Genomic DNA, 144179 nt, shown 5'->3' with positions numbered 1-144179 from the left:
GATTTTGGAATTTGTTTTCAAGTGGAATGCATTATAGTATGTTTTAAATATTGTGGTTTCCAGATCATGTTTATGATAATTCATAATAAATTCTTATTTTATGATTTTGTCAAGTGATCGTGCTATCTCTTCATGTCGAGAAATATCCTCATGTTAAAGTCTTGTTCCCCATGTATTTGATGAAGTGCTAAAGTGAATAATTGTGAACAATAATTTCCTTCTATGGTTTCAAAGTTTTCATATGACCCTGTTGTTATTGTTATCGAGTCCTGGGGTTATGAATACCCAAAAACTTAGCTGTTTATAGAATTTCAGTAGTTATAGAATGGTTCAGATAAACCATGAGAAAACTCAGCCAGTTATCCATCATGATTAGTTACTAGTCCAGTTAAGCTTAGCTTAGTCCCGAAATTAGTGTCAGTTCAGTTGGGAGTAGGATTTAGCATCGAGTGAGCCTAGGGATGAGAGTTCACCTGTTAGTTAAGTCTGGGTCCTTAGAAGTAATTCCTAAGTTACAGAATTACGTAGCAAGCGTAGGTTATGAGATATCACCCGCTAGTTTAGGACTGACACTCTTAGGGATCACCCGCTAGTTAGGACTGATATCAAGAGTCACTCGCTAGATTAGGACTTACTCCACAACCGTTGTTAGTACCCGTGGCATGGTACTATCATCCTTCCAACTGGGGATACAGGTTGGACCTCAATCAGTTCAGAGTGGAGCATGTCAGTTAGATAATATCTCCCATAGTTGTAGTTTCAGTATTCAATTTAGAACTCAATTCAGTTTTGCTTGACCATAGCATATAGTTTATCAGTTATTCAATTATCATACTTTAGTATTTGAATTACAGATTATATCAAAAATATATTATATGCTTGGTCATGTATCCTCAGTATTTATCGATTTCACGTATCCTCAGTACTTATAGATTTCATGCATCCTTAGTATTTACAGATTTCACATATCCTCAGTATCTACAGATTTTATGCACTCTATTTAGTACTTTATGTGATATATATATATATATTCAGACAGTTATTATTCATGTTCATGAAACCATGCATATCAGCCTACCTTATTTAGCATACCAGTACATTTAAAGTACTAATCGCATACCCGTTTCTTGCGCTATGATGTTTCATATCATAGGTTCGGACGCTTAGGTTATCGATCGTACCTAGATATCCTAGTGCACCAGTAGCAACAGCCTTGGTGAGTCCTCATGTTTTGAGGATCAGTTCTATTATTTCAATTTTCTTAGTTTTAGCAAACAATCAAAGTTAATTGGGGGCTTGTCTAATCAACTCCTCAGTTATTCAGTTAGAGGCTTTTAGACTAGTATAGATAATTAGTAAGCTTTTCAATATGTTTTCAAATGTTAACTCAATGATTCAGTATTGATTACAATTTTTTCAAATCTTATGGCATTTCAGTTAAATTACGCACATGTTCTCTTTGTCATTAGTTTTTTTTAGGGCTCATAATAGGTACCAGATCATGGGTTATGTTGTGGTCTCTCGGAATTGTAAGCACCGTGTGGCACCCATGGTGTACTCTCAGGGTGTTACAAACTTGGTATCAGAGCCTAAGGTTTTACAGTGTCCTAGGAAGTCTAAAAGCCACATCAAGTAGAGTCTTGTGCATGGGTGTAAAGCGTACCACACTTATGGATAAGAGGCTACACGATGTATTAGAAAAAGTTTCCCTTCTTTCATGTCTTAAATCATGCTATAGAAAGATTTTCTAAGAAACTTATGTTGATTCTCATCATGCTCCACTCATGTCAACTCTACCTTACTTTTAAGGTAACAGAAGCAGTGAAGCTCACAGTCCTACAGATAGAGCTTTCTCAGACAGTCCCCATAGATAGTTGTGGGATTGCATGCAGACTCGAGAGTGTTCCATCAAGTGATTTTCAGTTCCAAAGTTTGAAATATTTCATTCATATTCATGAAAATCGTGCACTAAACCCAAAGTTAGATGTGCCCTCAGATCCCTTCTTAGTATTCTAGGATAGCATATGATATAGAGTTAGAAGAATGAAACTAAGAGTTTAGCAACAGTAGTGGAGTTGGGATAGTGTTATCTGAATTTGAGCAGATTATATTTCATGGGGCTAGTTGTATGAAAGGTGAATCGGTAGTCTTTAAATAGTGTATGCAAGAATTTAAGTTTGGTAATTCAAAATTATATGTGTTGCTGATATCGGTGTAGTTTAAATCTCATGGTATGGGGAAAATATAAGTTTAGAGATATGATATTTGTAGGCTATGATGAAATTAATATATTTATTAAAGATTTGCGGATATTCATGTTATGTGTTAGAATCTAAGTTTGAATCTTTGAAGGTTGAGCTAATAGAAAGAGGAGTTGAAAATTCTAAGTTTGTCAATTCTTAAGTTGGTATATGATGTATTTGGGGCTATATAAAGTTAAGAGTTCAATTTCAGTAGGAAGTATCAGCAGTAGGGTTTTACACTTTCAGGTGTAGTCTGTCGAGGTGAGTTTAGTATTTATATGTATTATTATGTCTCGGACACTAGGGTAAAGTAGTGATAGTTTAGTTTGAAGTTGTTGATTAAGTATTTCACAAACTTAGAATGATGGCTTTAAGCTAAGGGGGAGATGATAGAGTAAGTAACCAAGTCAGACTCTCAGATCCTAGGAGTAATGCCAGTATGTGTAGAAAAGTAATAGGGAAGGATGATGCCCAACCCATTCTTATCTCAGTGCAAGGTTATCTAGTCCTCATAATATCTACTCATGCCTTACATGTCAGTTCCGTAATCATAGTTCATGTTCATGCACATCATAGGGAATCATGTACGCTTCTAGTTCCTAGTATAAGGAATTCTAGTTTGCTCAACAGTACAAATCATGTTTCATAAATTTATGAACTCCAAATTCAGGTTATGCAAATCATGACTCATGTACTCATGCTTTACAGTATATTCAGTTCCAACACTCATGCTACACACTTAATGATCAGTGAAATTCAGATTTATGCCATGCATGTCCTCAGTTCAAACCTCTTTAATGAATTCATGTTATTAACTCTCTATTCCTCAGACCTCAGTTTCGCACTCTAGATGTCCAGCCATGATTTAGTTCATATGTGTTTCGTGCATCATCTCGGTCTTTTCTCAGTATTTCAATCAAGCTAGTATCTTTCGGGGAACATACTATCCCAAGGTGAGATGTATTGTAATGCTTGAGCTTTCATGTCTTAAATATTCCATCTTCTCTCTACATAACAAGATCCATCGAAGTAAGGGATACTCATACGTTGACCCTCTCATTCCAATCTCAGCCTTATAACCATTCACATGCCATTGCATGTAGTCAAGGAATCATTTTAGTTCATGATATTCAGTTCATGTATCATGTTTCAAACTCATTTAGGCAGTCATGTTCCCAGTTATACATGTCCAGTATGTGATCTCAGTTGTCTAAAGTTTTGTACTCTCAGTCTAACCAACCATATTCTAGGACGAATGTTCCCAAGGGGGAGATATTATAATACCCCGAGAATCCAGAGCAATTTTAGGATAGTGTTTCAAGATCATGAGAAATAAATCTGTAGTGCTTTAGTATTTTTATGAGTGATTTTGTGTATATTAAGGCCTCAAGTAACTCTTAGCTAATAGATGAATCAAAATATTCCTTACCGATTGAGTTTTGAGAATAATGTTGCTCTAGTAAATTCCAATGAGCAAATATTTTATGCTACTACGAATTTACCAGCTCCAGACCCACCAAATTCTAGGAAGTTTAATTAGCTTTCCAATGATACCAATTTCGCCTTAATCCGGTACCCGGGTGAGAGGTTATGTCACTTTTAGTGAAAGTAGTAGATCAAAACGAGAAGCACCGCATCGCGGAGACCCCAAAAATGGCACTCGTCTTTTCCAGTGAGGCTACGCTATTTCATCACGTCATATTGATGGGTAAAATGGGGATTTTCAGTTTTCAGATACGCAATGCGATAGCGCCGCATCGCGGAGGAGTGCCATTTTGGGTACATCCTTTTTCAGTGGCCCGATGAGATTGTACCGCATCGCATCGGGTGTCAAAATCTGGATTTTCAGTTTTCCAGTTCCGATTTTAATTTTCCAAGGGCATTTAAGTCCTTTTCCCTTCATCTTATTCAATCAAAAACAGAATTAATCATTAGTTAAATCATTATTCAATATTTTCACAATTTCCTCTTCAAAAGAAACCCTAGCCACTTCCCAAATTCATCAAGTTCAACCATTAATTCCTGAAGAAATTTTAAGAATTCAAGCTTCTCCACCCAATAACGATCAAGAACTACAATTCTTTTTCAAGATTAGAACCCTAAGGTATGTTAGATGTTCATCCATGGGCCCTTTTCACCCATGGAGTCCAAGAATCTATCTTTTATGTTTGAGACTCTTTTATGTTTTAAATCATGAAATTAAATGTTTATAATGATTTGTCTCCATGAAATTTTTATGAATTTTGATTATACATGATGTTTACAATCTATTTTATTTAAATCAGCCCTTATTACATATTTCATGTATTACATCCATGAACTTACACGAATTTCGAATCTTTATCATGTTTCCATGAAATTATTGGTGATATTAAACCTTACATGTTTAAATGGTCTTGTTTGTTGAACTTAAACCCTAAATGGTGATTTTAGAAGTGATATCATGCTATTTCTACAAGTTTTAAAATTATTCCCATGCTTAGTTTAAACTATAAATTGCAAGCGTTTGATGAAATGCCTAAATGATAGGGTTTTGAACAATGACGACTTCTTATATGTTTACAAGTTAAGATTTTGGAATTTGTTTTCAAGTGGAATTCATTATAGTATGTTTTAAATATTATGGTTTCCATATCATGTTCATGAGAGTTCAAAATAATTCCTCAGTTTATGATTTTGTCATGTGATCATGCTATCTCATCATTTCTAGAAATATCCTCATGTTAAAGTCTTGTTCCCCATGTATTTGATGAAATGCTTAAATGAATAATTTTGAACAATAATTTTCTTCCATGGTTTCAAAGCTTTCAGGTGACCCTATTGTTATTGTTATCGAGTCCTGGGGGTTATGAATACCCAAAAACTTAGCTGTTTTCAAAATTTCAGTAGTTACAGAATGGTTCTAATAAACCATGAGCATACTCAGCCAGTTAGCCATCATAATCATTTACTTGTCCAGTTACGCTCAGCTCAGTCCCGTAATCAGTGTCAGTTCAGTTGAAAGTAGAATTCAGCATCGATCGAGCCTAGGGATGGGGGCTCACTCGTTAGTTAGGACTGGGTCCTTAGAAGCAATCCCTAATTTCCAGAACTATGTAGCCAGCGAAGGTCATGAGATGTCACCCACTAGTGTAGGACTAACACTCTCAGGGATCACCCGCTAGTTAGGACTGATAGCTGGGGTCACCCGCTAGATTAGGACTGACTCCACAACATTGTTAGTACCTGTGGCACGATACTAGCATCCTTCCAACTGGGGTTACAGGTTGGAACCCAATTAGTTCAGAGCAAGGCATGTCAGTTAGATGATACCTCCCATAGTTTTAGTTTCAGTATTCAGTTTAGAACTCAGTTCAGTTTTGCTTGACCATAACATACAGTTTATTAGTTATTCAGTTATCAAAACTTAGTTTCTCAGTTACAAATTATATTGAAAACATATTTTATGCTTGGTCATTCATCCTCAGTATTTATAAATTTCACGTATCCTCAATACTTACAGATTTTATGCTTCCTCAGTATTTATAGATTTCACATATCCTCAGTATCTATAGATTTCATGCACTCTATTCAGTACTTCATGTTATATATAAATATTCAGATAGTTATTACTCATGTTCATGAAACCATGCATATCAACCTACCTCATTTAGCATACCAGTACATTCAAAGTACTTATCACATACCCATTTCTTGCGCTATGATGTTACATATCATAGGTTCAGACACTCAGGTTCTCGACTGTACCTAGATATCCTAGTGATGAGTCCTTATGTTTTGAGGACCAATTATGTTATTTTAGTTTTCTCAATTTTAGCAGATAGTCGGAGTTAGTTAGGGGCTTATCCCATCAATTCCTCAGTTATTCAGTTAGAGGCTTTCAGACTAGTACACACAGTTAGTTAGTTTTTCAGTATGTTTTTAAATATTAACTCCATGATTCAGTATAGATTACAATTTTTAAAACCTTATGGAGTTTCAGTTAAATTCCACATAGGTTCTCTTTTTTATCAGTTTTGTTCAGTGCTCACAGCAGGTACCAGCTCATGGGTTAGCTTGTATTCTCTTGGGATTGTAAGCATCATGTGGCACCCAGGGTGTACTTTCAGGGCATTGCACAAAGGTCAATTACTATTTTTTAGGAATGGAATAGTTTTCTCTTGATTCCTAGAAATAGTATGTTTTAGCGATCATGCTACTCCATACTGTTGCCTTGAGACCGTTGATAAGAAAGCCAAATTCGTGTGCCAAATCTCTTTCTTTGAGATTTCATCCTCCTGTGATTGGTGCCTTCACGCTTATTAGAAAGTTGTTAGACACTCTGCTCCATCTCATAGAAGGGTCGATGATAGAAATAAAGAACATCATGGACAACTTTTTGGGTAAAATTATGACTGGAAAAGCTCTCCTTTTGAAGTCTTCTACCTATAAAAATATGGTTGTTACAAGTTATCCTAGACGTAATGGGAGCCTTGGCAGTTGGCATGTTCTTCTGTTTGGTTTTGGTAAGGCTCGATATACACTTGGCTATTGGGAGTGGGTAGAAGATGTTCTTGCCCACAACAAGTAAACTTTGGAGTGAAATAAGACTTATGATGCCATGTTACTTTGTTGTTCACGTATGACCATAACGAGAATATGCTTTAAGCCTTTTGTGCGATTTGGCATCCATCCACCAATATAGTTTCAACTTTTATTGGAGAGTTTTCCATATCTTTATGGGACTTAAGAAACATTGGAGGCCTTCATGTTCATGTGTAATTTTATGATGAATTTATTCTGTCGGTTATGGAGTTAACACATGTAGACGATAAAGGGAAGCCTTTTGTCCCTAGAAGTTGCTCGTACTTGTTTTCGGCATTCTACTGACTTAACAAATGTGTCATTGATGATGTCTCTTTTCTTTATTGGACTAAATTCTAGTTTCGAGGGCCAATAGAATATGTTGAACCTTCACAAAATTCATCTATTAATCGAATGAAGCCAACGATGAATCAAGATCCTTTAGGGAATAGTGATAGAAACTTTTTACCATGAACCAAAAATGAGAATGCCTCTTTTGTTGAGCTAGGCGTGGAAGAATTACTCAGGGATGAAACTTATTTGGTGAATTTCCTTGCATGTTGGCTCTGTAAAGTTTTGATCCCTAACAAGAAGGATGGTTGTATTCGTGCTAAAGTCTTTAAATTTGCAAGCTTGATGGATCATAGAGAAAAATTTTCTTTGGCAGTCCTGGTTCTTACAAGCATCTATCGCGACCTTAGGGAGATCTCTAATTCTTCAAACTTGGGATCCTACCATGAAATCTTTCCCGTCCATTATATCAATGTATAAATAGGTGAGTATTTTGAATCTTATTATCATGTTAACCATTCGCAATGAGGGGTGTAAATAAGGCTAATTTTGGTGAAAAATGGTAAACGTGAAATTTCCAGTAGAGCTTGGACGTCGTGGCCCGTGATTCCTATAGGACGAAGCAACATGAAGACCATTAAATTATAGGAATATAATTTAACCTTGTTGGTGATCGCAAGTTATTTCAACAAGTCAATGTAAAAAAATTTCCTTATTTGGCCTTGCTGCAAGGAAAAGAGGTGGAAATTGATGTTAGCGACAAACTATCCAATTCTTAGAGTGATTTCTTCATAGGCCTTCATTCAAGTTTCATCACTTTGAGGCATGATGATGATATGATTGTGGAACCTCATAGTCCTCATCAATTTAGTCGACAATTTGGATTTTGTCAAGATGCTCTACACATTCTGGTTGAGTACCATTATGAAGGTTCGCTGCTAGCTTTGATGCAACTTTAGGATTCTTGTGTTCATCTTGGAAGCTTGTCAAAGCTTAACATACCAATGCATCCGTTAGATAATGGACCTATTATGACTTGTGAGTACTCGAATTGGTGTCCATCCCATCAAGAGAATGTGTTGAAGCTAAGTACCCATATTATTTTAAGAGGTTCGAAGAAGGGTGCTGCTCCCTCATCAACCGAAGGAAACCAACTTTAGTTGGATGGTCAAGGAAAGCTTTCTCACTCTTCAAAGTTCAAGGTGGCGATGAGTAATCCTGCTTAATCCATCCAAGTTATTCCTAAATCCTAAAATTTGAAGGGCAAGGATGAACACATGGACAAAAGAGTTAAAATACCCTTATCAGACACCCAAGGAAGTATCCATCACCACTTCCAAAATGATTGATATTGTCTGCAAAAGATGGAAATCTTCCATCCCATTGAATAAAGGCATTGAAAAGTCACTAGACATTGTGCCATTTTGCAGTGACGCATCCAAACTACCTGTTTCACTCAATGGGGCTTTAATTACTAGTGTTGCCTCTAGCTCAAATGAAATAAATGATAGCCAAGAACCACACTGGAAGCGTTTGAAGAAAAAACATATGGACTTAAGCAATCAACATTGTGAGTTTGCTGATTTGGATTCCATAAGTATTAATACCGTTACATTTGAAGATGGTGCCACTGGTTCAATAATGCCCTTGATTAATTTGGTACGTCAGGTAATAATTATTTCTTTAATATCCTAACTTTCCTCTTTACTCGATATTAACTTCTTTTTTTTTAGTTGGGAATTGTGGACATTTACAGTAATGTATTTAGTGATGATATATTTGGTGATAAGTATGTTGTGATCCCGAATACCTCCAATGTAATGAAGAGTCCCCATCTTTCTCTTGGTAATGACTAGACTCAAGCTACCAGTATGGGTCCATAGATAATGTTTTTAGAAAATGTTAAACCTTCCCAACATGTCTTAACTACTGATTGGGTGGACGAAGTAAATCATAATAGGTGTTCAAATGTTTCCCAGGATTTGGTCTAGCCATTGATGCTGATTGCCTTAAATTTTGAACCACCAAAGGCTATCTCGACTTTTAATTTTTCTAATATTTCTGGAAAGTCGCGTATGTTGTGTGAATGTATTACACAATTCTCTGCCTATTCCTTAGAAAACCTCAAAGAGTTGGAGAAAAGTGTTTCTTTGATTCTTAAAGGTCTTTGGAAGGTCAAAGCCGCCGACCTTTCTTCTTTGGAGGTTTTACTTGTAGAGTTTTTTAAGAATCATAGAGATTATGATGTTGAAAATTTATCTAGTTCTCAAAAGATAATGAGAGATACTCATCAGGAGTGGCTTTCAATTGCGCAACAACATCTTCATGCTGCAACAGAAGACAAATTCAAAATGCAAAAGCACCGGGAGAGCTTCAAAATGTCCTTGCGAGAGCTAAAAAAGAGTTAGTAGACTGGATGTCTACACAAAAATCAAGTATCAGCTATATAAAAGAAGAGATTCATTCCCTTGAGAAAATCATCCCACCATCGGATACAAAAACAAAAGAACTGGCTAAGCTAAAAGAAGATGTTGAGACTAGTCGTCACCAGATCTGTAGCCATAAGCTTTTTCCTTAAATTTTTTCTTCTGCACAAGATTACGCTCTTTATTTTTGTATTTTGGTTTTCTTCTGAATACTATCATGTAGTGACAATTTTTTTTTTTGGACAAATGAAAGTGACATATTTTGTTTAAATGCTTCTTGTTCTATGTAGTTTATTTTAAATCTAACACACTAAGAAGACTATTTTCCTTCCCCATCTCATACTCTTTAACATTTGTGGAATGAGATAAATAATTTAAAATGACGAGTCAGTTGCATCGTTGGAACAAAAATTCACAAAACTACAATATGTATGAAAATCATGACCATAAGATTTTTGTACTTTTGTAGATCTTTTATAAAAGGGTTAGCCCACATTCTACGTTGCCCCATTTTTTTCAACTTGAACTTTTATGGTAAAAAAGAAAATCCATAACTCGAACTAGGAGTGCCAAAACCATGGAATTCTTATTCCGTTGGAAAGAAACTCATGGAACCACAATGTATGTAAAAATCACGATCAAATTCCCTCCGAATTTATACAGATTTCATTTCAAACTCAACACAAATTCTGCCTCTTTTTCTTAGGTTCACATGTCTATGGTGTAAAATTCATAACACGGAGTAAAAGTATCGAAATCATGAAATTTTTGTTCCTTTGGAAAGATAACTCATGAAACCACAATATATGTAAAAATCACAACCAAATTCCCTCAGGATTTGTACAAATTTCGTTTTCAATCTTGTCTTGAAATTACTATCTCTTTTCCGTTCAATTTTTTTTAACCTTGCACGTCTGTGGTATAAAATTCATAACATGGAATAAGAATGTCCAAATCATGAAATTCTTGTTCCTTTAGAAATATAACTCATTGAATCACAACGTTTGTAAAAATTATGACCAAATTCTCTCGTTATTTGTACAAATTTTTTTTTCAATGTTGGCTCGAAGTTACTATCTTTTTTCTTCTCAGTTTTTCAGCCTTGCATGTCTGTGCTCAAAAATTCATAACATGGAGTAAGAGTGTTGAAATTAAGAAATTCTTTTTTGGAAAGGTAACTCATGGAACCACAACGTATGTAAAAAACATGACCAAATTCCCTCCGGATTTGTGTTAGCCTCATATATTTATGTTTTATTTTTTAATAATGACAAACTAATAAGTGAACTTTGCAAGATATTTAAGATCCCTAATGATGGAAGGAGATATCACACAAAGGACATCAAAGATCTCAAATCATGGGAGGATATCTCACATAAGGCAAGGAATATTCTCTCAAAGAATATCATGCTAAATATAGAGCCACATCAAAGATATTGAAGATCCCTAATAATGGAAGGAGATCTCACACAAAGGACATTGAAGATCTCAAATCATGGGAGGATATCTCGCACAAGGTAAGGAATATTCTCTCAAATAATATCGTGCTAAATATGGAGCCACATCAAAAGTAGGATATCTCTTGTTAAGACAACAAAAATTATATCAACTAATGATCCCAATAGATAAGGAAATTGGAAATACCTCATGACATGATCAAAGGAGAAGGAAGATCTCACTACTTACATGGACATATATGATATGGACATATATAAATGCGAGAAAGAAAAATCATACCAAGTATGGACATATCTAATATGGACATACCATAAGGTGCAAACTCCCTCAATAAAGGAATCAACACAAATTCTTGATTGAGGAAAAATCTCTTGGGTTTCCTTATAAAGAAAAGAAGCATGTACAACAGAATACTATAAAGCCCAAAACAAAAGAAAGAAGACACTACATTACTTCAAAGAAGAATATAAATATGTCTCAATCTTATTCTCACAAGGTTTTGTAATTCTTAGTTTACAATTATTATATAAAGAGTAGGATCGAGTCAACATTGTAACATCAACTGAATCTGTGTCACAAGATCTGAAGAACAAAATAAGTCTACAAAACTTGTTTCTCATTATTTTACTCGAGCCGACATTGTATGATCTAAGAAAACTTTGAAACCCAAGGGGACTGGAAGTAGGCACTACATTGTTGTTCCAAACTAGGATAAATCTCAGTGTCCTTACTTTATGCTTGGTTATTTATTCGTTTAATTATTTTAAATCTAATCTTTCCTGTAAAGTGTATTGATCTGCAGACAATTTGACTATGAAGCGTCAGCAATTGACTCACAAAATTTTTTTAATTTACCCCCTCTTGAATTTTGATTGGTATCAGAGTAGGTCTCACTAACAGTGTTGCTTAACCACAAGTGAGCAAAGATCAAATGGAAAATTATAAAATTCCCAATGCTTTTCTCCAGGATGGTCACTCCTCCAATCCTCTGACTTCCAACCCTGGATTGTCATCAAGAAGGGTCCAAATCTGATTCCAGGACTCAAAGAGAAGCCACAGGAGAAATACAAAGGATCTAGAAGTACTGACATAGAAGACCTAGAAAGTTTTGAGGTCATGAAAGAACAACAAGAGATAATCCAAACTAATGCACGTGCTATAAGTTTGCTTCTTTGTGTAGTTAGTGGAGAAGAATACGATAAGATATCAACTTGCAAAAATGCAAAAGAAATGTGGGTCAAATTGGAGGTAACCTATGAAGGAACCACCAAAGTTAAAAAGTCAAAAATTGCTACCTTGGTCAATGAATACCAGCTGTTCAAAGTGGAAGAGAATGAGAACATTAAAACAATGTTTTCTAGTTTGAGTAAGCTCATATGCGAACTAAAATCATAGGGGATGATCTATCTACATAGCCTGTAAGTCCAGAAGCTGGTCCGAAGTCTCCTAAAAATTTGGGAAACCAAGGATGCCATTCTGGAAGACGAGGATCTTCACAATATAACATATGATGAACTATGAGGTAACCTTATTGCATATAAATGAAATTATATTAAAAATTACCATAAGGAATAAAAAAAGAAACCAAAAGCCTTCAATGCTGCTCCAACTAAAGAAGAAGGCATTTTGGAAAACACTAATAGTGAAGGAATAACCCTCATTAATCGCGGAGTAAGAAAGATCATGAAACATAGACAACAGAGATCTCTAGGACCCAAAAATAATGACTATACTAGAAATGATGATCGATGTTATCACTGGGGAAGACCTGCCACTTTAAAAAAACTGTCTATAATTAAGAAGAATAATATAAAGGAGGAATCAAAATTTTAGAGCTTGGAGTGATGAAGATAAAACTGAAGAAGAAATAGAAGCCGCCAATATGTGCTTCATGGCAACAGGTGAATCTAGTGTGGTAAGACTACATGATTGTCATAATTAATATACTCTTGAATCTTATTTAGATATGATAATTGACGAGCTTTAAAAAGTTATAGATGAATATAACAAACTCACTCAAGAGAAGAAGGGTTGTGAAGCTTGATTTAAATGAAAACTCAAAGATGAACAAAAAAATTATCAAATAGAAATCAAAGCATATGAAATTAAAGTTGAATTACTTCATGAAGAGCTTGATGATGTGAAAATAAAATTAAACAGTACTAAGATATCACCAAGTTACGATTTTGTGAGATAAAACTCCTTTAAAAAAATTTGAGTTCCTCATTAGAATCATTTAAATCAACTAAGATCTCCTTCTCCTCTCGAGGACCTGCTTGTTTTATCTGTGGGCAAAGAGGGAACAAATCCCACAGCTGCATGCATAAGCCTAAAAGTGTGTAGGTTTAGAATCCCAATGGAAGAATATCTAACCCACAAGGACCCAAGATCACTTGGGTACCTAGACAAAATTAATTCTATTATTTTGTAGGAATAGGTCTGCAATAGATATAAGAAAGAAATGTGGGTCATTGATAGTGGATGTTCCAGAAAGATGACCGGGAATAAAGAAAACTTTTCTAATCTAAATAAAATGGATAGAGTATTAATTAGATTCGGTGATAATTCTAGAGGAAACATCATCGGAGTCGGATCAGTAAAACTCAGCTCATCATGTGAATCCACTGAAGTATATCTAGTGGATGACCTCAAACATAATTTACTAAGCACCAGTAAGCTGTGTAACATCAGTTTTGGAGTTTTTTTCAAAGCCAAAAAATGCTCAATCAAATACGACAGAAGATACATCTCTCTTATTGGTGAACACATTGATAATATTTATGTTATAAATAGTCCTGATTTTTCTACTTTATCCTGCTTCACTGTGCAAACCAATATTATTTGGTTGTGGCACAAAAATCTTGGGCATGCGAGTATGCATATCATTGAGAAATTATCCAAACTTGAATTGGTGAAAGGTCTGCCAAAACTTAAGTTTGAAAAAAATGACATATGTGTTGCCTAAACAGACCTAGACATCATTCAAAGTCAAGGACATTGTCTCTACTACCAAACCTCTTGAAACAATCCATATGGATCTATTTGGACCCACCAAGACCGTAAGTATTGGTGGAAAAAAGATATGTTTTTGTTATAGTTGATGATTACTCATATTTTACTTAGGTGATGTTTCTTGCTCATAAATATGAGGCTTTCACAAACTTTGAGATTTTTTGTAGGAAAGTACAAGAGAAGATGGACACTTCATCACCTATGTTCACAATGATCACGGAGGAGAATTTGAAAATAAGGTGTTTAAAGAATACTGTGCTCAAAGCGGATACTCTCAGAACTTCTCATTATCTCGGTCTCCTTAGTAAAACGGTGTGGTGGAGCAAAAGAATTGGTCTCTTTAAGAAACTGCCAGGACCATGCTGTTAGAACATAGTCTCCTAGATCACTTTTGGGCAGAAGCAATAAGTACCAACATGTCACATCATCAACAGATTCCTGATCAGGCATCTTCTACAGAGAATGCCATATAAACTATGGAGAAGAAAGAAGCCTAACATTAGCTACTTTCATCCTTTTGAATGTAAATCTTTTATCCACAATAATGGTAAGAATAACTTGGGAAAATTCAATCCATGAAGTGATGAAGGTATTTTTCTTGGGTATTCACCCGCTATTTGCGCTTATAGGGTTTACAATAAAAGAACCTTATGTGTTAAAGAATCTATGCATATTGTATTTGATGTATTTTATGTAAGTGTGCCAAGTTTCAGTCGACTCCCAAAGAGTCTCATCTGACTGCCGTCAAAAGGATCATCCGATACCTCATAGGAACTTAATACATTAGATTATGGTACCCTTTTTCTTCCCATTTTGATTTAATTGGATATTCAGATGCTAACTTTTCAGGTGATAAAAGTGATAGAAAGAGCACTAGTGAACTGTGTCAAATTCTTGGTGATGCCTTAATCTCATGGCACATCAAGAAGCATACTTCAGTTGCTCTTTTAACAACTGAAGCTGAATACATACCCATTAGAAGTTGTGGTACTCAGATTTTATGGATTATGTATCAACTACTTGATTTTAATTTGTCCTTTGAATCTGTTCCTATATTGTGTGATAATACTAGCGCTATTAGTTTATCTAAATATACTGTGCATCATTCTAGGTCCAAACACATTGATATTAAGAATAATTTTATTTGGGATCATGTAGAAAATGGTGGTTTTTAGTTAACATTTGTTGACTATGAAAATAAACTGGCAAATATTTTTTCAAAACCCCTGTCAGAAGGAAGATTTTGTTACCTTAGAAAAAGACTTGCTTTCTCAGCATTAATGAATTATGAGTCTTATTTTTGGACAAAATCTCATTTACTTGTTTTGATTTTCTCGTCAGTTTTTTAAACTAAAAATTGGTTTTCAAAAGCGGGTCTTGTCCCTTGTTTTTTTCTAGGTTGTAAAATGATTTTTAATACACTATCTGCCACACAGTTTGTTTTGCGTAGTACTTGTTAGTTAATAGATTAAATCTCTGGTATCTGTGTACTGCTTTTCTTTCTACTTTGTTATTCTTTTTTACTATAACAAAAGGGGAAGAAAGATAGGAACATCAGAAGTGGCCACAAGTCAGGGGAGCAAGCCGACTACAGTGACAGACAGGGAAGTCAACTGATGTGTATGCTTGTTTGTCATTATAAAAAAAGGGGAGATTGTTAGACTCCTATATTTATGTTTTATGTTTTAATAATGAAAAAATAATAAGTGAAATTTGTAGGATATTGAAGATCCCTAATGATAAAAGGAGATCTCACACAAATGAAATTGAAGATCTCAAATCATGGGAGGATATCTCGCACAAGGCAAGGAATATTCTCTCAAAGAATATTATGCTAAATATGGAGCCGCATCAAAGATATTGAAAATCCCTAATGATGGAAGGAGATCACACACAAAGGACATTGAAGATCTCAAATTATGGGAGGATATCTCGCACAAGGCAAGGAATATTCTCTCAAAGAATATCATGCTAAATATGGAGCCACATCAAAAGTAGGATATCACTTGACAAAGCATTATATCAACTAAAGATCCCAATAGACAAGGCAATTGGACTCACCTTATGACAAGACCAAAGGAGAAAGAAGATCTCATTACTTACATGGACATATCTGATATGGACATGTATAGATGTGAAAAATAAAAATCGCACCGAGTATGGACAAACCATAAGGTGTAAACTCCCTTAATCAAGGAATTAACTCAAATCCTTGATTGAGAATAAATTTCTTGGGTTCCCTTATGAAGAAAAGAAGCATATACAACAAAAGACTATTAATGCAAAAATGGAAGAAAGTAGACACTACACAGCTTCAAAGACGAATATCAAAGTGTCTCAATCTTAGTCTCACAAGGCTTTGTAACTTTTAGTTTACAATTGGTATATAAAGAGTAGGATCGAGTCAACTTTGTAAAATTTATTGAAGCCCGTGTCACAAGATTTGAAAAAAAAGTCTTCAGAACTTATTTCTCATCATTGTACTCGAGCCGACATTGAACAATCTAAGGAAACTTTAAAACCCAAGGGGACTGGAACTAGGTACCATATTGTTGTTCTGAACTAGGATAAATCTCGGTGTATTTATTTTATGTTTGATAATTTATGTGCTTAGTTTTTTTTAAATCTAATATTTCTTGTGAAGTGTACTGATCTGCAGGTAAGTCGACAGTAAAGAGTCAGTAGTCATCTCATAGAAAATTTTCAATTTACCATCCCACCTCTTGAATTTCAATTTGTACAGATTTCATTTCAAACTCAGCTCAAATTCTACCTTACCTTTTTCAGGTTTGCGCGTGTATGGTGTAAAATCCATGAGTCATGTGTAGGATCAATTAAATCATGAATTTCTTATTTTGTTATGAAGAGAGCACCAATAACTATGCTATATGTGAGAATCACAGCAAAATGCATTTCGAATCGATGAATTTTTTTTAAAGTTAACTTTATGCCTAGCATGCCAGTTTCACAATTTTTAACACCCTTGCCATGATGTCTACCTCATGAGCTTTGAGTGTTCAAATCATGAGTTGTCTGATCCTACCAAAATCTTGAATTTAATAAGTACACCTATGCCAAAGATGTAATTTTAAATCAACCAGTCTTAGCGAAGACAAATTAAATTTGTGAGAAACTATTTGATGAGTAACTTTCGGATAAGGTTTTCGTGAGAAATACATGGTGCATCCCCTCTTATAACTTGGAAACGAGCAACTTGGAGAAGATATTTTTTAACCCTTTTTTATTAGTTTGAGAAAATTTATTCCTATTCCCTTAGGTCTTAGAAAATAAAACTCCGATGAAGTTTATAGAGCGTCCTAACCTTCAGAATTTGACATGACAAAAAATCATTCTTACAACTTGGAAAAGAAGAATTTGGCTCAAAGAATCATTGGTTATTGATAACTTCTATTTAATTAGAGAAGCTTTGTGGATCAAAATACATTCAGATTGAATCTCACTGTACTTTTGGCCTTACCATTTCAACACAAACAAGCAAAGTTTTGATTCGATTGACAATCGCTCGTCCTACTTTCCTATGACTGTGTGTGATGAAGAGTACCTTAGTTTGACATTGCCGGTAAAGGTACCCCTAATTTTGAGTAAATACTTGATGCGTAAAGGAATTACAAAAAATTGTAACTCTATTGCAAGCCACCTATGGATTGAAGAGTGTGATAAAGTTGCGCATGTCATATGATGAAATGTCTAATTCATGCGATAAGTGTTGTTGCCGTGCTCAGGTAATGACACACTCTTTCCCCCCCTTTTAATTTTTTAACTCATATGGATAAACTTATAAGAAAAATACTCTAAGCTACCTACGTACCTCAGAAAAAAGGATTAAGTCATAGCGTAGTTCAGTATGATGAGTTAATTTTTTTTTAATCTTTTTTTGAGTGCCATTCACAGTTTAGACTCATGAAGGACAGGAGTGACATGCAGTTTAAGCTCGTTTCTTCAAGAGCCTATGTGACCTTCAGGGAAAGTATTGCTTTAGGAACTTGCCGTTGATTGGAACAACTCTTAAACCATCTTGATCAATAATTTTATAAGCGCCACTTGTATATGCTTCCTTCACTACATATGGCCCATCCCATTTTTGATGTAAATTTGTCACTGATGCATTTGTTGTGGATTATGGGTCTTCAAACTGCTAAGACCAAGTCACCTACTTGAAATGATCGTGGTCGCACCCTTTTGTTGAAAGCTCTAGCAAGTTGAGCTTGATAACACTCTAACTTTTGTTGTGCTTCTACTATCTTCTCGTCCAATGCCTCCAACTCTACTAGATGATGTTGAGCACTATTTTCAAATGTAATCCATTCTTGAATCGCAATTCGCAATAATGGAATTTGTTTTTCTAATGGAAGAACTGCGTCTACTCCATACACAATTGAATACAGAGTTGTTTGCGCTGTAGTTTTGAAGGTTGTACGATATGCCCACAAAGCATCACCGATCCTCTCATGCCAGTCCCTTGTATTTTTTGCAACAACTTTCTTCAATAGGTTACCAAGTGTCTTGTTAAAAGCTTTGGCAAGACCATTGGCAGGTTGATACAATTCTCACCACGAAGACTTGAATCTAAACACGGAAAAGTAAAGATAGAGGGATAGGATATCAAAGATAAAGAGCTGACACAAATATTATAATAAAAGGGCAATTAAAGGGTGTATCAAACCTAAAAACCTCCCTTAAAGATTACCAACTAGCAGCTAATTCTTACGTGGTCACAAAGGGGATTGAATATCCCTTGCAACTGACATTTCTAATAAAAAATCAACGTTTTCTTTTCCAAGCACACAAAACACTCCCAATAGAGGTTCATGAATTCATCATTATCAAGTTAAACTAACTAAATTAGCCTAGCTACTATGTATTTATAGTTTGGCTAAATATTACATAGTTAGGGCCCAAAAGTGACCCAAATGCAAGAAAAGGCCCACTAGGGGCTGTTTTGACCTGCTCTTGAAATGCTAGAGTTGATCAAAAGTGGATCCAAAGTGCCTTGGGCACATGACCCTTCCTAGGAGCTTTTGAGCCCCATTTTGCACTCCTTCAACCTTGTCAAAATCCTTTGTCCCTCCTTAATGGTAATATTAATCCATGTGGCATCTTTTAATAACACTAAGGATTCGATAAACACCTCGAGCATCCTACATATTTTCATCTAAAGGTCTTAAGAAAATTTGGCTTTATCATCCCCCTTCATGAAAAAGATTCAATCTTGAATCCAAACCTTGCAAAACCAAAGGAAGGGAAAACAAATACAATATCCTCATGACATGAAGGTTATGATTAGCATAAATAATCATACCATCATGTCAAGGTTGCACACACTTAAGATATAACCAAGGATCCTTCGTGGTAAACATTAGAAACTTATTGAAAAATGCACAAAAGAGTTGGCTATGGGAATAACCAAAAGGTAAGGGAACTAAAAAGGTCATAATGGCATCACTAAATCCAAAAGGTAAGGCTACCTTCACCTTAGGAGCCATAAGACACAGGTGCTTCATCACCTCTTTAAGACCACGTCAAGAATGGTGCCTTAATTAGTTTTAAAGTCCATAAGATCCATTTAGCATTGTCATTCAAATAAGTGGACCAACTAATAAGTTCTCTATCTCTACATAAAGTAAATCCAAGACTAGCATGGATATCATCATAATCAAAGAGGTAGTATAGAAAGGAATCAAGTGTAAAAACATCATCCAAGGTGCTATTATCTACAAGGACATTTGGCTCAAAAAATATAGCACATAATGCATAAAAGGATGGAATTAAAATATTTCCTTAAGAAAAGGGTCACCAATTATAAACAATTCACAAAGAAGAGGATCACAATCATGGTTCCATCTAAAGTGTTTTCAAGAGGAGACTCTCTCCTTGACCTACAAGTAGTGAAACCTTGGTCAAGATTGGAAACATAAAATGTTAAATTTTCTTGGATTTTTTATTTACTTCCCTTCTTTAATGAATGCTTATATTTGTTGTAAATGCCTCCCATTCACAATTTGGGTATATAACGTGGGTTGTAAATCCCCAAGAAAGACTTTCCATCATAGCGAAGGATTCAAACATTCTCATCTAAACTCTGCTTGTCAACTAAACCAAGCATCAAGTTGGTATGTGGAAATCACCATATTCAAATTTGTCACCGGGGTCAAATAAATAGAGTGGCCATAGACATGGGTCTAGACAACACTTTTTCCCCCCAAACAGATCACCCAAATCAAAAGATATACTCTCCATACAAGAATAAGCATCATTGAAAGCAAATGGAGAATAGATAAAGGTATCACTCAAGTTAACTTCAAACAATGTGTCCTCATGTATATACTTACTATTATATTTAAGATCGTCACCATGAGCATTCTCAACAATAGGAGCACACAAAGTAGAAAAAGAAACCATTCTCAAATAATTGATACTTTCTCTTTCATGGAAAGAATCCTTTATTAGACACATACCACCACTAGCATCAAAGGAATCATTAATCAAGTCATCACAAGAATCAAGTAATTCCTACTCATAATTATCAAACAAGGGTAGGGTATCATACAATGTATCACAACCACAAGCATTTTCACAGGAATAATCACTAATTGGATTTCTTAAATATTCAAGCAAATCAATGTTGTCATCACCTAATTGATCATTCCTTCTGAAAACCTCACATTTCTTTCCCTTAAGAGTACTCCTATATTAAAGGAAGATATTTCAATATTTAGGAGGAATGTTTCCACATGATAGTAGGTTTTCATATGAGATATAGCCCTCAAGATGAGCTATACCATCAACATTATTCACACCACTAGGTTAACTAGGAGTGATTGTACCATCTTTAAACATGATATTGTACTTAATGAAAGAAGGATCAATCCATAAAGGAGGATTAGAATTTGTATGTTCACTCTCAATAACACAACTATAAAGTTCCAAAGAAGTTTCAAACATATAATCATCCCTGTGAGCAAGACAAACAATAGGATATTTACTAAAGGACATGATCAAAGGGTCACTCCTATTTACTTAACCTACATTTTCAACATCATCGCTCACTTAAGGTTCATTAATCACATCATATTCATCATCAAGTGGTGCATTGGTTTTACCCATAATTTGGTCAACACAATTTTCACAACACAATGTACCATTATTCATCACATTGCATTCAACACTAGGTGGACTCAAATTGATCTTACTAGAAAAGTTAATGAGGTCATCAATAGGATCAACTAGTGTTTCTACACTCTCAATGGGTACATCATCAACAAGAGGCACAGAATCATGAGACTCACATATAGATAAGCTACTACTCACACTTAATATGCTGCTAGCCACAAAATCATCATCAACATGTACAAAAGTGTAAGAGATAGCTATTTTAACTTGAAGTTCTTAAGAATATTCTTCTTTGACTTGGTGTGAAGGTCCTTGACAGGCCTTGGAAACATCTAAGATTGCCCTAGTCGAATCATTATAGGGAATCTTATCTTTTGGTTCTTGTTCTCCTCCACTTGCAATATTGGTACCTACACACATGTCCTTGTTAAAATAAGTGAAAACAGTGTTAGCTCAGTTTGGTGGCACCCCCCTCACTTTATTCCTTACAACCTCTCCTTTGTCCTCTCTTAGGTTGCCATCTTTTACTCCCTTACTCCTCTCAATATTTTGTCTCTCAATTTCTTTAGGCTTGGAGTAAGTGGTCACATCTCTTTGAGAATCGAGAAGAATGGATGGAAAGAGATGATTTCCCCATTGGTACTTTACAATATTAGGCCAATTTTTTTACATTTGGAACCTTATGTTGTGCAAAATAATTGTCACCAAAGCATAAATATCCATTTTCTAGGGGGAAGTATCACGCCACACCTATTCATAGTACCCATATTGAGTGAAGGAAATATTTACTCTCTTAGAAACCTTATACCCATCCAAGAAGTATGGAATAAGTAGAGGCTCTCAAGGTATCCCTAGATGGTCAACCATGGGTGGAATGATGTAGTTCCTATAGCACCAATCATGTAGCAAATGGAGGCATACCGGAATCCCGCAAATGCGCCTTTCCTAAGAGAACATTTCTTCTTGGAGCAATATTATAAAGCTTGGTATACCCATTGGTACATGGATACCTCTCATGAGTTCTTTCAAGGTACTCCACCTTCGACCAAACTTTCTTATGGATTCCCACCACAACGGTGTCGGAACTTTAATATTTTTAAGGAAACACGTAGCTCTTTCGACTTGGCTCATATCATAATCTATGAAGATCATTTCACACTCCCATTCCCAATCAAGATATTATTTGGGACATGACTCTCTTATAAAGATGGGGAGAATAGGAATATATTGACTCCTACTATACCGTTTATATCTTCCTTGGGTTTTATTTCTATACGTTTGGGCACTAGCATAAGAGGAGTAAGATGTAGTATCCCTAGGATTCAGAGATGCACACTCTTTCATTCCCATGGAGCAACCTCTACTATAGTTTGCATAACCATTCACATCGACTTGACCTTGATAAAAAGTACTACAAGACGAGGAATACGAAACTTCACAATCCTCACATACATTCTTACCATGATCCTCATAAGATTTGTAAATAAATGGGTTATAACTTACACCACCTTTAGGATCAGAGTGGGAAGTGTAATAATCCTTATATGCCCCATCTTTCTTATAAGAACCATCACAAGGCTCTTCATCATCTCCATACTCATTATAAGAACTAGGATCATCATTCATCTCACATTCTCCTTCAGAATAGTATCGCTCATTTTCATTAAAATCTTGCTCATGGATATATTCATAGCCCCCATATTCTCCATCTTCTTCGTAGCCATAACTATCTTCACCACAATCATAGTCTCCTATGTCGTAGTCATAATTGTCTGAGACTATCGAAGACATGCTTCCTTATATCACCTTGTACCTAAAAAATGAACAAACAATATTAGTAGTAAATCTCCTCACCAACACTCATAATAGTCTTACCTTTGTGATCCTCACAATTGGAGCGGTGAATTTCAAAAGTTGCTTATACTCCGGTGGATAATAAGGAGTCAATCTCTTTGCGGTCGGAGTGAAGTATTATTTGAATGACTCAAAATAAAAATTACTTAAGGACTTGAATCAAAAATTTACATTGAAATAAAACTAGAAAATCTCAAAAGAAATAGGACGATGAAATAATTCAGACTCAAGAACTAATCGATTAATTTAGTAGACGAATTATGAGTTGATGATTGGTTTAAGAATCAAGAGTTGAATTTAAGAATCAAGGAATGAAACTAATGAATCAAATGTGATAAAATTGGAGTTTAGGAATATTATAAGGCATTTGGAACTTGAATTTGATGTTGGGGAGGCTTGAGATGTGTTGGAGAAGTGTTACACACCTTGGGTGCACCCCAAAGGCATGTCCAGCGCATGAGAGGGCTTCCTTGACATGATGGAGCACCTTGGAACAGGTATAGCACATGTTGGGAGCAGGTGAGTATCTTAGATACTGACTTTAAATGCTGCAACATCCCAGGCGCAGCTGCAAAGCACCCCAAGCGCAGAAGAGGCACAAGCTGGTCGGCCTCACTTGTTGAATGGGCGATTTTGCCGTCCTAGTGGTCCCTTGTGCTCTCTCTTCTTGGAACACACATAGGATACATTTATATACTCAAATAAAAACACCTTTTAACTCTTTTTCTTCCTTCTTTTTGGATCAAGAAATCTATTTTTGATGAACTTTCAATATGAATGTAACTATCTCTCCAAGAATGCTAAGAACGTTAAGAACATCAATCTTTTTAATTTTTTCTCCGAAGCTTGGAATGAGTTGAGATTTTGAATGTGGACATTTTTAATCCTTATAAACTCATTACAAACATAAATTTTCCCAAATTCATCACCAAAATCTGAAGATTTTCAATTCACTTCAAACTTCTTCAACCCAAGCTTCCAACAAGGATAGAACACTTAAATAAGCTCCGATTTGACTCAAATTTGGAACACAATTATAACACTAGAAACACAAGAAAACAAAAAAAAAAAATCAAAAAATCAAATTTGACCTAAGATAAAAAATGTGAATAGTGACTTTTTTGCGATTTTTTGATTTTCTAAGATAACTAGACCTAAGATTGATTTCGAAGGAACGAAATAAAGCTCGGCTATGATACCAAGTGATACAATTTTTGCCATGAATACTTGAATCTAAATGTAAAAAAGTAAAGATAGGGGGATAGGATATCAAAGATAGAAAGATAGACACCAATATGATAACAAAAGGGCAATTAAAGGGTGTATCAAACCCAAAAACCTCCCTTAAGGATTACCAAATAGCACCTAACTCTTACTTGACCACAAAGGGGATTTTTCTCCCTTACAACTGATGTTTCTAATAAAAAATTAGCATTCGATTTTCCAAGCACAGAAAATACTCCCAATGGAGGTTCATGAATTAATCATTATTAATCAAACAAAACTAACTAAATAAGCGTAGCTACCAAGTATTTATACTTTGGCTAAATATTACATAATTAGGGTCCAAAAGTGACCCAAATGTAAGAAAAGGCCCACTTGGGGCTATTTTGACCCGCTTTTAAAATGCTAGAGTGGATCAAAAGTATATCCAAAGCGCCTTGGGTGCATGACCCTTCATAGGGGCTTTCTAGACCCGTTTTTCACTCCTTCTACCTCATCAAAGTCCTTTGTATCTCCTTAATGGTAATCTTCATCCACGTGGTATTATTTAATAGCACTAAGGAGTCATCAAGCACCTCGAGCATCCTACGTATCTCATCCAAAGGTCCAGAGGCAATTTGGCTTGTATCACAAGTGCATTATACATTGAAGACTTGGGTTGCTTAAAATTGAACTTCGCACACAATGTCCTCATGAGTTTATTATTGACGGGGGTTCCATTATCTGTAACTATGCATCTTGGTATGTTATACCTGAAATTATTTTTGACCTGAATGTTTTCTTTTTTCACTTCTTTTAATGGAACAACTCCAGCCCATCCTTATAAATAGACAGCAATGGCTAAGATATACATTTGCCCTTTGACGACTTTGGAAGAGGTCTAACAATGTCAAGTCCCCAGGCATCAAAAGTCCATAGGGCTACAGTTTGATAAAGAGGATCTGGAGACTTATAGATATAATTAGCATGGAATTGACATTATTGACACATTTTGGCATGCTCTAGACAATCCACCACTATTATCGGTCAGTAGTAGCCCATCCTTTTGATGCAAAAATAAAGTCTAGACCCTAACTGGTGTGCTCCATATGTTTCAGAATGTGATTCCTTCATATTTTTTTTGGCTTCTTCTTTGTCAGGAAATCACAGGAATAATCCCTCATAATAATAAAAAAATAATAATCCCTCATGAAAGATGAATCGTTGTGCCTTTTTCCTAAGTCTGCTCTTTTTCATGGATCCTCAAGTAGTCTTTCATGTTGGAGACACTCAATTAGTGGCTTTTACCAATATTATTCTTCCACGACTCAAACATATGTATGGTGTCTTTCATCTATTTGAAAATCAATACGACCAAGAATAACCCACTAATGACATACTTGCACCTTTGTTGACTCATTCTCTCTGAGTTTCAGCGTTGTGGCTAAGTTATCCAGATTGTACGCCATGCGATTTTCTTCTCTTGGGATGTGTTTTAGGAACACCTTATCAAACCTTTCAAGCAAAAGAATGGCAAATTAGTGATATGGTAAAAGATTCTCTTTCTTTACCTCATAACTTTCCAGTAGTTGGTTTATGATCAACTTAGAATCACCATAGATATCCAATTATGGAATCTTCATATCTAATGCCATTTCAAGGCCAACAATTAAAGATTCATACTATTTAGCATTATTGGAACATTTTTAACCCAAAAACAAATGTGAATAACAAGATTAATATTTCTTGTGATATCAACACAACGCCTGCTCCTACACCATTTTGATGTATAGATCCATCAAAGAGCATTGTGCATGTCAGTAGTTCTTTAGTAAATAGTATATGTTCATCAAGAAACTCATCTAAAATCTCCCATTCTACTGGCAGAGGGTGATCAGTAAGGAAATTGGCAAGTGCTTTCCCCTTCACAACCTTTTGAGGTATGTATGGTTAAACAATACAAACCATCTTGCTAGATGCCCTGAGAGAACTGTTGTGTCATTTAAAACTTTATTGGATCAACCCAAGAAATTAGCTTTATGGTGTATACTTCAAAGTAATACCCTAATTTCTTTATCGCATAAAGCAAAGCTAAGCACATCTTCTCAATAGGCGTAAAATTCAATTCAGCTCCTACCAAGGTTCAACTTAGATAGTACAGTTCTTGTTACTTCTTATCTTTATTCTCCTGATAAAGAAGTGATCCAAGTGATTGCTCTTGTTATGCAATGTAAAGTATCAATGGCCTCCAAGAGTTGGTTCCCTTAATATAGGTGGATTGAACAAGTATCTTTTGATTCTTTCAAAAATATTTTGACATAATTTGTCAAAATGGAAAGGGGAATCTTTTTTCATTAGATGGTTGAAGGGTTGCCATCTTCTTGCCAATTTAGAGATGAACCTTCGAATGAATGCCAAATTTCCTTGTTGACTGCGGAGGTCTCTCAAGTTCTTTGGATCAGGTTCTTTTTTAAATCGTATCAATATTTGTGGGATCAACTTCAATTCAATGATAACGCACAATAAAGCCAAGAAATTTTCCTGAAGTAACCTTGAATGCACATTTTAGTGGGTTCATTTTCAAGTCAAATTTTCTCAACCTCTCAAAAACAATGCAAAGATCTTAAAGATGGTCGTCCCTGCACTTTGTCTTTACCACAAAGTCATCGAAGTAACATTCCAACCTTTTATGTAACATGTCATCAAAAATATTTTTCATTTCACATTGGTAGGTGGCACCTGCATTCTTTAGACTAAAAGGCATAACCTTGTAAAAATATATCCCTTTTGGTGTTTAGAATATAGTGCATTCTTCATCCTTTGGAGACATTCTGATTTGATTATATATTAAAGACCCACCCATAAATATCATAGCTTCATGTTCAGTTGTCGCATCAACCATGAACTCTATGATTGGTATCAAGAAATCATATTTTTGACATGCCTTATTCAAGTCTTAAAAATCAACAAAGACACATATTTGGCCATTCTTCTTTTGGACAGGTACAATGTTTGAGATCCATGATGGGTAATTCACTTCTTGGATAAATCAACCTTTGATGAGCTTACTGACCTCTACTTCAATTTGTGTTACCAACTTAGGAAGAAACACTTATTGTGACTGCTTTATAGAACGTGCCCCCTTTTTATCCCCAAATGATAAATAACTACCCTAGGACTAAGGCCTGGTATTTCTTGGTACGACTAGGTAAAGACATCTTTGTACTCAACTAATAACTTAAAATAGTCTCTATTTTCTTGTGGTGTAAGAAGTGCACTAATGAATGTTAGGTGTGGATCTTCTAGAGTGCTGAGATTAAGTTCTTTGAGTTCATCTATGGTTGATTGTACACCATCCTCCAGTTGGGGTGGAGCCTCTTGAACATCATCATCCACATTATCATGTTTTGAACCTTCTTCCACTGTTATATGATAGGATGCTTGCACAAAGTTTGAATCTTCTATTTGACTTTCTTCAGATGTCATGATGGCTTCTTGTTGCTCCTTTATTTCTCTACAAAATTGATTAGTGAAAATAATGGTGCTTTGTTTAACTTTTAGTGAACCATCTGTGGTGATTAACAAGATAACCTTTCTCTTCATACGTGGTGGAAAGATACTATAAATGTCTTCAACATTGATTCCTTAAAAAAAAACTTTGATTTTTATTCTCCAACAACCCCTTTCGTGATAATGACATTCTTGTGGTTCCCAAACAATGAAAGAAAGAAGTTCTTGAGGTATTAGCCTCTCCTTCCATTTGTTCAGAGGCTTTACTTTTGTACTTGCAACCCAATCTTTCAAATACAAAGACACGAGGTGTCAATATTCCTATGAGTTCAAACACAAAAGTTTATTATGGCATTTTCTCATCCTTAGATTCCTTGTCTCTTTCTACTGAGGCATAGTGTGATAAAGTTGTTTCCTTGCCCCTTGTAGTAGAAATTCGAAGAGGCTATGGAAATTTGAATCCTTCGCCAAACCTAGAAGTGGCAACATAATCCCCTTGCTTTTTTAACTTTATTTGGGCTCTGTAAGACCATGTATATTCTCACTAGTGACGTCAAATTTGAGCTCACCTAGCCTTTCTAGATTGGAGAAGTTGTAACCTAATTTTTCAAGTAGCGTAAAGATTTTCTCATCAAAGTGACCTTTTACCTTATGAGCCAAAGTATTGCTTTTTGAAAGATCAGGTGTGATATATGGGACTTTTATAACTGGGACAGTCATAATCTTCTTCAATTCTTGGAATGCTTTATGGCATATTTCTCTCCTAGGAGGGTGGCTTTGTTGAGTATATACTTTTAGCAAGGGTTGTCCATCCTTTCGACACTCACGAGGGATGTAGCAAAAACTTAGATATTTTTCATCGATCTTTGTCTGCATGTCTCATTCAGATGATAAAAGCTTAATAGAGAATTTTTCAATTCTCTCCTTAGGTCTCTTAACAGTAGCCTGCTGATGTAACACCTTAAATCTGATACCCAAGACGTTACACGGTGCTCATGACCCCGAAGGACTATAATCTAACCCATGACTAATATATATAACTGAGCACTGAATAATATACTATAAATAAGCAGAATATAAAGTATAAGGCCACAAGGTTCAAAACTGAACTAATACTGCATATAAAACAATGTCTATAATGGGGTATAACAATACCCAAAACTAAAATAAACTATTTGAAATATGCTGTAGTCTGAAAGTCTCTAAACTGTCCAAAATTTTTGGAGTTAATGGGATATGTCCCCAACTAACTCTGAACTACTGAAATAATAAAGTAATAAAATAATCATGCTATCCTCGAATGATAAGGACTCACTGCTAATCTGACTGTTGAATATTTGATCTACTAAGGATACTCGGGAGCTCGTGCTTCTAAACCTATGGTATAAAAAATCATAATGCAAATGCGTTAGTACGATGGAATGTACTGGTATGCAAGTGAGGTAAGTTGAATGCAAGGGTTCATATGCATGAACAATGATTACTGACTGTATACATGAACATAAGAATACATGCATGAATAAGTGACTATAACTGAGGTCGTGATAGGACTGAATACTGAGTTCTGACTACTGAGTCTACTGACTACATGGATTTACTGATATCTGAGTTTACTAGTAATTGATAATTGAAAGAATATTTCTGACATTCCTAATTATAAATAACTGATCTAAGTGTTATATGTAGCTGGATGACTGTATCTAACAGTCTTGAAATCTGATGGAACTAACTGAGTTTTGTACTGAGCTGAGTGACTATGTCTGACAGTACTGATTTCTATAGAACTGGAATAAGTTCTATTCTGAAGACTAAATCTGAAACTGAGACTGTGGAAGGTAATCATATAACCAACATGCCCTGAATCTGAATTAGTGGGGTCCAACCTGTAACCCCAATTGGAAGGGTATTAGTACAGTGCCACAGGTAAAGACAAGCTGTGAGTAATCCCTCTCTTACTGGGAGCTCTTTCGTCAACCCCTCATGTAAGGAAAACTCAAATGAGATGTACAGTCCCTAAACTCATAGGGGTACATCTCAACCTATGCTGGCTACGTAGTTTTGGAACACAGGGATTGCTACTAAGGATCACATCCTCTACTGGCTGATCGTGTGTGTCCACATCGTTGGGTTCACTCAGTGCTGAATCCTGCTCCCAACTAAATAGACATAAAACTGATTTCCTAGTTCATACTAGGCTGGACTAATCTGTTACTGATTTTTTTACTGATTAACTAGATTGAACTGAGTTCATGGGATTTTCATTGATGGATGAAATACAACTGAATTCTGTTAATTGATAGAATGCTACTGAGTTCTTCTAGCGGACTGAGTTTACTAAGTTCTAAACTGAATACTACTGAGACATGATGACTGACTGAGATCACTGAGATTCCTGAGATTACTCAATGGGACTGGACTGATACTAAGTTTACTGAGTTTTCTTGAGTCACATGATTGACTGAATTCTACTGATCATGGCTTGACTGAGAGTATCATGAAAACATGACACTGGCTCTAGGCACACAACTAAATTATTGGGTATTTAGTACCCCCAGGACTCGATAGCATAAAAGTAAATCATGGAACAAGTTTGAAAGCACAACAATGGCTACATATATCCATAATTCATTGACTAAGACATTTCATCAAACACTTTACATGCACTAACTTGTACATGAATGAGGATTTCATAATAACATGCTATGAAGGTACTATTTTCTTCACATAGGCATTTTATCAAACACATGGGGAGCATGCTTTGGTTATGAAATAATCAATAAATCAAATTATCATGGCTACATAATTCAACTTGCAAATTGAAGGTTTTCTCATGAATATTATGCAAAACATTACATACTAGGATCAATCATTGGAACATGTAATTTGAAACATGAATCAAAAATAAAAAACTACATGAACATGGATTTCAATTCAACTAAATCATGAACATTCAAAAATACAAAATCTTTGGATTTTGAAAAGAGATTTTTGAGCTTTATGGGTGAAAAGGACTCATGAATCAACACTTGACATACCTGGAAATCTAAATTCTTGAAGTTCTTGGAAAGATTCTTGGAATTGACCTTGATTTCTTGAGCTAGGGTTTTTGCCTCTTGAGGAAGAATGATTTTATTCTTGGGAGAAAGTGAGGAAAAGTGATATAATTTTGTTGTTGAAGGCTGATCTGGGTCATGGAAAGAGACCAAATTGCCCTTAGAAGTTTTTTATTTTTCATCACTGAAAACTCAATTTGGGAACCTAGCACGATGCGGTGCTATCGCATCGTGCCACTGGAAATTGACAACTGGGAACTGGGCTGACGGCACAACACGGTGAAATCGCATTGCAATATTGGATGGGACCTGGAATCTTACTGCGATGCGGTGGTATCGCGCTGAGATACTGGAAATTGAAAACTTTGTATTTGAGCCTTGGCGCGACGCTCCATAATCGTGGAGTCCTACTGGATTTTGATGATTGCCATTTTGGCATGTTCCGCGATGCGTTGATGGATCAGGTGGCATACTATCTTACTAAAATGACTCTGACTCTTCGTCCATGTGTTGGATTTGAGCGAATTTAATATCGATGAAAAGCTTATTTAATTTTACACACATGTATAAAATTAGATTTATCTTTTAAAGTAAGTCTTTAACATTTTTGGGATGATTTTAAGCTAAGTAGAAGTATGGGGTATTACAGGTGAACCTCTACTTCTTCTTTTGAAAGAACATTAGTTGGGTTGGCTAGTGTTGGTTTCTCCATACCTAATTCACAAGAATATAAGTAGAATTTTGCATATGCAAAGTATGAATTTGTCTTAGTGAAAGGATTTATATCCACATCAATTTTGACTATTTTACCATCCTTTATATACTTTATGCATTGATGCAAAGTAGATGACACCCTTTATTTTCTTATATCAAGGGGTGCCCGAGAAGCAGGTTGTAGGATGTTTTGGCATCTATAACATAAATCAAAATGTTTGATTTCATGTCGTCAATGGATAATTGATACAATACAAATTAGCTCCAAGCCATTCATTAGAAGTCAAGTCCAGGTACTTCAAATGATCTAAGGATTGGTCATGAAGTGAGAGGTACTTGAAGAAGTCTCCTTACCATCAAGAGGGTGCCATTTGTTATTGATCGTACTCACATTGGTCCAAGGTTAGTTGAAGGAGACAAGGGAAGGCAAAACTGGGCTAGAACGCCCCTTGGAATGGACTTGTTCCCAAGGCACTTTGGATCCGCTTTTGATCTGTTCTAGCATTTCAAGAGCGGATCAAAACATCCCCTAGTGGGCCTTTTATTAAAATTGGGTCACGTTTGGTCCCTAAAATAGTAATAATTAGCCTAAACTATAAATACTTTAGAGGCTAGCTCATTCTCTTAGTTTTTCTAGATTATTGATGAATTGATGAATGCTTCTCCATTGAGTGAGATGTTGTAAATTTTTTATTGAACTTTTATTTAGAAACCTTGGTTTATAGGATATTCATCTCCCTCTTGTTCTTTGTAGGAATTAGGTGTTTGAATTAGTTGTAATTAAGGGTATTAGGATTTGATATATCTTTTTGTTCTTAGTTACTCCTTCTTTAATTATCTAATTATCTATCTCTCTATTGATTGTATTTACTTGCTTTCGTAGTTCATTACTAGTGTCATAGTTTTGTTCCGTATCATTTGGTATCAGAGCCAAGCTTGATTTCATTCCTTCAAAGTCAATCTTTGGTCTAGTCATCTCAAAAAATCAAAAATCACAAAACAATTACTATTCACATTTTAGGTCTTAGGTCAAATTTTGAGTTTTTGATTTTGTGTTCTTCTTGTATTTCTAGTGTTAGATTTGCATTCCTTAATACTAATAGAGTCCATATATCATATTCAACTGAAATTGGAGTAAATAGAGCCTTATACAATCATTGGAATCTTTGATTTGCAAAGAAGTAGTTTAAGGTGTGTTGCAAGATATGAAGTATTGGGTGAGGAATTTGAGTAAAATAATGTATGGAATGAGTTTATAATGATGAAATATGCATAGGTTTGAATTTTCAACTTATTCCGAGTTAAGGTGTTCTTAGTGTTCTTGGTGTGTTCTTTAGAAGATTGTTATATTCATATTCAAGTTCATCAAAAGTGAATGTTTTGTCCAAAAAAAAGAAAGAGAAAATGTCATTTTGCAGTGAGCCTCCGTGATATTGATGCGTCGCGCCAAGGCTCAATTTTAGGATTGTCAAATTCCAGTGTACCAATGTGATTCCACCGCGTTGCGGTGCCCTTCTAGGTCGCGACCAAGGTGGCAAATGCGAATTAACCATGTTGTGTCACTGAGAAGTTTCTCAATTGTCCAATCTTAGTGAAGGACTGTCATCCTGGCGCGTCGCACCAGGACCAAAAATCGGGCTCCAGTTCTAGAATTTGCTCAAGGGTATTTTGGTCTTTTCCATCCGTCCTTACCCTTTATATATATATAAGTGAGGGAGAAAATCCTTATTTCCTCTTTTATCTTCTCTAAAATTCTAGGGTTTCTCTCCAAAATTCAATCCAATTCTTGTCTAAACATCTCAACATCGAGCCATGGTTTTCACAAATTAGTTCAAGATTTAAAACTTCCAAGTCAAGAACATTAAGATCTCTAACTCAAGAAGTGGGAAAAGAAGTCTATAGCAAGTTTATTCATCCCGAATAATAATCAAGGTATGTGGGGCTTGAACAAGAATATCCTTTCATTCTTGTGCCCAAAGAATTGATTTTTACTATTGGAATTTCATGATCCTTGCAAGTGGGTTTACACCCAAATTTCTTTATTGATGATTTATGAGATTTGAGTTGAATAAGTTTGATACTTATGATTATTTTACCATCACATTTCTTAAATTGAGAATTTATGCCGTGAGTTGTATATTGTCATTTTGTATTGATGAATTCTAAGCAATTTAATACAAGAGTCATGAGTTATTCTTTTTCCATGAAAAGTTTGAGTATTGAATATATTTATTGATTTTGAGCTTGAGAGTCAAGAATGAGTCCTATGACGGTTTCTCAAAGCTTTTGATATTTGATATAATTTGATAAGCAAGTGTACTTGATGTTGGGAAAGACTGTTTTGAGTTTGAGTCGAGTTAGGAATCCATAAATTGTTTATGATTTACAGATGAGATATATTTTTGATTTGGTCTTCATGATAGACCCTTGAGTTGATTAAGGTGGATTTCCTAACGCGTTCTGAGCTGAGTCTAGAAGGAGTCTTTAGCATCGAGTGGAAAGTGTGGGTTTAGCACATCCTACTTCCCCTGAACTACGTGCCACCGTAGGATTGAGATTTAAGGGCCAAAGAGTTGAGTTTGTGATCACAGAGATGAGTTTGGGGTTATACTCCCTGGCAAGAGTATAACGCTCTTGCCAATGTGGGTTCGTTCCTTAGGAGGGCAAAATATTGGACTCGATGCGGCTCACATGGTTTATGTTGGTTATAAGAAACTCCTAAGTCCATAATAGTCTAAGTTTCTTGAGTTACGGAGTCACTCTAAGTCATGAGTTAAAGAGTTTAAGTTGAGTCCAATGATTTATGAGATTTGTGAAGCATGTGTTATTATCGATGATTTATGGAAATTATGTTTCAGGAAATTCAAGCAAAGAGAGTCATTATTGTTAGCATACATGAATTTATTTTACATTTATGATATTGTTTAAAAGTGTTGCATACACCCCCACATACTCAGTACAATCCCAAGTACTAATTCCCATACTCTTTGACGTTTTACATTTTCTCGTGGTGTAGGTTCAGGTGCTTAGTCTTAGCAGCGACAGTGATCTTTGAGTACCTTCATCTATATTCTTACAGTTGTTGAGTCCTCATGGTTCGAGGACCTATGTCCCTAATTTTTGCCTTGATAGTAGATGGTTGTTTCTTTTCAGTTCAGGCGAGTCAATTGGGGATCTATCCCAATGGCTCCTCAGTCTTTTGTAGTAGAGGCTTTGTCATACTAGAGTACCAGTATGTACAAAACTTTCAGTATTTTGTATGTACAGGACAGTATTTCTTCGTATCACAGTATGCTCATGACATGATTATTCTTCCCTATTTTAAAATGATTAGTGTTATAGTGAGTGAAAGTGATGACAGGCTTAGAGGGTTAGCTTGAGGCCACATGTGGCCTTAAGCACCGTGTGACATCTTGGGATAGGTTCTTGGGGCATTGCAAGCTTGGTATCAAAGCCTAAGGTTTGAAGAGCCCCCACATACTCAGTACAATCCCAAGTACTAATTCCCATACTCTTTGGCATTTTACATTTTCTCGTGGTGTAGGTTCAGGTGCTTAGTCTTAGCAGCGACAGTGATCTTTGAGTACCTTCATCTATATTCTTACAGTTGTTGAGTCCTCATGGTTCGAGGACCTATGTCCCTGATTTTTGCCTTGATAGTAGATGGTTGTTTCTTTTCAGTTCAGGCGAGTCAATTGGGGATCTATCCCAATGGCTCCTCAGTCTTTTGTAGTAGAGGCTTTGTCATACTAGAGTACCAGTATGTACAGAAATTTCTGTATTTTGTATGTACAGGACAGTATTTCTTCTTATCACAGTATGCTCATGACATGATTATTCTTCCCTATTTTAAAATGATTAGTGTTATAGTGAGTGAAAGTGATGACAGGCTTAGAGGGTTAGCTTGAGGCCATGTGTGGCCTTAAGCACCGTGTGACATCTCGGGATAGGTTCTTGGGGCATTACAAGCTTGGTATCAAAGCCTAAGGTTTGAAGAGTCCTAGGGAGTCTGACGAGCCACGTTACATAAAGTCTTGATTATCGGTGTGTAGCGCGCCATATCTATGAGTAAGAGGCTACGTGACATTTTAGGAAAAGTTGTATCTTTCTTTAATAGTCTATCGTGCCTATAATTGTTTCTCTCTTCTATTAATTTGTGCTCTATTATGACAGAAAATGCCTCCTCGTAGAGCTCGCAGAAACAACAAATGACCTCAACCCGCCAATGCTCAGACCCATGTTTAGACTGTAGTTCCACCTCTGCATAAAGGTAATTCAGCGGCAGCTCGGGTTTGTGATTTTATGCAGATGAATCCTTCAGAGTTTTATGGGTCAAAGACAGGCGAGGACCCATAAATATATCTTGATGAGGTGAAAAAGATCACCCAAATTATGCATGTAACGGAGGAAGAAAGTGTGGAGCTAGCTTTCTATCACTTGAAAGATGTTGCTTATGATTGGGTAGAGATGTGAAGGAACAGTAGAGGGGAGGATGCTGCTCCCATGACTTGGCAGTTGTTCCAGGACGCGTTCTTAGATTCTTTCCCCCAGAGCTGAGAGAAGCAAAACTCAAAGAATTTATGAACTTGAGACAGGGCCCCATGACAGTTAAGGAGTATTTTCATAAGTTTAACTAGTTATCTAAGTATGCTCCCGGTATGATGTTTGATTCTAAAACTAGTATGAGTATGTTTTTGTCTGGTGTAGCTGGTTATATTGTGAAAGAGTGTAGATACGCTATGCTTAATAGGGAGATGGACCTTTCAAAACTAATGATTCATGCTCAACAAATTAAAGTGGACAAGGTGAAGGAGAGAGAAAGAGTAAGGGCAAATAAGAGAGTTAGATCAGAGCAGCAGCGATATGTTCAGAGTAGATTTTTTAAAGGGAATTGTCCTCAGTCCCAGAATCGTTCACTTGTGTCAGCGCCTTCATCATCCAGTGCTCCCGTATTCAGAATTAAGCAGGAACTGGGTAATAGGCCTACTATGTCCAGGTCCCAGGACAGTGTGAGTAACAGACCTCGTCCTCCTCCATGTCTGAAGTGCGGTAGGGACCATCCTGGTGAGTTCTTTGTCGATCGGAGGGGTTGTTTTGGTTGTGGTAAGTTGGGCCACAAATTCAGGGATTGCCCATACGCTAGACAGGGGAGTCATGATGTTCGTCCCTAGAGTTAGGCTATTAGTGCTCCAGCCCCTTTAGCTCATCCTTCTTCTCCTTAGGGTGCCTCATCTAGGACTGCAAATGGTTAATTCCAGAATCACTTTTATGCTATACCACCCTGCCAGGAGTAGAAGGATTCACCAGATATTATTACTAGTATGCTCTATGTATTTTATTTTGATGTGTATGTGTTGATGGACCCTGGGTCAAGTCTTTCTTATGACTTCATTGGTGGTTGTGAATTTTGAAATCAGTGCTGAAAAGATTCCTGAGCCTTTTCTTGTTTCTACCCTAGTAGGTGAATCTGTTGTTTCTAAGCAAGTTTATATGAAGTGTCCTATCACTGTCCTTAACAAAATTATGTTTGCAGACTTGATTGAGCAAGATATGGTCGATTTTGACATTATTCTGGGTATGGGTTGGCTTTACTCTTTTTATGCGTCTATAGACAGTCATACCCATGTAGTCAAGTTTTAGTTTCCCAACGAGCCTGTTTTTGAGTGGTCGAAATGTTCTGTAGCTCCCAAGAGTCATTTTATATCCTACCTTAAGGCCAGGAAATTGATATCCAAGGGTTGTATCTATCATTTGGATCGAGTTAAAGACACTAAGTCTGAGACGCTGACTATTCATTCTATTTGTATTGTCAATGAGTTTCTTAATGTTTTCTCGGAAGATCTTCCAGGGGTACCTCCCGATAGAGAGATAGAATTCGGGATTGATCTTCTTCCCGATACGTAACCTATTTCTATTCCTCCATATCGTATGGCCCCCGTAGAACTTAAGGAGTTGAAGGACCAACTCAAAGATCATATTGATAAGGGTTTTATAAAGCTCAGTGTGTCTCCTGAGGGTGCACCCATTCTATTCGTATGAAAGAAAGATGCTTCATTCCGTATGTACATTGACTATTGTCAGCTCAACAAGGTCACAGTCAAGAACAAGTACCCTCTTTCTAGAATTGATGACCTGTTTGATCAGCTGTAAGGCGCTAGTTATGTCTCGAAAATAGATTTGAGATTCGACTATCACCAACTTAAAGTTAGAGAGTATGATATTTCAAAGACAGCTTTTCGCACCCGTTATGGTCATTTTGAATTCCTGGTCATGTCCTTCGGGCTAACTAATGTTCCAACAGTTTTTATGGACCTTATGAATTGGGTGTTCAGATAGTACCTGGATATGTTTGTTATTGTGTTCATAGATGATATCCTTGTATACTCTCAAAATGGAAATCACCATGCAGATCATCTCTGAATTGTCTTGCAGACCCTTAGAGATCATCAGTTGTTTGCCAAATTTAGCAAGTGTGAATTTTGGCTAAGGTCAGTTGCCTTTTTGGGTCATATTATTTCTTCTGAAGGTATTCGAGTTAATCCTCAATAGGTAGAAGCTGTAAAAAATTAGCCTAGACCTATTTCCCCATCCAACAATAGGATTTTCCATTGCTTCTCCTTTGAACTGGTTAACCCAAGAGAAAGTTAAATTCCAGTGGTCAGATTCTTGCGAGAAGAGTTTGCAGGAGTTGAAAACTCAACTCACTTCAGCCCCTATGATGACCCTGCCTAATGGTGTAGATAATTTTGTGGTGTATTATGATGCCTCGAGAGTTGGTTTAGGTTGCGTATTAATACAGAAAGGTAAGGTTATAGCCTATGCCTCTAGGCAATTGAAACCGCATGAGAAGAATTACCCGACCCATGATCTTGAGCTAGCTACAGTAGTTTTTGCCTTAAGAATTTGGAGACATTACTTGTTCGGTGTTCATGTTGATGTCTTTACAGTTCACAAGATTTTGTAATATGTGTTCACTCAGAGAGAGTTGAACCTGCGGTAGAGATAATGGTTAGAATTGCTGAAGGACTATGATATAAGCGTGTTATATCACCCGGGTAAGGCCAATGTAGTGGCAGATGCCCTTAGCAGATCATCCATGGGCAGTGTAGCATATATAGAGGAAGATAAGAAGGATTTAGCCCACGAAGTTCATCATTTGGCTAGGTTGGGTGTTAGATTGCTTGATTCAGCTGAGGGTAATGTTTGGGTTCAAAGTAGTTCCGAATCGTCTCTAGTTTCAAAAGTGAAAGAGAAGCAGGATATGGATTCTTGTTTGGTCGAACTGAAAGAGTCAGTTAAAGACCAAAATGTGGAGGTTTTCTCCCAAGGGGGAGATGGTGTATTGAGGCTTTAAAATAGGTTATGTATTCCTGATGTTGATCATTTGAGACAGAGGATTATGGATGAGGTGCATGGCGTGCGGTATTCTATTCATCCCAGTGCTACCAAGATGTACCGTAATTTGTGGGAAATTTATTGGTGTAATGGTATGAAGAAGGATATAGCAAAGTTCATAGAGAAGTATGCAACTTGTCAACAGGTGAAAATAGAGCACCAGAGACCCGGTGGTATGATTCAAGAATTTGGCATTCCTACTTAGAAGTGGGAGGAAGTGAATATGGATTTCATGATCGGTTTACCTCTCTCTCATTGTCATCATGATTTTATATGGGTCGTTATAGACAGGTTGACTAAGTCAGCACATTTCCTGCCAGTACATACATCTTTCACCGCTGAGGACTATGCTAAGCTGTACATCTGGGAGTTAGTCAGGTTGCATGGAGTTCCGTTGTCTATCATCTTCGATTAAGGTACTCAATTTACTTCACAGTTTTCGAGAGACTTTCAGAAGGGTCTTGGTACCTAAGTTCATCTTAGCTCCACTTTTCATCCGCAGACAGACGGTCAAGCTGAGAGGACTATCCAGACTTTGGAGGATATATTGAGGACATGAATTCTTGATTTCAAAGGAAGTTGGGATGAAAATTTGCCATTGATTGAATTTGCGTATAATAATAGTTTTCATTCTAGCATTGGAATGGCTCCATTTGAGGCTTTGTATAGAAGGAGGTGTAGGTCACCCATAGGTTGGTTCGAAGTGGGTGAGGCTGCTATGATTGGACCTGATGCTGTGTTCGAGGCCATGGAGAAAGTTAAGTTGATTTGGGAAAGGTTGAAGACAGCCCAGAGTCGTCAAAAGTCATATGCAGATGTGAGAAGAAGAGCTCTTAAGTTTGAAGTTGATGATTTGGTGTACTTGAAAATTTCGCCCATGAAAGGGGTGAAAAGATTTGGAAAGAAAGGGAAGCTTAGTCCCCGTTATGCTGGACCTTATAGAGTTTTGAATCGTGTTGGGAAAACAACTTATGAGATTGAGTTACCTGCAGAGTTATCAGCAGTCCACCCTGTCTTTCATGTTTCTATGCTCAAAAAGCACATTGGTAATTCTATTGTGGTTGAACCATCAGAGAGATTAGATGTTCGGGATAGTCTTTCTTATGATGAAGTTTCGGTAGAGATCCTAGATTATCAAGTTTGTAGATTAAGGAACAAGGAAATTCCCTTGGTTAAAGTTCTATGGCGAAATCAATGAATAGAGGGTGCTACTTGGGAAGCAGAAATAGATATGCAAGTTAAGTATCCTCATCTCTTATCCACTAGTTCAAATCAAGCCAAAGGTATCATTCTTCCTAAATTCAGTTTCCTTCTAATCCAGCGTATTCAGTTGTATAGATATTCATTCTATGATTCGTGCATTCTATGAAGTACTCAAAAATCTAGAGTGAAGTAAGTCGGTTGAGCAAATGGTTCCCATAAAGTATTTCTAGTTTCCTCTTTGATCTTGAGCCTAACTAGAAATATTTGAGGACGAATGTTTCCAAGGGGAAGATATTGTAATACCCCGATCTTCCCTTAAGCCTAAATCTTCCTTTTGAGTGAATATGGATGACTTCCAAAGTGATTGATATTTATACCATGTTATTTTTATCTAATTTCTACTTTTTTTCATATAGAGAATTGAATAAGCTTTTCATCAATACCAAATTTGCCCAAATCCGACACTCGGGTGAAGAGTTAGAGCCATTTTACTGAGACAGTCTGCCACCTGGCATTTTAGCGCATCAAGGAGCCAGCCAAAATGGAAATTGTCATTTTCCAGTGAGCCTCCGCGATATTGATGCATCGCGCCAAGGCTCAATTTTAGGATTGTCAAATTCCAGTGCTCCAACGCGATTCCACCGCATCGTAGTGCCCTTCCAGGTCGCGACCAAGGTGGAAAATGCGACTTCACCGCGTTGCGCCAATGAGCAGTTTCCCAATTGTCCAATTCCAGTGAAGGAAAGGGCCAAAAATTCGGGCTCCAGTTCTAGAATTTGCTCAAGGATATTTTGGTCTTTTCCATGTGGCTCACATGGTTTATGTCGGTTATAAGAAATTCCTAAGTCCATAATAGTCTAAGTTTCTTGAGTTATCGAGTCACTCTAAGTCATGAGTTAAAGAGTTTGAGTTGAGTCCAATGATTTATGAAATTTGTGAAGCATTTTTTATTATCGATTATTTATGGAAATTATGTTTCAGGAAATTCAAGCGAAAAGAGTCATTATTGTCAGCATGCATGACTTTATTTTACATTTATGATATTGTTTAAAAGTGTTGCATACACCCCCACATACTCAGTACAATCCCAAGTACTAATTTCCATAATTTTCTATGTTCTATATTTTCTCTTGGTGTAGGTTTAGGTGCTCAGTCTCAGTAGCAACAATGACCTTTGAGTACCTCCATCTACATTCTTACAGTTGCTGAGTCCTCATGGTTCGAGGACCTATGTCCTTGACGTTTTCCTTGATAGTAGATGTTTGTTTCTTTTCAGTTCAGGCGAGTCAAATGGGGATCTGTCCCAATGGATCCTCAGCCTTTTGTAGTATAGGCTTTGTCAAACTAGAGTACCAGTATGTATAGAACTTTTAGTATTTTGTTTGTACATTCTCATAACATGATTATTGTTCCCTATTTTAAAATGATCAGTGTTATAGTGAGTTCTGAAAGTAATGACAGGCTTAGAGGGTTAGCTTGAGGCCACGTGTGTCCTTAAGAACTGTGTGACGTCTTGGGATAGGTTCTTCGGGAATTACAGAAAGCTGTGGAGTGGGTCATCTACGCCTGACTTACGCTAGAAGTGTACTTGACCTGCTGCAACACCCCAAACGTAGGTCAAAATAGTGAGGCATCAACCAGATGCATCCATCCTACCCTCTATCTGTAGTGGGCATGTTGCAACATCCCTAGCGTAGCTCAAAATAGTGAGACATCAACCAGCTGCGTCCAAGCTACCCTCCATCTACGGCTGACTTGCTGCAGCATCCCTAGCGTAGCTCAAACTAGTGAGCAAACACCCAGTGTGTCCAGCCTATGCCAAAGGTGCACTGGTCCTACTAAAGTAGGTCTTCAAATGCAAACCAACTTAATCCCAACACAGATCGAGCAAACCCATGTCCAAACAAGATTTCAAACTCAATTAAACAATTTCATTTCTCCATTACTTAAGGTTTGATTCCTAAGTTTCAATTTCTTGATTCCTAATCTCTTCTTTTGATTCTTAAACTATTCAACAACTAAGTTATTCATCTACTAAGTTGATTTATGAGTTCTTGAGTCATATTTCTTCAACATTCCTTTTCTTTCAAGCTTTTCCAATTTTTAATTTATCATAGCTTCTTGACTCAAGTACCTAAATGTTTTCGTTAAGTCGTTTCAAACAAGAATCCAATCTGATCAAGAGTAGTGCTTGACACCTTAATTACCATACTAAGTATAAACCATCTTTGAACATTTGTGATCCAAGTGTGAGGTAAATAAAGGTGTGAAAAGTTTGTGAGGTTAATTTCTCTAACACTAATATGTTTGTTGTTTTTGTCAGTGTCTTTCTTCATAGGTACAATGGCAACAGAAGACTAAACCTCACAAACCTTGGATAACCACTCAACAAATGCTATCTTAGACACTAAGATAAATTCACTTTACCTTAAGGTGGATTCTCTTGAAGGAAGTGTATCTCTCATTGGTGGAAGAGTGGATATCATGGAAGGTCAACAAAATACATACCTATCCATACCTTAACACTACCATGTTCAACTAGTGGGTATGCTCCAAATCCTTCGGTTCATATTTCCTCAAAAAACCATCACCAAATGATTAATCCATCAATATAGGCACATGATTTCATCCCTCAATCCACTATATATACACACAACCAAAATCTCGTTCGACCGCTTCAATATCAATTCAACCAAACACAACTTGATGAATCTTGAACCCGAATACCCCAACCTCCACTAAACCAAATTCCCCCATTCCAAGAACTTCTTAACAAAAACCAACCCATCCAAATAGACGATGAAGAAAGGAAAGAACAACACGTAGAGTTTAGAGCATTAGATAAAGTTGACATATTGGTAGAGAAAATGAGAGACAGACCAATGGATCAATGAGGTTATCAAGGTCGAGGAGAAAGATTTGGTTTGACGTCTAATAGTAGAGGAAACTTAGGAAACAAACCCCAAGGTAATGATCAATAGAACTAACATAGTGGTAATGGAAGAGAAAACATAGAAAACTAATCCCAAGGTTATGATCAATGGAACAAACAAGGTAATAGGTGTCGAGATGAGGATATCAATTCAATTAAGTTTAGTCTCCCAAATTTCAAAGGTGAAAGTGATCCCGAAGCTTATCTCTCATAGGAGTCCTCTTATGAAAGGTTCTTCCAAGTTAATGATATCACCAAAGAAAAGAAAAGTTGCTATGCCATAGTCCATTTTGAAGGGTATGCCAATACATGGTAGGATTATGTCAAAAGATTTGGAAATATGTTGAATGAATGGCAACCCCCTCCGTGGTATGTGTTGAAGTATTCATGAGACAAAGGCATATTCTAGAGAGGTATAGACATGAGCTACTTTTCAAATTATACAAATTGAGGCAAGGTAGCAAGAGTGTTGTGGTCTATTATGATAAATTTCAACAATTGATCTTGAAGCTCAATCATCGAGAGAATGTGAACCATGACATCATACACTTCAAGGTTGGGTTAAACAAAGATATCTCCACATGTATGACTATCTACAAGTTTGAAACCATAGAAGAAATCTTCCAAGCAACCTTAGAGATTGAGAGAGATAGCAAAGAAAGGGCACTTACAAACCAAAGGGTACTTATCTACCAACACTTGGAGTAAAAGTAAAGAGGTAGCACAATCATAATCGGGATGGAACAAGGACAAGGACTACAAGTCCAATGAAAAGAAGCCCGTAGAGAAGACCACTCCAAAGTACCCACCAAAGAATGGAGGTAAAAATATCCTACTCCCAATTCTAAAGGCTTTCAATGTTTTAAATGTCAAAGGATGGGGACATAAAGCAAGTGAAAGTCCCAACCAGAGAAATATGATCCTTAGGGAAGGGAAATTGTATTACCTTAGAGAATAGATGGGATTGGAGGATAAGAATGATGAAAAATCCCAAGATGGAGAGAGGTCCCAAGAAGATGAACAAGTAAAGAAGGATAATAAAGATGCTTGGACTCAAGATGGAGAGTATTGAGGTTCCATATTTTGTTGCGAGGCATGTAATGATTAATAAGGCAATAGATGACCTTAGTCAAATAGAGAATTTATTCCATACTAAATGTTTTATAAAGGAACATGTGTGCTCTTTGATCATTGATAGCGAAAGTTGTGCTAATGTGGCTAGTGTTACTTTGGTTGATTTCTTGAAGTTGACCACAACCAAACATACCACACCATACAAGCTTCAATGGTTAAATAATTATGGTGAGTTAAAGGTGACTAGGCAAGTGGTGATTCAGTTCAAAGTTGGGAATTATCATGATGAGGTACATTGTGATATGATACCCATGCACGCTTGTCATCTCTTGATTAGGATGCCATGGCAATATAATCATTCAACCAAGCATGAAGGGAGGACCAATCAATTCTCTTTTGAGTTAGATGGTTGGAAATTTACTCTCCATCCATTTTTTCCATCTCAAGTGAATAAAGGTTAGAAAAATTTGAGAGAATTAAAAGAGAAGGGTAAGAAACAAGGTGATAAGGAGGAACACACCAAGGAGCAAGATGAGTAAGAGGAGAAGAGGGAAGAGTCCCTTGGTGATGTTGGCTAGGAATAAATCACCCATGCTCCTCCTAGCCCATGCTTTTCATGCTAAACACTCCACTTCTCCTATCCCCCATTCTATTTCCCTTGTTTTGTAGGATTATAAAGATGTGTTCCCAAAAGAGCTTCCCCAACGATTACCCCCACTTCACGGAATTGACCATCAAATAAATTTTGTGTTAGGTTCTCAATTACCCAAAAAACTAGCCTACTGAAGTAATCCAAAGGACACAAATGAGCTCCAAAGGCAAGTTGAGGAACTCCTCAACAAGGTATACATCAAAGAGAGCCTAAGTCCTTGTGTAATTTTGTCATAATCCAAGACTATCCCCTAGTCGTAACACGATGCTTAGAATCACAAGTGATCCTAAGCTAACCCATGTACTAGTATAGGGCTTGACCAACTGATTTAAATTGTATAAAAACTAAATTTACAGAGTGGAAACATAATCTGAGAAATTCCAAATAAAGAAAATACTGATAAACTTTACAACATAATAAAACTAAAGAAAGAAACTTGAATTACATGTAATGGCTCTGACTGACAATCTATGAAGCCTCTACTATACTGACTGTAGATAGTTGGTACATTCCACCAACTACCACTAATAAATACATATGAATAATCAAAATACAACACATAAACTGCAATGGACTGGAGTCTCTAAAATAAGAGAACTTATCACCTGCTGGTTAAAAGATGGGAACTGCTAGATTATGACGTGTGGGCTATAATTGGTACCTACATTATGAAACAATGTAGCCACATAGACGTATATTTAAATTAGTACTTTTGGAATGTACTGAGTAAGTGGGGGTGAACGCAATAAGTAAAATTGAATAGATACATAATCTTAAAACATGCATGCTAAGTGCAGGAAGACTCACTAAGAGATTGAAATTAACTGAAAGCTAAAGTATGTTAAAACATGAGTAACAAAAATAATCTGATAAGCTGGTGAATCACTAAACTTAGTTTCTTAAATCTTTACTTTTGTAGAATAAGTAGAACTAAAACTGGAAAGCGATAAAACATGAATACTGTACGTATATCTCATGTATAGCTCAACATATTGTAAAACTAAACTCTGGATCATATATGGATACTAAATATGAAAAACATGAACATGTAAAACTAAGAATGCAAGACCAAGCATAAACATGTACTTACATGATCTGAATAACTAAATAACTGATATCTAAAAAACTGAATAACTGATGTCTGAATACCTGAACTGATACACTCTGAAAACTGTACTGAGACTTTGGGAGCTAGCTATAATTGACATTCCCTAATCTAAGCTATTGGGGTACAACATGTAACCCCAATTAGAAGGGTATTGGTACCTTGATAGGGGTACCAAATCCATAAAGATGATGTCCCGAAGGACTAGAGTGGCATGCCTCCACTGAAGGTGGATCCTTTATAATATATGGTGGTGCTGTAGGTTTGGAGCTTAGTGAGTACTACTAATGACTCATGCCTCTATTGACGGGGGAGTCATTATCCCTATGTTCAATCGGTGCTAAGTGATACTCCCAATCGAAAGTCTTTGGTATTTTTAGTTATTTGACATGACATTGTATGGTACTAGTAAATGCTCAGCATGAATATAATATCCTGATGGTGGTAATAAAAGAAAATAATCATGGTCTGACTGACTTATTTCTTAAAAATGAAAATCATGTAAAGACACATAGGTATCGGGTGTTCATAACCCGCCAGCACTGAATGTCTACAAAAATACAATAACAATGCTTAAAATAGTGGTATGGAATCATAATTAAAGGACCCAAAAAAATAAGATATTTTAACAAATAGGCGAGAAACATGAATTTTGAACATGAGAATGTGTAAACAAGAGGGGTAACATATTTACATGGTTTAATACATAATTTGATATTGTAACATGAATTCACTTGAATATGACAGGGGAATTTGAAATTTAAAGCATGAAATAACCTAATTTTTCATGGGTTCATATGAAGACATGGATTGAGTCAATTTACTGAGGAAAAGAATTGATTGAATTTATCTTGAACATGCTAAAATTCTATAATGAAGGAAAATCTCACACTTTAATCAAAAAGAGGGTTTTCGGGCTCAATGGGTAAAAAGGACCCATTGATGAATACCCTACATACCTCAATTGGATGAATTCTTGAAGGAAAACTTGAAATTGGAACTTGAATCCTTGAATTCTTGAGGAAGAAAGATTGAATTTCTTGTTCTTGGAAAGAGAGGCTTGAATTGCTCATTCTTGGGGAGGGGAAGGGTTTCTACATAAGAAATTTTAAGGGTAATGGGCAAATAATTCCCTTTTGAGTGTGCCAAATCGTGTTAGACTTAGCTCGGTTCGTCTCCTAGTGCATGCATAAGAGGCTTAAAGCCTAAAAATTTAGTGAAGTGTTGGGGACTTAGCCAGTTTTAAGACCTCCTAACTTTGAGGATTTTTAAGTTTACGTTCTGGACTCCAAGATGATGGATTTTGAGTTAATTCAAATTCAGGGGTTAAGGAGCATATCTCGAGGAAGTTTTAGATTTTTTGAATGATAATTGTGGAACATTTGGATTTCAATTCCAGACCTCACTACGATAGTGGTGCGTTGTGGTGGGTATAGCGATGGGCCATTTATCGAGTCACAATGTCCCTCCAAATAACATTCTAGTTACAAATTTAATCTTTTGAGGGATAGTAAGGTCTTTTCCCATCGCCCCAAGTCGTAAAAAAATTAGATTAAACGTTAGTTAGGGTATTATTTGCCCACATTATCCAATTTTACTCTCAAGAACAAAGCCTAATCATTCCCCCCAAGTTCATCCATTCCATTATCTTTCCTTTAAGAAAAACCAAGAATTTAAGTTCCCTAATCCAAGAATTCAAGAAAGATTTCAAGATCATCTCCAATGCTTTCAAGGTCAAGAATTCTCCACCAAGTCAAGTTTATTAAGGTATGTGGGTTTTGAACAAGTATACCTTTCATCCTTATGCCCAAATTTGTTTTAAAGTTAAGACTACATGAATTTCAAATTAGGGTTCATACCTAAACTATCTTGTTTTGAGTTAGTGAAGATTACAAAGATGATTTAAGTATTGATGTGTATATTTATTCTCATCTATTTATGCTTTGACTTGAAGATTTATATTATGAATTGAATTTCATTATCTTGACTTGATATTGTTGAAAGATTTCAAGATGATTCGTGAGAATGAAACTCTACTGTGAAATTTTGAGAATTAATACATATCTGCTCTAAACCCCAAGTATGAGTTTTGAGATTGCAAGAAGACTATGATCTTAATTTTCTTTGATAATTTTATACCAAGACTTAAAGTGAAGTTTGATCTCTTAATCCTAAGCTAAGATATGGAATCCACATTTGTTCATCTTGATTTTGATTTAAAGTAAAGAGAAGCATACATGGTTTTCATTATACAAACTTTGTGCTATTTTAAGGTGGATTTTCCTAAAAGTATGAGCATATAAATAATATGGGAGTAGTATTTAGCACCGAGCTGGTTATGAGTCCAAGGTCATAGGCCTAAAACTATATGCTAGGTAGGTTTAAGTCCCATTATGGGTTTAGTATAGTGATCAATTTAGTTCAGGTCTATTCCGATGGCAAGGGTAGGATAGATCTCCCCAACGTGGGTAAGACATTGGACTCCTTGATATCTCACAAGGTTTATGCCAGTTAGAAGAACCTCCCTAAGAAATAATAAAAGTAAAGATTTTATAATTAAGTGTTATGGCTCACAAAGTTTATCATTATGTTTATTACTTATGTTCATTATTTCACATTTCTGGTTTTATTTAAGCCCAAGGTGAGTCATTCATACTTATCATGATATATTTGAAAATCTAAGTGCACATTGAGTTATTGTTTTTCTTATGCATTCATCCCCACATACTCTGTACATTCTAGAAGTAATGATCCACATATACATCTATTTGCTACATTGTTTCATAATGTAGGTTCTGGAGCTCAGTTCCAGTAGTGTGATTAACTACGAGCATCTCCATCGATATCCTGATGTTTGGTGAATAATCACCCATTTTATCAGACTTTGATATTGATGAAGTATTTTAGTCATTTGATTTTTGTTAAGTTCGGGTCAGCTGGGGCTCATCCTAGTGGCTCCCTAGTTAGAAGTAGAGGCTTATCTGACTTTTTTCTTTTTTAGATTCAAAAGTGTTTGTTTTTTAGATTTCCAAGTTTAAGAATTTCAGCTAAGATATTAATTCAGTTGTCTTATGATTTTCATATTTCATGTTTACTTTTATCATGAGTTTCAAGTTTAGAAGGATTAAAGGGTTAGCTTAGGACTACTCATAGTCTTGAGCACTGTGTGACATCCAGGGTGTACTTTTAGGGAGTTACAAACTTGGTATTAGAGCCTGGGGTTTTAAACAGTCCCAGGAATTCAGACAAATCATGTTACATAGAGTCTTGATCATGGATGTGAAGCGCGCCATATTTTTGAGCAAGAGTATATGGAACGAGTTAGGAATCATCATTTCTTTAATGATCCATCGTGCTTACAGTTGTATCTATCTAGATTAACTCATTCTTTTACATGACATAATATGCCTCCTCACTGAGCTAATGTATGCATAAATGGTGACCAACCACCTATACCCACTGACCCTCTAAATAATAACGTGACCTATGCTGAATTTTGGGCTATTTTTCAAGTATTAGCCCAAGTTGTTAATGCCAATGTTAAAGGCAACCAAAAAGAGGCAGTCCCACTTTAGCATAGTGGTAATCTAGCTATAGCTAGGATTCATGACTTCATGAGAATGAATCCACCTAAATTTTTTGGGTGAAAGGTTGGTGAGGATACACAACTCTTCATTGATAAGGTGAGAAAGATCACTCAAATTATGCATATTACTGAGGAGAAGATTATAGAATTGGCATCCTAGAGGCTGAAGGATGTTGCTTTTGATTGGGTTATTATATGGAAGAAAGGTAGAGGTAAGAATGTCACTCTTATGGGTTAGCAGGTATTTTAGGATGTATTTTTGGATAGGTTCTTTCTGTGTGAGATGAGGGAAGCTAAAGTTGAGATGTTCATGAACCTAAGGTAGGGCTCTATGATAGTGAAAAAGTATTGCCTTAAGTTCACGCAGTTGTCTAAGTATTCTCCCGAGTTGATAGCTGACCATAAATCTAGTATGAGTAAGTTTGTTACTGAAGTGTCTGATAGTCAAAGAGTGTAGGACTGCCATGCTTATTGGGGATACAAATATTACTAGGTTGATGACTCATGCTAAGCAGATTGTTAAAGAAAATTTAAAGGGAAGAAAGAAGAGAAATAAGAAGGCTAGAACTGAATAGTTTGAGTCTGGCCAACCATGGTCTGGAAAGGGAAACTATTTTTAGTTTCAGTCATTCATCTATGTAAGTGCCATCTTCAGCTAGTGCCTCTGCACCCAGAACCAAGAAGAAGTAGTGGGGCAGGACTTCTATTTCTAGGTCTCAGAATAGTGTGCATGGAAATCCCAGTTATTCCACACGTGCAAAGTGTGGCAGAACCCATCTTGGCAAGTGTTTGATGGGAAAAAAGGGTTGTTATGGGTGTGGAAATTTGGGCCATAGAATAAAAGAGTATACGTATGCTAGGCAGGGAAGTAGGGATGATTTTTTTCAGACTCAGGGAACTAATGCACCAGCTTTACTAGGTTTCCCAGTTCCTTTATAGTGTGCATCATCGAGCACCAGTGGCGGTCAGTGCCAGAATTAGTTCTATGCTTTACCATCTCGATAGGAGTAGGAGAGTTCTCCAGATGTTGTTACTGGTATACTTCGTGTATTTCATCTTGATGTATATATATTTTTAGACCTAGGATCAAATCTCTCTTATGTGACTCTATTATTTGCAATAAATTTTGGGATAGGTCCTGAAAAACTCTCTAAGCCCTTCTTAGTTTCTAGCCAGTGGGTGAGTCAGTTATTTTCAGGCGAGTTTATAAGAAGTGTCCTATCACTATCCTACATAAGATCATACTAGCAAACCTTATAGAGTTAAAAATGGTAGATTTTGATGTTATTCTAGGCATGGATTAGATCCATTCATGCTATGCATCAATATATTGTCGCACCCATATGGTGAAGTTTCAGTTCTCTAATAAGGCAGTCTTTGAGTGGAAGGTAGTTTTGAATCTCCCAAGAGTTATTTCATATCTTATCTTAAGTCCATAAAGTTGATATTTAAAGGGTGCATTTATCATTTAGTTCAAGTCAAAGATACTAATCCTGAAGCTCCAACAGTTCAGTTAGTCCATATAGTCAATGAGTTTCCTGAGGTTTTTCTCCAAGATTTGTTAGGATTACATCCCGATAGAGAAATAAAATTTGATACGATCTTCTTCCTGATACTCAACCCATCTCTATCCCTTCATATCGTATAGGTTCGGACGAGCTTAAAGAGTTAAAAGAGCAGCTTAAAGACCTCTTAAACAAAGGTTTCATAAGGCCCAGTGTTTATCCATGAGGATCTCTAATCCTGTTTGTGTGTAAGAAATATGGCTCTCTCCGAATGTGCATTGACTACCGCTAATTGAACAAAGTCACAATCAAGAACAAATATCCTCTTCCTAGGATTGATGACTTATTCGAGCAGCTTTAGAGTTCAAGTTATTTATCTTAGATAGACCTAAGATCCGGCTATCATCAGCTTAGATTAAGAGAATGTAATATTCTAAAGACAACTTTCAAAATTTGGTATGGTCACTTTGAATTTCTAGTCATGCCCTTTGGACTAATGAATTCTCAAGTAGCCTTCATTGACTTGATGAATAGAGTGTTCAAGAAGTAATTGGACATGTTCGTCATAGTCTTCATTTATGACATCCTTGTCTATTCTCGCAGTGAGAATGATTAAGCAGTCCATCTCAGAATTGTGTTGCAAACCCTTAGAGATCATCAGTTGTTCGCCAAATTTAGTAAGTGCAAATTTTTGATAAGATCAGTAGCTTTCATTGGCCATATCATTTTCGATGATGGCATTAGAGTTGACCCTCAAAAGATTAAAGCAATAAAAAACTGGCCCAAGCCCATCTCTCTATCATATACGAGGATTTTCTTAGGTTTGGCTAGCTATTACCAATGATTTATTGAAGGGTTTTCATCTATTGCATCCCCCGTGTCTAGATTGACTTAGAAGAAAGTTAAGTTTTTGTGGTTAGATTCTTGTTAGAAGAGTTTTTAGGAGTTAAAGACTTGACTTACTTCAGCCCTAATTTTGATGCTAGCAGATGGTTTAGATGGATTTATTGCTTACTATAGTGCTTCTAGAGTTAGTCTGAGTTTTGTTTTGATGAAGAGAGGCAAGGTCATAGCCTATGCCTCTAGAAAGCTTAAATCTCATGAAAAGAATTATCCTACTCATGATGTTGAGTTAGCCGCTATTTTTTTGCCTTGAAAATTTAGAGGCATTATCTTTATGGGGTGCATGCTGATGTGTTCACAGATCACAAAAGTTTGTTGTATGTGTTCTTGTAGAAAGATTTAAATCTTCATCAAAGAAGGTGGTTGGAGTTATTGAAAAATTATGACATGAGTGTTTTGTATGGCCAATGTAGTGGCAGATGCCCTTAGTAGATTGTCTATGGGTAGTGTTGCTTATATTGAGAATGAAAAAAAGAAGTTGGTTGATTCAGCTAAGGTAGTGTATGGGTTCAAAATAGTTCAGAATCTTATTTGGTTTCCGAATTAAAGGAGAAGCAAGATAGGGATTTTATTTTGGTTAAGTTGGAGTCAGTTAGAGATAAAAAAGAAGAGGTTCTCTCCTAAGGGGGGAGATGGTGTGTTGCGATACCAGGGTAGACTGTATGCCATATGTCGATGGTTTGAGACAACGGATTTTGGCAGAAGCGCATGGTGCACATTGCTTTATATACCCAGGAGTCACTAAGATATACCGTGATTTACAGAAAATCTATTGGTGGAGTGGCATAAAGAGGAATATTGCAGAGTTTATAGCTAAGTGTGCTAATTGTCATTAGGTTAAGGTTAAGCACCAAAGGATTAGTGGCACTATGCAGGAGTTCAATATTCCCACTTAGAAGTAGGAAGAGGTAAACACGGATTTTGTGATTGGGTTGCCCCGTTTTGGTCATCAACATGATTCGTTTTGGGTTATAGTAGACAAAATGAAGAAATTATCCCATTTCTTTCCATTTCATACTTTCTATTCTACCGTGGATTATGCGAAGCTCTATCTTAGAGAATGGGTCAGATTGCATGGATTCCCATTGTCTATCATTTACGATAGAGGTACTCAGTTTACTTCTCACTTTTAGAATGCTTTTTGGAAGGTTATTGTTACCCAAGTTCATCTCAGTACAAATTTTCACCCTAAGATAGATGGTTAGGCAGAGAGGACCATTCATACCTTAGATGACAAGTTAAGAGCATGAGTTATTGAATCTAAAGAAATTTGGGATAATCATTTAACATTGATCGAGTTTGCCTACAATAACAGTTATCACTCTAGTACCTAGATGGCTCCATTTGAGGCACTCTATAGGAGGAGATGTAGATCTCACATTGGTTAGTTTGAGGTAGGTGAGACTGCATTGACAGGGCTTGATTCAATGTTTAATGCAATAGAGAAATTTTAGCTAATCTGGGAGAGGCTTTAAGACAACCTAAAGCCGACAGAAATCCTATGCAGATATAAGAAAGAGTGATCTAGAGTTTGAGATTGGTGACCAATTTTATTTGAATATATCCCCCATGAAGGGATTGAAGAGATTCGGCAAAAAAGTGAAGCTTAGCCCCTGATATGTTGGTCCTTACAAAATCTTGAGTCGTTTTGGGAAGGTAGCGTATGAGTTTGAGTTACCTGCAGATTAACATCAGTGTATCCAGTATTTCATGTCTCCTTATTAAGGAAATGTATTGGTGACCCAGCTATTGTAGTTCGTTTAGAAAGCACAGATGTTCAGGATAGCATTTCTTACAAAGAAATCCCGGTTGAGATCTTTGATCGCCAGATTCAAATACTAAGGAACAAAGAACTAGTATTGGTTGAAGTTCTTTGGCAGAATCAGTCCATTGAGGGAGCCACTTGGGAAGCAGAAGAAGATATGCGAATCAAGTACCCTCATCATTTCTCCATAAGTTTAGACTCAGCTTAAGGTAACAGTTTTCCTTAGATTATCTCTTTTCCATTCTTAATTCTAGGTTTATATAATTATCTTCATGTTATTTCATACATTCACGAATCAGTTCAGTCATGTAATCATGTTTTCAGTTATGCAAGTTCAATATATAATCTCAATTTCTCAGTATTCTCAGCTGGATAAATATTCCTAAGGGGGAGACATTGTAATACCCCATATTAGACATAGCTCAATTCAGCTCCTAGTGCATGCATAAGAGGCTAGACTCCTGAAAATTTAGATAAGTGTTTAGGATATAACTATTTTTAAGACCTCCTAACTTTGAGGATTTTTAAGTTGACCTTACAGACTCAGAGATAGTGGGTTTTTAGTTAATTTATATTCAGGGGTGTAAGGAGCATGTATCAGAGAAGTTTCAAAATTTTTAGAAGAGAATTGAGGCACATTTAGATTTCAATTCCAGAACTTCACTGTGATAGTGGTGCATCGTGGTGGGTATAGTGATGGGCTATTCACCACGTCGCGGTGTCCCCCCAAAAGGAATCCCAGTTACGAATTTAATCATCTGAGTGGCAGTTAGGTATTTTTCCCATTGCCCCAAGTAATAAAAACATGAGATTAAACATCAGTTAGGGCATTATTTGCCCACATTTTTCAATTTTACTCTCAAGAACAAACCCCAACCATTCCCTACAAGTTCATACATTCCATCATCTTCTCTTCAAGAAAAACAAAGAATTTAGGTTCCCTAATCTAAGAATTTCAAAAAAGCTTCCAAGATCATCTCCTATGCTTTCAAGGTCACGAATTCTCCGTCAAACCAAGTCTATTAAGGTGTGTGGGTTTATGAACAAGGATAAATTTTCAAACTTATTCCCAACACTTGTTTTAAAGTTAAGACTACGTGAATTTCAAATTAGGGTTCATACCCAAACTATCTTGTTTTGAGTTTGTGAAGATTACAAAGATGATTTAAGTGTTGATGTGCATATTTATTCTCATCTATGTATTCTTTGACTTGAAGATTTATATTATGAATTGAATTTCATTATCTTGACTTGATATTGTTGAAAGATTTAAAGTTGATTATTGAGAATAAAGATCTATTGTGAAAATTTGAGAATTTAAGTATATATGCTCTAAACCCCAAGTATGAGTTTTGAGATTACAAGAAGACTATGATCTTAAGTATCTTTGATAATTTTATACCAAGACTTAAAGTGAAGTTTGATCTCTTGATCCTAAGCTAAGATATGGAATCCACATTTGTTCATCTTGATTTTGATTTAAAGCAAAGAGAAGCATACATGGTTTTCAATATACAAACTTTGTACTATTTTAAGGCGGATTTTCCTAAAAGTATGAGCATATAAGTAATAAGAGAGTAGCATTTAGCACCGAGTTGGTTATGAGTCCAAGGTCACATGCCCCAGAATAATGTTCCACCATAGGTTTACGTCCCATTCTGGGTTAAGTGTAATGATAACTTAAGTTAAGGTCTATTCTGATGGCAAGGGTAGGACAGCTCTCCCCAACGTTGGTAATACGTTGGACTCCATGATATCTCACATGGTTTATGTCGGTTAGAAGAACCTCCCTAAGAAATAATAAAAGTAAAGATTTTAGAAGTAAGTGTTATGGCTCACAAAGTTTATCATTATGCTTTATTACTTATGTTTATTATTTCATAATTTTGTTTTATTCAAGCCCAAGGTGAGTCATTTCCATTTAACATGCATTATTTGAAAATCTAAGTGCACATTGAGTTATTATTTTTTGTATGCATTCATCCCCACATACTCAATACATTCCAGAAGTACTGATCCATATATACGTCTATGTGCTACATTATTTCATAATGTAGGTTCTAGTACTCAGTTCCACCAGCATGATTAAATACGGGTATGTCCACCTACCTCCCAATGTTTGGTAAGTACTCATAGTTTGAGGACCTATTTTATCAGCCTTTGATAATGATGAACTATTTTAGTCATTTGATTTATGTTAAGTTCGGGTTAACTGGGGCTTGTCCCAGTGGCTCTCTAGTTAAAAGTAGAGGCTTGTCCAACTATTTTCTATTTTAGATTCAGAAGTATTTGTTTTAAAGATTTCCAAGTATAAGACTTCAGTTAAGATATTAATTCAGTTGTCTTATAATTTTCATATGTCAAGTTTACTTTAATCATGTGTTTAAAGTTTAAAAGGCTTTACGTCTTAGCTTGGGACTACTCTTAATCTTGACCACCATGTGATGTCCAGGGTGTACTTCTGGGGTGATACAAACTTAGTATTAGAGCCTAAGGTTTTAAAGAGTCCTAGGGAGTTAGACAAACTGCGTTATGTAGAGTATTGATTATGTATGTGTTGTGTGCCATATTTATGAGCACGAGACTATGGAATGGGTTCAGAATCATCATTTCTTTAATGATCCATCATGCTTACAATTGTCTCTATCTACTTTAACTCATTCTTTTATGTGACATAATATGCCTCTTCGCTAAGCAAATACACGTAGAAATAGTGACCAACCACCCCTACCCTCCAAACTTCTGAATGAGAATGTGACTCATGCTAAATTTTGGGTTGCTTTTTAGGCGTTGGCCTAAGCTGTGAATGCCAATGTTTAAGGCAACCAATAAGCGGCAGTCCCACTTCAGCATAATGGTAATCTAGCTACATCCAGGATTTATGACTTTATGAGAATGAATCCACCTGAATTCTTTAGGTCAAAGGTTGGTGAGAATCCATAACTCTTCATTGATAAGGTAAGAAAGATCACTCAAATTATGCAAGTTACTGAGATGGAGATTGTAGAATTGGAATCCTATAGGTTGAAAGATGTTGCTTATGATTGGGTTGTTATTTGGAAGGAGGTTTGAGGTGAGAATGCAGTTTTTATAGGTTGGCAGGTATTTTAGTATGCATTTTTGGATAGGATCATTCCACATGAGATAAGGAAAGCTAAGGTTGAGGAGTTCATGAACCTGAGGTAGGGATCTGTGACAGTGAAAGAGTATTTCCTTAAGTTCATTCAGTTGTCTAAGTATGCTCCTAAGTTGGTAGTTGATCTTAGATCTAATATGAGTAAGTTTGTTACTGGAGTGTCTGATTTAGTAGTCAAAGAGTGTAGGACTGTCATGCTTATTGGGGATACAGATACTGCTAGGTTGATGACTCATGCTCAGCAGATTAAGGAAGAGAAGTTGAAAGGAAGAGATAAGATAAATAAGAAGTGTTGAACCAGACAGTTTGAGTATGGCCAACCAAGGTTTAGAGGGGGAAATCATTTGCAGTTTCAGGGTCATTTATCTATACCAGATCCATATTCAACCAGTGCCTCTGCACCCAGAACCAATAGGAGCAGTAGGGCAGGACTTCTATTTCTAGGTCTCAGAATAGTGTGATTTGAAGGCCCAGTTTTCCAATATGTGCAAAGTGTGGAAGAACCCATACAGGCGAGTGTTTGATAAAAAAAAAGGTTATTATGGGTGTGGAAAGTTGGGCCACAGAATCAAGGAGTGTATGTATGCTAGGAAGGAAAGTATAGATGTTTATTCCCAGACTTAGGGTACTAACACACTAGCTCCACCAGGTTACCAAATTCCTCCTCAGAGTGCATCATCCAGTTCTAGTGGCAGTTAGTGCTAGAATTAGTTCTATGATTTACCATCCAGATAGGAGTAAGAGAGTTCACCAAATGTTTTTACTTGTTTGCTTTGTTTCTTTCATCTTGAGGTATATGTTTTGTTATACCCAGGATCAAATGTCTCTTTTGTGACTCCGTTGGTTGCAGTAAATTTTGGGATAGGTCCTGAAAAGCTCTCCAAACCCTTCTTAGTTTCCACCCTAGTGGGTGAGTCAGTTATTTCCAAGCGAGTCTATAGGAAGTGTCCTATCACTGTGCTATATAAGATCATAATAGAAGACCAAATAGAGTTAGAAATGGTAGATTTTGATGTTGTTCTAGGCATGGATTGGATCTATTCATGCTATGCATTAATAGATCGTCGAACTCGTGTGGTGAAGTTTTAAATCCCTAATGAGTCAGTCTTTGTGTGAAAGGTATTTCTGAATATCCTAATATTCATTTCATATCTTATCTTAAGTCTATACAGTTGGTATCAAAAGGGTGCATTTATCATTTAGTTTGAGTCAAAGATACTAACTCTGAAGCTCTAACAGTTTTGTTATTCTATGTAGTCAATGATATATCTAAAGTTTTTCCCAAAGATTTGTCAGGGGTACCTCACGATAGAGAAATAGAATTTGGTATTGATCTTTCTCATGATACTCAACCCATCTCTATCTCTATGTATGTCTCCGGTTGAGCTTAAATAGTTAAAAGAGCAGCTTAAAGACCTCTTAGATAAAGGTTTCATAAGGCCCAGTGTTTCTCCATGGGGTGCTCCAGTCCTGTTCATGCGTAAGAAATATGGCTCTCTACAAATATGCATCGACTACCGCCAGTTGAAAAAAATCACAATCAAGAACAAATATCCTCTTCCTAGGATTGATGACTTTTTCGACCAGCTTCAAAGTGCAAGTTATTTCTATAAGATAAACCTAAGATCCGGCTATCATCAACTTAGAGTTAGAGAATGTAACATTCCAAAGACAACTTTCAAAACTCAGCATGGTCACTTTGAATTTCTAGTCATATCCTTTGGACTAACGAATGCCCAACAACCTTCATAGACTTGATGAACAGAGTGTTCAAGAAGTAATTGGATATGTTTGTCATAGTCTTCATTTTATGACATCCTTGTCTATTCTCGTAGTGAAAATGATCATGCAGACCATCTCAGAATTGTGTTACAAACCCTTAGACATTATCAATCCAAATTCAACAAGTGCAAATTTTGGCTAAGATCAGTAGCTTTCCTTAGTCATATCATTTCCGATGATGGCATTAGAGTTGACCCTTAAAAGACTAAAGTAGTAAGAAACTGGCCTAGTCCCATCTCTCTATTAGATATGAGGAGTTTCTTGGGTTTAGCTGGCTATTACCGATGGTTTTTTGAAGGGTTTTCATCTATTAGATCCTCCATGTGTAGATTTACTTAGAAGAAAGTCAAGTTTTAGGGATCAGATTCTTGTGAGAAGAGTTTTCGTGAGTTGAAGACATGACTAACTTCATGTCCAGTTTTGATGCTACCAGATGGGTTAGATGGATCCATTATTTGTTGTGATGCTTCTAGAGTTGATCTTGGTTTTATTTTGATGAAGAGAGGTAAGATCATAGCCTATGCCTCTAGACAACTTAAACCTTATGAAAAGAATTATCCTACTTATGTGTTGAGTTAGCCGCTGTTGTTTTTGCCTTAAAAATTTGGAGGCATTATCTTTATAGGGTGCATGTTGATGTGTTCACGGATCACAAAAGTTTTTCATATGTGTTCTCATAGAAAGATTTAAATCTTTGTTAGAGAAGGTGGTTGAAGTTGTTGAAACATTATGATATGAGTGTTTTGTATCATCTGGGCAAGGCCAATGTAGTGGAAGATGCCCTTAGGAGATTGTCTATGGGTAGATTTTCTCATGTTGAGAATGAAAAAAAAAGTTAGTCTAGGAGGCTCATCAGCTCTCTAGATTAGGTGTTCAGTTGGTTCATTCAGCTGAGGGTAGTGTATGGGTTCAGAATAGTTTGGAATATTATTTGGTTTCCAAAGTAACGGAGAAGAAAGATAGGGATTCCATTTTGGTTAAGGTTAGGAGTTAGTCAGAGAACAGAAAGTAGAGGTTTTCTCCAAAGGGGGAGATGGTGTGTTACGATGCCAGGGTAGAATGTTTGTCCGTGTGTTGATGGTTTGAGACAACTAATTTTGGTGGAAACACATGGTGCACGTTACTCTATACACCCAGGAGCCACTAATATGTACCATGATTTGTAGAAAATCAATTGGTGGAGTGGCATGCAGAGGGATATTGCAGAGTTTGTAGCTAAGTGTGCTAATTGTCAACAGGTAAAGGTTGAGCACCAAAGGCCTAGTGGAACTATGCAGGATTTCAGCATTCCCACTTGGAAGTGGGAAGAGGTGAACATGAATTTTGTGATAGGGTTGCCTCGTTCGGGTCGTTAGAATGATTTGATTTGGGTTATTGTAGACATAATTACCAAATCGGCCCATTTCTTGTCAGTTCATACTTCCTATTCAGCTGAGGATTATGCCAAGCGCTATCTAGAGAATTGGTCAGATTGCATGGAGTCCTGTTGTCTATCATTTCTGATAGAGGTACTCAGTTTACCTCTTACTTTTGGAAAGCTTTTCAGAAGGGTCTTGGTACCCACATTAATCTTAGTACAACTTTTCACCTTCAGACAGATGGTTAGTGTAATACCCCATACTTTCCTAACTAAGTTCATCTCTTATTGTATGAGGGTTCCTACATATATAACCTTTAATATAATTAGAATTTTCTAGTTTAAGACCCACCAAAGTATATAAAATTCAATCAACTTTCCAACGATATAAATTTTGGATTAATCTAATAACCGGGTAAGAAGTTATGAAAAATTTACTTCCAAATAGTAGTCCAACACGATTGTACTGCGTTATGGTGACAGGCCAAATGGCACTCGTCAGTTTTTAGAAAATCACCGCGATAGTACTGCCTTGAGATGAAGTTCCAATTCCCAATTGGCATTTTCTAGTGAAGCACCGCGATAAGCATCACATCGCGGTGGAGTGCCAGTTCGTGCTTGTAAATTTCTAGTGACACAACATGATACCTCCACGTCGCGCCAAAGTGCATTTTTGCACTTGCCCATGGAAATACACATTCGATAAAAAATTCAGTGGCTCAGTGTGATGGCACCGTGTTGCGTGATGCCAAAATTAGGATTTTAATGACGAAAATTTAATTCTGTCCAGGGGCAGTTGGGTCTTTTTCCATGACCCTAATCAGTCCAAAACACAAGATTTATGCCCTAATAGCCTAATTAGTCATTATTTTATTCAAATTTCCTCAAATCAAGAGCATTATTTCTAAAATAGAAAACCCTAGCCTTCAAGATTCAAGATTAATTCCTAAGAAAAGTTCCAAGACACTTGTAAAATTCAACTACTCAGGTATGTTTGGTGTTCATCCTAGGGTTTCCTTCCACCCTTGGAGTTCAAGAACCTCGTGTCGAGATTTAAATTATGATTTATACTCTTAAATTGAGTTGTGTTCATGCATGTGTTGATTTTATGGGTTTTAAACCAAGAAGATTATGAATTTCAAGTAAATAAACTAGTATGTGTGTTGATTTATGTACTCCCCGTGTCATAACCCATGAATTGTGAATTGTATGTTGTAATCATGATAATCCCATGTTACTTTTCCTCATGTTCAAGAACTATGCTCCCACAGTGTTTGTCAAAGTGCCTAAGTGAATGATTTATGCATGACATCCTAATTGTAATGCTTTAAACTTGTGATATGATTCCTATATTTATGCTATCAAGTCCTGGGGGTATTGTATACCCGAAATTAGCTGCTTACTAAGCTTCCAGTCATAATAGAAGGATCCTATGGTATCCCAAATAGTCACATTCGATCACTTAACAGAGTTAGTGTGAGTTCAGTCAAGCTTCGTACAGTCTAGTGATCAGTGTTGGTTCAGTTGGGAGTAGGATTCAGCATTGAGCGAACCCAGGGATGGGGGCATTCCTATCAGTATAGGGTTTGATCCTTCCCTCAGTTACAAAACTACGTAGTAAGCATAGGGTAAGTCATCCTCCTGCTAGAATAGGGTTGACGCAATCATATATATATATATTTCATGAGTCTTTCTACCAGATTAGGGTTGACACAACTTTGTTAGTATCCCATAGCAAGGTGCTAACACCCTTACAAATGGGGTCGCAGGTTGGACCCTAAATTAGTTTATAATCAGGGTATGTAGGTTAGGTAAACCTCCCACAGTTACAGTTTCAATATCAGTAGTCAACAAAGAACTCAGTCAGTTCCCCAAAGCCATGGCTAACAGTTATCAGTTATTCAGACATCAAAATTCAGTACACAGTTTCAATATAATCTTAGATACATGATATATACCTACATGTGCAGTATTATATGTTTAGTATGTTCAGCAGTTATGGTTTTGCATGTGCACTCATCCAGCTACTTCATGATGTTCATTCAGTCAGTTATCATCTCATACATCTGAACCCATTCATATTAGCCTTACCTCACTTAGCATACCAGTACATTCCACATACTCTCTTTTGTGCTATGGTGTCTCATATCATACGTTCAGATGCTGGGGTTCCTGATTGTTCAGACGCCGAGGTTTCTGATCATACTTAGCAGCTCAGGACATTAGCGACAGATTCTGTAGTGAGTCCTCATACATCAAGGATATTATTTTATAAAAGCATTTCAGCAGCTTTAGTATGTTTAGTAGTTGGAGTTACTTGGGGACTTGTCCCATCAACTCCATATTTAGATAGTTAGAGGCTTTCAGACTAGATTACTTCAAATAGATGTTCGGTATTTTTTGTATTATTATCAGTATTCAGTATTTGTTTTTAGTTTATGAACCTTATGGCATTTTTAGCCTAACTTCCGCATATATTTTCAGCATTATTATTTAGTGCTTACAGCAGGTAGCAGTCATGGGTTAGCTTGGGATCCTTTGGGGTCGTAAGCACCTTGTGATGCCCAAGGTGTAGTCTCAAGGTGTTACAAACTTTGTATCATAGCCTAAGGTTTTAAAGTGTCCTAGGAAGTCTAAAAGCCGCATCAAGTAGAGTCTTGTGAATGGGTGTGAAGCGTGCCACACTTATAGGCAAGAGACTACAAGGAATTTAGGAAAAGTTTCCCTTCTTTCAGTGTTCATGTCATAAGACTTAGCATGAGATCATGTTAAAATCTCTATCGAATTTATTCTTCCTACCATTTACAATACATGCCTCCCAAAAAGACAAACAGAAGAAGAAACATAAACCAACCAGTACCTCCGCCCGTTCAGGAAGATCCCCTGAATGAGTATGTTTCTCATACAGAGTTCAGGGATGCATTCACTACTCTATCCCATTCTTTAGCGGCTCAAAATTCTTAGCCAGCCGCTATTCTGTCCAACCCAGTGGCTAATACTACTGCAACTAGAATTCGAGACTTCACCTAAATGAACCCTTCATTATTTTCAGGGTCAAAGTCTGAGGAGGACCCACTGGAATTCCTTGACATGGTGTAGAAGGTGACGAACATTATGGGGATAACTTATAGTGAGAGTGCTTAGTTAGCTACCTATCAGTTGCAAGATGTATCTCATACATGGTTTAAGCAGTGGAAGGTAGATAGGGGCGCAGATGCAGGGCCTATAGAATGGAAAGAGTTTACTACTGCCTTTCTAGATAGATTCTTTCCGTTGGAGCTGAGAGAATCTAAGGTGTTAGAGTTTATTTACGTGAGGTAGTGCAACATGAGTGTGAAGGAGTATTTCCGCAAGTTTACTCAGTTATCTAGGTATGCTCCCCATGTGGTAGCTGATAGCAGATCTAAGATAAGTAAGTTTGTGTCTAGTGTATCTGATAGTGTAGTCAAGGAGAAAAAGACCACAATGCTGATTAAGGAGATAGACTTGGCTAGGTTGATGGTCCATGATCAGTAGATTAAGGAATAAAAAATTAAGGAGAAATAGAGGGATAACAAGCGAGCTAGAACAGGTAGCTTCAACTTTACTCAGCCTAAGTCATAGGGTGGTAATCGTCCTTAATTTCTCCTGAAATCTTCACTCCCAGCTCCATCCTCAGCCAGTGCTCCGGTAACTAAATTTAGAAATGGTAATAAGAATAGGGCTCTAGGCTCTAAATCTCAGGATAGTATTAGTAGTGCTCGAACGAATCCTCTTTGTCAGAAGTGTGGAATAAATTATCAGGATATCCGCAGGACTGGTAGCAATGTATGTTTCAGGTATGGTAAACTAGGTTATAGAATCAGAGAGTGTCCTCAAGTAGGATCATAGAGTCAGCATAGTTGTCCCCCAGTTCAGTCCGATCGCCCATCTCCACAAGGTACCACTTCTAGTGCCACCAGTGGGCAACGCCCAAATAGGCTATATGCACTTCAGTCTTTGTAGGATCAGGAGGGTTCTCCTGATGTGGTTACTATTACATTGCAAAGCTATCATTTACATGCTTATACTTTGTTAGATCTTGGAGCTTCTCTATCTTTTGTAAATCCTTACATAGTCGTCAGCTTTGGAGTCAGCCCCGAAATCCTAGTAAAGCCTTTCTCATTCTCTACCCCAGTGGGTAATTCTATCATAGCCCAATGGGTATATAGGAACTGTCTGGTTATGATGTTTCAGAAAGTTACTTCAGCGGACCTTGTAGAGCTAGAGATAATGGATTTTGATGTCATTCTCGGCATGGATTGGCTCCATTCATGCTATGCTTTAATTAATTGTAGAAATAGAGTAGTTCATTTTCAGTTTCCAAATAAACCAGGCCTTGAATAGAGGGGTAATACCATAACACTTAAGGGTCAACTTATTTTAAATCTTAGAGCAAGAAAAATGATATCCAAGGGATGTATCTATCATTTGGTCCAAGTCAAAGACTCTAGTTTTGAGACTCTGATAACACTCAAACTACACCTCTCTAATGAGAATGTAAGCGTTCGTTTTAAATATATAACCCAACTAGGTTGGGGTCAAATCCCACAGGGAATATGGTGTGAATCTGAGTTGTATGCGAGTTAATCAACTGATAGTTAGTAGTTTCTGGTAAATTGGAGGTTATGAGAATTTAGCAAATAATTGTTGGTCACTTTAGTTTTAGTGTTTGTAATCAAGAGTTTATGGAAAACCAGAATTAGATTCACTATGGGTTTTGGTACTTGACAGATGCTAATAGTGATTCAAGATTCCCATGATAGGTAGGAACAATAGATTGTCTTTATCGAAGTTATGCCTAATTGTCTCTAGACCTACTTAAGCATTTAATTACCTAATCCTCTAGGGACTTAGGGAATTTATATTCACTGATTAGACTTCACCTCAGGTTAATTAACCTTGTTACAATGTCAATTATTAAACGGAAGGTTGGTAGCTTCCAAGCCATTATCAATAATTCACTTCCTACTATAGTTGATTTCTTATCTCAAGCAAATCAAAGTAGGTGCTATCTATCATTTACAACCAATAGACAATAATTAAAACCTCAGAATTATCAAGGAGTACTATTACCTTTAGAATCTTGAACACTTAGCAACTTACCAAGACCTAACCCATAGATCCCATAATTCAGGTTAAAGGGATTTAGCCACTCATAATGTAATAATCGATACAACAAGTTGAATTCATAATTTGAAAGATGAACTTACACTAAGATGAATAGAAATGAGTGTTTCTCAGATTAGATCAAATTAGAAATCCCAAAATATTGATGATAATCTCTTTAAAGTAAATTGCTTTCTTCCAGCCAAAAAAAAACTAGAGAGAAAATAACAAAATACATGCATTCCAAAACAGGTTCAACATCCTCCTTAGAAAACTCTAAACTATGCTTTAAATTCTTCATCCTAATTATGGAAACAAAATCACAGAGTTCAGTGTTCTCTTCGGATTAGGTGACGACATACGTGATGCCTTATCAGGAGGCTAACGACTTATCAGGGATGTCGTCAACTCCTCTTCAATTTTGACAATTTCTGCTTAAGGCTACGGTGAATCCTGATGTCTTATTAACACTGTGATGACATATCAGACAATTTTGTCACTTCTCCACCTCAGCTCCCATGTTCTGTCTAAGGCTGACGATGACTCTAATGGCTTATCACAAGGCTGACGACTTATCATATGTCATTATTACTTCTTATAACTGAATCCCATTCTGTTTAAGGCTGACGATGAAGCTGATAACCTATCAGAGCACTGGCAACTCATCAGGAATGTCGTCAGCCACACTTCTCTTCTATTTGCTTCGGATTTCAACTCTTTTACTTCCATCATTGTTGGTTCTCTTGCCTCTTGACTTCCACTGCAAAATCAAAGATAAAACAATTAAAAATGACAAAAATTGCTTAAGACTTTGCAATTATTCTCAGTTAAAAGACTCAAATGTGTTAGCATCTGCTCACACATCAACACCCTCAACTTAAAATAATTGGTTGTCCTCAAGCAACTAAAACACAACCAAGAAAATACAAAGTACATTCAGAAGTCAACCATCCATATTATCTCAAAACATCTTCACCATCTCCAAGGTTAATCAATTTATAAACAACTGTGTATGTTTTTGAAGAGCAACAATGTGACACACAGGAATCAAGATATGGCATCAAATCAGCAACAACAACCATGCATGTATCAAGCTTACACTATCCAATAAGTTAGAAACTACCAACGTAACCAGTGTGCCCTCACTACAAAGAAGTCCCATTGCACTTATATCAGACATTATATATGTAACCATGGGGACAATCACAAGACACTCACTCTCAGAATGAAGTTCCAATCAATGTATGCCGAATACCATAGGATTGCCCTTATTTTCATTACCAAGATCTTTAGACAGGTCAGCTAGGATCACTATAGGTCTTCTCTTTGGCTTGTAATGTAGGCTAGGGGCTGGTATGATACTTAATGATATTTAAAGTGACTAAGCCTCCTTGACACTACACTAGCTTTTGGGGTCTCACTTATTTACCTTTTCCTACTCTTATCTTTTCTTGATCACACTTATTCAGGATGGGTGCGGTTATTTTCTACAATTACTTCTTTTTTTTCACAGCTTTTCTTTTCTTTCTCTTTTCCACCGCACCCAACTTTTTATTCCTTTCTTTTACTCTACCTTTATTCATACTCATTTTACATTATGCACCTCTATGATAGCCACCCTCAACTTAGGCCATTTGCCTAAGTCAAGGAGCACAGTGATCAAGAAGGATCAGAGCTAAAGCAGGTTCATTATGATATAAAAATAGGACGGTGATAGGTATCATAAAAAGAAATAGGCTATTCAGGCTCAAAATAGGGATCAAGGGATATTATGCATACAGGGAAGGTCATTTAGGTTAAAGTGGGCTAATATCAAAATGGCCTATGATCCTTTCCTAACCCCTATCCTTCAACCTAGGTATGACTAACTGGGAAAGTTCTGGATTCAACATTCAAAGGAAACTAAGTAGAATCTCACATACATATGGCACATAAGTATATCACAAGTTACTACTTATCCGTTTTATGCAATTATTTAGCAATGGTTATCAAGTTGCTAGAAATAATACCATACAAATATGAACAGTGGTCACAATTAGATACAAATCACACATTTAAAGAATTAGACCACTTGAGAGGTGTTCACAAAATAACAAAACCATGTTAACAGCCTCAGGTACTTGCATTTCTCCTAGTCAACAACAAAATGTTACAACAACAACTCACCCTACACCCTTAAATTAAAATCAAAGAAAAACTAAACTAAGGGTTAGGGTATACCTGGAGTAGATCAACCACAGGAGTTATGGGTCCCTGACCTTGCTGCTGCATCCTCAACTACCTTTTCTCCATCGAGAGTCTCCCTCCTTTTTGATGCATCTGGCCCAGCAGTTGTTAAGGGCCTATTCGTTGAGGCACCTATGGCTCTCGCTCTGATGGCTACCTCCTATTTCTTGTTGTCAACTAAGGACTCAATCATTTCCTTTTTCGTCTCCTTTTTTTCAGCCTTCTTTCTCGCCCTCTTCTCTGCTTTTCCTTCTTCATCACTATCAGGACTTTCTTTCTTACCCTTGCCTTTCTTCTCAACCTTCTTCTTCTTTTTCTTTACTGGTTTCTCTGTGAGATCAATCAATAGGATTTCACTCTCAGAATCATCAACAGCCGAATCTGCCACCACCATAAGTTGGTGTTGCTGTAATACTCCAATATCCACCTTCACCTTGTCCAGGGCTGCTCTGAATTGTGCAAGGTCTGAGCTGGACATTTCTCTTACCCATGTATTTAAATAATTTTCTAAGTCATCAATTCGATTGGGAAAGGCTCGGAAGGGCTCCAGTGTGACCTTAAACCTCTTCTCCACCACAGAGGCAAATTACTTGGCAAAATATTACAGTTGAGACTCATACCACTTGGCTTGTTTGGCCACTCTCATGAAATTCATTAGGTTAATGGAAAATTTTGTGGTAGACACAGTATCTGACAATTTTTTTTATTTCTAGGCATTGATTCTGCTATTGCTGAGAAGGTCGGTGTTACAGCCTTAGAATTCACCACTACTACATTAGGTGCTGAGCTGGTACCTGTAACTGGTGAGTCTGTTTCAACCCATGCTTCTCTGTCAAGCATCAGTCTCGACTGATTTTCATCATATTGGATAGGATTGTGGGTCTTCTTGGCAAGCAGTTCTTCGTCTAACCTCACAACCTCAGGTACATGAGCTGCCTTACATAACCTTGTAATTAGACAAGGCTAATGATATGTTGTATCGGGCCTTGAAACTTGAATTTTCATCTTCTCAGCAATGATCTCCCCAAAGTTCAACTTGAGTTTAGCCACAACACTTGCGACTAATATTGCTCTATCATCTCCGAAGATATTGTCTCCCTCAGTAGGAATCAAATGGGGGTGCACTACACCCCACCAAAACTTTTGCCTCTTGAGTCAGGAAAGCCTTAAAAATCCACTCATTAGGGTTGGTCAACCATTGAGGTTTTCCTTCAGCTATGAGGGTCGCTAACTAAGACCGTTGATTCTCATGATGCTTCAAACAAGCATAGAAAGTAGGTGAAGTGGCCTGAGGAGTGAATCCGGGGCCATGAAGAAATTTGTTGATTGTCATTTCTAAGAGATCCACCATCACACCCCATACTGGAACTCTATCCAACAAGGGCTGATCTGCTAATTTCTCCCTTTGTTTACACATGTTTTCCAATTGAGCTTGATAGTTTGCATAGAACTCCCTGACTAGTGTAGGGCAAAATTAGCTTCCTCCTTTTGCGGTCCATCCCAAGTCGTAGTCTCAGAATTTCTGCTCCACTTCAGGATATCTGTTCATCCCGGTAGTGATGATCTTCTTTTCTTCAAAGATTGTCCTTTTAATAGGCCTTTCTTTTGTTCTGCAAAGCCTATCATAGAAATTTTTTTGTGCCTTGGGAATTTTCCACCTAACACTGTCTTGAACCTTAAGGTTCTTGCATTTAACCATAGTTCCCCGAATTGGAGATTCTTCATCATCCTATTGCTAAGCAGAAGGGGACTCAAATGATCGTCCCTCAGATTCAAGTTTCTTAGACTCATGTTCCTCAGAATTAGGATAATCTGAATCATGCTCTTTAGATTCAGCATGTTTAGACTATTGTTGCTCAGAGGTCGTCTGCTCAGAAGCTGTATGTTCAGATGTTGTTGGCTTAGTATCACTCTCTTCACTCTCTTCCACCTCAACTGGTGGAGGTGGTGAAGGCTTTTTTGGGCTTTTTTTTTCTTTTGCTTCCTGAGCAGTGGCTCCTCCTCCTCATAATTGGAGCCCTCATCGAAGAGTCTTCGAGGTACACTTCCCGTGGTCCCTTTCTTTGTATATTTTGGGTTCTTTCCTTTGGGTGCCATTATAAGACCTGTAGCAAGAGGAAAACCATTAGTCAACACTCCAGAGTATATACATAAACACATCAGTCATTGAAGTTCCACACCCCTTGAAAGGGTTTATTAATGCTTCCGATCAAAGGTGTGATGATATATCTGATAAGCCATCACAGTTGTGATATCTTATCATGAATGTCATTAGCTCTAAATAGAACCCACATAATTTTATCAACTTCTGACGATATGTCTGATAAGCCATCACAAATATGATAACTTATCAGCCACGTCGTCGGCTCAGGATATAACCCCAACTCAATTTTAACTTGATTTTTAATCCAATGTCTTCTTAAAATCCCATCAATTTGCATTTTTGAGCTGAGATTTAAGTCCTAGGCTTGCACAGCAAACCCTAGTTCCCGATTTTCACACATTGGCAAGCTAAACTTTACTCAATATTCTTGGGAACCTTGGTTCACTTCATTTTATTACTTACCAACTGAAGAGAAGAGTTAGGTTTTGAGCATACCTAATAAGTGCCTTCAACTTAGTTACATGAGTAAGAGAAAGTAGATGAAAGAAAAACTCTTGATTTTAACTTTAACCCACACTCACAAGGAAGGAAGGTTTTTTTTGTTTTACTTAGAAATACTTTAGAAAGGGAAGAATATAAACTAAATATGGAAGGAAATAAAACTTAAAGAAAAGAAAAGAAATACATGGGAAGGTGGAAAGATAAAGCTGTGGGCCGGGTTGGATCTTTTTAATTTGGCCCAAAATTTCAGGTACTCTTTTAGGCTTTCTAACGTCAAAGGCTGAAGGTTTATCACACTTGTGATAGCCTATCATGAATGTCGTCAGCCTTAACAGAACATGCCTCAGGTTTGATTTCTCTGATGAAGAATCTGACGGCTTATCACAATTATGACAGCCTGTCAAATATGTCATCAAGAATACTTAGCTAGATACATCAATTCCACCTTCTTTGAACTAGAACCTAACTACAAAAATAAACACTTTGCTGGATCATTAAAATTTTGGTTTGCCTCCCAATAGCGCCTAATTTAATGTCGCCGCATGACTTGGTTATCTTGACTACTCAAACCTCGTCAAGACAACCTACTGATATCTCTTTACCATCTTTATAGAATACATCCACGATTGAGAAAACACTCATCTCCTTTTGCTGGGTCATGGATGAGTGTATTTGGAATCTTGGTTCTTTGTCATTGAGCCTAAACTTTAGCTCATTCAGCTCTATGTCCACTATCACTCTCCCAGTTACAAGGAATGGTCTACCTAGGATGATGGGTACTTTGAAGTCCACCTCACAGTCTAGGACTACAAAATTAACAGGCAGTAAAAAGTCGGCCACTTTTACCAATACATCATGTAATATACCCACTGGTCGCTTTATAGACCTATCCGCCATCACCAACCGCATGTTTGTCGAGGTAGGATCCCCCAAACCCAGCTTCTTGTACACAGAAAATGGCATTAGGTTTATATTGGCTCCCAAATCGCATAGAGCTTTTGTAAAATATAGGGACCCAATAGTGCATGGAATGGTAAATGCCCCTGGGTCTGCTTTTTTCTGTACTAAAGACCTTGTGAAGATATCACCAAAATGATGGAGATTGTCCTCCGGCTCATGTCTAACCTTCTTTTTCTTCATGACAAGGTCTTTAATAAACTTAGCGTAGCCTGGTATTTGCTCATGTGCCTCCACCAAAGGAATATTTATTGTTAACTACTTCAACATCGTCATGAACTTGCTAAACTTTATATCATCAGCTTTTATCTACAATTATTAAGGAAAGAGAGGTGGTGGTCTTGGGAGATTTTTTACCACTACCTCCTTCTCCTTCTCTTTTCCTTTTTTTGGAGCATCATCAGAACCATCCAACTTCTCAGACTCCACTAGAACATCTTCTTCCAGTTCATTATCAACTACCTCATCAACTATATTTTTTCCCACAGAAGGGCCTGGTAATATCTTACCACTTCTAGTGGTAATCTCCATACATGAGCCATCATTCTGTGGATTCTATACTGTATCACTAGGTAATGTTCCACTCTTCCTTAGATTCAGTGTTGCGGAGAGTTGGCTCATTTACTGTTCTAGCTGTTTGATCAAAGCAGAGTGCGACTTTACCAACTGACTAATAGATGACAGATCAGTCTTCATGGTAGTCACTCCTGAGTTGGTATCCTTCACTCCCTTTAACAATTTAGCCATTATGTTCTCCATGGATATCTTTTCAGAACTTGTTGTAGCAGCCTCACGATTTCCAGGAGGGACATATAGCCCGCTCCTATCATTATTCCTCCTCTAATTTCCCTGCTTCCTATCTTTATAAATAGGATTATCATACTAATTCCAACCTTAATTCTCTTGGCTATTGACTCAAAAACCCCTTGATTATTATTATAGTTCGCCTCTTCTTCTGGATTAGTATTAACTCTATCTTGAGATCCCACTACTACCACCTTCTCAATCTTTCCTGATATCAAGTGCTTGGTTAGCAAGTCCATCTGTATTTTTAGGTGCACCATGTCTTGATCACGCTCCTCGTCTCTTCTGCATTGTTCTACAGTTATACCCACAGAAACAGGGGGCTTGCTACCACAGAGTCTCTAGTATGCCATGCCCGACTCTGTTTGGTCATTCTTTTTAGCATTTTTGAAGCCTCTGAGAATGTAAGATCAACAAATAAACCACCAACAGTATTATCTATAATTGGTTTTGTCACAGAGTTAAGAGCCCTGTACAGAGTATCTATCAAGTGTATGTCTGTCATATTATGGTTCAGACACTGCATCAGCTTCTTTTTGAATCTTTCATAGGTTTCATGCAAGGCTTCAGTTGGGAGCTATCTAAAGTTGCTGATCTCATCCCTCAACTGTACCCTCCTGGAAGGTGGAAAGAACCTTTCTAGGAAAGCTCCTTTCAACTGTCTCCAGTTGGTTATAGAATTGGGTGTCAGCTCGTTAAGCCACAATGTTACCTCCCCAAACAAAGAAAATGGAAACAATCTCAAACGGATAGCATTCTGACCCACTCTTGGGTTATCAAAAGATTTACAGATGGTGAAAAAGTTCACCAGATGCAAGTTTGGGTCATCCCTAGGAAGGCCACTAAACAACCCCTTCAGATTGAGGAGTTGAATCATAGTACTCATAATGTTGAATTTTGCTCCAGGTGCCAACGGTTGAGGAATATTTGCACCCGTTGTACCTGCTCCATCCATTCCATCATCATCATCATTGAGGTTATATTGGACCGGCTGGTAATCTTGCCTTCCTCCGAATGAACGGTTCCTATTAGCATTATGCTGTACTAGTGCAGCTACTTACTCTGCACGCCTTGGGTTACTGGGGTTTAGAAACTTCTCATCTTCCAAATCTTCATCCTCAGGATTTGGAAGCCGTACATATTGACCGATATTCTACACATTCACCTAAGCTTTAGCTAAGGCTGCTAACCTGTCAGCATCCTGCTGGTCTGCCATTCTTTTAATTTTTTTCAGTTCCGGATTAAATGGTAATAATGGTTCTCTAAAACTTCTGGTTCTTGGCATACACCACAAGGATTCTGTAATAAACAAAAACAAAAATTAAACATAAAACTAGGAAACTTGACTAACAGTCAATTAGCACACACAAACTTTAATTTACAACTGTATTCCCCGGCAACGGTGCCATTTTTTGATAACGCTCAAACTAAACCTCTCTAATGAGAATGTAACCTATCGTTGTCACTATATAACCCAACTACGTTAGGGTCGAATCCCACAGGGAATATGGTGTGAATCTGAGTTGTATGCGAGTTAATCAACTAATAGTTAGTAGTTTTTTATAAATTAGGGGTTATGAGAATTTAGCAAATAATTGTTGGTCCCTTTAGTTTCAGTGTTTGTAATCAAGAGTTTATGGAAAACCAAAATTAGGTTCACTATGGGTTTTGGTACTTGAAAAATGCTAATAGTGATTTAAGATTCGCATAATAAGTAGGAATAACAGATTGTCTTTATCGAAGTTATGCCTAAATGTCTCTCGACCTACTTAAGCATTTAATTACCTAATCCTCTCGGACTTAGGAAATTTATATTCACTGACCAGACTTCACCTCAGGTTAATTAACCTTGTTACTGTGTCAATTATTAAATGGAAGGTTGGTAGCTTCCAAGTCCCTGTCAATAATTCACTTCCTACTATAATTTATTTCTTATCTCAAGCAAATCAAAATAGGTGCTATCTATCGTTTGCAACCAATAGACAATAGTTAAAACCTCGAAATTATCAAGGAGTCCTATTACCTTTAGAATCTTGAACGCTTAGAAACTTACCAAGACCTAACCCATAGATTCCATAATTCAGGTTAAAGGGATTTAGCCACTCATAATGTAATAATCGATACAGTAAGTTGAATTCATAATTTAAAAGATAAACTTACACTAAGATGAAGAGCAACGAGTGTTTCTCAGATTAGATCAAAGTAGAAATCCCAAAATATTGATGATAATCTCTTCAAAGTTAATTGTTTTCTTCTAGCCAAAAAAATTGGAGAGAAATTAACAAAATACATGCGTTCTAAAATAGGTTCAACATCCTCCTTAGAAAACCCTAAACTATGCTTTAAATACTTCAGCCTAATTATGGAAACAAAATCATAGAATTCAGTGTTCTCTTCGGATTAGGTGACGACGCGTGTGACGCCTTATCAGGAGGCTGACGACTTATCATGGGTGTCATTGCTCCTATTCAATTTTAACAATTTCTGCATAAGGCTGACGGTGAATCCTAATGGCTAATCAAAACTGACGACATATCAGACAAAGTCATCACTTCTCTACCTTAGCTCCCATGTTCTGTCTAAGGCTAATGGTGACTCCGACAGCTTATCACAAGGCTGACGGCTTAGAATATGTCATCATCACTACTTCCAACTATATCCCATTCTCTGTTTAAGGCTGATGATAAAGCTGATAACCTATCAGAGTGCTGATGACTTATTAGGAATGTCGTCAGCCACACTTCTCTACTATTTGCTTCAGATTTCAACTCTTTTTCTTCCATTATTGTTGGTTCTCTTGCCTCTTGACTTCCACTGCAAAATCAAAGATAAAACAATCAAAAATGGCAAAATTTACTTAAAACTATGGAAATATTCGTAGTTAAAAATGTCAAATATGTTAGCATTTGCTCACACATCAGACTCCTAGTCTTGAGTCAGTTCCATTTGCAAGTGAATTTCCTGATGTGTTTCCCGAAGATCTCCTCGGAGTTCCTCCTGAAAGGGAAATTAACTTTAGAATAGACCTTCTTCCTGATACTTAGCCTATCTCTATTCTGCCATACAGAATTTCTCCAATTAAACTTAAAGAATTGAAAGAGCAGTTGAAAGACCTCTTAGAAAAAGGGTTCATCAGGCCCAACATATCCCTTTGGGGTGCACCAGTTCTATTCATGCAAAAGAAAGATGGTTCTCTTAGAATGTGTATATACTACCATTAGTTGAACAAAGTCACCATCAAGAATAAGTACCCACTTCCTAGAACCGATAAATTTTTTGACCAACTTTAGAGTGCAGGTTACTTTTCTAAGATAGACCTCAGATCAGGCTATCATCAGCTTAAATTTAGAGAATGTGACATTCCAAAAATAGCTTTCAGAACTCATTATGGTTAATTCAAGCTTCTAGTCATGTCATTTGGTCTTACCAATGCCCTAGCAGATTTCATAGACTTGATGAATTGGGTGTTCAAGAAATCCTTGTCTACTCCTGTAATAAAATGATCATGCAGACCACCTCATAAAAGTATTACAGACTCTTAGAACCCATCAGTTGTTTGATAATTCATTAAGTGCAAATTTTGGATAAGATCAGTAGCTTTTCTTGGCCATATTATTTCTGGTAAAGGCATTAGAGTTGATCCTCAAAAGATCTAGGCGGAGAGAAATTGGCCCAGACCTATCTCTCTATCAGATATCAAGAGGTTCTTGGTTTTGGATGGATATTATCGATGGTTTGTTAAAGGATTTTCATCTAATGCATCCCCCATGTCTAGAATGACTCAGAAGAAAGTCAAATTTCAGTGGTCAGATTCTTGTGAGAAGAGTTTTTAGGAGTTGAAGAGTCGACTCACTCCAGCCCCGGTGTTGACATTACCAGATGGTTTGGATGGGTTTGTTGTGTACTATGATGATTCAGAGTTATGTTGGGATATTTTTTGATGCAGAGAGGTAAAGTTGTGGCCTATGCCTCTCGACAACTTAAGCCCCATGAAAAGAATTATCCCACCCATGATTTTGAATTAGCAGTTGTTGTGTTTGCCTTATAGATTTGGATGCACTATTTGTACGGGGTGTAGTTGATGTGTTCATAGATCACAAAAGTTTACAGTATGTGTTTTCATAGAAGGAGTTGAATCTGCACCAGATAAGATGATTAGAATTATTGAAAAATTATGATATGAGTGTTTTGTACGACCCGAGCAAGGCCAATATAATGGCAGATGTCCTCAGTAGATTGTCTATAAGTAGTGTTTCTTATGTCGAGGGCAATAAGAAGAAGTTAGTGTAGGAAGTTTATTAGCTTACCAGATTAGGTATTCCTTTGGTTGATTTAGCTGAGGGTAGTGTTTGGGTTCAGAATAGTTCAAATTTTTTTTAGTTTCTAAGGTAAAAGAAAAGCAAGGCAGGGATCCTAGTTAATTAAGCTGAAAGAGTCAGTCAGAAACTAGAAAGTAGAGGTTTTCTCCCAAGGGAGAGATAGTCTGTTGCATTGCAAGGGTAGGCTTTGTGTGCCAAGTATAGATGTCTTAAGGCAGTGAATTCTTGCAAAAGCACATGGTGCATGTTACTCCATCCATCCTAGGGCCACTATGATATACCATGACTTATAGGAAGTCTAGTGGAGGAGTGAGAGGAAGAAAGATATTGTAGATATTGTAGCTGAGTGATCAATGTGTCAGTAGGTTAAGATTGAACATCAGAAGCCTAGTGGGTCTATCCAGGAGTTCATTATTACCACTTGAAAGTGAGAAGAAGTGAACATGGATTTTGTGACAGGTTTACCATATACTCATCGTCAGCATGATTCGATTTGAGTCATTGTGGACAGGATAACCAAATCAGCCCATTTCTTACCAGTTCATACTTTTTATTCAGTCATGTACTAGGCCTAGCTCTTTATCAGAGAGTTGGTTAGGCTACATGGTGTCCCGTTGTCCATTATTTCATATAGAGATATACAGTTCACCTCTCACTTTTGGAAAGCCTTCCAAAAAGGTCTTGGTATCCAATTCCACCTCACTATAGCCTTATACCCTTAGACAAATGGTTAAGTAGAAAGGACCGTTCAGACCCTTGAGGATATGTTGAGAGCATGTGTAGTTGACTTTAAGGGTAGTTGAGATGATCACTTGCCTTTGATTGAGTTTGCGTATAATAACAACCATTATTCTAGTATTCAGATGGCTCCATTTAAGGTTCTATATGGAAGAAGATGTAAATCTCCAATTGGTTGGTTTTAAATAGGAGAAGCCATGCTAGTAGGGCCTAACTTGGTTTTTGATGCTTTAGATAAAGTTTAGATGATCAGGAAGAGGCTTAAGACAACCTAGAGTCAACAAAAATCTTATGCAGATATGAGAAGGAAAGATCTTGAGTTTTAGATTAGCGTCTTTGTGTATTTCAAAATCTCTCCTGTAAAGGTAGCAGAGAGTTTAGTAAGAAAGGGAAGCTTAGTCCCTGGTATGTCGGTCCTTACAGGATTCTGAGCTATTTTAGAAAGGTAGCCTACGAGCTTGAGATACTTGCAAACTTTACTTCAGTGCACCCAGTGTTCGATGTCTCTTTGCTAAAGAAGTGCGTTGCTGACCCAGCATTTGTAGTCCTTATAAAGAGTGTAGATGTTCAGGACAATCTCTCTTACGAAGAAGTCCAGTCTAAATCCTTGATCGTAAGACTCATAGATTAAGGAACAGAGAAGTTCCCTTGGTCAAAGTTCTTTGGCAAAACCAGTCCGTTGATAGATCCACTTGGGAAGCAAAAGTAGATTTTTGGACCAAGTACCCTCATCTCTTCTCCGCAAACTCAGATTCACCTTGAGGTATCAATCTTCTTAAAATTTCCCTTTTCCACTCTCAGTTTCAGCTACATATTCATTATTATGTTAGTCATACATTAATAAATCATTTCAGTCATGTAATCATGCTTCAGTTGCGTATGTTCAATGAGTAAACTCAGTTCATCAGTATTTTTAGATTAAACAGACTCTTTCTAGGATAAATGTTCCCAAGGGAGATATTGTAATCCCCCGTACTTTCCTAACTCAGTTCAGCTCTTAGAGTACGAGGTTTTCTATATTTATAACCTTTAATATACTTAGAATTTTCCAATTTAAGACCCACCAAAGTGTAGAAAATTCAATCAGCTTTCCAACGATTTAAATTTTGCCTTAATTCGATAATCGGGTAAGAAGTTATGGCAAATTTAGTTCCAGACAGTAGCCCAACGTGATTATACCACATCGCGGTGATAGGTCAAATGGAACTCATTAGTTTCTAGTGAATCAACATGATAGTACTATGTTGTCGTGAAGTTCCAGTTCCCAATTGGCATTTTCCAGTGAAGCACCGCGATAAGCATCGCGTCATGGTAGAGTGAATCAACATAGTAGTACTTCATCATGGTGAAGTTCCAGTTCCTAATTGGCATTTTCTAGTGACGCAACGCGATACCTCCACATCATGCCAAAGTGCATTTTTACACTTGTCCGTGGAAATACGCTTTAATCCAAAATCCAGTGGCTCACCGCAATGGCACCGCATTGCGGTGATAGCCAAAATTTGGATTTCAGTGATGAAAATTTAATTCTTTCCCTGGCAGTTGGGTCTTTTTTCATGACCCTAATTAGTCCAAAACACAAGATTTATGATCTAATAGCCTAATTAGTCATTAATTTATTCAAATTCCCTCAAATCAAGATCATTCTTTCTCAAATAGCAAACCCAAGCCTTCAAGATTTAAGATCAATTCCCAAGAAAAATTCCAAGAAACTTCGAGAATTCAACTACTCAGGTATGTTTGTTATTCATCTTTGGGTTTCCTTCTACCCTTGGAGTTCAAGAACCCCTATCAAGATTTAAATTATGATTTATACTCTTAAATTGAGTTGTGTTCATGCATGTGTTGATTTTATGGGTTTTAAACTAAGAAGATTATGAATTTTAAGTAAATAAACTAGTATGTGTGTTGATTTATGTACTCCTCATGTCATAACCCATGAATTGTGAATTTGTATGTTGTAATCATAATAATCCCATGTTAGTTTAATTATGTTCAAGAACCATGCTCCCCAAGTGTTTGTCAAAGTGCCTGAGTGAATGTTTTGTGCATGACATCCTAATTGTAATGCTTTAAACTTGTGATATGTTTCCTTTATTTATGCTATTGAGTCATAGGGGTATTGTATACCCAAAATTTGCTACTTACCTAGCTTCCAGTTGTAATAGAAGGATCCTGTGGTATCCCTAACATTCACATTTGATCAGTTAACAAAGCCAGTTTGAGTTCAATCAAGCTTAGTACAATCTACTGATCAGTATCGGTTCAGTTGAGAGTAGGATTCATCACCGAGCGAACCCATGGATGGGGGATATTCCTGTCAATATATGGTTTGACCCTTAGTAGCAATCATATATATATATATATATTTCATGAGCCAGCATAGGGTAAGTTGTCCTCCTTCCAGACTAGGGTTGACACAATCATATATATATATATATTTCATGAGTCTTCTTGCCAGATTAGGGTTGACACAGCATTGTTAGTATCCTGTGGCAAGGTACTAACACCCTTCTAACTGGGATCACAGGTTGGACCCCAAATTAGTTTATAATCAGAGTATACCAATTAGATGAACCCTCCCACAGTTACAGTTTCAGTCTCAATAGTCATAAAAGAACTCAATTAGTTCTACAAAACTATGGCTAACAGTTATCTGTTACTCAGTCATCAGAATTTAGTACTCAGTTTCAGTATAATCTCAGATACATGATGTATATCTACATGCATAGTATTGCATATTTAGTATGTTCAGCAGTTACAGTTTTGCATGTACATTCATCCAGTTACTTTATGATATTCATTCAGTTAGTTATCATCCCATGCATATGAACCCATGCATATCAACCTTACATCTCTTAGCATACTAGTAGATTCCACGTACTGATGCATACTTTCTTTTGCGCTATGATGTCTTATATCATAGGTTCAGATACACGGGTTCCTAATCATACTTTGTAGCTCATGACATCAGCAGCAGATTTAATAGTGAGTCCCAATTGAGATCCTTGATCGCCAGATTCAAAGACTAAGGAACATAAAAGTTTCATTGGTTAAAGTTCTTTGGTGGAATCAGTCTGTTGAGGGAGCCACTCGGGAAGCAGAAGAAGATATGCGAACCAAGTACCCTCATCTTTTCTCCGCAAGTTCAGACTCAGCTTAAGGTAATAGTTTTCCTTAGTTTATCTCTTTTCCATTCTCGGTTCCAGGTTTATATAATCATCTTCATGTCATTTCATGGATTCATTAATCAGTTTAGTTATGTAATCATGTTTTCAGTTATGCAAGTTCAGTACATAATCTTAGTTCCTCAGTATTCTCAGCTTAATTAGTCTCATTGAAGGATGAATGTTCCCAAGGGAGAGATATTTTAATACCTCGTATTAGACATAGCTTAGTTCATCTCCTAGTGCATGCATAAGAGGCATAAAGCCTCAAAATTTAGCTAAGTGTTGGGGACTTAGCCATTTTTAAGACCTCCTAACTTTGTGGATATTTAAGTTGACCTCCCAGACTCCTAGACGATGGTCTTTGAGTTAATTCATGTTCAGGGGTGTAAGGACCATGTCTCGGAGGAGTTTTTAATTTTTTGGAAGAGAATTGAGACACGTTTAGATTTTAATTCCAGATCCTCACTGTGATAGTGGTGAGTAGCGGTGGGTATAGTGATGGGTCATTCACCATGATATGATGTCCCTCCAAACGGCATCCCAGTTATGAATTTAATCTTCTGGGGGCAGTTAGGTCTTTTCCTATCACCCCAAGTCGTAAAAACATGATATTAAATGTCAGTTAGGGCATTATTTTCCTACATTCTTCAATTTTACTCACAAGAAAAAACCTTAACCATTCCCCCCAACTTAATCCATTCCATTATCTTCTCTTCAAGAAAAACCAAGAATTAAAGTTCCCTAATCCAAGAATTTCAAGAAAGCTTTCCAGATTATCTCCAAGGCTTTCAAGGTCAAGAATTCTCCACCAAGTTAAGTCTATTAAGGTATGTGGGTTTATGGGTTCATACTCAAACTATCTTGTTTTGAGTTTGTGAAGATTACAAAGATGATTTAAGTATTGATGTGCATATTTGTTCTCATCTATTTATGCTTTGACTTAAAGATTTATAATATGAATTGAATTTCGTTATCTTAACTAGATATTATTGAAATATTTCAAGATGATTATTGAGAATGAAGCTCTATTGTGAAATTTTGAGAATTTAAATATATATATGCTCTAAACCCCAAGTATGAGTTTTGAGATTGCAAGAAGACTATGATCTTAAGTTTCTTTGATAATTTTATACCAAGACTTAAAGTAAAGTTTGAACTCTTGATCCTAAGCTAAGATATGAAATCAACATTTGTTCATCTTGATTTTTATTTAAAGCAAAGAGAAGCATACAAGATTTTCATTATACAAAACTTATGTTATTTTAAGGTGGATTTTCCTAAAATTATGAGTATATAAGTAATATGGGAGTAGTATTTAGCACCGAGTTGGATATGAGTTCAAGGTCATATGCCCCAGACCTACGTGCCACTATAAGTTTAAGTCCCATTGTTGGTTAAGTATAGTGATCACTTAATTTAAGGTTCTATTCCAATGGAAAGGTGTAATACCTCGTACTTCTACCTAACATAAAATCTTCCCAAGAAATGTTAGAAACTTTCTTTGAAATATGAATCCACTTTTCTACATGTGGAATTTTTAATATTTTCACTTTTTTTGAGTGGTAACTTGAATAATCTTTCCATCGATACCTATTTCATCAAAATCCAATATCGAAAGAGAAAGTTATGGCCGAATTATAGAAAGCAGTCAAAACTGCACAGGTGCAATGATGAAGGCCGACAGACCATTGAGCTAATGACGGACCATCTCCAAAACTGTCGCAGCATAGGTAGGAGACCACATTCTACCTAAGGCCGACGGTTCAGGCCAACGGATCATTGAGCTAGCGACGGACTGTCGCCTAAACTATCGTAGGAGAGAAAGTGAACCCCTATTTTGCCTAGGTGCAATGGGCAGGACCGACTGACCGTTGACCCAGCGATGGACTGTCGCACCCACAGTCGTATATTTCATTCAGCTAATATGTTATTTTTAAAAAGGGCTTTTTGGTCTTTTACCACCCCTTTTATACCTAGTAATATCAGACCAAGGCTTATAAGTTCATTATCCACCTACAACGTCAAATTTGGGTTTTATCTCAAAGATAATCCCCAAGAACAAGATCCAAACCCTTCTAAAAAAAACTAAGAAATTTAAGTTTTTCAAATCCAAGAACTTTAAGAAACTCACAATCAAGGTATTTCATGTGTTAATTCATGGGCCCCTTTCACCCACGAAGCTCAAGAATCTCTTTTCAAAATCCAAGATTTGTGTATTTATGAATGTTCATGATTTAAATTGAATTGAAATTCATGTTCATGATATTGTGAGGTTTTGATTCATGTTTTAAATTACATATTCCGATGATTGATCCTACTATATGATGATTTTCATAATAATCATGATAACCCCTTCAAATTTTCTAAATTATTTATGCAACCAAGACAATTAGATGCATTGATGATGGTATAACCAAAGTATGCTCCCCATGAATTTGATTAAATGCTTATGTGAATGACGAGTGTCATACTAGTATGATAATGTGAAACCCCCATTCATGTATAAGTTTATACATGTCAAATGTTTGACGAAATGTCTTAGTCAGTGAATTATGGATACATGTGTAGCCCTTGTGGTGCATTAGAAATTCTACTTCATGAAATCTCTAAGTTATTGTATTATGGATTGTGATGTTGGTCATGTATTCAATAAAGTCATGCATGGTCATTGTCATGGTATCGAGTCCTGGGGGTACTTGTACTCGATAATTTAGCTGTGTACTTAAAGCCAGTGTTATGTTTTCAAGATACTCTCAGTCGAGTTATGTTCATAGAAATTTAGTCTTTCATGTGACTCAGGAAAACTCAGTAAACTCAGTAATCTCAGAAATCTAAAAAATTTAGTAATCTCAGTAGTATTCCATCAGTTAACAGAACTCAGCTAACTTAATGCAGTTTAGTTTAGTTAATTATGTTCAGTGTCCATTCAGATGAGAGTAGGATTTAGCATCGAGTGAACCCAAAGATGGGAACACACACCGTCAGGTGGGGGTATGATTCTTAGAAACTATCCTTCCATTCTAGAACTATGTAGCCAGAATAGATTGAGACATCAATACTGTCAGATAAGGGTTGATGAGGTGGATAAGCACTGTCAGATGAGGGCCCCACCGTTCTTTTTTGGGGATACTGTTAGATGAGGGTCACTCATAGCTTGTCCTTACCAGTGGTGCGGTATTGACACCCTTCCAATTGGGGTTACAAATTGGACCCCAACTCAGTTATATTTCTTTATTTGGGGCATGTCGATTAGATGATTACTTCCCATAGTTTCAATTACAGATCAGGATTGTTAGATACAGTAAACTTAGAACAATATAGAACTCAGCTAGTTCAATCAAAAACTATACTATCAGATACAGTCGCTCAGTATCAGTTCTTTCAATTGTATAGTTATCAGTATCTCATGTCATCAGTACTCAGACTCAGTAATCATGTTATCACAAACTCAGTTATAGTTATTATGTATTCATGCATGTATTCTCACACTTATGTTATTTATTCAGTTAGTATAGTTCATGCATGTGAACCCTTTGCATTCAGCCTACCTCATATGCATACCAGTACTTTCAATCGTACTGACGCATTTGTGCTATGGCGTTTTATACCATAGGTTTAGAAGCACGAGCTCCAGAGCATCAGTTATATTTCAGTCTCGATAGTCAGAGTTAGAAGTGAGTCCTCATCCTTCGAGGACATGACCATTACTTTATTATCTCATTAATTAATTTATTTTAGTAGTTGGAGTTAGTTGGGGACATGTCCCATCAACTCCTTATTCAGACAGTTTAGAGGCTTTCAGACTAACATGTTCACACAGTTATTTCAGTTGTATTGCTATTGTATACCATACCATCAGATATTATGTTTTATTAGATCTTTGAACCTTATGGCCTTTCGTCCTTATTTTAGTATTTAAATGGTATATGATGCAGTGTACAGGTACAAATATCAATGATCCTTCAGGGTCATGAGCACCGTGTAGCATTATGGATACCAAATTCAGGGTTTTACAAAATTGGTATCAGAGCCTAAGGTTTAATTGAGTCCTATGAAGTTTGAAAGCCACATTTAGTAGAGTCTTGTACATGGGTGTGTTTCGCACCACATTTATGTACAGGAGGCTATAAGATATTTTAGGAACAGTTTCCCTTCTTTCAGTATTCATGTTATGCCAATGAGCATAATCTCTAGTAAATCTCTCAGTCTGATCTAATTCGTTTCCCCCTTCTTCTACAGAACATGCCTTCTGAAAGAAGAAATGGGAATCAGCCAGCCCCTCAGCTCAGAGATCCTTTGGGCAAACTTGTTTCTCATGCAGAGTTCAGAGCTGTATTCACTACTCTTGCTCAGTCAATTGCTACTCAAAATGAATGACCAGCAATCGTTCCAGCCAACCCAGTGGCTAATTCAGCTATAACTAGGATTCGGGACTTCACCCGAATAAATCCTCTATCCTTTTATGGGTCTAAGTCAGATGAGGACCCTCAAGAATTTATTGATCATGTTCAAAAGGTTACCAATATCATGGGGTTTACTCCTAGTGAGAGTTCTGAGCTAGCTGCATATCATTTGCAGGATATTGCTCATACTTAGTACAAATAGTGGAAGTTAGAGGGATCAGTTGATGCAGGGTCCATAGAGTGGGAGGAGTTTGTCACCATATTCTTAGATAGATTTTTTCCCCAAGAACTGAGAGAGGCTAAGGTATTAGAATTTATCAACCTCAGGCAGGGTAACATGACGGTGAAAGAGTATTCTTTTAAGTTTACTCAATTAGCTAGATATGCCCCTCGTGCGATTGCAGACAGCAGGGCCAAGATGAGTAAGTTTGGTTCTGGGGTGAATGATAGTATGGTCAACGAGCGTAGGTATACGATGTTGAATAGTGACATGACTTTAGCCAAGATTATGACTCAGGCTCAGCAGATAGAGGAGAAAAATATTAAGATGAGGGAGAAGAAGAATAAGAGAGCAAGGACAGGTAGTTTCAACTTTGCTCAGCCTAAATCAGAAGGAGGAAACCTTTATCAGTTTCATCATAAGTCATTAGTTCCAGCTCTTTCTTTAGCTAGTTCTCCAGATCCTAAGTTCATGGAATATAATAGAGATAGAGCGCCAGGCTCTAAGTCTTAGGGCAGTATCAGCAATTCCCAAACTAATCCCCTTTGTCAGACTTATGGTAAGAACCACAAGGGTGCTTGCAGAGTTGGTAGAGATGTATGTTTTGGATATGGCAAGATAGGCCACAGAGTCAGAGATTTTCCTTAGTCAGGCTATCAGGGTCAGCATAGCCGTTCCCCAGATCAGTCTGATCACCCAAATCAGCAGGGTGTAACCTCCAGTGCTACTAGTGGGCAATGCCTAAATCAACTTTATGCTCTCCAGCCTCGCAAGATCAGGAAAATTCTCCTGATGTGGTTACTGGTACATTACATATATTTCATGTAAATTTTTATGCTTTTCTAGATCCAGGTGCTTCCTTGTCTTTTGTTACTCGTTATATAGCAGGCGATTTTGAAGTCAGTCCTGAAATTCTAATAGAACCCTTTTCAGTCTCTACCTTAGTGGGTAAAACTATCATAGCTCGATGGATATACAGGAACTACTCGATTATGACATTTTTGAAAGTCATCTCAGCAGATTTAGTTGAATTAGAGATGATTAATTTTGATATCATTCTCGGCATAAATTAGCTTCATTCCTACTACACCATAGTCGAATGCAGAAATAGAATAGTCTAGTTTTAGTTTCCAAATGAACTTGTCCTAGAGTGGAAGGTTAGTTCTTCAGTGTTCATAGGTCAGCTTATTTCCTACCTTTGGGCATGAAAAATGATATCTAAGGGATGTGTGTATTATCTTGTTCGAGTTAAGGACACTAGTTCTAAAACTCCCAGTCTTGATTCAGTCCCAGTTGTGAATGAATATCCAGATATCTTTCCCAAAGATCTGCCAGGAATCCCTCCCAAAAGGGAAATTGACTTTGGTATTGATCTTCTTCCAGATACTCAGCCTATCTTTATTCTGCCATACAGAATGGCACCAATGGAACTCAAAGAATTGAAAGAGCAGTTGAAGGTCTTTTAGATAAAGGTTTCATTAGGCCCAGTATGTCCCCATGGGGTGCACCAGTTTTATTCGTGCATAAGAAAGATGGTTCTCTTAAAATATATATTAATTACCGTCAGCTCAATAAAGTCATGGTCAAGAACAAGTATCCTCTTTCTAGAATTGATGATTTGTTTGACCAACTTCAGGGAGCCAGTTATTTCTCTAAGATTGATATCAGATCCGGTTACCATCAGCTCAGAGTCAGAGAATCTGATATTCCAAAAATAGCTTTCCGTACTCGGTATGGTCATTTCGAATTCCTAGTCATATCCTTTGGTCTTACTAATTCCCTAGCAGCTTTCATGGACTTGATGAACCGTGTGTTCAAGAATTACTTGGACATGTTCATCATAGTCTTTATAGATCATATTTTGGTCTATTCCTGCAGTGAGCATGATCATGTAGACCATCTTAGAATTGTACTTTATATTCTTAGAGATCATCAGCTATTTGCTAAATTCAGTAAGTGCGAATTTTGGATAAGGTCAGTACCATTCCTTGGTCATATCATTTTCGATGATGGAAATAAAGTTGATCATTAAAAGACCAAAGCGGTAAGAAACTGGCCCAGACTTGTCTCTCCATCAGATATCAGGAGTTTCTTAGGTTTGGCTGGCTATTACAGATGGTTTGTTGAGGGATTTTATTCTATTGCATCCCTTATGTCCAGATTGACTCAGAATAAAGTCAAGTTTCAGTGGTCAGATCCTCACGAGAAGAGTTTTCAAGAGTTGAAGACTCGACTCACCTCAGCTCCAGTCCTAACTCTTCCAGAGGGTTCAGATGGGTCCGTAGTGTATTGTGATGCATCCAGAGTAGGTTTGGATTGTGTACTTATACAACATAGTAAGGTCATAACCTATTCCTCTAGACAGCTTAAACCCCATGAGAAGAATTATCCTACTCATGATCTTGAGTTAGTAGCCGTAGTATTTGCCTTGAAGATTTAAGGGCATTATCTATATGGGGTTCATGTAGATGTGTTCATAGATCATAAAAGCCTTCAGTATGTCTTTTCTTAGAAAGATCTCAATCTTTGTTAGAGAAGGTGGTTAGAGCTTTTGAAAGATTATGACATGAGTGTCCTTTATTATTCAACCAAGGACAATGTAGTGGATGACACTCTCAGTAGACTGTGTATGGGTAGTGTTGCTCATGTTGAGGACCATAAGAAGAAGTTAGCTCAGGAATTCCATTATCTTGCCAGACTAGGTTTTTTCTTAATCGATACGGAGGAGGGTGACATATGCATTCAGAGTGGTTCAGAATCATCTCTAGTTTTTGAGGTGAAAGAAAAGCAAGATGGAGACCCCAGTCTAGTCAAGTTGAAAGAGTCAGTCAAGGATTAGAAAGTAGAGGTTTTCTCCCAAGGGGGAGATGATGTCCTATGTTGTCAGGGTTGTCTGTGTGTTCCAGGTGTAGTTGAATTGAGGCAACGAATTCTTATAGAAATGCATGGTGTGCAGTACTCTATTCATCCAGGGGCCACAAAGATGTACTGCGACTTGTGGGAGATCTATTAGTGGAGTGGGATGAAGAGAGATATTGCAGAGTTTGTGGCTAAGTGCTCTACATATCAACAGGTTAAGATAGAGCATTAGAAGCCTAGCGGGTCCATGCAGGAGTTCAGTATTCCTACTTGGAAGTGGGAAGAAATGAACATAGACTTTGTGATGGGTTTGCCTCGTACTCGTCACTAGCATGATTCAGTCTGGGTCATTATAGATAGAATGACCAAGTCAGCTTATTTTCTTCCAGTCCATACCTCTTATTCAGCTAAGGATTATGCCAAACTCTACATTAGGGAGTTGGTCAGATTGCACGATGTTCTATTATCCATTATCTCAGACAGAGGTACCCAGTTCACCTCTCATTTCTGGAAAGCATTCCTAAAGGGTCTTGATACCCAAGTTCATCTCAGTACTACCTTTCATCCTCAAACAGATGGTTAAGTAGAAAGGACCATTTAGACTTTAGAAGATATGGTAAGGGCGTGTCCAATTGATTTCAAGGGTAGCTGGGATGACCACTTGCCCTTGATTGAGTTTGCATACAATAATAGCTATCATTCCAGTATTAAGATGGCTCCATTCAAAGCTCTCTATGGTAAGAGGTGTAGATCTCTAGTTAGTTGGTTCGAAGTTAGCGAGGCCTCAGTCATAAGTCCTGACTTAATATTCGATGCCTAAGAGAAAGTCTAGTTGATCAGAGAAAGACTTTGGGCTACTCAGAGCCGACAGAAGTCTTATACAGATGTGCACTGAAAGGATCTCGAGTTCTAGATTGGTGATTATGTCTATCTAAAGATCTCTCCCATGAAGGGAGTGAGGAGGTTCGATAAGAAGGGAAAGCTCAGTCCCCGATATATCGATTCCTTTAAAATTCTCAATCATTTTGGAAAGGTAGCTTATAAGCTCAAATTGACTTCAGATCTAGCCTCAGTTCATCCAGTCTTCCCTATCTCTTTTATCAAGAAGTGAATAGGTGACCCAGTAGTTGTAGTCACTATTTAGAGCATATATGTTTAGAAAAGCCTCTCTTATGAAGAGATTCCAATCAAAATCCTAGACTATCAGACTTGTAGACTGAGGAATAAAGAAGTCCCTCTAGTCAAAGTTCTTTGGAAAAACCAGTCAGTTGAGGGAGCTAGTTAGGAAGAAAAATAAGACATACATACCAAGTATCCTCACCTTTTCTCCGCTAACTCATATTAAGCTCAAGGTAACAGTTCTCCTTAAGCTTACTCAGTTTCATATTCAGAATTTCATTACAACTTGGTGGGAAATTCCATTGCATATTCAGTCATGCATTCATATATCAGTACAATTATATAATCATGCATCAGACATGCATTCTCATAGTGAGAACCTTAGTTCATCAGAACACTCAGTCATGCATTCATAAATCAGTTACTCATGCATCAGATATGCATGTTCGGAATAATATATTCAGTTATCAGTCATGTCAGTCATGAGATCATGTTCTAGTTGCTTATATTCAGTATGTATGTTAGTTTATCTTCTCCCCTCCCACTCAGTCTAATTCAAAGACGAATGTTCTCAAGGGAGAGATATTATAATACCCCATACTTCTACCTAGCTTAAAATCATCCTAAGAAATGTTAAAAACTTTCTTTGAAAGATGAATCCACTTTTGTACACGTGGAATTTTTAATATTTTTAATTTTTTGAGTGAAAAATTGAATAACCTTTCCATCGATACCTATTTTGTCAAAATCTGACATTGGAAGAGAAAGTTATGACAGAGATACAGAAAGTAATCAAAACTACCAAGGTGCGACAGTGAAGGTCGACGGACCATCGAGCTAGTGACGAACCATCGCCAAAACCATCGCAGTGGAGGAAAGACACCACATTCTGCCTAAGGGTGATGGCTCAGGCTGACGGACCATCGAGCTAGCGACGGACCATCGCCCAAGCCGTCATAGGAGAGGTAGTGCACCCTATTCTACCAGGTGCGACGGCCAGGACCGACAGACCGTCAACCTAGCGATGGACCATCACACCCACCATCGCATATTTCGTTCAGCTAATTTAAGTCATTTTTAAAAAGGACTTTTTGGTCTTTTACCACCCCTTTTATACCTAGTTATGTCAGACCAAGGCTCAGAAGTTCATTATCCACCTATAACATCAAATTAGGATTTTCTCTCAAAGATAATCCCCAAGAAAAAGATCCAAACCCTTCTTTAAGAAACTAAGAAATTCAAGTTTTTCAAGTCCAAGAACTTCAAGAAACTCACAATCAAGGTATGTCATGTGTTGATTCATGGGCCTCTTTCACCCATGAAGCTCAAGAATCTCTTTTCAAAATTCAAGATTTGTGTATTTATGAATATTCATGATTTAAATTGAATTGAAATCCATGTTCATGATGTTGTGAGTTTTTGATTCATGTTTTAAATTACATATTCTGATGATTGACCCTAGTATATGATGATTTGCATAATAATCATGATAACCTTTTCGAATTTGCAAATTTATTTATGCAACCATGACAATTAGATGCATTGATGATGGTATAACCAAAGTATGCACCCCATGTGTTTAATTAAATGGTTATGTGAATGAAGAGTGCCATTCTAGTATGATAATGTGAAATCCCCATTCTTGTACAAGTTTATGCATGTCAAATGTTTGATGAAATGCCTTAGTTAGTGAATTATGGATACATGTGTAGCCCTTGTGGTGCATTATAAATTCTACTTCATGAAATCTCCAAGTTATTGTATTATGGATTGTGATGTTGATCATGTATTCAAGAAAGTCATGCATTGTCAGTCTCATGCTATCGAGTTCTGGGGGTACTTGTACTTGATAATTTAGCTGTGTGCTTAAAGCCAGTGTTATGTTTTCAAGATACTCTCAGTCGAGCCATGATCATAGAAATTCAGTCTGTCATGTGACTCAGGAAACTCAGTAAACTCAATAATCTCAAAAATCTAAAAAATTTAGTAATCTCAGTAGTATTCCATCAATTAACGGAACTCAGTTAACTCAGTGAGTTTAGTTTAGTTAATCATGTTCAGTGTCCATTCAGATGGGATTAGGATTTAGCATCGAGTGAACCCAAGGATGGGAACACACACCGTCAGGTGAGGGTATGATTCTTAGAAACAATCCTTGCATTCTAGAACTTTGTAGCCAGAATAGGTTGAGACATCAACACTGTCAAATAAGGATTGAAGAGATGGATAAGCACTGTTAGATGAGGACCTCACCGTTCTCTTTTGGGGATACTGTCAGATGAGGGTCACCCATAGCTTGTCCTTACCAGTGGCGCGGTATTAACACCCTTTCTATTGGGGTTACAGATTGGACCCTAACTCTGCTATATTTCTTTATTTGGGGCATGTCTATTAGATGACTACTTCCCACAGTTTCAATTACAGATCAGGACTGTCAGATACAGTTAACTCAGAATAGTACAGAACTCAGCTAGGTCCATCAGAAACTAGACTGTCAGATACAGTCGCTCAGTATCAATTTTTTCAATTGTACAGTTATCAGTATCTCACATCATCAGTACTCAGACTCAGTAATCATGTTATCATGAACTCAGTTACAATTATTATGTATTCATGTATGTATTCTTACGCTCATGTTATTCATTCAGTTAGTAGAGTTCATGCATGTGAACCCTTTGTATTCAGCCTACCTCACAGCATACCAGTACTTTCAATCGTATTGATGCATTTGCGCTAGGGTGTTTTATACCATAGGTTCAAAAGAACGAGCTCTAGAGTATCAGTAACATTCCAGTCTCGGTAGTCAGAGTTAGCAGTGAGTCCTCATCCTTCGAGGACATGACCATTACTTTATTATCTCATTAGTTAATTTATTTTAGTAGTTGGAGTTAGTTGGGGACATGTCCCATCAACTCCTTATTCAGACAGTTTAGTGGCTTTTAGACTAGCATACTCAGACAGTTATTTCAGTTGCTTTGGTATTGATATACCATACCATCAGATGTTATGTTTTATCAGATCATTGAACCTTATGGCATTTTAGCCTTTATTTCCGTATTTATATGGTATATGATACAGTATATAGGTACAGATATCAGTCATGGATTATCTTATGGTCCTTCAGGGTCATGAGCACCATATAGCCTTTCGGGTACCAATTTGGGTTGTTACACAAGGATAGGACGGCTCTGCCCAACATGGGTAAGATGTTGGACTCCATGATAGCTCACATGGTTTATGTCTGTTAGAAGAACCTCCCTAAGAAAGAATAAAAGTAAAGATTTTAGAATTAAGTATTATGGCTCACAAAGTTTATCATTATGTTTTATTATTTATGTTTATTATTTTGTAGTTTTGGTTTTATTCAAGCCCAAGGTGAGTCATTCACACTTAGCATGCATTATTTGAAAATCTAAGTGAACATTGAGTTATTGTTTTTCTTATGCATTCATCATCACATACTCAGTACATTCCAGAAGTACTGATCCACATGTACGTCTATGTGCTACATTTTTTCATAATATAGGTTCTGGTGCTCAGTTACTGCAACGTGATTGATTATGAGCATCTCTACCTACATCCCGACATTTGGTGAGTTCTCATAGTTTGAGGACCTATTTTATAAAACTTTGATATTGATAAAGTATTTTAGTCATTTGATTTCTGTTAAGTTCGGGTCAGCTGGGGCTTGTCCCAGTAGCTCTCTAGTTAGAAGTAGAGGCTTGTCCGACTATTTTCTATTTTAGATTCAAAAGTGTTTGTTTTCAAGATTTTTAAGTTTAAGACTTTCAATTAAGATATTAATTCAGTTGTCTTAAGATTTTCATATGTCAAGTTTACTTTTATCATGAGTTCTAAGTTTAAAAGGCTTACAGGATTATCTTGATACTACTCGTAGTCTTGAACACCGTGTGACATCCAGGGTGTAATTTTGGTGCATTACACGTAAGAATAATGGTTTAATGTCTAGCCTGAAAATGTGGGGTGTTACATTATTTCCCCCTTGGAATCATTCATCCTCGAATAACGGATATGAACTTGTTGAAGTTTTATAGGTATGGAATGATGTACAAATGACATGTCTAGTAATGAAGGGTATAGTTGAGCTGAAGCATTATAACTTTTTTCATGAAACAGATTTCTGAGCTGACTTGACTCAATTGACTATAAAGAGCTAATTCATGCTGAGAGTTTAGAACTCACTTGAAATGCCCATGATATGATCTTACATCTAGAACTGGAAAGGGATAACTGATGCAATAGAATTCAAAAGGTTACTAAGGATTGAATAAAGTATGTAACTTCTCATTAGGAATTGTCCCTTAACAAAACATGTATAAGAATCAAAAGAAAATGGCTTCATGGTATTGCCAAGTACATTATGTAAGCAGGAATATAAGACGATGAGACCAAGATCATATAAGGGGTATCATAATGTCTGAGCTGGAATACTTGGAAAACTGAGATCATGCGCTGAACACTTATGAACTGGGTGATGACTAAATAGATGAATCTGAAACCTGATGCATGGACTTAACTGAATTCACAACTTACTTGTGTGCGAATAGATTACCTCATGGAATAGACTTATTCATGAAACATTGGATAATAAGACTAGATGGAAAGATGGAAAATCATAGGAGCTTATTTGTCTAATTGCTAATCTGATTTACTGGTTATACGAACTGAATTATATAGAGTGCTTATACTCAACTGGAGTATTTCTTCAGCACTCTCTCTAAGAAGTTCTAATAACATTAGGGAGCAAAGAATCTTGGGCATGGTCTGAATAAGATATGTAAATAGGGAATCACAACATGGCTACAACTCTATAACATGGAACATAGGCCTATAAAACATAAGCTATGATAGAACTACTAGGCTTTAGGAAATACAACTGCTAATTTTCAAGATTAGCCACACTTCTCAAATACTCCATCAACTATACTTATCCTCTTAAATACTATGCTCGTTGATTCAACTTGTAATTCTCACAGTGACATTGATAACTCTATCTACTAAAGTCTGAACTAAGATAAATCCTCCCACCATGTTCAAGCCTACTCAAAGTCACAAGGTACAATACATGACACCATAATACTAGTCTAAACCACAGATTTAATACCACATGAGTGTTTTATAGCTCTCATCTCAATAATAATTCTTCTTACCACTTTAACAACTAAATTCAGCCTCTTACCAGGAATTCACTAGAGCACAATGCACCCATCCACTTATATACCAACATGACATTCAAGCCTATCATTATAACAACATATGAACTTCTAGGTAAATAACCCATAAAATCATCTTTCACATATTCTCTAAAATTCTATCAGTAACAACTTTTTTGCACTATTCTTAAGAAGACAACATGGAATTCTCAACTAACCATGACATCTACCAAAAGCTTTGCCTCAATCTTCCTTCACACTTTTAGCCTTAAATAAAAAAACCATACAATAATATTTCCCCAACATGAAATATTAACTCTCTCCCATCTAAATAATTATTCATCACCACTATCATTTCATAAGGAGAGGTCACTGAAAGTTAGAACATAAGGACCTGAAGCATAAAAAAATACTCTTCATAACTTTGACACTTAACTGAGGCTTGAGGAATAGAGTATCAAAAGCATGAATTCATTAAATAGATCAAAACTGAGGACACATATGACATAATTTGAATTTCACTGGTCATTAAGAGTGCACCATGAGATATGGGAACTGAGCATACATTAAAGCATGAGTACATGAGTCTGACAAGAGTTTGGAGTTCATAAATTCATGGAATATGATTTTTACTATTAAGTGAACTGGAACTCCTCATACTAAAACTGGGAGCGTACATGATTCTCTATGATATGCATGAACATGAACTATGATCATGGATTTGACGAGTAAGGCATGAGTAGATTTCATGATGACTGAAGTACGAAACTTTGCACTGAGATAAGAATGGGTTAAACATCTTCCTCCCTAGTGTTGTTCTACAACACACTAGCATCACTACTAGAATCTAAGAGCCTGACTTGGCTTCTTGTCCCATCATCTCCCCCTTAGATTAAAGCTATCATTCTAAGTCTGTGGACCCCTTTAATAAACTCTAAACTGAACTGCAATCACTTTATTATAGGGTACGAGATATAACAATACACCTAAATAATAAACTTTCCTTGAAAAACACTCTTGAAAGTGTAAAAGCCATTGCTAATACTTCCTTCTGAAATAGAACTCTTAACTTTCTATAGACCCAATAGTCATCATACAATAACTTAAACACTTACTACTTAGAATCTTCAGGAGTATCACCTTACCCTAAGTTCACACCATCTAGAGTTTCAAATCTTCATTTTATTAGCTCAATCATCCAAAATTCAAACGTATATTCTAATACATAACATAGATATTCCAAAACTTTTAATAAACTATAATAACTTCATTCTTTAACACTCCCTTAATGTATAGTATCCTTAACTTTCTTTAGCTTCAGCAATCATCACATACTAATACCATTCTTGAAAAACATACCTGTCTCACTAAACACCTAATCTATTTTTTTCCTTCATAACCTACTAATATAACATCTTTAAACTTATACTTTTCCCTAAACCATGAGAATTACCATTACACCATAATACCCAACATCACAACCTATAACCTATAACTTAGCCAGTAAAAACATCATATACTACATTACTAGCCTCATTCACACTTATCAACTTAAGGGTATCATCACAATCTAAGCACACACACTTTAAAAACTTAGAAATACTACAATCCCATATCACCTTGGGCATACTGCTAAATCACAGCCACACCATCATACATAATTTTGAATCAACAAATTTAAATTCTTACATACACTATTTCAAGCCTATGGTTTATTTTACATACAAATAACCCCAAAAATGCATAATCTACTAAATCTAGATATCCTATATTTCTTCTTTAAACTTCTAGGATCATGCTTCTAACTCTAGGTCATATGCTATCATAGGATTCTAAGAAGGAATTTGAGAGCACATCTGACTTTGCCTTAGTGCACGATTTTTATGAATATAAATAAAATCTTTCAAACTTTGAAACTTAAAATAACTAATGGGATTCTTTTTTTATCCCATATTCAATCCCATAACTTTCTTCGGGAACTGTTAGAGAAAACTTTATCTGTAAGAATTTAAGCTTCACTATTTATGTTACCTTGAAAATAAGGTAGAGTTGACATGAATGGATCATGATGAGAATTTGTATAAGTTTGTTTGAGAACCTTTCTACAGCACGATCTGATATTTGAAAGAAGGGGACTTTTCTTAAATACTCTATAACCCCTAGAAGAAAAGTACAGATATCTCTGTACCATTCCATAAGGCTCTACTAGACACGGCTTCATAGATATCCTATGACACTTGAACCTTGTGCTCTAATTCCAAGTTTGTCATGACTCGAGGCTACCCCCTAGTCATAACATGATGCTTAGAATCACAAGTGATCCCAAGCTAACCCATGTACTAGTATACTACTTGATCAACTGATTTAAATTATATAAAAACTAAATTTACTAAGCGAAAACATGATCATGAGAAAGTCTAAATAAATGAAATACTGAAAATTTTTACAACATAATAAAACTGAAGAAAGAAACTTGAATTACATGTAATCACTTTGATTGACTATCTATGAAGCCTCTACTATACTAACTATAGATAGCTGGGGCATGCCTCTAACTACCACTAATCAATACATATGAATAATCAAAATACAACACACTAACTGTAATGGACTAGAGTCCCCAAAATAAGAGGACTTATCACCTACTGGATGAAAGCAGAGAACTGCCTGATTATGATGTGTTAGCTATAAATGGTACCTACATTATGAAACAATGTAGCCACACAGACATATATATGGATCAGTACTTCTGAAATATACTACGTAAGTGGGGGTGAATGCAATAAGTAAAATTGAATAGACATATAATCTTAAAACACCCATGCTAAGTGCAAAAAGACTCACCAAGAGACTGAAATCAACTGAAAGCTGAAGTATCTTAAAACATGAGTAACAAACATAATCTGATAAACTGGTGAATCACTAAACTTAGTTTCTTCAATTTTTAGTTTTGTAGAATAAGTAGAACTGAAAATGTGAAGTGGTAATCCATGAATAATGTATGTACATATCATGTATAGCACAACATACTGTAAAATTAAACTGAGGATCATGTAACTGAGAATTCAAGACTAAGCATAAACATGTACTGACATGATCTGAATAACTAAATAACTTATATTTGAAGCATAAACATGTACTGACATAATTTGAATAACTAAATAACTTATATCTGAAATACTGATATCTGAATACTTGGTCATGCAAACCTGAACTGACACACTCTAAAGAGTGTATTGAGACTGTGGGAGCTAGCTATAACTGACATGTACAATCTGATTTATCAGGGTCCAACCTTTAACCCTAGTTAGAAGGGTGTTGGTACCTTTCTTAGGGTACCAACACATGACTGATGATGTGGATCTACAAGGATGATGTCCCAAAGGACCAGGGTGTCATGCCTCTACTGATGGGGTACCCCTCATAATCTACTATAGAGTTGTAGTTCTAGAACTTAGGGACTATTACAAATGACTCATGCCTCTACTGATGGGAAAGTTATCATCCCTATGTTCACTTAATGTTAAGTATTACCCCCAACTGAGAGACTTTGGTATTTTAGTTATTTATCATGACATCTCATCATATAGTGTGTGTTCCTATCCTTGGGTTCACTCGGTGTTAATTCCTACTCCCATCTGAATAGACTCTGAACATAATTTACTGAACTATACAAGGGCTAAATTACTGAATCTCGTTGACTGACGAAATACTACTGATATCTAAAAACTGATAGAGTTCATAAGATCATGAAGATTTCCTGAGTCATAAAACTGTCAGAAGTCTAAGGATTCATAGCTTGACTGAGAGTAACGTGAAAACATGACATTGGCTATAGGCATATAGCTAATGTTTCGGGTAAAAGTACCCCCAGGACTCGATGAAAGAAAACTGACCAAGCATAACTTACTTGAACATATAACTAACACCATAGTCCATATCACATTTATAGAAGCATTTCACCAAACGTGTGATAGGCATAAACTTATACATACATGGGGATTTCATGGTATCATACTATTTAGGCACTTTTCCTTCATTTACTCATTTAATAAAATAGATTGTAGGCATAGTACATGTAAATATCATTGTACAATAAATTAATATTATGGTTCAATTCTAATTTCATCATTCAAGGGTTTAGTCATAGGTTTGCATGAATCTATATCTATAATACTTTAACCCACATAAAATTTATCACCCAACATAGAGTAGAATTCAATTTCTTATTATCCACATGAACAAAAGTAGCCCAATCATGAAATTCATAAGAAAATCCATAAACTTGAATTTAGAAAAGGGATTCTTGGGCTTCATGGATGAAAGAAGTCCATGAATAAACACTATGCATACCTTGGTTCATAAATACACAAAGATTGATGGAGGAAATTCTTGATTCTGAATCTTCTATGAAAAACCCTAGGTTGTTCTTGGGGGTTTTTGAGAGAAGGGAGTGTATTTTGGGTGAAAAGTGGCTGAATCACATATTAAAGGGCTTAAATAGGGGTGGGAAATTGATTTTTTTAACCCTGGACGTGTCTTGTAATTTTAGTAAAAAATTCCCAAATTGGATCCCTAGCATGATATGGTGCTATCGCGTCGTGTCACTGAAATTTGACAATTGGGAAACTAAGGGATGGCATGATGTGGAGCCATCGTGTTGCCCCTTCTTTTGCAACCTTGAACTTTGGTGCGACATGGAGGAAATCATGCTGGGACACTGAAAAAGGAAAATTACCATTTTAGCTTGTGGCGCGGTGCACTACTGACCAATATGGCGTTGTTTTAAGATGAGAAATTGAAATAGTCATAAATTCTAACCCGGTTATCAAATTTGGGAGAATCTTATATCGATGGAAAGCTTATTTAATTTACCACATGAAAAAAAAGTGAAAATCTTGAAAATTCCTCATGGAATAATCATCATTCAATTTAGAAGCTAATACTAGACATTCTTGAGATGAAATTAGCTAGGAAAAAGTATGGGGTATAACAATATCTCCCCCTTGAGAACATTCATCCTCAAATGAGACTGACTGAGAGGGGAGAAAAGACAACTGACATACATACTGAACATGAATAATTGAAACATGATCTCATGACTGACATGACTAACAAGCTGAACATATAATACTGAACATGTATATCTGATGCATGTGTAACTGATTCATGAATGCATGACTGAGTGTTCTGAAGAACTAAGTTTCTCATAATGAGAATGCATGTCTAATGCATAATTACATAACTGAACTGGTACATAAGTGCATGACTGAATATGCAATAGTACTTGATACCAAGTTTATAATGGGAAGATGAACATGAAACTGAATACCAAGTTCGTGATGAACACAGAACATGAAACTGAGTAAGCTTAAGGAGAACTATTACCTTGAACTTGGTCTGAGTTGGTAGAGAAGAGATGAGGATACTTGGTACGCATGTCTTCTTCTTCTTCCAAGTAGCTCTCTTGACGGACTAATTTCTCCAAAGAACCTTAACTAGAGGGACCTCTTTGTTCCTTAATCTATGCATTTGATAGTCTAATATTTTGATTGGAATCTCTTCATAAGAGAGAGTGTTCTGAACATCAATGCTCTGAATAGGGACTACTACTGATGGGTCACCTATTCACTCTTAGAGGAAAGAGACATGAAAGACTGGATGAACTCAGGCTAGATCTAAAGGCAATTCTAGCTCATAGGCTACTGTTCCAAAGCGACTGAGAATCTTCAAGGGGACAACATATATGAGACTGAGCTTTCCTTTCTTGCTGAATTTGTTCACTCCCTTCACCGGAGAGATCTTTAGATAGACATGGTCACCAATATCAAATTCGAGATCTTTTTTATGAACATCTGTATAAGACTTCTATCAGCTCTAAGTAGCCCGGAGTCTTTCTCTAATCAACTGGACTTTTTCTAAGGCGTCAATACCAAGTCAGGACCTACGACTGAGGCCTCAATAACTTCGAACCAGCCAATTGGAGATCTACATCTCCTACCCTAGAGAGCTTCGAATGGAGCCATATGGATACTAGAATAATAGTTGTTGTTGTATGCAAACTCAATCAAAGGTAAGTGGTTATCCCAGCAACCCTTAAAATCAATTGCACACGCCCGTAGCATATCATCTAAAGTCTGAATGGTCTTTTCTGATTAACCATCTGTCAGAGGATGAAAGTTTATACTGAGATGAACTTGGGTACCAAGACCCTTTCGGAATGCTTTCTAGAAATAAGAGGTAAATTGGGTACATCTTTCTGAGATAATGGACAATGAAACACTGTGCAATCTGACCAACTCCTTGATATAGAGTTTGGCGTAATCCTCGACTGAATAAGAGGTATGAACTGGAAGGAAATGAGCTGATTTAGTCATTCTATCTACAATGACACAAAATGAATCATGATGATGATAAGTTCGAGGCAAACCCATCACGAATTCCATGTTCACAACTTCCCACTTCTAAGTAGGAATACTAAATTCCTGTGTGGACCCACTAGGCTTCTGATGCTCTATCTTAACCTGCTGACATGTAGAGCACTTAGCCATAAACTATGCAATGTCTCTCTTCATCCCACTCCACTAATAGATTTCTTGTAAGTTGTGGTACATCTTTGTGGCACCTGGATGAATAGAGTAGCGCACACTATGTGCTTCTGCAATAATTTGCTTCCTAAGTCATATACACCTGGAACACAGAGACGACCCTGACAATGAAGGACACCATCTCCACCTTGGGAGAAAACCTCTACTTTCTGATCCTGGACTGACTCTTTCAACTTGACAAGGCTGAGATCTCTATCTTGCTTTTCTTTTACCTCGGAAACTAGAGATAATTCTAAACTATTTTGAACCCATATATCACCCTTTTCTGTATCGACTAAGTGAACGCCTAGTCTGGCAAGCTGATGGACTTCCTAAGCTAACTTCTTCTTACTGTCCTCAACATGAGAAACACTACCCATGGATAGTCTACTGAGAGCATCAGCCACTATATTGGCCTTTACCTAATGATAAAGGACACTCATGTCATAATCTTTCAAAAGTTCTAACCACCTTCTCTGACAAAGATTGAGATCTTTCTGAGAAAAAATATACTGAAGACTTTTATGATCTGTGAACACATCTACGTTAACACCATATAGATAATGCCTCTAAATCTTCAAGGAATATACTACGGCTGCTAACTCAAGATCATGAGTAGGATAATTCCTCTCATGGGGTTTAAGATTTTTGGAGGCGTAGGATATGACCTACCATGCTGCATGAGGACACAACCCAAACCTACTCTAGATACATCACAATACACTATGAAACCATCTGGACCATCTGGAAGAGCTAATATTGGAGCTGAGGTAAGTCGAGTCTTCAACTCCTGAAATCTTTTCTCACAAGGATCTGACCACTAAAACTTGACTTTCTTCTGAGTCAATCTGGACATAGGGGATGTAATAGAAGAAAATCCCCCAACAAACCACCTGTAATAGCCAGCCAAACCCAAGAAACTCCTGATATTTAATGGAGAGATAGGTCTGGTCCAGTTTCTTACCACTTCGGTCTTTTAAGGATTTACTCTAATGCCATCACCCAAAATGATATGACCAAGGAATGCTACTGACCTTAGATAAATTTGCACCAACTGAATTTAGAGAATAGATGATGTTTTATGAGAGTCTAAAGTATTGTTCTAAGATAGTTTGCATGATCACGCTCACTGCGGAAATAGACCAGAATATCATCTATGAAGACTATGATGAACATGTCCACTATTTTAACACGCGGTTCATCAAGTCCATGAAAGTTGCTGGGGCATTGGTAAGACCAAATGACATAACTAAGAATTTGAAATGACCATACCGAGTACAGAAATTTATTTTTGAAATGTCACATTTTCTAACTGAGCTGATGATAGCTGGATCTGAGGTCTATCTTAGAATAATAACTGGCACCCTGAAGTTGATCAAACAAGTCATCGATTTTAGGAAGAGGATACTCTTTATTGATTGTGACCTTATTGAGTTGACGGTAGTCTACACACATCCTAAGAGAACTATTTTTCTTGTGCACGAATAATACTGGAGCACCCCACGGGGAAATGCTGGGCCTAATTAATACTTTAACTAAGAGATCATTCAATTGTTCTTTCAGTTCTCTGAGTTCTTCTGGTGCCATTTTGTATGGCGAAATAGATATAGGCTGAGTATTTGGAAGAAGATCAATGCCAAAGCCTATTTCTCTTTCAAGAGAAATTCCTGGAAGATATTCGGGAAAGATATCTGAACATTCACCTAAAACTGGAACTGATTCAAGGATGGGATTTTTAGAACTAGTGTCCTTAAATCGAACAAGATGATAGACACATCCTTTAGATATCATTTTCCATGCCTGAAGGTAGGAAACAAGCTGACCTCTAAACACTGAAGTACTACCCCAAGGACGGGTTCATTCAGAAACTGAAACTGGACTATTTTATTTTTGCATTCAACTTTGGCATAGCAGGAATGAAGCCAATCCATGCCAAGAATGGCACCAAAATCAGTCATCTCTAATTTGACTAAGTCTGCTGAAGTGACTTTCTAAAATATCATAACCGGGTAGTTCCTGTATACCAGCTGGGCTTTGATGATTTTACCAACTGGGGTAGAGACTGAAAAGGGCTCTACTAGGATTTTGGGACTGATTCCAAAATCGCGAGTTACAAAAGACAAAGAAGCTCCTGGATATAGTTAAGAGTAAACATGCACATGAAAGATCTGTAACATAACAGTTACTACATTAGGAGAATTTTTTTGATCCTATCAGGACTGAAAAGCATAGAGATAATTTGTGCGTTGCCCACTAGTAGCACTGGTGGTGGCACCCTATTGATTTGGGCGATCGGACTGAGCTGAGGAGCGAAGATAACTCTGATAACCTGACTGAGGGTAGTCTTTGACTCTGTGGCCTGGCTTTCTATAACTAAAATAGACATCGCTACCAGCTTTGCAATCACCCTTGTGGTTCTTACCACAAGTCTGACAAAAGGGATTAGTTCGGGCATTGCTAACACTGTCCTGAGACCTAGAGCCTGGCGCTCTATCTCTGTTACCCTCTTTGAACTTAGCAACTAGAGCACCACTGAAGAAAGGGTTAAAATTAATGACTTAGGTCAAAATTGGGAATGGTTTCCTCTTTATGATATAGGTTGAGCGAAGTTGAAACTTTCTATCTTCGCTCTCTTATTCTGCTTCTCCCTCTACTTAATCTTCTATTCCTCTATCTGCTGAGCATGAGTTATAAGCCTGGCTAAAGTGATGTCACTATTCAGTATGGTAGATCTGTACTCATTTACCATGCTATCATTTACCCCTGAAGCGAACTTACTCATCTTGGCTCTGCTGTCTACAACCACATGAGGGGAATATCTAGCTAATTGAGTAAACTTAAGAGAATACTCTTTCACCATCATATTTCCCTGCCTGAGGTTGATAAATTCTAGCACCTTAGCCTCTCTAAGCTCTTCGGGAAAGAATCTGTCTAAGAATGCAGTGAGAAACTTCTCCCACTCTATAGGACCTTGATCATTTAACCTCTCTGACTTCCATTGTTTGAACCAAGCATGAGCCACATCCAGCAACTGATATATAGCTAGATCGGCACTCTCAATAGTAGTCACCCCCATGATGTCTTTCACCATTTGAACCTGATCAATGAATTCCTGGGGGTCCTCATCTACCTTAGACCCGAGGAAGGATGGGGGATTTATTCTGGTGAAGTCCCGAATCCTAGCTGCTGCTGAATTGGCCACTGGGTTGGACAGAATGACTGCTAGCCATTCATTTTGAGTGGCAACTGACCGAGCAAGAATAGTGAATGCGGCCCTGAACTCCGCATGAGAAACAAAATTGCCCAAAGGATCTTCGAGCTAAGGGTTTGACTAATTTTCGTTTCTTCTTTTAGGAGGCATGTTCTATAGAAAAAAGGGAGAAACGGATTAGACTGAGAGATCGACTTGAGATTATGCTCACTGCATAACATGAATACCGAAAGAAGGGAAATTATTCCTAAAACATCTAATAGCCTCTTGCACATAAACGTGGAACGCAACACACCCATGTACAAGACTCTACTAGATGCGGTTTTCAGACTTCCTAGGAATATATCAAACCTTAGGCTCTGATACCAAGTTTGTAATACCCCGAGCCTAGTGCTCGAAATTCTACACGGTGCTCATAACCCCGAAGGACCACAAGCTAACCCATGACTGATATTTGTACATGTACACTGCATAATATAACATAATAATGAAGAAACATGAACTAAAAGGCCATAAGGTTCAATAATAAACATGATCTGAATGATATAACAACTGTGTGGGGTAATAGAATATCCAAAACAAAACTGAACATACTGAAGTCTAAAACATGATTGTCTAGAAAGCCTCTAACTAACTGAACTATCTGAGTAAGGAGTTGATAGGACATGTTCCCAACTAACTCCAACTAATAAACCGACTAATAAGATAATAGGGAAATAATCATATCCTCAAAAGATGAGGACTCACTTCTAACTCTGTCTACGGATATCTTGAATATACTGTTGCTCTAGAGCTTGTGTCTCTGAACCTATGATATAAGACAACATAGCACAACTGTGTCAGTACTTTGAATGTACTGGTATACTTGTGAGGTAGGCTGAATACACAGGGTTTATATGCATAAACAATAATAACAACTGACTAAATATCATGAGGGTGAGAATATATATATGAGACATAACAGCTGACACTAATACTGTGATAACATGATTACTGAATCTGAATATAACTAATAACATGAGTGACTGTATCTGACAGTCCTGAATCTGATGGAACTATTTGAGTTTCGTACTGTATCTGAGTTGACTGTATCTGACAATTCTAAAATCTAAAGAACTATTTGAGTTCTATTACTGAGACTGATTGACTATATCTGACAGTCCTGATTCTGTAACATAAAACTGTGGGAAGTAGCTATCTAACTGACATAACCTTGATATGACATTATGGCTGAGTTGGGGTCCAATCTGTAACCCCAATTAGAAGCGTGTCAATACGGTGCCACTGGTAAGGACAAGCTATGGGAGACCCTCATATGACAGTGTTTATCTACCTCATCAACCCTCACCAGACAGTGTTGATGTCTCAACCTATGTAGGCTATATAGTTCTAGAATGCAAGGATGACTTCTAAGAATCACACCCTCATCTGATAGTGTGTGTTCCCATCCTTGTGTTCACTCGGTGCTAATTCATACTCCCATCTAAATAGACATTGAATATGAATTACTGAACTGAACATAGGTTGACTGTATCTGACAATCCTCAAATCTAAAGAACTATTTGAGTTCTATTACTGGACAAATTGATTATATCTGACAGTCCTGATTCTGTAACATAAAACTGTGGGAAGTAGCTATCTAACTGACATACCCTTGATATACCATTATGGCTGAGTTGGGGTCCAATCTGTAACCCCAATTAGAAGGATGTCAATACCGCACCACTGGTAAAGACAAGCTATAAGAGACCCTCATATGATAGTGTCCCCTATATGAGAACGGTGGGACCCTTAGCTAACAGTGTTTATCCACATCATCAACCCTCATCAGATAGTGTTGATATCTCAACCTATGCAGGCTATATAGTTCTAGAATGCAAGGATGACTTCTAAAAATCACACCCTCATCTGATAGTGTGTGTTCCCATCCTTGTGTTCACTCAGTGCTAATTTATACTCCCATCTAAATAGACATTGAATATGATTTACTGAACTGAATATGGGCTAAATTACTGACTCTCATTGACTGATGAAATACTACTGATATCTGACAATTGACTGAGTTCATGAGATCATGGAGATTTACTGAGTCATAAGACTGTCTAAAGTCTAAGGATTCATAGCTTGACTAAGAGTAATGTGAAAACATGACATTGGCTCTAGGAACACAGCTAATGTTTCGAATACAAGTACCCCTAGGACTCGATGGAACGAAACTGACCAAGCATAACTTACTTGAACATATAACTAACACCATAGTTCATACCACATTTATAGAAACATTTCATCAAACGTGTGATAAGCATAAACTTGTACATACATGGAGATTTCATGGTATCATGCTATTTAGGCACTTTTTCTTTATTTAGTCATTTAATCAAATAGATTGTAGGCATAGTACATGTAAACATCATTGTACAATAAATAAACATTATGGTTCAATTCTAATTTCATCATTAATCATTTAGTCATAGGTTTGCATGAATCTGTATCTATAATACTTTAACCCACATAGAATTTATCACCCAACATTGAGTAGAATTTAATTTCTCATTATCCTCATGAACAAGAACAGACCAATCATAAAATTCATAATAAAATCCATAAACTTGAATTTAGAAAAGGGATTCTTGGGCTTTATGGACGAAAAGAGTCCATGAATGAATACTATGTATACCTTGATTCATAAATACACGAAGATTGACGGAGGAAATTCTTGATTCTGAATCTTCTATGAAAAACCCTAGGTTGTTCTTACGAGGTTTTTCAGAGAAGAGAGTGTATTTTGGGTGAAAAATGGCTGAATCACGTGTTAAAGGGCTTAAATAGGGGTGGGAAATTGACCCTTTTAACCCTGGACATGTCTTGTAATTTTAGTAAAAGTTTCTCGAATGGACCCCAGGCACGACACGGTGCTATCGTACCGTGTCACTAGAATTTGACAATTAGGAAACTGAGGGATGGCGCGACGCGGAGCCATCGTATTGCCTCTTCTTTTGCAACCTGTAACTTTGGTACGACATAAAGGAAATCACGCTGAGTCACTAAAAAAGGACAATTGCCATTTTAGCTTGTGGCGCAGTGCGCCACTGACCAATATGACATTGTTTTACGACAGGAACTTAGAATAGTCACAACTTCTGACCCGGTTATCGGATTTGGGTGAATCTTATATCTATGGAAAGCTTATTGAATTTACCACATGACAGAAACTGAAAATCTTAAAAATTCCTTATGGAATAATCATCATTCAATTTAGAAGCTAATACTAGATATTATTAAGATGAAATTAGCTAGGAAATAGGGGGTATTTCAATATCTCCCCCTTGAGAACATTCGTCCTCAAATGAGATTGACTGAGAGGGGAGAAAAGACAACTGACGTACATCCTGAACATTAATAACTGGAACATGATCTCATGACTAACCTGACTGACAAACTGAACATATAATACTGAACATGCATATCTGATACATGTGTAACTGATTCATGAATGCACGAGTTAGTGTTCTGAAGAAATAAGTTTCTCACATTGAGAATGAATGTCTGATGCATAATTACATAATTGAATTGATACCTGAGTGCATAACTGAATATGTAATGGTACTTGATACCAAGTTTATAATGGGAACATGAACATGAAACTGAATACCAAATTCACGATAAACACAGAACATAAAACTGAGTAAGCTTAAAGAGAACTGTTACCTTAAGTTTGGTTTGAGTTGGTGTAATGCCCCAATTTTTTGAACCAAAATGCTACACGGTGCTCATGACATCGAAGGACCACAAGCCAACCCATGACTGATATCTGTACATGTAAACTGCATAATATCTCATAAAATATGTGGAAACATGAACTGTAAGGTCATAAGGTTCAATACTAATACATATTTGAAAAATATGGTATAACAATACCAAAAAGGAACATAAATATTTAAGTCTGAACATCTAATCTGTCATCTAGTTTGAAAGACTCTAACTGAACTGAATAAGAAGTTGATGGGACATGTCCCCAACTAACTTCAACTACTAAAATAAACTGAAAACTAAAATAGAAATGAAATCATCTTGTCCTCGAAGGATGATGACTCACGTCTAACTCTGACTGCTGATCCTGGAGTCTACTGCTGATTTGGAGCTCATGCTTCTGAACCTATGGTGTAACATAAGAGAAAGCATCATAGCACAAATGTGTCAGTACGTCTGAATGTACTGAGTATACGAGTGAGGTAGGCTAAATGCAAAGGGTTATATGTATGAAAAATACTAACTAATATGAACGTACATACATGCATAGTAACTATAACTGAACTTGTGGAGATACTGACTACTGAGTCTAAATACTGACAATATGAGTACTGATAATAAGATTCTGAAAGACTGAGTTTACTGATATTGATATGTAAATCACTAATAAGTGATGGATCTGATACTGTATTACTAAATACTAGGAGATTGATACTATATTACTGATAAAGGAACGATTGTTTCTGACAGTTTGAATTATGAAGAACTAGTCTGATTGACTGTACCTAATAGTCCAGAAGCTGAGTACTGATAGCATGAGTTCTGATAAATTTTGTGATTAATAGCATAAGTGACTATATCTGACAGCCCATAAATCTGAAGGAAACTATCTGAGTTTAATTCTATTTCTGAGTTGACTGTATCTGATAGTCCTGATATACTGAAATCTCAAAAACTATCTGAGTTCTTTACTGAGACTGGGTAGCTATAGCTGACAGTCCTAAAATCTATAACTGAAACTGTGGGAAGTAGTTATCTAACCGAAATGCCTCAAATACTCTATAATAGCTAAGCTGGGGTCCAATCTCTGCCCCGACTGGAGGGGTGTCAATACCGCACCACTGGTAAGGACAGCTGTGAGAACCCTATACTGGCAGGTACTCAATAAGAATGGTGGGAACCCTAAACTGATGGGTTAAGCCACCTCATCAACCCTAATCTGATGGGTTAAGATGTCTTAACCTACGCTGGCTATGTAGTTCTAGAACACAAGGATGACTACTAAGAATCACATCCTGAACTGGCGGGTGAGTTCCCATCCTTGGGTTCACTCGGTGCTAACTTCTACTCCCATCTGAAGGACACTGAACTAAATAACTAAGCTGAACTGAATAACTGAATAGAACTGATTAGCTGAACTGATACTGATTAACTGGACAGATACTAGTGGTATTGTTTAGCAGAGCTAAACAAAGTTTACTGGATTCCACGGACTGATGGAATGTACTGAGTTCTGAGGACTAGTTGAGAGTACTGAAGTTACTGAGATTGACTGTGAATACTGAGGTTGCTGAGGTTACTGAGCACTGAGATTTCTGAGATTACTGGACTACTGAGATTTCTGAGTTTTCCAGAGTCACATGACTGACTGAATTCTATAGATCATGGCTTGACTGAGAGTACCATGAAAACATGACATGGCTCTAGGCACACAACTATATTTTTCGGGTACAAGTACCCCTAGGACTCGATGGAAGGAAACTGATGCAACTTGAATTTCTTGAGTACACGACCATCAATAACAATCCATAATACATGAGTGGGGGATTTCATGAAGTACATGGTCATCATAATATCTATCATGAATAGGAATGCTTATAATCAAGTCATAAATCTCATATTCTAATATCATAGGCATTCCGACAACATATACTATTCATAGCAATCACATGGAAACCATTCAAGCAAAAGGGAACGGCAACATGTAATGTTTAGTTCATATTGTAATAATTTGGGGATATTAAACTTCATGTATTTATTCAACATCTCAAACATGGTAGGAAAAGCATGGATAGAATTCGCATACATAATTCATATCTTCATCATCATACATGCTTTATGCCACTACCATAAGAATACATAATTAGCATGGAAATTTATATTGGAGTGTATAGATAACATGGACTTGTCATGTGAATATCATGGAATCATGTAAATAGGAATTTCTACCATCCTAGGTATTTTATCAAACACCTTGCATGCATTCTTTAAGGCATAGGTGGATTTCATACTTGCATTCTATCAATCCATCTAAAGATCATATTTTTCAATTAACAACATAACTTTCATGAGATATACAGTCACGATACTATTATATAGCAAAACAAACAAGCATTAACATGGGTATCATCATATCACCACAATCAACCAAGCTTTTGTATGTTAAAGATTGATTCTTGAACTCCACAGACGAAAGGAATCCATAGATGAACACTATGCATACCTCGGAAGGGAGGTTCTTGATGAATGACGGAGGAATTTCCTTGAAATTTGATCTTCAAGCTTAATTGTGCAACCCTAGTTATTTTTCTCCTATGGTGCTCTTGGATGATGAGCTTTGAGATGTTAATAGGGTTGTAATGTGTTTAGAAGCTATATATTTTGTAGGGTTAAGTTTAGGGACGTGTAAGGAGTGTTAAAAGACTTAATTACCCCCAAAATAACTCAAAACGGAGTATTTTTTGTATTGGAACTAACTTAGGCGGCGCCTAACCAATCGCCTAAGTTTGGTTGGGCGGTGCCTAACCAATCATCTATCCTTAGTGTCTCTCACAAAACGGGCATAACTTTCCACTCAGGTATTGGATTTAGGCAAAATTGGTATCATTGGAAAGCTAATTCAATTATCTACAATTTGGTGGGTAGAAATATGTAGAAATACCACATTAATATTGAGTTATACTCGTTCAAAGATGACCCTTACAAAATCAAACACTAAAACTTGATGGACTCAAAAACTCTTAGCTTGTATTACCTTAAGTGACTCATGAACATGCTTAATATATCATAAGCTATCTTATCGCTAGGATACTCATTGTAATTCATGCACTAAAATAATACTCACAGGGTAGGAGGTTTTATACATAAGAAAAATGGTTCGTCTCCTAGCTTAGAAACATAGGGGGTATTACAGTTGGCGTTTAAAAGATGAGGATACTTGGTACGCATGTTGCTTCTTCTTCCCAAGTAGCTCGTTGATGGACTAATTTCGCCAAAGAACTTAACTAGAGGGACCTTTTTGTTCCTCAATCTACGTATCTGATAGTCTAAGATTTTGACTAGAATCTCTTCATAAGAGAAAGTGTTCTGAACATTAATGCTCTGAATAGGGACTACAACTTATGGGTCACCTATGCACTTCTTGAGCAAAGAGACATGAAATACTGGATGAATTGAGGCTAGATCTAAAGGAAATTCAAGCTATACGTTACCTTTCCAAGCTGACTGAGAATCTTAAAGGGACAAACATATCGGGGACTGAGCTTTCCCTTCTTGCCGAATCTATTCACTCCCTTCATGGGATAGATCTTTAGATAGACATGATCACCAATCTCAAACTTGAGATCTTTTTTACGAACATCTGCATAAGACTTCTGTCGGTTCTGAGCAGTCTGGAGTCTTTCTCTAATCAACTGGACTTTTTCTTAGGTGTCGAATACCAAGTCAGGACCTATGATTGAGGCCTTACTAACTTCGAACCAGCCAATTGGAGATCTACATCTCCTACCCTAGAGAGTTTCGAACGGAGCCATCTGAATACTGGAATGATAGTTGTTGTTGTATGCAAACTCAATCAAAGGTAAGTGGTCTTTCCAACTACCCTTGAAATCAATTACACATGCCCATAGCATATCTTCTAAAGTCTGAATGGTCCTTTCTGCTTAACCATCTGTCTACGGATAAAAGGTTGTACTGAGATAAACTTGGGTACCAAGACCCTTTTGGAATACTTTTTAGAAATAAGAGGTGAACTACATACCTCTATCTAAGATAATAGAAAATGAAACAACGTGTAGTCTAACCAACTTTATACTGTAGAGTTTGGCGTAATCCTCAGCAAAATAAGAGGTATGAACTAGAAAAAGTGAGCTAATTTGGTCATTCTATCTACAATGACCCAGACTAAATCATAATGATGACGAGTTCGAGGAAAACCCATCACGAAGTTCATGTTCACAATTTCCCACTTCCAACTAGGAATACTGAACTCTTGTGTGGACCTACTAGGCTTCTGATACTCTATCTTAACCTGCTAACATGTAGAGCACTTAGCCATAAACTCTGCAATGTCTCTCTTCATCCCACTCCACCAACAGATTTCTGGTAAGTCGTGGTACATCTTTGTGGCCCCTGGATGAATAGAGTAGCGCACACCATGTTCTTCTGCAAGAATTCGCTTCCTTAAGTCATGTACACCTGGAACACAAAGACGACCCTGACAATGAAGGACACCATCTCCCCCTTAGGAGAAAACCTCTACTTTCTGATCCTGGATTGACTCTTTCAACTTGACAAGGCTGAGATCTCTATCTTGCTTTTCTTTTACCTCGAAAGCTAGGGATAATTCTAAACTACTTTGAACCAATAAATCACCCTTTTTTGTATCGACTAAGTGAACGCCTAGTCTGGAAAGCTGATGGACTTCCTAAGCTAACTTCTTTTACTGTCCTCAACATAAGAAATACTACCCATGGATAGTCTACTGAGAGCGTCATTGACTACATTGGCCTTGCCCAGATGATAAAGGACACTTAATGCATAATCTTTCAAGAGCTCTAACAACTTTCTCTGATGAAGATTGAGATCTTTCTGACAAAAGACATAATGTAGACTTTTATGATCTATGTACACATATATGTGAACACCGTATAGATAATGCCTCCAAATCTTCAAGGAAATACTACGGCTGCTAACTTAAGATCATGAGTAGGATAATTCCTCTCATGGGGCTTAAGCTGTCTTGAGGCGTAGGCTATGACCTTACCATGCTGTATGAGGACACAACCCAAACCTACTCTGGATGCATCACAATACACTATAAAACTATCTGGACTATTTGGAAGAGCTAATATTGGAGTTGAGGTGAGTCGAGTCTTCAACTCCTGAAGACTCTTCTCGCAAGGATCTGACCACTGAAACTTGACTTTCTTTTGAGTTAATCTGGATATAAGGGATGAAATAGAAGAAAATCCCTTAACAAACCATCTGTAATAGCCAGCCAAACCTAAGAAACTCCTGATATCTAATGAAGAGATATGTCTGGGCCATTTTCTTACCACTTCGGTCTTTTGAGGATCTACTTATAATAACCCGTATATTTCTAAACTAGAAAATAAATCATTCTTCCTATGTGTGAAACCTCTAATCTTGTAATTCATCTTTGAGTACATCATTTACAATGAGTATCCTTGTAAAAAGACAGCTTATGATGTGTTTAACGCGTTCATAGGAGTCACTTAAGGTAAAGCAAGCTAAGAGCTTTTGAATCCATCAAGTTTTAGTATTTTATTTCGCAAGGGCCATCTTTAGATGAGCGTAATTTGATGTTATGTGGTATTTTGTCATATTTAAACCCACCAAATTTTAGAGAATCGAATTAGCCTTCCAACGATACCAATTTTGTCTTAATACAATACCCGAATGAAAAGTGATGCCTATTTTTGTGAGAAACAGTAAGGGTATGTGATTAGTTAGGCACCGTCCAACCAAACTTAGGTGATTGGTTAGGATTCACCCAAACTGTCTTGTGCGATTACTTGGGCGCCATCTAAGTCAGTTCCAAGTGCCAAAAATACTCCGTTTTGACTTATATCAAGGGTGTTGAAGTCATTTCACACCTCTAAACTGTCCCTAATCACTCTAAATCATTGATAAGCGATTTTTAAACACATAATTACAATCCCTAATTCCTAAATCAGTCAAGTTATGATCCAAAACCCTTCCTTTCTTCCCAAGAACAAAATCTAAGTTTACCTCTCAAGAATCAAGAAGTTAAGCTCCGAATTCAAAGTTCTCTACAAGGATTCTTTCAATCAAGCTTTAAGGTCCAATCTTTCAATGAATCCGTTACCATAAAGGTATGTGGGGATTTTCAACAAGAACACCCTTTTGTTCTTCTGCCCAAAAATACTTTCTTTTACGAAGTTATGGATTTTATATGTTTTACTATGATTTTGAAGCATGAATTTATATCCTATATTAATTATCATTAGATTATGATGTTTTTGATATTTTAGAAGTGAAATTATATGACAATGATGATATTTTGTGCCTTATGGCTAAATTTCTAGATTTTGAAGGAATTTATATATGTTTATGATGTAAAGCTTAAACCTTGATAAATCTTCATATGATGTTGAGACATGAGTTTTGAACTCTAATTAAGATTGGCATTTTTTTAAATCATGTGTTATAAACACTTTGTGCTTGAATGAATTGAGATGATAATGAAGCTTTGACCTTTTGGTCGTAAAAACGGGTTGATTTGAACCCGAGATGAGAAAAGAAATCCACTTTTATTGATTATTATAAAAAGGGTAGCATGATGGCTCCCATTATGAATTGTTGAATTGTTTATTTGTGGATTTTCTTTTGAAAAGATCTAAGCTAAGTTCAGGAGTAGTCTTTAGCATCGAGCAGGAGGTATAGCAGGATTGGTACTTTCCTAAAACTACGTGCCCCCATAGGTTGTGAGCCTGAGGCTGATTTATATAGTGATCACTAGTGTTTGGATTGATTATTTAAGGTCATACTCCAATGGAAAGGATAGGACAGCTCTCCCTAATGTGGGTTAGATGTTGGAGTCCATGTAGCTCACATGGTTTATGTCGGTTGTAAGAGACTCCCAATGTGTGTGTGTGTGTATTCTCCTATCTAATATGAAAAGTCTTATTCTTTTATCTGAGATGAAAATATATTTGTTTGAAAGACTGAGTTTGAGAAAGTCATTATTTTCGAAAGATTTAATGAACATATATTCCAAAGAGAATTGTTATGAGATTTGATTACTTTGATGATTTGGAATTGAGATGGAAGTGAATTGGGATTTATTATGATGACTCACATGTTCACCCGATATATTTTACTCTTTTATGATTATGATGATTTTAATTCGAGCTAAGTGAGTCATTTATATCAGCATACATAATTTTATAAACTGTGATGATATTAAGATATTATTTTATATATGCATCGCACCCCCATATGCTTGGTATGTTTCCATGGTACTAACCCATATATTCATATGTGGGCTATATTTTCTTAGAATACAGGTACAAAGTATAGTGTACATCTTCAGATCCAGTCAGTTCGTGGCATCCAGTCAGCAGGTGATGAGTGCTTTTGATTCAAGGGCTTAAGTTAGTTATACAGTTTGAGAAGTGTTGTATTTTATTTATTCAGTCGTATTGAGTTAGGTTAGTCAGGAGTCATGACCCGGCTACCTACAGTCAGTACTAGTAGAGGCTTTATAGACAGTCAGTAGAAGTTGATGTATTCCATTTTATTTTTGGTTGTAAAACTAGAGTTGTAATCTTGTAAATTTAGTTTTGTATCTATCATATTCAGGAAAGAGTTATTTTCCGTAGATTTGTATAGATTTATACTTTTTGTTCAGTTGCTTATGAGTTATGCCAGTAGAAGGGTTAACTTGGGGTCACTTATGATCCTAAGCACCGTGCGATGTCTCGAGACCCGATTTTGGGGTATTACAAACTTGGTATCAGAGTACAGAGTTCAAGTTTCCTAGGGTGTCTATGAAGCCGTGTCTAGTAGAGTCTTGTGGAATGGTATGGAGACGTCTATGCTTTTCTTCGAGAGACTACAAGGCATTTAGGAAATGTCTCCATTCTTTCAAGTCTTAAATCATGCTATAGAAAAGTTCTCCAGGAAACTTATACAGATTCTCATCTTACTCTAGTTAGGCCATCTCTGCCTTATTTCCAAGGTATTAGAAACAGTTGAGCTTCATTCTTGATAGATAGTTATGGGACTATAAGAGAGTTAGAAAGTATCCTATCAGTACTTTTGAGTTCAAAAAACTGAAGTGCTTTATCAGGCCTGTAGAAATCGTGCACAAAGCCTGAGTCAGATGTTCTTTTGAATTTCTCCTTATAATCCATAATAATAATCTATACTTCTCTATCTATGTTCTTGAAGTAACATGTTCGGCAAGTTCCAGTTCCTCCCTAGATAATTTTTTTATAATTGCTAGCAGAAGTTTCATAAAGGGGCTTGAGAGGAGCCTTCTAGTATGTTATAAGTCCATCAGATTTGAAGTTATGCCTTTTAGTATGTTATAAGTCCATCAGATTTGAAGTTATACCCTTTTTATTATGAGTTATTTAATTAAGACAGAGTAAGATGTATTATTAGATCGTTGAATGTTGTGTGTCAAGTTTTTATCTCTTGTATTATGTAATCTTGTTATCATTATGTTTGTGAAAAATCAAAGTCTAGTGAAGCCGTGTGAGGCCTATTTCGATTCACTAGCATAGTTGCTTTGTTATTTTTCTAATTTTCTTGTTCAAAATACAAAACTAAAGTCTAGTGAAGCCGTGTGACGCCTATTTTGATTTATTAGCAACTTGTTGTTTATCTTGTTGTTCTGATGTTAGTTGAAAGTATGGGTTTCTGTATAGTGACAGAAGTAGTAACGTTTAGTTGAAAGTCTTGTGTTAGTTAAACTTGTGGGTTTAGAAGTGTAGTGGCACGAATGGTGGTAAGGGCAATTTATTGAATATGTATAGCTGAATTTTTGCTTATGATTGAATTAGTAATGAAGTGATATACCTTTTTTTTGTTAGTTTAGTGAAGTTAGAGAAGGAGATTATTAGTTAAAGTGGATTGTTGTTTACTTAAAGTATGAAAAGAGTTATTGATGGTATTTTTTGTGCTAGGAAAGTATAGGTTTTGATGGAAGTACTTGGTGCTTGAGTATTGTTAATTTAGGCTTTCCTGAGATTGCAAGAGGAAGTTTAGTTGAAACTTATAGAACTATGAAAGAAGTTTAGGTGTATGGATGGGTAAATGGTAGTGATGTGTCGAAGGAGGATGTGATAATAGATTGTAAATAAGATAGGCCATACGATTATTGTTCAATTATTGTGGTTATGAGATTTTAGTGGGCTAGTGTTTCTTGATGCTTTATTTTATGGTTTCCAAGTGAGAATAGTATATGAGGTTTTGTTGTTATTTATGCCTAGCACTAGATACTAAGTTTGAATAGTAGATGATCATCAAGGTAGAAATAACGATTGCTTGGTTAGTGATGCTAGCTGTATGGAGGTGAACCAATTGGCTTGAAATAGCGAATGCAAGAATGTAAGTTTACTGATTTGAGATTAAGTATGATGTTGTATGAATGATGTAGAAGTATGCCCAAGGTAATATGGGACTGCTTTATTTTCGAGGATTATGACATATTGTGTGTGGCTAGTAGTACCGTTGAGTTGCTAGGTGGAGAAAGACTAGTTAGATGGTATATGGTGTTCTAAATAGCCAAGTTAAGGAGTTTTGATGGATAGTGTTGAGCCTTTTGTTATGGTCTTGATTCTCATGGCCTAGAGATATAAGTTTAGAGATGCAATATTGGTAGGCTATGACGGAAGTAGTATGGTTCATTAAGGGTTGAAGATATCCATGTTAAGTGTTGGAACCTAAGTTGAGTTTCTTAAAGATTGAGCTAATAGAAAGTAGAGTTGAAGAACTAGTTTGTGTGAACTCATAGTATGGTGATACTCCTGAAGATTCTAAGTTAGTAAGTGTTCAAGTTATTAGATGATGAATATTGGGGACATAGAAAGATAAAGTTGTATCTTAGAATGAAGTATTAGCAGTGGGTTTTACACTTTAAGGTGTAGTCTTTCAGGGTAAGTTTATTATTTATGGGTATTATTATGCCCTAGACTCTAGAGTAAAGGGATTGCAGTTTAGATTAGAGTTAGTAAAGGGTTCCATAGACTTAGAATGCCATCTTTGATCTAAGGGAGATATGGTAGAGTGAAGAACCAAACCAAGTTTTGAGAGTTAGATTGCGTTATATGTCAACAAGAGTTGCGATGAGATATTGATCCTTTCTTCCTCTAGAGTATTCCTTGGATTTCAATCTTTATCACATCAGATTCATGTCATGCGTGATAGATCCATGCCAAAGGCCAATGCTTATACACTTCATGTGTACTCAAATCCATTATCGGTTTCTAGTAAGTAAGTAACTGCTTCAATCTATGATTCGAGTCATTCCTCAGAAATCTATGAACTCCAATCTTATGCTGAACCGCTTATGATAAGTATGAACTCATGATCCAGAGTATGATCAGTTCTCAAAAAGTTATGATCCTAGTGAAATCCAGTTTATATCATGTATGCCCTCAGTTTAAATCTCTTTAATAAATCTATACCTTTGACATTCTATTCCTCAGGCCCCAGTTAAGTGTTAAAGTTATGTATAGTATTCTTTTGTGCTTCAAGTCCTTATGTGTTAGCCCTTAGGAGACCTCTTTCTATGTTAAGATAGTGATGATGAATAGTTGTTTAGATGGGAGAGAGTAAATATTTATTGTTGAGAAAATATCGTCGTATGCCTATTTTAGCTAAGGCTATAAGTGTGAAGTAAGATTGAGGCCAAGTCTTTAATATATTTTGTGGTCATTTGAAAATTTATGTGTATGTTTTTAAGAATAGTGCAAGAATGTTATTGTTGATAGAGGTTTAGAGACAAAGAGGAGTAAGCCTTTATGAGTTTTTGCCTTGAAGTTCATATGTGGTTATAATGATAGGCTTGAATGTTGTGTTAGGATGTAAGTGGAGGAATGCAACATACACTAGTGAATCCATAGTAAGAGTTTAGAGTTAGTCATTGAAGTGATAAGAAAAATCATCTTAGAGAGGAAAAGTTGTGAAAATGCTTGGTGTATTGAATCCATGGTTCATACTAGTGTTGTAATGTTATGTGTAGTAAGTTGTGATTCAAGTTAGGCTTGAACATGGTGAGAGAATTTAGTTCAGATCAGACATTAGTATATGAAGTTATATGAACCCGTGTGAGCATGGTATTAAAGGGGAGAAAGTATAGTTGAAAAGAGTATTTGAGAAGTGTTTCTAAGCTTGAAAAATTAGCAATTGCATTGTATAAGGCCTAGTAATTCTAAACTAGGTTATGTTTAAGAAAACCTATGTTACAAGTTACAAAGTTATAGCTATACTGAGACTTCCTTCTTCAGATATCTCACCCTGATCATACCCAAGATTCTTTTTCCCTAATGTTATTATAACTTCTTGCTAAGAGTGCTGAAGAAATATTCTAGTTGAGTATAAGCTTTCAGTATAATTCAGTCCGTATAGCCAGTAATTTAATTTAGTAATCAGACAGATAAGTTTCTATGGTTTTTGTATCTTTCCTATTCTTAAGGTAATTGATTCACGTCCATGCAAATTACAAATTCAGTTTAGTCCAAGCATCATGTTTAAGATTCAGCTATTTAGTCATGACTCAGTTCGTAAGTACTCAGAGTATAACCTTGGTTTTCCAAGTATAGCAACTCAGATAGTGTAGCACCCCTTGTACAATCTTAGTCTCATTGTCTCATAATTCATGCCTAAATAATTTATCACTTCGTAGTTCTATATTAATGATTGTATCATGGAAATCTCAAGTGAGTTCTAAACTCCTAGCATGAATCAGTTCATGATGGTGAGTAAGTCAAATTAGCTTAGAATTCAGCTTCATGATAGAATTTCTAAAGTTTTAGCTCAACTATATTCTTTATTAGAAGACACATTATTCCATACCTTAATATTTCAATAAGTTCCTACCCATCATTCGAGGATGAATGATTCCAAGGGGGGGATATTGTAATACCCCATATACTTCTAAACTAGAAAACGAACCGTTCTTCCTACGTGTGAAACCTCTAATCTTGTAATTCATATTTGAGTAATCATTTACAATGAGTATCCTAGTGAAAAGACAACTTATGATGTGTTTAACGCGTTCATAGGAGTCACTTAAGGTAATACAAGCTAGGAGCTTTTGAATCCATCAAGTTTTAGTATTTTATTTTGCAAGGGTCATCTTTAAATGAGCGTAACTTGATGTTATGTCGTATTTTGTTATATTTAGAACCACCAAATTTTAGAGAATCGAATTATCCTTCCAGCGATACCAATTTCGCCTTAATCCAATACCCGAGCAAAAAGTTATTGTCATTTTCGTGAGAGATAGTAAGGGTATGCAATTTGTTAGGCGCCGCCCAACCAAACTTAGGTGATTGGTTAGACGCCACCCAACCTAGCTTGTGCAATTAGTTGGGCGCCGCCTAACTCAGTTCTAAGTGCCAAAAACACTCCGTTTTGACTTATATCAAAGGTGTTGAAGTCATTTCATAACCCTAAACCGTCTCTAATCACTCTAAATCATTGATAAGGGGTTTTTAAACACATAATTACAATCCCTAAGCCCTAAATCAGTCAAGTTATGATCCAAAACCCTTCCTCTCTTCCCAAGAACAAAATCTATGTTTACCTTTCAAGAATCAAGAAGTTAAGCTCTGAATTCAAAGTTCTCTACAAGGATTCTTTCAATCAAGCTTGAAGGTCCAATCTTTCAACGAATACATTACCATAAAGGTATGTGGGGGTTTTGCAACAAGAACACCCTTTCGTTCTTGTGCCCAAAAATACTTTCTTTTACGAAGTTATGGATTTTATATGTTTTACTATGATTTTGAAGCATGAATTTATATCCTATACTGATTATTATTAGATTATGATGTTTTTGATATTTTAGAAGTGAAATTATATGATAATGATGTATTTTGTGCCTTATGGCTAAATTTCCAGATTTTGAAGGAATTTATATATGTTTATGATGTAAAGCTTGAACCTTGATAAATTTTCATATGATGTTGAGACATGAGTTTTGAACTCTAATTGAGATTGTCATTTTTTTTTAGAAATCATGTGTTATAAATACTTTGTTTTTGAATGAATTGAGATGAAAATGAAGATTTGACCTTTTGGTCGTAAAAAGGGGTTGATTTGAACCCGAGATGAGAAAAGAAATCCACTTTTATTGATTATTATAAAAAGGATAGCATGATGGCTCCTGTCGTGAATTGTTGAATTGTTTATTTGTGGATTTTCTTTTAAAAAGATATGATCTAAGTTCGGGAGTATTCTTTAGCACCTAGCGGGAGGTATAGCAGGATTGGTACTTCCCTAGAACTACGTGCCCCCGTAGGTTATGAGCCTGAGGCTAATTTATATAGTGATCACTAGTGTTTGGATTGATGGTTTAAGATCCTACTCCAATGGCAAGGATAGGACAGCTCTCCCCATCGTGGGTTAAACGTTGGACTCCATGTAGCTCACATGGTTTATGTCGGTTGTAAGAGACTCCCAATGTGTGTGTTTGTATTCTCCTATCTAATATGAAAATTCTTATTCTTCTATTTGAGATGAAAACATATTTGTTTGAAAGACTGAGTTTGAGAAAGTCATTATTTTTGAAAGATTTAATGAACATATATTCCAAAGAGAATTGTTATGAGATTTGATTGCTTTGATGATTTGGAATCGAGATGGAAGTGAATTGAGATTTATTATGATGACTCACGTGTTTTACCCGATATATTTTACTCTCTTATGATTATGATGATTTTAATTCGAGCTAAGTGAGTCATTTATATCAGCATGCATAATTTTATAAACTGTGATGATATTAAGATATTATTTTATATATGCATTGCACCCCCATATGCTTGGTACGTTTCCATGGTACTGACCTACACTCGTATGTGGGATATATTTTCTCGGAATGTAGGTACAAGGTATAGTGTACATTTTCAGATCTAGTCAGTTCGCGGCCTCCAGTCAGCAGGTGATGAGTCCTTTTAATTCAAGGGCTTGAGTTAGTTATATAGTTTGAGAAGTGTTGTATTTTCTTTATTCAGTCGTATTGAGTTGGGTTAGTCAGGATTCATGACCCGGCTACCTACAGTCAGTACTAGTAGAGGCTTTATAGAAAGTCAGTAGAGTTGATGTATTCTGTTTTAGTTTTGGTTGTAAAAGTAGAGTTGTAATCTTGTAAATTTAGTTTTGTATCTATCATATTCAGAAAAGGGTTATTTTCCGCAGATTTGTATAGATTTATACTTTTTGTTCAGTTGCTTATGAGTTATACCAGTAGAAGGGTTAGCTTGGGGTCAATTGTGATCCTAAGCACCGTGTGACATCTCGGGACCCGATTTTGGGGCATTACACTACTCTAATGCCATCACCCGAAATGATATGACCAATGAATGCTACTGACCTTAGCCAAAATTTGTACTTACTAAATTTGGCGAATAGCTGATGATCTCTGAGAGCCTGAAGTACTGTTCTGAGATAGTCTGTATAATCTCGCTCACTGCATAAATAGACTAGAATATCATCTATGAAGACTATGATGAACATATCCAAGTACTGTTTAAACACGCAGTTGATCAAGTCCATGAAAGCTTCTGGGGCATTGGTAGGACCAAATGACATAACTAAGAATTCGAAATGACCATACTGAGTACGAAAAGCTATTTTCGGAATGTCACATTCTCTAACTCTGAGCTAATGATATCCAGATTTGAGGTCTATCTTAGAGAAATAACTAGCACCCTGAAGTTGATCAAACAAGTCATCAATTCTGGGAAGAGGATACTTGTTCTTAACCATGACCTTATTGAGTTGATGGTAGTCTACACACATCCTAAGAGAACCATCTTTCTTGCGTACGAATAATACTGGAGCACCTCACGGGGAAACGCTGGGCCTGATGAATCTGTTATCTAAGAGATCCTTTAATTGTTCTTTCAGTTCTCTGAGTTTTGTTGGTGCCATTCTGTATGGAGGAATAGATATAGGTTGAGTATCTGGAAGAAGATCAATGCCGAAGTCTATTTCCCTTTTGGGAGAAATTTCTGGAAGATCTTTGGGAAAGACATCTGAATATTCACCTATAACTGAAACTGATTCAAGGCTAGGATTTTTGGAACTAGTGTCCTTAACTCGAACAAAATGATAGACACATCCTTTAGATATCATTTTTCATGCCCAAAGGTAGGAAACAAGCTGACCTCTGAACGTTGAAGTACTACCCTTCCACTCAAGGACGGGTTTATTCGAATGAAATTGGACTATTCTATTTCTGCCGTCGACTAGGGCATAGAAGGAATGAAGCCAATCCATGCTGAGAATGACATCAAAATCAGTCATCTCTAATTCAACTAAGTCTGTTGAAGTGACTTTCTAAAATATCATAACCGGACAGTTCTGTATACCCATCGGGCTATGATGGTTTTACCCACTGATGTAGATACTGAAAAGGGCTCTACTAGGATTTTGGGACTGATTTCGAAATTGCCTTTTATATAGGGAGTAACAAAAAACAAAGAAGCTCCTGGATATATCAAAGCGTAAACATGCATATGAAAGATCTATAACGTACCAGTAGCTACATCAGGAGAATTTTTCTGATCCTATCGGGACTAAAGAGCATAAAGATCATTTGGACATTGCCCACTAGTAGCACTGGTGGTGGCACCCTGCTGATTCGGGCGATCGGACTGAGCTGAGGAGCGGAGATGACAGAAGCTATTGAATTTTCCATATGACAAAAAGTGAAAATCTTGAAAATTCCTCATGGAATAATCATCATTCAATTTAGAATCTAATATTAGACATTTTTTAGATGAAATTAGCTAGAAAAAAGTACGGGGTATTACAAATATGGAGTGGATGATACAATATGAATTAGCTCCAATTCATTCACTATAAGTCAAGCCCGGGAGCTTCAAAGGATCCAAGGATTGTTCATAAAGTTGGAGGTACTTAAAGAAGCCTCCTTACCATCAAGAGGGTGTCTTTTTTTTATGATCGAACTCACATTGCTCCAAGGATCATTGGGGGAGGGAAGGGAAGGCAAAACGGGGATAAAAGGCCCCTTGGAAAGGACTTGCGTCCAAGGCGCTTTGGATCCACTTTTGATCTGCTCTAGCATTTCAAGAGAAGATCAAAACATCCCCCAGTGGACCTTTTCTTGCAATTGAGTCACTTTTGGGCCCTAAACTTATAATAATTAGAATAAATTATAAATACTTTAGAGGCTAGCCCATTGTCTTATTTTTTCTAGATTATTGATGAATTGATAAATGCTTCTCCATTAAGTGAGAGTGTTGGCAAGCTTTTGTTGAACTTTGGTTTAGAAACGTTGGTTTAGAGGGCGTTCATCTCCTTCTTGGTCACCGTAGGAATTAGGTGTTTGAATTAGTTATAATTGAGGGTATTAGTATTTGATATATCCTTTTGTTCTTAGTTATTCCTTCTTATAGTGTCCAATTATCTATCTCTCTATTGAATGTATTTACTTGCTTTCGTTGTTCGTTACTATTGTCATAGTTTTATTAAATATCAATAATCCTACGCGAATCTTTCCTATGGCTCGTTGTACTCCTTGATTGAAGCCTTGAATGGTTATGTTGCTTGTGGACAATTCATAAATGGAGATTCCAAGCCTTTAGAGAACCGTCTTTGACATGATATTGACTATCGAACCATCATCGATCAATATATGATTGAAATGTTATTCTCGAATAGCCTCTACGACAAATAAAGGTCTGTTATGTAGTTTAGACCCTAACAATAAATCATCATCCATGAAGGAAATTATAACACAACACGATGCGACTTCTCTATTAGCATGATATTCTCGTGTTATTGTTGAACAACACCCTTATTTGCTTTCCCTTATTTTCTCTGTGCTGGAAATTACATGTATGACACCAATTTGACTATCTTTAAGAAATTTTCTATAAAGAACTGATACAATGTAACAGGCCGTCGGACCTTTCGTGATAATGAACCATCAATCTTCTTTCTAGTACCAAACTTAACACTTTTTTATGGTCGTGGCTGCTCCACGTTACTCTTCATCACTATTGTCTTAAAAAGTCATATTCTTGGAACCACTTGATGTATTCTTTTCTTATGAGAAACCAAGGTCCAACCATCATCATCATTATCTGTGGCTTCATTGTCTGTTCCTAATGAGCCTTCAAGATTTTTCCTTGGAAAATCCACTTCAAACGGTTCGCAGCTCCCAAATTGCAAGAAGATTGAGCTTGACATAATTTGCGACATTGAACATTCCTTCTTCTCGTGTATGATACTAGAGTGACTTGCTTTTACTGTTTTATCCATGTCAATGATGATTTTTACTTCACTTACCAGAGTCATGATTTTCTTCTTCAAGATAAAGAACCTTACCATTGGGTGGCCAACGATGCGATGATACTTGCAGTATTTAGGATTATTGACCTTATTGATTTCCTCCTTCATTTTTGATTCAGGAAGATCAATGATTTTCTTAACTAGCAATTCAACAAGTATCATAGGTATATCTGATTCTAGAAATGGATAAACTTTAGCTTCTAAAACTTTCAGGGTTGGATGACATTTATCCTCCCTTCAATATTACTTAGAGAATTCATCTTTCTTTACTTTTTGCTTGGTTGCGACCTTCAAAGAAGTTGCTTTCACTGCCATGGACTCTTAATCTTTTATGACATACCTTTCTTGAACTATTTTTTTCCTTCATAAGGTCAACAAAATAGGATGCCTTCCCATAACTTGTGATGCTCAACTCCATGTCATGTGCTCGTGTAGCAAGTTCTTAAAATATTTGTAGTTTGATTCCTTGTAGTATGAATAGAAAGCCCCAATGTTCCTTGAATGCACATTTCCATAATATATATTTCAGAAAGGCAGTCGTTGCAGTCCAAACTCAATGATCTCCATCGATTGATGTAATCCATTACATGCTTATCCTTTCTTTGCTTTAGTGCCAGTCAACTCTATCATGCTCATAATTCATTGGGTGCTATAAAATTAATTGAGAAATTACTTCTCGAGCTGCTCCCATCTATCAATTTAATCATGCTCCAGATTGATATACCAGTCAAATGCATTCCCTTTTAATGAAAGAATGAACTATTTTACCACGAGGTCATCATGTGTTCCAGCATCGTAATATGTTTCGACAAAATAGGCAATGTGTTGCCTCCGATTTTCCTTTTAATCAAATTATTACAAATTTAGTGGTTGATATCTCATTGGCATGGGTAAACAATCAATTCGTCTTGTGCAAGGCTTGGAGTAATACAACAAACTCTATGGTGCTTCACTATTTTGAGCCCTGATGGTGTTTGTTATCATGTCTTGCAACTATTGGACAGATAAAGCTATAACTGAAATAGATTATTTCTCCTTTTTAAATTTGGACTTAGCAAGTGATTCCTTAACATCCTTGTTTTGTGGAGTGAAGCCAGATGGATAAGTAGGGATGTGACTCGACTCCCCTGGTTCGCAGGCCTCCAGTTTTTCATGAGTTGAGCGATACAAAGATTCTTATCATAAATTGACTTCTTTAGGTCTTAAATGGCTTGATCCATCATTGAGAACATCTTACCCATATCAGTTGAGTTAGCCATTAAGGCATTGACCTTCGTTAAAATTGGAGAATCCGTTGAATCCAGTTAGCGAAAGTTCACCAAAGAACTTGGATGTAAGATTTCCCCTAGTAGCCGCTATATGAGAGTTGTTTTTCCCCCTAAAAGAGGTGAAATATTCAGATTCATCCAAGCCACTAGCCTTGAACTGTCATTGAGTAATCGGCCCAACACGACTGAGATCAGCTGATGCGGCAGTGGAGCCCTTGTATGTAAAATCATTTATTTTTTTGAAGTCTATTGCAACAGTTAAATTTGTAGATTTCAATTTATAAGAGAAAGTGATAAAGACCAAAAATGGTCCCACTAGGTGTGACAAAATTTATTCGCAATAAATTTTCAAACACGTCAAAAATCATCGGCAACCGAAGATAAATAAAAGAAAAAGTACTTTTTATTTAATGAATCTATGAGTACAATTTCGCAACTCTCTTGATTCTTCTCTCCTCCACTTAAAAATGATTCGAAGGCCTTCCGTAGCATGTTTCTCGAATCATTTGATGATTTGGATTCCTAGAAATGTATTTCAATCGCTGAGACTGTAGAAAAATGTTTTATCGCTTTTGAAAAATCTCTGGAGGAAGTTGATTACTCCTTGCAAGAAGCTAAGAGTCGACGTCGATGTTGCTCCAATAATTGTCGAAGTCTTTTTCTACAATCCCTTTTAGAATGTTATGTCACCTCTTATATATAGTTGTAAGGGGTAGTCCAGGTTGTTTGTAATTGGTCGGAATATGTCATTCTGATACTTGGCGACTTTTGATTGGTTCTCAAATTTGAATGAGATTTTCACATCATTTGGACATATAGCGTCATCTTGTTGGTCTTTAATTTGATGGGGATGCCAAGTCACCCTAACACGTGGCATAGGTTTGGGCTCTAAGGTATAATGGACCTTGTTCTTGAATTTAATAAAATGGACCAACTAATTTGTAAGGCCCAAATTGATTAAATAACCCAAATAATCATGAATTGAATCCAAATTTTGTATGAATTTAATCCGTCGAATTTTATATGTCTACATACCCTTCCCGTGACTTTCTTGACTAGTCCTTCAAAGTGAGCTTTCTTTTTCCTCCCATAGAAAATGGGGCATCCTAAATAAGTAAATGGAAAAGAACCTTCACCTATGCCTATAATTCTCCTTAATCCTTGTCCTACTGTAGTTGGCACCTTCTCATGTATATAAAATAAAATTTTTGACTTATTAATGAGTTGTACTGTCATAATCCAAATCAGTTGTGAGTGGCACCACACCACTCACCCGGTGGGAGAATCAATAACCACGAAAACATAATCCAACACTTAGAGACAATGAAAAATACTATCCCATTAATAGTTCAAGGATTAACCAGTCTAACAGTTTGTGAGAAATGCGAAAATAAACACTAAACCAAACACCCCTAGAATCTGAAAGTCGGTGTATCAAAACATACTAAAATGTCAAGAAGGGGATGCAACCTCAAAAACTAAATAAAGTGCATAAATCAAACAAATGACAATGTCATAAAGAGAGATCCCATGGCAGCCCGATAGGTTGCTCACCCTGAAAACTGGAGTCAATCATTGGAATCACAAGTGAGGTCTCATAGGAGTTGCAGGAATATGCACTACACTAACAAAAGTAAATGCAAGCGTGGTATCAGCACACAGTAACAACAGTGTACTAGTTGGGTCACTTGTCCAATTTAAAATGAGAATATGAACATATAACTAAGTTATAGTACGATGAATTAATCCATGCTTAACAAATATACACTTAGCATAACAAGCAACAATGAATAATTAGGAATCAAACCAGCAAGTCAACATATTATCACGAAATCTAGTTGAGTCAAGTCAAGCCAAAAACAAGTCAAGATTATTTATTAAGTATAAAATATATTTTTCTGCACTACAACTAAATGTATTTCTTGCTATGAAATCAAATTTACGAATTTAGAAATCATAGCTATTACCTAGGAATAGCCACAAAAATATAAATTCTATAGCTATTTATAAATTCATAAAATTTCTTATCCACGAAAATTAAAATGACAAAGCTAATTTCTCATTTTTGCAACAACAACTAGCAATCGTAACAAAAATTACCTAAATAGCTATAATTTTTTTGCTATAGTAAAATTCAGTAGGTAATCGTAAACTTTTGCTACGCAACAAAAGTTACTATAGCAATAATAACTTTTTAGCCACAATAAACTATTTGGAATAAAATATTATAGCTAAATAATAATTTTTGATTTGAGTCATGAAAACTGTGGCAATAGTTAAATGATATAGTCATGTATTTTTTGTTGTGATAAAATTTGTAGCTAAATATTATATTTTGCCATGTGTTAAAATTTATTATAATAATAGTAACCTTTTTATTTTTTAGACACAATAAATCATTTGAAATTAATATTATAGATGAACAAATATTTTTTTACATTAAGTTACAAATAGATTGTTGCAAACTTGCAATAGTTAACAATATAACCATAGATTTTTTGCTACAACAAAAATTCATAGCTATTAACAATTGTTGCCATGTTTAGAAACATGTTGTAGCAATAGTGATCCTCTAGCCAACAAAAAGGTTATTTAAAATAAGTATTATAACTAAATAAATATTTGACTTTGGATACTAAAAATTGTTACCATAGTTGGCTTAGCAGTTGCTATAATTATTTTCTATGACAAAATGATTTAGCCACAAATTTAATATTGGCATAAAATTTTATAGCGAGAAAATGCATTGTTTCTATCCTCAACTATAAACGAAATTGATGAGATACATCCCAATTTAAAGGGGGTTCTATTACCCCTGGACTAATTAAAATAATATTTTTGGCAACCTTAAGTGCCTATGTGGCACATACATGTGCCTACGTGGATCTTCAGTAAGTTGATTCACGCAGTGTGCCACATACGTGCCACGTAAACCTAAAGGTTGTCAAAAATACAGTTTTAATTAGTTCAGGAGGGTAATAGGACCCCCTTAAGTTGGAGTGTATCTCAGCAATTTTATTTATAGTTCAGGGTGAAAATAATGCATTTTCTTTTTTATAACTAATAATTACTTTCTATCATGAGCTAAATTTTATTATAGCAATAGTAATTTAGTGGAATGAGAGGTGTTAATTGTTTGATTTGATTTAATAGTATATGTCTACTTGTAAATTTTAAATATAATTAACAAATGATTATATCTAATTAATTTTTGTTAAATGATTACAATGAACTTGAATATAATTTTAACGAATTTCACTGAAATTTTATCCTGATCAAGTGATTCAAGAATTGTTATTTGACTCAAATTTGTTTCATCAGAATAGTAGATATCACCCTAATGTGATTGGATGTGTTAATCGTTCAATCTAATTCACTTTTAAACTTGTAAGTCTTAACATAACTTAAATCTATACTTGATTATGTTTATTTCAATTCACTAATCATGTCAAGTTTTAGCAAAACTTCAATAAATCAAAATCAAACTTCATCCTGAGCAAGTGTTTTCAAAACTCTTATTTGACATTTGTGTGATTTATGGAGACAATTTAAAAATTCAGTATAATAGAGGTGTTCATCACTGACTTGATTCAATAATTTACTAGTAAGTTTCAAGTAAAATCTAAATGCGTAATTAATTATATTGGTATATAAATACAAGAAAAAGGAAAAAAAAAAAAAGAAGCACTTCTTTTTAAAATGTATTCATAAACCTTTGATAGTTGTAGAGGTATCATGTATGCCACTCTCTTTATTTATCTATCTATCTATATTTGCGTGCGGACACACACGTTCGCTTGATGCACGAACATTAGTAAGGAATTATAATTATTGTAAACTTTATATAACTTATTTGAACATATTAAATTATATTGATTTACTTTGTTTTATTTTAAAAAAAAATTAACTAAAATTGTAGTATATTTACACTAAGTCCCCCCCCCCCCCCCCTAATGTTTTTTATAAATAATATTCAAATGGGTTTATTAACTTAGTATTCTACCTTTTACTAAACAACTTCAACTTTTAATAAAATATGTAATATAAATTACTCTATAATATAAATAGATAAATTGGTCATTTAGTGAATATAATTAATCAACATACACTAATAAAGAAAGCGATACCAACGTTTAGTGTTTTTCAATTATTTTTTTTGTTATTGATGGTTTTATTTTACTTTTTGAATATTCTAATTTATATTTTAAATTTTAATCCATATAATTCATATAATTGTTGTATTTAAATTCAAACTAAAAATTGCAATTCAAAATTTATATCTCAGTTTAAATTTAAATTGAATCACTGTCGAAACATGATTTCACTATAATGGAACACTTTAATTTGAAATTGAATTCACATAATTGATATTAAAAAATTGAATCGACATTTTTCTTTAAAAGAAAATTCTATTATAAATTTTTGAGAAAATACCCTATTACCCCCCTAAACTATATCTAAAACGGCTGTGACACACCTCAACTTAAAAGGGGTTCTATTATCCCTTGAACTAATTAAAAGTGTAATTTTGACACTTTTAGTGCCTACGTGGCACACACGTGTGCCTACATGGACACTTCAGTGTGTTGTGCCACGTAGGCACTAAGAGTGTCAAAATTATACTTTTAATTAATTCAGGGGTAGTAGGACCCCCTTTAAGTTAAGGTGTATCTCTGCTGTTTTGGGCATAGCTCAGGAAGGTAATAAGGTATTATCTCTAAATTTTTTAACAAACTTGAAATTTTGTGGAGATACACTTTGTCATTATAATATTACTTTGACTCTCGTATTATGTACATATAGTTTAATTTATTTTTGAATTTCTATTTAGACTTGGCATTTTAAATTAATGTAATCTATATACTGTTAATTCAAACTAAAATATTGTAATTCAAAACACATATTCTTGTTTAAATTCAAATTGAAATAGTTGAATGTTATAAAGTATGATTTAACCACGTAGAGCACTTTAATCTGAATTTGAATTCAAGTTGTTCATATAAAAAAACTGAATTGACATCTTAAAATTTCTATCTTAAAATAATTTCAAACTTGAACTACGATAATTAACACTTGTCATCACTATATTGTTCCACTTCTCCATTCTATGTAAATATATTAGATAGATTTGTTTTGATCTTGATAGTTTTATTTAAAAATTATCTATTTTAAACTTGATATTCTGATTGATATAAATAATTTTAAATTCATATACATAACAATATATTTTAGTGTTGTCATAAAGCGAGTCTGAAGAAAGTAGAATATACGTAAACCTTACCTCTACTTTAAATGTAGAAAAAATCATTTAGATTCATATATTTTTTTTAATTTTTAATTCAAACTAAACCATAGTAATTCAAAATTAAGAATAACCATAAATCTATATCTATAGTGTATTAAAAGTGTGAAAACCCTTAGAAAAGTGATTTGAACTTTTTGCCCTTCATTAAAAGTCTCCGCAATAAATAAAATCATCTTTTCACATAATTAATTTATTATATAATTATATTTATAATATTAATTTCTAAAATATATAAAACTAAGGATTCCTAAAATATATTAAAATATAATATAATATATGACAATCCCCCCTTTTCACGTTATGATCCAAAAAGGAAAAAAAAAGCTACCCTAAATAATTTATTTAATTAAAAACATAATATAATACCTTAAATAATTTAATAACATAATTGATTGTTACTTTTCCAAAAGAAAGAATAAATTTTTTCCTTATTTAAAGAATCATTTTCTTAGAAGAAAGAATTTGAACTTCTATAAATTAATTATTATCTCTTTCACATCAACGTAGAGATATTATTCTTCTAATATTACAGTTTTCTTTATATCAGTCATATGTAGATTTAATTTATTACAAATTATGTTTTATAATTTCTCTTTGTTATCGTCGTTTAAGATTCCTTTGTTTCTTGATGATATAAAGAAAAATTAAATAATAAATATTTGTATTATTCTTCATCTTTCTCTATTTTGTTTTTTCTATTTTGTGTTGTAGGAATATGCATTTCAACAGTTTATAATCAGGTATGTCAGTTATATTTTCTGTAAATTTTGCACTGTTAGGCTATCACTTTATGATTTTTTATGATTTATTATTAAAGAATTCTAAATCTTGATTTTGTCGTTCAAGATTTTTTTTGTTTCTTGATGATGTAAATAAAAATTAAAGAATAAATATGTGTATTATTCTTCATCTTTCTCGATTTTTCTATTGATAATAAATGTCTTTTTTTTTTCTATTTGTGTTGCAGAAATATGTAGTTTCTCAAAGGTTTATATCCAAATATTTTTTCATGTATATTTTCTATAAATTTTGTATTGTTATACTATGACTTTATGATTTTCTCTATGATTAATAATTAAAGAATCCTAAAATATATGATAGTAGAAAAATAATTACTTTAGCTCAAAAAAATAAAATTATTATTTTAATAATTTGTTTGTGCACGAAAAGGGGTATTACTAATTTCGTAGTGCGTATTGTAAAATTAATTATAGTAGAACACACAAATTAAAAAGAAGTAACATAGAGAAAGTCTTAAATAGTAAAGATGATAAAAAATAAAATGAAATGAACTAAAGTTGTATTACAATTACTTTAAAATATTTAGTCACATCAATAGTTTAGAATTAAGTGTTTAGGTTTATTTGAAATAATATGTTAAATAATTTTTGAAAGAAAAATAAAAATTTTCATAGTTTGGTATCTTTCTTTGAAGGAAAAATTTTGAATTTGAATTTTTATAAATTGAGAATCATTCCTTTTTGTGATAATATGATACTAAATAAAAATAGTTTAAAGTGATTTTGAGAAAAAATGTGGTGATGAGTTATCATATTTTTTTTTAAGTATAATTTTTATCTTAAAAATTTTATGTTATTTTTTATAAAAGTTGTTTACTTAGTACTCTAACATACACACAATAATTTATTTTTTATAAGAATTTATTATTAATTAACACGAGACACACGTGCAAAGTACGTATATTGACTAGTTAACTAAATATTATTAAGTTAAGGATTTATCAAAATAAGAAAGTAGATAACAAAACAAATAATATCATAGAGCACCAGCAAAATTGAAAAGGAATATAAATTTTTGAATAATATTTATTTCATATAAATTGAATATTTTCATTAAAGTAAAGTAAAGTATAAATTTATTATTATGTTCATTAAATAATTTTATTTACTATATTCGTTTTTGTTTTTGGGTACAATTGTTATAGTATTCATTAGTTACGTAGTACTAATAGCATTTGTATAAAAAAACAAAAAGAATAGACAAAAAATATTTAATAGGCGTTTGAATATGCTATATCATATCGTGATTTCAAATTAGGAAATGAAATCTCAAATTCTCCAAGAACCTCAATGTAAATTTTTCATATCATGATTTTAACTTTTTTAAATATTAAATTTGGCTTATAAGTTTATTTTTAGTAAAAAAAAATATAGCCATCATTTAAATTTTTTTTGTGCAAAAAGGCTCATACTTGACGTGAAAAAATTATAAGAGTTACATTAAAAAATAACTAATCACTATTATTATTGATTAATAAATTTTTATAAAATTATATACTTGAAAATTTGTAATTGGCCAAATAAAATAAAATTGGCCATTTTAGAAAATTTTCGAACTTAAATCGCAACCTATTGAAAACTTAATCTCAGCCGCCACAATAAAATCCCCGCCGCCCCCCCCCCCCCCGCCCCCCTCACCCCCCAAAATTAAAAATTACAAAACACCAAAATTCCCCCCAAAATTTTTGAAGCCAGTTTGATATTTCTACTCTCCCTTTCCACTTAACAAATACAGATCCCTTTTTCCCACTTAACAAATCCCTTTTTCCGTCTGCCCCCTCCCTCCCCTTTCGCACCTGACCTTTTTCTAATCTCTAATTTTGATTCGTTCTGAATTTCTTATGCCATGCGTTGTTGATTAATCTTTTTAATTTTTTTTAGGTTTGGCGACATGGAATTCTCCAAGTATGTGAGATAAGTTTTACAATATGAGTATTGCATTGAGTTATATTTGTTTTTGTTAATATTAAGATGATTGTTTATTCGTATGAATTTTAAATTGATAATCGAATTTGAAATCTTTCACTTTTGGGATTACATTAGGTATTATTGTTGTTGTATTAAAATTTAAAACATATATTTACAGATTTTACGTTGCTTTGCATCTTTCCTTATTTTTATTTCTTAAAGATTTTAGTAAAAGAATTATTTAAGACAAAGTTTTCTTCTTAATATTCTCTATATATACACACTTACATATATAATCAAGTATAAACAATATAAACCCCAACACTTTCTTACCTAATTACTCTCTCTTCCTGCTTTTATAATAATTACTTAAATTTATATATGATACATTCGTCAACGTCCTGATACATTAGTTTATTATACATTATAAAGTTATTAATTATAGATAAAAAAGGAAAAAATGATAAATTAGCCTTTAATTGAGTAATTAACACAATTTAATAACGAAATTATCATTTTAAGTACATAAAATCCATAAAACTTCATATTCTGAAATTTGAAAAATCAAATCAAGTTGGTTTCATCGTATTCTTTCAAAACAAATTATTTCTCCGGTCTTTCATTCTGTGTTCATCATGAATATATCGAATTTGTTGAGACATTCTAGAATCTAATAAAGTGAAATTATTTATGAAAATTAAAGAGTGATGGAATTGTTGCTAGAGAAAGTGTTTCGTATATGAGGTTGATTTATGTCATAGTTGTAGAGCTTGACATAGATGAATCATAGAAAAAAATTAATGTTCAATATGTTGTTGAAGGAAATAGTTCACTAATGGTAATTAAAAATGATAATGGTGTTAAGGTTTACATCGAGTTGAAGAAAATATTTACAAGTTTTGTAATGTATCTGTTATGAATAACAACAACAGATAGATCGACAGAAGAGAAAGAAACTATAGTTGAAACTGGTGTTGTGGTTCGCGTGGAAGGAACGGAATCAAATGCACTAGCACTTGTTATTGTTGAGTCTAACAATAAGTACTCTTTGTATGTACCAAAATTTGCAACTACAAAATTTATTACTAATTGTCAAAATAAAAAAGTGAAGGTTAAGCAGTTGTACAAGAATAAAAAAACTCTTGTATCTGTAATGGTGAAGCATGCATTAGATCACAGTTTTAATTTCAGAACTAAAAGATCTGTTAAAAAAAAATATTTTTATCTATGTTTTTTAATAGATTTTTTTTTTGTGGTGTTTATTTTGTTAATATGATACATTACTACCTTTGTATCTGTAGTTTACCTGTAAATTGATTTCATAAGAGATCATGAATTGCATAGGGTTGTATGTTTGTCAAATACATCAGTAATTATGTTTAGTAGCATTGTGATTAATTTCGATACATATATGCTTTTTTTTTTTTTGTTTTTGTTCACTACATGATACATTAATGATTTTGCTGATACATATCGTCTTTCAGTAAAAACTAATGAAAATATATGAATCTATGTAACTATTTGTTGGATTGTCGTAATTAAAATTGTAATTGGCTCATGAAGGCATCTTGCTTGATGGGTTCGGATCTTTTTAAAATTTGTATATTTAAAATGGATATACATGTTCAATGAGTGATAAGGTGTTGATGCCTTTATATACTTTAGAGCAACATTTGTACATTCACACGTTGAGAACATGTGACATTCCTCCTAAACAATAAAACTGCTTTGTAATAAAGAAGTCATGTGTCACGCGTCAACGCTTTTGATCACACAACTTGAGGATAACATGAGGAGTTCAATCCTTGATCGCCCTAAGAATCCAAGAATGTTTTTGGAGGCCCTTTTTTGAGCTCTTAATAAAGCAATGTCATGTTTGGAAGATAGCTTGAAGACAAAGAAAGCCATGGCGCAGGAATAACTAGAGCCTTTGTGGGTTCTTTTTGAAATAGCCACTTTTGGGCTATTTTTGTAATATGTTAGTTGTGCAAAGGCAACTACTATAGTTGTGCAAAGGCAACTACTATAAACAGGTGCCTTCGACATTTCATTATTAAGTTTTTGTTGATTAATTTACATGATGTATTCATGAGAACTCCATAGGAGTGTTTTGAGTGCTTGAAAAAGCATTTGTTGATGATTGTTTAGAAACGTTGGTTATAAGGAGGATCTAATTCCCTTTGCGGCCACGTAAGAGTTAGGTTCTTATTTATAGTCATTAAGGGAGGTTGTAGGGTTTGAAATTCCTTTCTACTTCCCTTTCATTATCAATTATGTGTCTATCTTTCTATCATCTAGCATTTTATCCTTTTTCATTTCGTTCTTCAATTTCGTCTATTCTTGTATTTGTTTGTTTATTTTTGTCTTTGTAAATTACTCGTGTATCATTTGGTATCAGAGCTGATTTTAATTTCGTGCTAAAAAGTCAATCTTGGGTTTGTTATCTTGAAAATCAACAAAAAAATATTATCAAAATCGAAAATTACAAAAGAAGTTACTATTCACATTTTTATTCTTAGGTCAAATTTTGAGTTTTCGATTTTATGTTTTTCTTGTGTTTCTAGTGTTAGATTTGAGTGCTCTAACACTATATGAGTCTACAAATTAAATTTGAGCTAAATCAAAGCTTATTTGATTGTTCTATACTTGTTGGAAGCTTGGATTGAAGATTTTAAAGTTGGTTGCAAGATTTGAAGTGTTGGGTGAAGAATGTAAGAAAAATGATGCTTGGAATGTGTTTAGAAGGTTTAAAATAGCCTTGGTTCAAAGTTTCGTCCCATTCTGATCAATGTTTTAAGAGAGAGATTTTTGAAGTTTTAGTGTTCTTGAGTGTTCTCGGAGAAATTCAAATCTTCAAGAGGAATTGTTGGAAAAAGTTAGTTGTTTGATTCTCAAAAGTGAAGAAAAAAGTGTACAAAAGTGTTTGTACAAGCACCTCTTTGAAGATTGAAGGGAATATTCCTAAAGAGAGGACAAAGGGAGACCATTTGAAGGTACAAAGTACACTTGGAGGCTGCCTTGGACTGGTGAGGTGCGTCTGATGTGCGCTTGAACTGCTCCAGCAGGTCAGCCGCAGGCTAAACCAGTTGGTAAACCTTGACCTACATCCAACCTGCCCTTGAGGTGTGTCCATCCTGCTGCCACAGACCCAACGCAAGTCAAGGTAGTGAGCAAAAGGCCTCCTGCATCTAGCCTGCCTTCCACATACGTCCAAGGTGCCTTGGACCTGTGTTCCATTTTTTGGAGCAGTCCGCCCCAATACAAATCACTCTTTTGTGATATGGATCAAATCTAACAACACCAATTAAAGTTTGCATATGAATATCAACCCTTTTACCAACACTAAATTCAAGTTCCCAAATGAATATCAACACTTTTCCAACACAAATTCAAGCCTCGAAACTCATCTCAACACTTTAAAAACTCCATTTATCAAGGTTTTATTTCTAAGTTTCAATTTCTTGATTCTCAATCTCTTCTTTTGATTCTTAAACTACTCATCAACTAGTAATTCATTACTAAGTTGATTGATTAGTTCTTGAGTCTCATTTCTTTCCTCGTCCACTTTCTTTCAAGCTTTTCTGTTTTTCAATTCTTTGTGATTTCTTGATTCAAGTTTGTAAATAGTTTTATTTCTTTGAGTTGTTCAAACAAGAATCCACTCTGGCCATAACGTAGATGTTGACACCTTATTACCCATCGAAGTATAAGCAACTTTCAACATTCGTCGCTCCAATTATGAGGATCACAAAGGTGAGTTCATATGAGTCTTGATGAGGTGATTTGCTACTAATATTGTTTGTTAATTTTTGTAGGTATAAGGTGATATAAGGGGAACATGTCTTCGATAGTCTTGGATAATTGTGACCACGACATAGGAAACTATGATTATGGTAAAGAATGTTATGGCTACAAAGAAGATGGGGATTATGGGGTCTATGAATATGGCCATGATCAAATGTGTGGAATTGGGAACCAAGGTATAAATGGAGGGTATAGTAGGATTCAATGTCTTCCTACTCTATATATCTTCAAATGAGAACGGGATCCCAAAGTTTACCTTAGTTGGGAATGGCAATATGAAAGAGTTTTCAAGGATTATGCTATGATCAAAGTCGAACAAGATACATATGCCCTTAAGTACATTCAAGGTTCGGCCTTAGAATGGTGTAAACTTGCAAGGAATCCTACTCAAACTTGGGGTTCCTTTAAAGAGTTTTTGAGTCCAATCTAGGTGCCTAAGGGTTACACGAAGCTTTATAGTAGTGATCCAAGAAGACAACCTTATTCAAGATGGGTTGAGATTTATGGAGTTCCGACATGTGTTCTTATACTTGATGATTGGTTTCAGGTAAACTACATAACTCCTCTTATGGTTGATTAGCTAGGGATATCTAGAGTGTCCAAGCATGTCCCTTACTTCTTGGAAGGCTATATAGTCTTCGAGAGCTTGAAGGTTTTCTTTACTTGAGATGGTTACTATGAGGAGATGCGGTGTGGCATATTCCCATTGGAATGGGACACATATATTTGTGTGTCGATTAGTTTGCACAACACAAGATTCCAAATATACAAAATTGGCCTAAGTTTGTAAAGTACCAATTGAGAGATCATCTCTTTCCACCCACCCCTCTTAAATCTCAAGAAAAGATGACCACTTACTCCAAGCTTTATAAAAATAAGAGGCAAAAGATTGAGATGAATAAGCGTGTGCAAGGTGGCAACCTAAGAAATAAAAAAAAAGAGGTTGTGAGGAGTAAAGTTAGAGTGTTGCCACCAAGCGGAGCTAACATTGTTTGTCCTTTTATTAATAAGGACATATGTGTAGGTACCAACATGGAAAGTGGAGGAGAACAAGTACCAAAAGATAAGGTTCCCTTTGAAGACTTGACAAGGGAAATCTTAGATGCTTCCGAGGCTTGTGGAGGACCTTCACACCAAGGTAAAGAAGAATGTGCTCAAGAACTTCAAGATAATATATCTAACTCTTACATTTTTGTCCATGTGAATGATGATTGTGTGGCTAGTATCCCATTGGGTGTAAGTTGTAGCTTACCTATATGTGAGTCTATTAATTCCTTTCCTCTTGATGATGATGTACATATTGTGAGTGTGGATACACTAGTTAATTCTATTGATGACCGAATTGACTCTTTTTATAAGATCAATTTGTGTCCACCTAGTGTTGAAGCCATTGTGTTGGATGATAGTACATAATTTTTTGGAAATTGTATTGATCAACTTATGTGTGAAACTAGTCCACCACTTTAAGATGTGTGTAATGTAATTACAGAACCTCAAATGAGTGAAGAAATATAGAATGTTGGTCAAGAAAATGGGAGTGGCCCTTTGAGCTTGTCTTTTAGTGAAGATCCTAATGCTTTCTTGGCTCATAGGGATAATATGTGCTTGAAACATCTTTGATACTTGATAATGGTCTTTTAGAGAATGGACTAACATTCTCCACATCCTCTTTATGGATAGATCTTTCTCTCTTTAATAAAAATATCTTTTTTTGAAAATGATGAGCTCACTCCTGGTGAATTACCTAGTAGTGTGGATAGCATTATCGATAAAACTCATCTTGAGGGCTATATTCCATATGACAATCCACTATGGTGTGACAACATTCCTCTTAAAAATAAGAATCTCTTCTTGGAAGATGAGAGTACTCTTAAGAGAAAGGAATGTGAAGTCTTGGAAAGGAATAATCAATTGGGTGATGATAACTTTGATTTGCTTAAATCTTTAAGAAACCCAATAAATGATTGTTACTTAAAAAATAATTGTGGATGTGATCCTTTATATGACACCCCATCCTTTCATGATACTTATAAGGATGAATTCCTTACTTCTTGTTAAGGCCTAAGTAATAATTTCTTTAACAATGGTTGTGGTATATGTCTACTTGAGGACTCCTCCATTGGAAAAGAAAGTACAATTGCTTGGAAATTGCTTTCTTTTCAACTTTGTATGACCTTATGTTGATAATACTTATGGTGATGATTTTGAATCTAATAGTGAGTACGTGCATAAGGGCACTTTAGTTGAAGTTAACTAAAGTGATTCCTTTCTCTACTCTCCCTTTGATTTTGATGATGTTTATACTAATGATTATACTAATGAGGAGAGTATATATTTTAGTTTGGGTGAAGCTAATGGAGCAAAAGAGTGTTGTCTAGACCCATGTCTATGACCATTCTTTCCATTTGACCCTGGTGCGAAATTTTGTTATGGTGATTATGGCACTCCCAACTTATTTCTTAGTCCATATATCAAGCAAAGTTTGAATGAGGGTGTTGATATCCTTCCTTATAATGAGAAGTCATTCTCGGGGATTCACAATCCACTTGAGGGACCAACATTGTGTACGGGAAAGAACTCCAACTAAGATGAAGGTTTTTTTAAAGAAAGGGGCCATGAATAGCTCCAAGAGAGTTCACCATTATGTGTTTCCCTCCTTGATCAAGATTTCACCACTTGTAGGTCAAGGAGAGAGTCTTTTATTAAAACTACTATGCATGAACTCCATTCGTGTGATACCCTTCCTTTTTATGTGAGTGGAGATGATGACCTCCTTCTCAAAGGTGGTATCATTCTTGAGAACCCAAGGCCAAATGTGTCATTGTCTCCTTTGGGTATTTCTTATAACTTTGCATCCTTGTTTGACACACTTGTGCTTAAGTTGCATAAATTCAAACTTATAGATGCCAAGTTAATGATTTACTTAAAAGGAAGAAGTAATATGTGCTTAAATGTGTTGATTCCATTCTTGTGTGCCTTATTTGCTATATCTATTGATCCAAATGGCAATCATATAGACGATAGCATCTTGGATGATGCCTTTATACTTGATTCCTTACTATACTACCTCTTTACCTACGATGAAATCTATGCTAGTTTTGGATTTGTTTTATATGGAAGTAGAAAATGTGTTGGTTGGTCCACTTGTTTGAGTGACATTGCTATATGCATCTTGTGGACTTTAATACCAACTGAGGCACCATTCTTGACGTGGTCTCTTAAAGAGGTGATGAAGCAATTTTGTCTTATGGCTCCAAAGTTGAAGTTAACCTTACTTTTTGGATTTAGTGATGCCATTATGACCCTTGTGATTTCCTAACCTCTTGGTGATTCCCATAGCCAACTTCTTTGTGCGTTTTTCAACAAGTATTTAATGATTAACACGAAGGATCCTTGGTTATATCTTAAATGTGTGCAACTTTGGCATGATGAAATGATTGCTTATACTAACCCTAACCCTCATGCCATGATGAATTTGTGTCCACTTATCCTTCCTTTGATTTTGCAAGGTTTGGATTCAAGGTCGAATCCTTTTTCAAGAAAGGAAGGATGATACAAGTCAAATGGGCATCAACTGTTTTGATCACATAACTCGAGGCCAACATGAGGAGGTCCAAGCTTTGATCGCCCTAAGGATCCAAGAATGTTCTTGAAATCCCTTCTTCGAGATCATAATAAAAAAATGTCGTGTTTGAAAGATAGCTTAGAGACAAGAAAAGCCATGGCGCAGGAATAAAGAGAGCCCATGAGGGTTCTTTCCGAAATAGACACTTTTGAGCTATTTTTGTAATAGGCTAGTTGTGAAAAGTCAACTGCTATAAATAAGTGTCTTATACATTTTATTAGTAAGTTTATGTTGATTAATTTACATGATGTATTCATGAAAACTACATGGGAGTGTGTAGAGTACTTGAAAAGATATTTGTTGATGATTGTTTAGAAATGTTGGTTGTAAGGAAGACCTAGTCTCCTATGCGATCACTTAAGATTTAGGTGCTTATTGATAGTCATTAAGGGAGGTTTTAGGATTTGAAAATCCCTTTGAATGTCCTTTTGTTATCAATTTTGTGTCTATCTTTCTATCATCTATCCTTTTATCTATTTTCTTTTCGTTCTTCAATTTCGTCAATTCTTGAGTTTGTGTGTTTGTTTTTGTCTTCGTAGATTACTCGTGTATCATCAATGAATTCATCAACTTGCCAAAGGTAATCATTTTTCATGGATAATGTTCATATTGGTCATCTCGACAATTATGAATTTTGAGAAGCTAACAGATGCATCACCAAATTCAGAGATCAAATATGTTCTTGAAGATTTGATTTGAACATATCAAGAAATACACCAAATCATGTCTGCTTAAACAATTTGAGTACTTTTTTGCCTACAAAATTCTTAATATCGGTAGAAAATTCATGATTGCACGAACTACCAAACCTCAGAGGATGAGGTGAAATAGATTTGATAACATATTTCATCCCGTGTATTTAGAAAATTGAATAGAATATAACATTACTGAATAATAAAGATATATTTATTTTTATAATACATTTCTTAACAGAAACAATATGATCATATTGGATGAATAAGGTGTAAAAGAACCCATAGAACATAAAGAGTTTACTACTTATCAAAAATCATGCAATAGTTCTGTAACATTATATCTATATATCAAACTCATTATTTTAAATATATTAGGTGTAAAAGTACCAAGACCCATACAAATTTTACTATGTATCAGAAATAATGAAATATCTCATTAAGTTAGATCTATGTATCAGACTCAGTATATTAAATGTATCAGATGTAAAAGAACTCAAATAACATACAAATTTCAGTATGTATTAGAAAGCATGCAATATCTCAGTAAAATTTAATCCATGTATCATACTCAGTATATTTAATGTATCAGCTGTAAAAAGAACCCAAAACACATACAACTTTTCTATGTATCATAAAGCATGCAATGTCTCTGTAACATTACGTCTATGTATCGGATGCATCATTTACATTACCGTTTGTTATATTTTGTATTATGATACATAATTATAATGTATATGGGTGAAATTCAACTATCAGACACATAAATCATATCTTTAGTAATGGGCCTCTTTTCACAATTTTCTTTTTCTCTTTGAAGCAACAACATGCTTTTTTCCTTTACTTTTAGAAGCATCCCATAACTTCTTCATCATTGTCAAATTATTTTGATGATTAGATCTATTTTCACTAAAATCACTGTCTTCAAAATCAAAGTTACCAGGCACAAACTCAGCACTAACTTCAGTAGGAGTTGATGCATGCAATTGAATTAGACCAATACTAAAAGATAGTCCTAACTATATTAATTTTGTTAAAATGGTGAAAGAACATAAAATTGAAAAACGATTTGCTTTAATTTCAGAACTAATAAACTTAAAAATCAAAGGTAAAACAAACTAACCTCCAAAACTTTTGTATAATTAAGTTAATGAAGGTTGTGTGTGGAAGTATTAACTCCAACGTTGATGGATTGGAGGAAATGACGATTTTGCATCAAACACGAAATTTTGGAGTAATCTGTGTCAATAAAATCATGCTTTAAGGCAAAAATTTAATAGTAGTGTGTTGTGTATTGAAGTGGATAGCAATGTATCAGAGAAATAGCGTGGAAAGTGGTTTAGAAGGATTTTTTATAATTAGTTTAGTGGAATGGATTTTAAGTAATATTTAAAACTTAAGGTGTTGCTTAAGATAATTTTTCCTATAATCAACTGATCTTGATTTTCTTGGTACTAAAATACTTTACCATTATTGATAGATATATTAATGGAGTAAGCATATAAGTGCAAAATTAGGACGGATATTGATCAAGTTGAGGTGCAGTTGAAGACTATGGTAGGAAGATAGAAGGCTATGCCATCTTTGGACTCAAACAAGATGGTGTCTAAAGAGAATGATATATCATAACTATTCTCAAAATTATAAAATGCAATTAGGTGTAATTTGATCAAAATAAATTTGTAGCTACATTATGTAACTTTTCCAATTAACAAAGTTTGTAGAAAATTGTAGAAAATTTCTAAGTTCTTGTGATTAATGTTTTATGACACTATAGTTCAATTTATAACAATGAATTTTGTAGTTATGACAAAACCTATATATAATTATAAAAAATATTGACATATATTTTCACTTTCATAGAAAATTAAAAAAGTCGCTATAATTTTTATATTTCATGGAAAAATGAATGAATTCTTAGCTAGGTATAAAAATGTTTATGGCAAATACCTCATTTTATAGCTATAGATTTTCTAATCGTAGTTAAATATTAGTATTGTTATCATGAGACTAAAATATACAGTAGCCATAAATTTTGAATTCTCATAGCAAACAAATCAAGTGTTTTGCCACAATAGAATCATTGTGGCTATAACATAAAAATTGCTAGAGATTTTATTTATCGTGACAAAAGAGTAAAATTATTTGCTATAGGTATATACTTCATAGCTAGAAGTATTTATTGTCACAGCTAAAATGCACTTTTATTTTTGTAGTTGTAAGTATTTGTCCTTAGACATGGACCACGTAAAGTCTATAGCTGATCTTTAGTTACGTCACTTCTTACTACGGATGATATGAAAAAAAATTGATGACTAAAGTGTTTAGCTACAAAA

The sequence above is a fragment of the Capsicum annuum genome, chromosome 7 (genome assembly GCF_002878395.1).
Source record: "Capsicum annuum cultivar UCD-10X-F1 chromosome 7, UCD10Xv1.1, whole genome shotgun sequence".
In the NCBI taxonomy this organism is placed as follows: Eukaryota; Viridiplantae; Streptophyta; class Magnoliopsida; order Solanales; family Solanaceae; genus Capsicum; species Capsicum annuum.
The sequence above is the reverse complement of the archived record's forward strand: the minus strand, read 5'-3'. Positions refer to the sequence as shown.